Below are 144,179 nucleotides of genomic sequence, written 5' to 3'. Positions count from 1 at the left end.
AAGTTTGGCAGTGTTCCTCACACGAAGAAGACGTCGGTTCCAAACAGCTTTACAACTCCATGGTAACCAGATTCCAAACGCAAATGGGGTGCAGTGTCATGGCCTGCTAATGGACAGGAGCCTCTCATTCAAAGATCACATCATGGACTTAGCAGATATTGGTAATTGTGAGATAGGACAGCTACAAATCCAATCTTACGCAACCAAACGCTGTCGATGGCTAGCAGGCTCAACTTCTTTCAAGTTCTGATCCGGAACCTCCTGACCTACGCATGCGTGGTGTGGATGGACAGTGCTCCAAGACTTCAGTCAGCGCAAAACACTGTGGATAATAGCAGCAGCAGACAGATACACGCCAAATGCAATGATACGAGATGGTCTAGATCAGGAGACTCTACATGATTTCATGAAGGGCAAGAATGAAGTTTTCGGCAGCTCAACTGCACTATCCAAACCCAACGATCAACATAATTGGACAAGCCAACTCCAGACGTCAAGCTTCCTCGCTTGCAGGATTGCCTCGTCGTCGTAGTCGACGCAACCTTATTTCGCCACCGTCTGCTGTTGCGGTCTTCGTAGTCGTAGATGTCTTTCCTTATGAAAGACATACAGAAAGAAAGAAACGAATCCGCCGGAAAGAACGAACATCGTAATAATCAAGATAGTCTGGATCTCCAAATGTGAAGCCAGCGAGCGACTCTAGCCAAAAATGATGTACAAAATAGTCCATTACTATGACAGTTGTGGGAAGGACATCCAGAGATGCGAGAAATTTAATCCAACATGACATTTAAGAATATTAGAATCTCTGAATTTGAATTTGAAGTTAAAATTTTGGGTGCATCAGCACTTAGGCTATTTAGCACCCGTCACATTATACGGGGTCCAGGCCCTTACCATAAAAAAAATATAATTGTTATGTCGTGTCACAGAAATATTAAAATATTCTGACTTCCATTAAAAGCTGAAGCTGTAAAGGGACACTCAGCACACACAAGAACAAAAACAGGACAACACACAGAATTATACTGGCCATAAAGTCAGTCGCCAGAGCCTCGTTAGTCTGCAAAATGCAGTCCAGGGTGTACTACGTGGAAGGTCACCCCTTACACCCCTAGAAACTCTGAGTCAGAGTCGTAAGAAAAGGACTGACACTCACTAATAGACAAAACTCGACATGAGAAGACCTAAGAAGCTACACAAGCTGCAAGTGACATTCGGATTGGGTCGTCTTCTCGTGTCGCGCATGTGCGGTAAATGCTTTCTTAGGGAGACTGCACACCGAAGTGACACGCGACACATGCCGCCTGGGAACGAGTCAATCAGAAGCAAGTTTTCACGCCGTAGCGGCATGACATTTAGCAAAAATCTGCGTTCGATTGGCGAAATCCTCGATCGACACGTGTTTCCTGTCGATTGTCGCTTCGGTGTGTTACCTGCTTTTAATTAACAAAATTAACTAACTGAACTAAGCGACGACGACAAAACAACGCAACAACGCAGAATCGCTCCCCGTGACACCTGTCATGCGGATTAAACATTACATGAATTATAATACGGTCAGGATAAGTGCCTACAATCGGAGTTACCGAGAATAAACCTAGGAGGATTTGATTTCAAGCACCTGAAATGACGTGACATAGTACTACGGTGGTTCAGAATATACACATGTGTTAGAACACAGATAAATAAACAGTACATCTTGCCCTCTTTCACTCGATCTCTCATTCATACACACATTCCATGGCATATTGTGACAATATGACAATTACAAAGATTAGATTTTACTATACTCATGCTATTCCTTGGCTACATTGCCTTTTACAATTTACCTTTATGGTTTTAAATATAATGTGAATAATTGTTCTTTTGCGAACCCTTTTATCTTTCCAGGAGGTACAAATATATTTAAATGAACTATTGTTTGGCTGATAAAATAAACTCTGATCTATAATGTTGATTAGTCCTCCGGAATAAGGATGTCTAGGTATGCCATAGCACTGATTTAAGTTATGCAATGATTTGATTTACGCAGATTCGCGGTAGATTGGCGTCATCTCTCTCACACACGCACATGGTCGGATCTTACCTTCGCTGCATTCCCTCTGACCTGGGTCGGGTGAAAGTGGTCCTACAGTTTTGAAAGACGTCTACACTCCAGTTGTACTTCGCGGTTATCCTGGTTAACGAAAATGGATCTCCCGGCAGTTCCGTATGGCATCATCGGATCCTGGCTTCACTCGTTCACTTCACTGGCATGTCCATGACGGTACACGTACACTGTCGACTCCATACGACAACTAGCGCAGTAATAGGCCAGTCCTTCGCGGTCACTCGTACGTAGAGATACGTGGCTTGGGCGATGAGACGAACATACGTAATGAGCCATTCGCGGTTTCACATGGACACACACGGATATTAAATGTTATTAACTTTAGTATTGGCTGTTATGCACTTCGGTATTAACTTTTCTATCAATTGTTATTAACTTCTGCTAACTTAGGACGTTGTTTCGGACGATTGACACAGGTGGACGTGTCTGGCGTTATTCTCACATAACCACACGTATGTGCACGGATGCGTTGACGGCGAGGGGGAAAACGACCCCTGGTTCTACTCTGCTCTACTCCATGGCTCTAACACTCACTCGAGTCAAAAAACAAATCCAGACCACGGGTCCGATCGCGACTCGCAGCTAGGTCGCGCGTAGCTCACACTCCGGTGTCGATTCTAGGCAAACTGTGTTCTCGCTATTCCGAATCATCCCTTTTATTCCAGATTTGAACGTGGTGACGCTCTAGCCTCTGTGTTTATGTGTATATTTATTGTCTCTGGTGCTTTGACCGTTGTCCTCCTATCCTGGTCAACGCTCAGTCCGGTCCTTAACCTCTGGTAGCAGCCCCTCGTGCAGAGATTAGGCTAAATCCTCCGCTATTGTGTTCGACACGTTCAGCAAGGGCCATCTCAATAGGATACCATCTCCCATTGTATCCAGCGATAGATCTTTAATAATTCATAACTCCCGTAATTATGTTCTGATTAAGCTGAAATTCTGGAATCAGTACTTTCATTAAGTGGTCTTCCGATGGTTAAAATCTCATCCAATTCGGTCCATTGGTTTAGAAGTTGCTCTTTTCCTGCTATTCCCCATATGAATGCATGTAAATCCGGATTCGGGTGAAAAACGGTGGTTGAGCAAGCTCGCATTGGCTAAGGCAGTCGCTAGACACCTTTATTCGCGACGGATTTTAATATTACCAATTGTAATTAATTCTTAATAACGGGCAATTAGAGTAATTACCTGTTACTCAATATTTGACCGTTATAGGTGTGAATTCTTCCATGGATTGAAGGGGCCCGTTTCGCTTGTCGCTTCGGTCTGAAAGCTCTTTAAAACTCCAACCCAAGCAAATAGAAAATAATTTCTCGTTAATTTTCACTAAGTACTGCATACAAATGTAGGTTCAGAATAAGAAAGAATCAGAGAAATCAAAGAGTAAGTCTCAGGCATTTTTTAAAAAAACATGCAGCGTTACTACATATGAAAAACAGACAGGCAGTATTGCTTCAGTAGGTTTTAAATTATACTAAAAGTCGACATTAATTGCACCACTACATGTCAATTATCGTTTTCGTTTGATATATGGGAAGTCCTACTCCATTAACAACTTTGGGAACAAAAAACGCACGGCAAACTGTCATTTTATGAGTCGTAAACTTAGAGTGCAATTGAAACATAACGAGGGCAGATTTTTACATGATTAGCCAATACCCATTCAGACTGAACTTCATCAGGTTAATCTGTCTGGTCTTCGGTCCAGACCACAGTGGAAGGGGTTCCATCGACCCACCAGGGGCGGATCCACGTCGTGGGCGATGGGGAGGATTGTCATTCCGAACTGCCCAGCTCTAGTTTTTGTCGACTGATCAGATTCCCATATTCTACATAACCCGTGCGATTCAGTTTACACTTTTCTTGAACACTTACCATTTAATGGTTTTCAGTTCAGCCATGGACGTAACTTGAGATGGGACCTAACTTTGGAGTGGCAAAATCAACCTTGGGTATAAACTTTTGGCGGGAAGGGCAAAACCATAAAGTTTTCTATACAACAGAGCGTCCAAGACTATTTTGCATAATTACAGTTAAATTTGCGAAATCATAAGAATTACTCCTTATTACAGTGTCCGTGTAAGTAGGCTACTGTCCCTTTCAAAATATTTACATGTTTTATATAAACGAATTCAATAGCCACACCAAATTGAAAAGCAATATTTACTTCTTTTGTAATTTTTATATTTTTAAAAAAGAATTGAAAAATAATTATTTTCTGTCATTCCACGCAAATTTCTACGTTGCCTCTTCTGACGCTCATATTTTGAAATACGAAAATTCATGTAGGCTCATTTACCGTAGTTTTCGGGGTGAATATAACCTTTCCTTAAGTTTCCTAGCAACGACCGTTTCCATGGTCAATAAGCCGGACCCTGTGGCCGAGTGGTTAGCACATCGCGCTGCGACGACAAGAGTCCCGGGTTAGAATCCCACTCGGGCTTGGTTGTTTGTAAATGTCCATTCATCAATTTCATAATTTCATCACTCATCCCCATCTTCGCAAATTAGCCAAGAGGCACAAAATGCGAAGTAAAATAAACTGAATCAATCAATCAATCAATCAATCCATGGTCAATAACAAACATTGCAAACGCAATAGTGTTACACAGTGGCGGCGATTTGGTTCCAAAACCGGGGTGCAAGCTGCCAAAACTGGTGGGGGGCAAGGATAGTTTATTTCCCTTTCTAGACAAGGTTTAGCATAGTACAGGGGCAAAAGTGGTAAAAGTAGGGAGGCAGTTGGCCCCCTCGCTCCCTCTAATCGCCGCCACTGGTGTTACATTTCTAAACATTTCATTAAAACAGCCATGATGGGGCTGTTTATATATTGATTAGTAAGTTGTGTATAACTGTTTACGTAACGTCTGAACTGAATCTTCCTATTTAGATGTCACTACTCTTTGATGCGCGTTTTCTAACTAGGAATGAAATCATCTGCGTTATTCTTGATCTCGAGGATAAATTATGACAAAAATGTCGGATACGGACGTTGCTAAGGACGTCAAAAAGGGGCATTTTCAGCCTTAAGAAAGGTCTAAGTGAAAGATTTTATATTTTTTTCGGTGTCTTGAGACAATTTCGTGGAGGGTCGTAATGGAGCATTTTTTGCCTCCGGGGCTTCCTTTATATCAGTGAGTGATCGGATTGGAGACTTACATGTACTGGATGTTAAAATGGCAAGGATGAAATCGTGAAAGTAAAAAAGTTCTAAGATGAATTTGCAAAACTTGTTTCGCGTTATTAATTTATATTAATAGCAAATAAACATAATATTTGTGTCAATGCTTCGCTAATTCTGATGTTGCATTTGAATACTTAAAACTTTAACTGAAATGTTGACCTCAATTAGAAAAATAAATCCTGCAGGCACCCTTCAATGTTGAATTGCACAATCTAACTTTAAAAAACATAAAGTAGTTCCTCAACAAAGTAGGGTGTGTGAAATCCGAGGTCAACGATTTGACCAGACACACCATTTAGGCATTTAGGAAGGAAACTAACAGGGGTCATTCAACCGCCAAGAAAATAAATAGATCTAGCGGTAACGAACATAAGGTATGCGGTTGAACTAGCATCCCTGATAGTAAACGAGCTGTGAAAAAGGAGCAAATGGGACAGCAGAAGTCTGTATGGCGCCAAGGAAACCAGCTCATAAGAATATTGAGGAGCCAGCCGAGACACGAAGGTTGCCAATCGGGGGCTGGAGTCACTTCTAATGCAGGAAGCACTGTCAGAGCAAGTGTAATTGTTGATGCTGTGCAATTTCTCTGATAACCCTGCGTTAAAAATAGCAAGTATCACGTTTTGCATCAGAAAAGAAAGAAAGAAACACTTTATGGGTTGCACCATTGGTGGTCGATGTTGTTACCTACCTTAAAAGAACTTCTGTCACATTCATTTCACAACAATGCTATCCAACGATCTGCAGGATTGTTTAACATGAGTTCATAAACTATACTATGGACATGTTTAAAAACTGAATACGTCTGGTCGGATGGCTAATGGACAGAATTGACATGCAGAAAATGGTGGATAACTGGGCAATAAGTGGCCATTAGTTGCCAATTGAAACCAATGAAGTAATATAGATAAAAATAAGACACTACATATTCTTGTAATCGGTAAAACGTACGGAATAGATATCTACATTTTTCTTTATCTGAAGTCGGTGCTGTAGACTTCTTATGTTTCCATTAACATTGGATTATATTCATTAAATATATCGATTAAATCATTTAACTTATGCAATAAACTGCCATTGGTAGTAGAAAACTGATTATGATGATGATATGCCCATAATTGTCACGAAAGAGAGACAATATAGAAGGCATTTGTAAAACAAAATTTGAAACGCGTATTAACGATTGCGTTTGAACAAGCTACAGTAGTACTTTATGAGCTACAATACATCATGGTATTGTATTTTGTTTTCATTGAATATTGTTTTTGTGAATTGCCAGTTTGTATACTGTTAATACACTAAAAATGAAGTAGTTGGAAAAATACTTTGAAGACAGGACTACTTACATTGAGCGATAAACTCTTCTGGAGCTCTTTCGAAAACACTTCACAAAGTGCCTCTTTTGATTCGTCACACTAGAAAGTCTTATACAAACTCTTGAATTAGTGTAATTTGCAGCACGGTAGTTTTGCAGCCATATCTTCATTATATTCCTGCGGCTTAAACTGATCAACTGGTGGATCTTCTGAACATTATGTTCCCGATCACATGAAACCAGAAGTACGTGTTTGACAGTAAGAAGCTAAATGCAGTAATGATCAAATTACTTAAATAAAGAAACGAAAGTAGAACGTGTACACACTGTAGCTGAGTGTATACGCTAATGAGAAAAGTTAGCCAGAAGGTATTCGAAGTATACCACCGTATACCCTCGACTACGGGCCTCGAGTCAACTATTTTGGGAAACTTCTGCAAGGCGGGATTTCATATAAGTGGATAAACTTTACCTAACAAATATACTTTATTATTATAACAAACAGAAACATAAAAAAGGAAATTAATAAGTTATTAGCAAAATTGGTTGTGGAATATTTCCACAGGTTTACAAGTTAACAGAATATGTGCATGGTAATACACAATAGTATTTTTTAAATTGTGCGATTGCATGTTAATAGCAGGGGTAGAAAAATACAGGACGCCAGAATTTTAAAATTCAGTTCTATTTTTTTTTTAATATTTCCAGTTAGCTTACGACAATTTATATTATCCTTATTTTAAACGAGTAGAGTACAAAATGTGTTCTTGCAATGTTTGTGTGTCTTCCGTATCATGTGTATCATTAGATCAGAATAATAAACTTGGCATTATAAATGTTTGCACTCAGCGGCGGCGCCAGGATTAACCAACTATTGGGCGCTGAGGGGGTGCGAAATAAAATTTAGGGGGTGCGATTTTGAAAATATAGAAAAATCAAACATCCATGTATGCATTAGCTACTACGTAAAATACCAATTAACATTCTATGTTGCCTTCTATGAAAATATACCAATGACTTTATTCATTTTTACTTCCTTCCTTTGACCACAACATTTTCTTCAGATTAGTATCAATAGCTTGCCTCTAGTATACAATAATAGTGGTATCTCTTCAATACTCAATATTATACGCTTATGACGATATGGGTTTCTCATTCTCAAGTCATAACGTGAATAACACAGGAACACAGAAAAAAAGTAATTTGGTTGAATTAAAAAAACACGTTTGGTTAAGCTATTTGGTAATTGTAAACAACAAACATAGTACTCTTTACTAAAGTTGGTAATTTTGAACAATTTATTTGGTAACTATAGGCACTATTACTAAAGATTACCAAGATTAAAAATGACCAATTTCTTTGATAACTATGTGCAAGATTACTAAAGAGCATTTTGTACTTGTGATTAATAATTTATTTGTTGCTTGTTTAAACAAGTGTTTGGTTGCCATAAAACTATTTTTGTTTATTCCAAACCTTTCCTCTGTGAAGAATTATCAGTATTTTCTGTTTAAACTTGGTTTTAAAAATGGGGTGCTGAAGGGGTTTCGGAAGAAAATTAGGGGGTGTGCACCCCCTGGTGCCGCCCCTGTTTGCACTGTTGCGAGCCAAATTTTAAAATCAGCAGCGATATGGTAGAATCAGCCATATACAAGTAGCCTATTAGAATGCATTGCATAGTTATTGATGACGTTACCAGTTGAGCCTTGTTTAAGAAGGCCACTCCGGTGCAAGAATTAAATTGATATTAATCCAATCTTGTATTTAGTTGGATTCATGATTTTCTTAGCCTGTATTTGAAAAACAAAGCTCTTGAGAATTAGAGGCTGGCGCCTGAATTATTTTTAGTTTAGCAACTGTATTTTGTTTTTCAAACTCCGGTGCAATAATTTTTTTCCGGGAGCATACCTTCTTTATGCTGTTACCTTATATTTCTGGTTACCTGCCTTCTGAAAATATCTGGATAATTACTTTCACTCGCGCATGTTCAAGTGATCATCTTGACTTTTCCTATTCACGAGTGTGCAAAACTGCATTCGTTGGTGCTGTACACTTAATCTTGATGGTTTCAAATTCCAATTCTCCAGACGCGTCTCTGAACTTCCAGACTAAACAATGAACTCGGTATTGAATGTTCCAAGAACAAAAGACTAGCTATTAACTCATTTACCATTTAACAGCAGCGGCTAAAGTATTGTTCGCGAATGCAGCAGTGACTCATGGTGACAACCAGCCCCGGATTTTTGCCACCCCGTGCAATTTTACTTCTTGCTGCCCCCACCCCAAAATACGTACAAAGAAAACGTAATGTTTGAACAACTAAGTTTGTTATCAGTGGCAATGTCACATGGTATAACCATTTTTTAACATGATAAAATTAAAGAATACATAATGTGAGAAGATAAGTTATTCATAAATAAAAAAAATATTTATATTTAAGCCTAATAATAATAAAATATCTGTTGCATTTACTCAGCATGGTTTCTACCGACGTGTAGAACTCTCAGCTATCCTGTTTTGTTTCACTATTTCTTCATGACTATTTATACCGTACATAATTATGTAGGTAAAGGAGGGTAAGGGTACGCGGGCGGCTAAGAGTACTATTGGCTTTTCCCAAAGGTTGGTAGCACTGATCGAGATAATTCTTCCACCACGCCAGTCGCTGGGAAAGTCTAGTGCAGCAGCACTACAGATATTCTTGCTCCCGCATTTTGTCTACGTATGATAGGTAAGTGAACATTTTTTTGCTTTTCGTTATAAAATTTCGCATGTTAAACGTAAGGAATATGACCATGTAAGTATGGCAAATTCACGAAGTGCATGTAATACGAAGAACATGCCTTATTAGACAATGCACAGGTGAGGCAGACCTGTTTCTGTCTAAGCAGTGCACCCCTCTGGTGATTGAAATGAGAAGTAGTGTAGGTGGAGGGCAAGAGTTCGCATTTCCGTGCGTGCGTACTCTTGGGCAACAGTTTGTAATGAAAGATGTACGTAGGTTGTCTAAGGTAAGCATTGTACATACCTTGCAGGTAAACGAGTATGAAATGTTTAATCAGGATGACTACAGAGAAGCAGAAAGGAAATTCCCTGGCTTTTCCCGGTGTTCCAGGTCTGTCGCCATCCTGTTAATGTACACGTGCATATGAAATCGTTACATATAATTGTGAGTAAAATTAAATGTAAATTGTATGAAAGATGTCTACGTGTCATACCATGTACGGCTAAGGAAGGTTTTTATTGCAGAGAACAAAGATGGGAAAGTATAAAAAGAAGACAGAGAGGAAATTGCAGTTTATGGAGGAAAATCTCCAGGAGGCAAAGAGAAGAGTAGCCCAAGGTGAAAGCAAGCGGCAAGTCGCGCGTACCATGGGAGTGAATGAGTGCACATTGAGGAAAAGATTGAAGCAGGTATCTAAGCCCTTTTTACTACATCAGTTCCTTCACATGCTCTTACTGCAGAGTCCGGTCAATTATATTTTTAATGAGGCTAAACATCACTTAAATAACAGCCAATAATAAGAATTTCAATTATAACAAAGTCAGTTATGGAGTCCTCTCAAGGCCTATACGATAAATGTAACTTTCGTTGTGTGATAATGAAATGATCGTTTTATAATTAAATAGGCTACTTGTTTATTTCCTAGAATGTTCACAACGAAATATGATTATTTTATGATGGAGTAAATTTTTCTCTCATTGAACCCGATTACCTCCTTCAAATTCCACTGAAAGCCTTCTGATATTCAGAATTGAAAAATGTTTTAAGCATGCCCACATCGTCAACGCCACACACATTTTTTTTCTGTAGCCTATTAGGTTGATGATGCAATAGCCTGAACACTTTTTGTGGCTCCTTGAATTGCAGAGTTACTTTGCAAGCCAACGTTATGCTTTAGAATTGAGTATTCATTTTACTACTTTCTTATTCCCAGAAGTGCAAATGAGATTATTATTTACCTAGCCCTAGTAGTTTTGAGTAATTCATGACTTAACCTTGTAGGGACAACATATCAGGCATAATGTCTCGAAAAGGTAACAAGCTAGCTCACTTCAAATAGCATGAGGTGTCTTCAAGACACGTTTCTTTCCACTTAAAATTCATTGGAGTGTGGTGGAGAGAGTACTTTAGCCCTATGTGCTAAGTGCATTTGTGCATGAGTTTTTCTTGTTTTGTCATTTCAGGGAACAGTTCCATCATCCCTTGGTCGATTTAAAACGGTCTTCAACACTACCCAGGAAAAGGAGTTAGCTGCCCATTGCACAGACCTCAACGCAAGATTCTATGGCTTAACGCGCAGGAAACTGATGCAAGTCGCTTACCAGTTTGCTGAAAGTCATCTGGTTCACACAAGATTTAATGAAGAAAAAAAGGTAGCAGGTAAAGACTGGGTAACCAATTTCTGCAAGAGACAAGGTTTATCTCTACGTACACCAGAACAGTGCAGTTTACGTAGGGCAATGGGATTCAACAAGACTGATGTGAACCATTTTTTTGGCAATTTGCGCAGGTGTTTTGAAGAACGGCCCCTGCCTCCTCCCAGAATCTTCAATATGGACGAAACAGGAATATCCACTGTGCCCCCCAAGTCGCCAAAAGTCGTCAGCCCAAAAGGACAACGAGCGGTCTGCAAAGTGTCCGCAGGGGAGCGTGGCCAATTGGTCACTATCGTTGGTTGCGTCAGTGCTACTGGTTTTCCTGTTCCGCCTGCCATGATATTTGCAAGGAAAAGACTGAACCCTGCCCTCTTTAACAATGCTCCTACGGGAACACTTTCAATGATTTCAGACAGTGGTTACATGACTGCAGATCTGTTCCCTGAGTGGCTCAAACATTTCACCTATCATGTGAAACCCACTGCTCAAGATCCTGTGCTTCTGATAGTTGACAACCATTCATCTCACTGTTCACTACCTGCAGTTCTATATTGCCGAGAAAATTTTATCACGTTACTTTCTCTACCCCCTCATACAAGTCACAAGCTCCAGCCGTTGGACGTAGCAATCTTTGGCCCCCTTAAAACTGCCTATGCAGCAGAAGTCGAAAAGTGGATGGTGAATCACCCAGGAGAGATTGTTTCTCAATATGACATTGCTGGATTATTTCGAGCAGCTTACAGTAGGGTTATGACCGTGGAGAAAGCTGAACGAGCGTTTGCTTGTACGGGGATTTATCCCTTTAATCCGGACATTTTTACGGAAGAAGACTATGTTTCTGCTAATGTTCACACCGCACTTACGCCAATCGTAGGAGGTGGTGCAGATTTGATTCCAGGGAGGCTTGGCAGAACCCCAGATAACGAACCATCAACGTCAACGTCTACTAAACCTTGTCCTACTCCATCGGCGAATGCCAGTGTGTCTCAACCAGGCGAAGTGGGTCTGTCACCAATAGAAAACCCTGCACAGAAGACTCCTTCCGGATCTAGGAAAGGGGGGTCATCTGAAATTCTCTCTGGATCACCTTTTAAAAATAAGTTAGTGGATAGGCAGAGCACCAAGAAACAGCAACCCCTTCAGAAACTAACAAAAAAGCCATTAAAGATTGTGCAACGTCAACAAGATAACACACAGGCGGCTGCAGATGAAACCGAAACTATCTGCGCTGGGTGTGGAGAGTCCTTTGCTGACGACTGGGTTCAGTGTGGGGTGTGTCATGAGTGGTGGCATGAACAGTGTTCTGATTACATTGGACATGGACCATATGTGTGTGATAATTGCTAATGCGTACTCTTGAACGACCTGTTTAGTACTCTTAGCCGCCTATGTGTCCAAGAGTACGCATGTGCTATCCTTTCATAAAATCTTTTCTGTGGTTTTTCCTTTTACAGTTACTTTCTTTGATTTCTGAGCAATGATTACAAAAGGGTTAATAAACATTGTGACAAACTTTCATGTGTATCTGTGATTTACCTTACTATTTACACTGCCTCAAACGTTAGGTGCGTACTCTTGACCTCCTTTACCCTACATTTCCCAGAACGTTGTGCATGAAGTAACATATCTTCACTTCATCACTACAGTAAACTATGTATGTACGCCTAGTAAACCACGATTTCTTCGTGATTACACTATTCACTTTGTACCGTAACCCCCCCCCCTTTAAGTTGGAAAGCTTACAAATGAACTTTTCTAGCTTTTCTATTTGCAATGTCGCGAATAACAGAACCATAGGGCGCGCGTTCTCAGACACGACATACACTAACTACACTATCATTACACCGTCAAGATCGTAAATGAGGTGCAACCAGCAACGACAAAAACAGCGGATATTCGTACTTACTATTGCGTCTTCCGCGATTCGGCGATACCTATCATCACCACCTTCGCGATCAACACGTCAAAGAACAATGTAGCTCTATTTCCGACTACCGAATGCGACACGTCAGTTTAACTCAAACCTCAGTAACAGGGGGCGGGAGCGCAGGATGGCTGCTTTTGTAAGAGGACAACTAATATAAACTTTCGGGACCGCTTTCTTTCGCAGTTACTCTTTGCTTTTCTTATTCGTTTCTGCAAATGGATTTAATTTGAATTTTCTCTGCCACAAGAAGACCAAACTGCTTCAAATAGCAGCTTCCATTTTTTATACATTTTGCCGCCCCCTTGAGCTTGCCGCCCCGTGCAAATGCACGTGTTGCACGTACAGTAGAGCCGGCCCTGGTGACAACTATAAATATAGCAGATGGTAAAAGTTTCACTATTGATGCAGTAAAAAATAGTGATATAGATTTGTTAATTCCATGCTAGTTCAGATTGTAAGTTGAAGAACATCTTGCGGCCAGACAATTGAAGTGACTGAGTTTTCATTATATTTCTTTCGTATTGATATATAAGAGCGTTTTAGTACGCTAAAGTTCACGATTGCTTCAACTTATGTATTTTATGTGCTTGCATTTTTTGTATTTTTCTCCAGTCTTCTACGTTCACATGTCTACAAAATCTGAACTTACAAACAGCAGTGGGGCACAAGTGGTTAGGATATACCAATTTAAACTGTAGGTCCAGTCCTGATTGGCCTTCCTGTGCATAAAGTGAACTTAAAACCAATGCCTTTATCTCACGAAACATCCAGTTCATCTACACTTGCATCCACATTCACAAATAACTATTTGTAAGGGAAATTGGGTGTATTGCAAGAAATTGCATGTTTACTTTTGACTTAAGAGTGAAAAGATACAAGGAGAAACTTGACATTTGATCAATTGAAATTAATGATGTCTTGTGTCTAATGAATTGTTAATTGATTAAGAATTATTCATTCGCTGAAGTCTACTTATATATTTTTTCGTGTTCAGGTAACTTCAATTCAACCAGAAGCCGAGCAGCGAAACTTGAAAAGACTTGCATTGTAATTCATGCCTGACGGCCAAACCAAAGTACCCAATCTGTTCGCTGCGACCGTATTTAATGCTTACTGCAGGGTATGGAAAAGCAATTATGGTAATCTGTATTAGCTTCCTATGTTCCAGTAGCCGCACACTCAGAGTCCCACGTGCCTCTGGTCTGTTATTTTCGCCTTCTATCTTTCGCGCCTATCTGGCAATAACCACACCACGTGTGATCGTTTCAAGGAAAAAAAAATAACTTAATTCCTGTATGGAGAAAGGTAACTACCTTCCAAGCAGCTAATTTGAAGTCGTTTAAAGCTGGCATGTTTGCTTAAATGAATGCTTGGCTTCTGTGCCCAGTGGCGGAGATTAGGGGGAAGGGGGAGCAGTTGCCCCCTACGTTTTGCCACTTTTGCCCCCGCAATCTACGAGGGAAAGTAAACTGTCTTTGCCACCCCCTAGTTTTGGAACCCAATCGCCGCCACTGTCTGTGTCCAATTGTTCAAATGATAGCTAGAGCCATGTATTTGTGGTGAATAAGTGATCAAGATTTTGGAAAAAAAAATGGACATATTTTTGGATCAAAAGCGATATATAAAATTTCATTTCGGTGTTAAAATCGTGAATAAAATTTCAAATTTGATTTGAAAACTATACTCGATACAGTGTGTTAAATGTATTCTTGTGTAAAGGAGTTCATTTTGGCTTCTCAAATTATTTGTAGATTTTCCGCGAAACTGCATAAAGTACAGGATAATTCAGATTTCAGAAAGTGTTGTGTCGGTAAACTAACTCTAAATTTAGTGTCTAAGAGTTGTAATACTTTCCCCTGTAATACCAAACACCGATATCTTATGTGTGTTCTTCAATATTTTCATCGTACGTCATGGTGTATGATAATTACATCGTACAAATTATGAAATGAGGACAGAAATAAAATCTCATTAGAAATGATATATATTATATTTAAACATTCGTAGTTTGCACTTTTTGATGTAAAAGAAGTTTACCGTATTTGAGAAAATTCTAGTTATGTCTTAGTGTTTGAAGAACATTTTTTAAAACGTGGTATTACTGCTTCTTTGGGAAACAGATACTTCCAGCAGTGTTTTACCAGAATATAGGGGAGACCGGGGCACATTGTTACAAGGGGCACGTTGTCACAGTAGCAATTCTGAGAAAAGCCTAAACGTCAGCGAGCTGGTGCTGCTTTCTCTTTTACCTACTAGATATTACTTCCAACTGTACTCGTTTAGAGGTATGCGGGAAACACGTGGCCGAGTCAGTTGAGCTTTGTCTGTTTTCAGTGCTTCAGTGTAAATTTTTTGAGTCCTGGAATTTGCCTACTGTGTGTTCGTGAAAGCGTGAGCAGTAAGTATTTTCGTGTGTGTTATGTAGGGTAGAAATAGAGCTTCATAATGTGGTACTTTGCGCTTAATCTTATTGCTTGGTACAGATATTTTTTTAAAAAAGAGGAACTACGACGCGTGGGGCAAGTTGTCACAAATAAGACGGGGCATGTTGCCACTGTGACAATGTGCCCCACTGTGTGTTAGTCATGATACAAGTGGTGTATTCCTCTTTTAATAAGTGGTTCTGTTGCTCCGCAGATGGTGAGAACATACAAGAGAAAGACTGAGAGGAATGCCCCGCCCATGGGAGACCTACTGGCTGCAGCAAGAGCCGTGAAAAGAAACGACAACCCCGTATCAATACGTAAAGCTGCCAAAGAATGTCATGTCCACTACAGAACATTGGCGAGAGTGAACTACAGTCCGGGCAATGCTCATTCACATTGGGTTACTCAACATGTAACAGAGTATGCGGAACATGAGGAAGACTTACTAGTATCATGCCTAAAACAAGCTTCGGACATACGTATATATAGGAATATTTTTGAAATTTATTAACTCTAAAATCACAAGAAAGTTGAATGCCACTGGCAAATTTCGTGTGTTGGAAGTGTAGGCCCTATCTGTTGCAAATGTTCTTACTTAAACAGTTTTCTGTAACCTTTAAGTTTGTAGTTTTGATTCATTAGCTACTCTGTAAGCTAATGTTGATTTCATGAAAGTTCTGATTTACCTACAAAGATTGATGTAACAATATATGTATCTTTTGGGATGAAGAAAATATACAGGCCCACCTACTTTATTTCCTGTTTAACTAGCATAATTTACCTTTTAATTTAATTAGCTTTTAAGTCTCTTTTACATGCTAAGTATTTAGTGCTAGTAACATTGCCAGTCTTTTTCTAGGAGTTGCATTAATAATATATACCTATTTAATGAAACTGCCACTAGAATAGCATGTGACAACTTGCCCCAGATATTGTGACGACTATATGGGGTAAATTGTCACAACTGTAGTGATCATAAAGAAGAGTTAATAAGTCCAGTTCAGGATGAGTTACATTGTACAGATGAACATATGTTGTGCACAAGATAACTAAGTAATTGCATGTAAAAAATTATAATTTTCGGCCTTACGTGATAGCCACAAAAAAATAAAATGTGAAAATTGTAACAAAGTGCCCCGGTCTCCCCTAAGCTTACAAGTAAAATGAAGAAAGTTAAATAAAAATAATTAAAATTAGAGCTGAGCCGATAACACTTTGAACTGATATCGATACCGATTCTTGAGAATTCCAATAATTATTTTTTTTCAAAATACAGTAAAACCTCGTTAATCCGGACTAATGGGGGGATAAGTTGACCGGTGTAACGAAAGTCCGGATTAACTGAAATAACCTAAAAGAACAGTAGAAAGTGCATTAAAACTCCGTTTATAGCAACAAAACATATTTATTATGGTGTATTTAAAGGGCATAGGCCTAAATACACTATACAGTACAGTACAAGGTCTACGGGAAACAGAATTTCATCAGTGGTTGACTGACTGCCTTTTCTATTAGAAGTTCTCTTGTTGACTTCTACCCACATGTAAAACCTTGCATTTTTTTTTTTTTTGCCTTTTGCCTGTCTGGATTAAGCGAAGTCCGACTTATCGTGGTCAGGATTAACGAGGTTTTACTGTATTGATCAATATTGGTATGTAAATATTCTTCTCCAATTATATGCATCAATTTACCAAGAAATTTGTTTTAGAATATTAAAGATTTTACAGGAGAATATTAAAATAGATACTATGTAATTTAAAAATACAGTTTTTCGTGCAAAATAAAAAGAAGTTTATTTTTTTCATAATTTTACGTACAATTAGACTTCGCGAAAATGTCGCACGGGATTTTAGCTGACCCCGGAAAGAACAACATGACGGAAAAATATCGGCCGGTATTTGTAGATGAATTCCAACCGATAATTTCTGATACCGATACAACTGGTATCGGCCAATACCGATACATCTGCATACAAATTATTTATGATATCTCAGAATGAAAATAATTATAATTTAACTTTTCTTGCTTTCAATGAAGCAAAATCGTCAAGTGTCCGATCAAAATTGACCATTTTTTGCAATTTAATTTTCATTTGACAATATTGAGAGATTATTTAACCTCTCCTGACCCATTAACAAAAAAAAAAAAAAAAAAAAGGTTTCAATAATTAGGCTAGATGGCTCCCTAGGCTTCAGCCCCCCTAGTCCCCCTTGGTTACGGGCCTGGTGACCGTCATCGCATCGGGTTCCATCGCCGCTGTTTTCTGGTTTTTGAGACCAGATCTGTTACTTCTTCTTCTCAAGTCGCATCCCAATAGTCCACTCTATTCTGGGTCAACATTTAAATTTCGGGAGCTCCTGGACGGAATCGAATCCGGGACCGCTCGCACCGCAAACCATTTGGCTACGCGGGAGTTCGTTAGACGTAGACAGCTTTCAGATCGAAATGACAAGCTCAGTCAAGAAATAACGAGGCAGAGGATATTACACCAAAACTATGGTAGTTATAGTGGAACCACAAGAAAAGAAAGCAGCACACACCAGCGTACTCCCGCGTGGAGGGGAGGGGGAGAGTAGACCATGCTTCCTAATGGCCCGAGCTGAACGGAAGAAGGGAAAGCTGCGCGGGGACTTGTCGTTCAAGTTTTTTTTCCTTGTGGTCGCTCTATAGAAATTGGTCGACGGGCCCGAAATGGAGGTGCATGTGTGACGAAACTGATTCGCGCACGTTTTCCCACTAGATGGCGTTACGTGTCTGGCAAAGTATGCGCAAAGGCTTCTAACCGAGCAGCGGCCGTGCCCAGTTATTCCCAATGGGTCCCGCATCAGTTGACACCGGATCAAGAGGCCTGTCGCATGGACATGTCTCTTCAATCGCTGCAGCGTTAAAACGATGGTGGGGACGATTCCCTCTCAGCAATTGATACCGGCGACGAAAGTTGGTGCCACCACTTTGAGCCCGAGTCGGAACGGCAAAGTCGTCAGTGGAAGCACGCAGATTCCCCTGCACCAAAAAAGTTGAAGACACTCCACACTAGTGCCGGCAAGTTCATGCTTTCGTTCTTCTTCCATCGCAAGGGACCGCTCCTCGTCGACTTCCTGGAGCATGGAGTTACGGTCAATGCCCAGCGGTATTGTGAAACGTTAACGAAGCTCAGGAAGGCAATCAAATCGAAACGTCTCGGTCACCTTTCTCGTGGTGTCGTCCTACTGCACACCGATAAACCACACACTGCCAACGCAACAAAGGAATGTCTGAAAAAAATCAAGTGAGAAGTCCTGAGCCCCCCTATAGTCCAGATCTGTCCCCGTGTGACTTCCACATCTTCGGTGAGCTCAAGAAAGCACTGCGAGGACAACGGTTTCAATCGGACGATAACGTCAAGGAGTACGTGCGCAATTGGTTCCAACAGCAACCAAAGGAGTTCTAGGAGCATGCCATTTTGCGACTGGTGTCACAATGGGATAAATGCCTAAACAGTGGCAGAGAATACTTCTGAGGTTCGTTACATAAGTACTGGGAAATATCCTCTGCCTCGTTATTTATTGACTGAGTCTCATACACGGGCACTTCTAGTCTGCAAAATAGTATTCACTGCGCATACAGTACCAACAAACGGGGACGACACAATCATTGAGAAAACAGGCCAATTTGAGCGAGACGTGCAACTTGTTGCATCGGTTGGGTTCGAAAGATTGCATGTATTTCTGACGGTTTGTTTGCAAGCGACAGGTGTCGCTTGTCCATATCGCTTCGGTCTGAAAGCTCCTTTGGACGGGTGCATCATAGCAAGCTTAATTACGAAGTACAGTAAATGAATGGTTAAGAAAACTTTTATAAACAATGACGTATGTTGCAAACTTGTAATATTGCATTGATCAATAAAGTAATAACGGTATTTTCAGGGGTGCACATCCCCCCCATATTATGTCATAATCCCCATAAAGTATTTAATTACGATAGCGTGTATACTCGTACTATCCTATTGGTGAGAGGTACTTTTATTTAGCTTTACTGAACACTTTATTTGACCTGCTTCCCTTAAATTCTCTCCGTTTTTCATATAGTACCTAGGTATAACCGATTAAATATTGTCCACTTAGGCAGAGGCACAACCACGAATTTTTGTCTTGGGGAGTGCAAGTACCAGGATTACCAGGAGGATAAACGTACCAATAATAATAATAATAGTAATAATAATAATAATAATAATAATAATAATAATAATAATAATAATAATAATGGCATTATTATTATTATTATTATTATTATTATTGACATTTTTTCTGGTATTTTTCAATACGTTCAATTTCATATTAGCTAATAATGGAAAACAAGCACACAAACTGTATTTTTGAAACACAAAAATGACGAATATAATTCCTTTCCAACATAGTGACGTGTGTAACTTTCATATGTTTTACACATATGCAACATGAAGCGACATAAAATAAGAAAATACACATATAACATGTTAACACAAAATTGTGGACGTATTCAATGTTTCTTTAATACATATATATCATTTAAATACATTACATAATCAATTCATCCACCTCATAACAAACCAACAGCAAAAATGATATAAATTGTCTCTCACATGTGTGTGCTCCATTTCCTCAAAACGATTGTTGATACATTTGAAACAATACTGTTTAACAACAACAGTCTGAAGTACACATTTGGTCTTACTTCTCTCTCTAGTAATTTACAATGCATTATAGAAGCGAGCGATTTAATAGGGTGCAAATAATTTCACGGGGCGCCATGGCATTCTCTCTTTTACAACTCTTTTCATTTAGATCGTTCGGCGCCAGGTCCGACTCCTGCCGCCCCTTAGCTACGGCTCTGAACTTAATGAGACTGTAAGAAAAGCAGGTATTGGGAGCGAAGCGAGCAAGAAAATTTTACGAAACGTAATTTTATTTGCATAAAATTTGAAATCGAGTGAGCAATATTCCCTCTGTGCCCCCTGAAGGTGCCCTTGGCTGTCAATGTTTGCTCCCCTCCCTAGAATTGATTTCCTTCCAAGGTTGGGAGAAGGAGTAAATTTTTGCGGAAATGTTTCAGATGAGAAATACGACATTAGACTTAGGACCCTGCCCGCCTGTATGTTACGCCTCTGATTTTACGTATTTATGTAAATTATATAGAACGTTAGACTAGAATTTAAAGCGATAAAAAGACAATGTTCTAGTTTTATTGCCCACGAAAATTAGCATTTTTCTCACTTCTATTGTTACATTTTTCGTATGAACACCATGGGACGCCAGCCACCGCCCACCACTTGGTACGTCACACTGCCAATTAGTAGCATAAGTGACTTGGAACCAAACTAACTAACTAACTCTCTAGCCTTCTTAAACCCGAAGGTTCATGACTGCAGCAATACAGGCCTTCCATCTGTCCCTATCTTGAGCAAGATCTATATACTCTTTTCCATCTCTACCGATTTCCTTTAGGTCCATCTCAACGTTGTCCCTCCATCTTTGCCTTGGCCTTCCTACAGGTCTCTTATTATCAGGTTTCCCAACAAGAATCCTATAAACTCTTCTTTCCTCTCCAATTCGTGCCACATGGCCTGCCCACCTAAGTCTTCTTGATTTAATTATTCTAATAATATCTGGACATGAATACAAATTATGTAGTTCTAAATTATGTAACCTTCTCCACTCACCTGTCTCCTCATCCCTTTTAGGTCCAAATATTTTCCTAAGGATCCTATTTTCAAATACTCTCAATTCATGTTCCTCTTTCAATGTAAGGGACCAAGTTTCACACCCATATAATACTACAGGCAAAATTACTGTTTTGTATATTTTAACTTTTGTCCTCCTCCGTGGTCGAGCGGGTTAAGGCGTTCACTCGTCTTGAGATCGTTCGCTGCGGGACGGCGTAGGTTCGAATCCGGCTATGGTCGGAATTTATTCGGCCTACCAATAGGGCCGGTGGCAACCCACCATCGTGAGGAAATTGGGGAGCGCCGAGTGAGTGAGCGTAATCCGGTCCAGACGACCTACTATAACGGCTGGGGATACGTCGGGCTGACCCCTCGACTATTCCAATACTGGTTTATTATATTTATTATATTTATTATAAGGATTATTATTATTATTATATTTTAACTTTTAGTTTCTTAGATATTAAACGAGAAGACAAAGTTTATGAAGAGAGAAGTAACGTGCATTTTCTGAATTAAGCCTACATTTTGTTTCCTCTTTAATATAATTTTCACTTGTTAATATTACTCCTAAGTATTTGAATTTGGAAACTGGTTCAAACAAGTTGTTATCAATAATGAGATTTTCATTGGAACCACCTAAAGTAAATAAATTACTAAAGAAATATATTCTGATTTGCCCCTCATCGTACATAATTGCAGTGTGATGCCAAGGTGTAAACTTTTTCTACACATACTTTAGAAAAATATGCATGTTGAACTTTACATTAAGAAAAATGGCTGTCCGCGACATTATCCTTCCGTATGGGCACCCGTCACGCTTTACAGCCACTTGCTACACACCTCACTGGAGAGCGAGTGCATATGTGTGAAGCATACACAGGATTTTTCCAGTATTATTCTTGAATAACGCATTACCCTCAACGATTCCAAATACGGGAGTATTTGTTCACCTTCTGGGAAAACGTGATATCTGTGAGTGCGTACGTGCAGAAAGAAGGAAGCGAAATCAGGTAGGAGGCACTCCGAATGCAGATAAATATCTCATGCAAGAAAGATAAAAAAACGAGTTTGGTGTCGGATAGGATCGACGCGACCACGGAGGTCACTTTCGTTGCCGTCACAATATGTGCCAGAATGCATTGTCTGGGTCACCCTGAGTGACAACTCAGACACAAACAGCGTTTCTGCAAATAAACATTGCACGTGGCGTTTGTAGGAAGCCCAGACTTCTTGTATTTTGCTGCATATTCTTCTCATGTTTTCCGCCTTGCCTGTCCAGACTGTCACTTCAGCTATTCACGATGCAAATCGGACAACGTCGTGGCTCAAATGCGTGAAGACTGCGAGACAATTGTGATGTAAAATTTGCACGAGTCTGTTGCAAATCTTGCTACTAGGAGAAACTGTAGAGCTATCCAGTGCCCTGGCGAGACATTCTCAAAACTTGACATGTTCTTTTCATAACCTCATTTTAATGAAACACAAGAATATGTTTACACGAGGACTCGGAAATCTTCACCAGATGTCTCTCACGGTACGGGTAATACTTCTTTGTTTGTCACGTTTTTACTAAGAAAAAGAAGTACAGTAAAACTTCGTTAATCCGGACCCCGATAAGCAGGACTTCGCTTAAACCAGACATGCAAGAAAAAAAATGCAAGGTTTTTAATTGGCTAGCCAACAAGAGAACTTCCCAAAGAAAAGGCAGTCAACCACTGATGAAATTCTGTTTCCCGCAGATTTTGTACTGTACTGTATAGTGTATTTAGCCCTATGCCTTTTAAATACACCATAATAAACGTGTTTTGTTGCTATAAACGAAGTTTTAATGCACTTTCTACTGTTCTTTTAGATTATTTCAGTTAATCCGGCCTTCCGATTAGTCCGGATTAACGAGCTTGTACTGTATATATCACTTTTTACCAAGAAAGATACTTATATGCAAGGTCATTAGAAGTATAGAGGTTGGGCCAATTGTACAGTCACCGGCAATAATAATGGGACACCTAGATCCTGAAACAATCTCTTGCCTGCAAGGCGTTGTGTGTGTTGCCTACCTCTGCGGCGGTGGTAGAAATTGCCATTGAACATTTGCTATTAATATCCACTTATTGCCGGAGAGGTAGGCAACACACAATTCGCCTTGCAAGGAAGCTAATATTTCGGGATCTAGGTGGCCCAGTTTTATTGGCGGTGACTGTACGCACCCAATTAAACACTTAATCATTTATATTTTAAATGTCCGTTAAGACAACAACACCGAGACTCCTTATAATATAAAAACTTACAACATGCAGAGGTCCCATTTCCGATATCCTTATCTACATAAATATCTGAACCTCGTATTGCAGTTATTTGAATTCTTTATAGTTTCGCTAGGAAACATAGGTTTACAATCTAAACAGCCATGATGACCCGCACGAAAATTTAAATCAATAAGACCTCGTTATACCATAAGAACAGAATGGACAATAACACTCAATAAGTGTTTCGAAGAAAGTGAATGATAGTTAACAATTTGGAACATACAGGGTGTCGCAAAACTCTTTCAACAACGCTTGGCTGCTGGTAGATATCATAAAAACAAGTAACTTTTCCCTATAAACTTTACCTCGAAAGCGCTTAGTTTCTGCGCTGTAAGCGCTTAAAATCTATCCTGTACGTATGCAACCCAACACAGCAAACGCTTGCTCTGACATAACTACCAGGGGCGCGTGGCAGGGTTGCCACTAGCGTTCCTCGGTAAGAGAGACGACTTGAAAACAACTTGGGAGTCTTGCCTGAGCAAAATCCAAAACATTAATGATACTTGCGATGTTGTAAGAAGCATTGACACTATTTATAAACTGACCAAGACAAATAATGAGCAGACTGAAATTTAAGATTACTCATTCTAAAATATCTCCATAATTGATTGATTGATTTGGTTTATTTTAATTCGCTTTTCTGCCACCTTTGGCTAATCACGAAGATGAGGATGATATGATGAAATAACAAATGACACCAATGTCTAGGACAGGATTTAAAACCGAGACACCTGGCACCGTAGCGAGCTGTGCTAACCATATCACCACGGAGTTTCGTGTATCATGTAATATCAACAATTGCAAGGGACACGTGAGATAGGGGAAATCCACGAACGTACAAATGTAAACATGATGTGTTTGCTGCTTCGTTTCGAACACGCAGACTGTAATGTTATTACAATTTATTTGAAAATTATTCCTATCTGTGCTAGCGTTATTGCTAATCGTTTCATCTCATAAGGAAATAATTGCAAACGATTGATTGATTCATTGATTGATTGATTTGCTTTATTTTACTTCGCTTTTTGTGCCACTTTTGGCTAATTTGCGAAGATGGGGATGAGTGATGATATGATGAAATTGATGAATGGACACTCACAATCATCCATACCCAAGGGTTTCGAATAGTGTTGCCCACGAGACGAGGCTTTGGCCTGTCTCGTCTCGTGGAGTCTCGTGGAAATGCTGTCTCGTCTCGAAAATATTCGTTTGTCTTATGACACATGGTCAATCTCGTCTCGTCCCGAATTTTTAAAAGCCTGTCCCGTCTCGTCCCGTGGGCAACACTAGTTTCGAATCCAAGACCCCTGGCATCGTATCGCGAATGTTCTAACAACTCCGCCACGGACCCCGACTTTCAATTTAATGAAAAACGTCGTTTAGGCATGAATAAATTCACACATTAAAACTAGGGCTTATTGAAAACCAAAGCCAAGAAATGCATACTTATATCAATCAAGCGCTGAACTATAAAGGGCACTCGTATTGCACATTTGCGTGTTATTTACATTTGTTCGTTCGTGGATTTCCCCTATCTCACGTGTCCCTTGCAATTGTTGATATTGCATGATACACGAAACACTCCGTGGTTCTGTGGTTAGCACAGCTCGCTACGGTGCCAGGTGTCTCAGGTTTAAATCCTGGTCTAGACATTGGTGTCATTTGTTATTTCATCATATCATCCTCATCTTCGCGATTAGCCAAAGGTGGCAGAAAAGCGAATTAAAATAAACCAAATCAATCAATCAATTATGGAGATAGTTTAGAATGAGTAATCTTGAATTTCAGTCTGCTCATTATTTGTCTTGGTCAGTTTATAAATACTGTCAATTCTTCTTACAACATCGCAAGTATCATTAATGTTTTGGATTTTGCTCAGGCAAGACTCCCAAGTTGTTTTCAAGTCGTCTCTCTTACCGAGGAACGCTAGTGGCAACCCTGCCACGCGCCCCTGGTAGTTATGTCAGAGCAAGCGTTTGCTGTGTTGGGTTGCATACGTACAGGATAGATTTTAAGCGCTTACAGCGCAGAAACTAAGCGCTTTCGAGGTAAAGTTTATAGGGAAAAGTTACTTGTTTTTATGATATCTACCAGCAGCCAAGCGTTGTTGAAAGAGTTTTGCGACACCCTGTATATAATAGCAATAGTGCCTGAATTCAGCAACTTTGGCTAGAAATCGCAAACGCGGTGTGAGCCAAAATGTAAAGAAGAAGAAGAAGGTGACCGTACGTGAAGCGCATGCTTGGACACGGGTCGAGGTTGCTTATATGTGCTACGTGCGAGTCCAATTGTTTCAGTAAAATCATATCGTCTTTTAATTCAGTTAAACAACTCTTTACTAGACCTCCTCCCCCCCAAGAAAAACTGTCTATAATTCCTACGGCAACAGGTTTTACAAGATACACACATGCAGGGAAATCACTATTCTGTAACATCATCAATTATGTTTAAATATTGTATAAATACAAATCAAGTCACAGGGATTAAAAATTCCTAGATACTTGTACAACTGGAAAGCACAATACATATTTGTACAAGAAAGGAAAATAACAACAATGAATATTAGTCCGAGGGGAAAGGACGTGCCAAACTGTAAGCAATCCTCGTAAAAACTAAGGCTAGGATTTTGTTAACCACCAAATTACCAAAAAAAATGTCCTAAAAATAGGGCTGGGCCGATACTGATACTGATCTGTGCCGATATTCTTACCGATTCCCACAGAAACCAATTCTTGAAAATTAAAAGATGTTCAGAATAGTGATTAATATTGTTGAGTGAGTATTCCATTCCAATTATGAGCATCAATTTACAAGAACTTTGCTTTAAAAAACTATTCAAAAAATTACATCAGAATATAAGAATAGGCTGCCTGTTATGTAATCACAAAATATAGTTTTCTTTCACATAATAGTGGTACAAAATCAATGAGAACTTCAAATTAACTTTCAAGATAATTAGACTTCACGAATATGTGGTTGCTGATAGTTTTTATTATTTTATTTTTTGCATTTTAAAGCATTTTATAAATGTTCTTAAATGCATTTTATCCAGTTTCGTACATTTTAGTCATGTCAACTTCTCCAAAAATTGTAAAACGAGAAATACATCTCCTTCAGCTCATGTTCACATGAAGCACAAAAATTTAAGTTGCATGCATCAGGATATGATCCACTTAATTTAATATCATTTATAAGTTGGTTTAAGCGAAATTATCCATGTTTATTCTTTCAATATATGATATCAATATCACATTGCAAACAGATATTAATGGTTTCAATGTAATTTTCCGGAGAAAAGTTTCGTATTACTTTGCATTCGAACATGCAAACGCAAGTATCACAGTATTGCTTTAGACAGGACTCACTATTTTGAAACGTAAAAAGGTAATCATTTTACGGGGAACATAAAAGTTGGTGTGTGTTGATACTGTAATTCTTAACGAAAAGGATAGCGTTTTCGCTTTAATGTTAGCACTGACAACTAGGAAGTGATCTCAATGATCACGTGACTTTTTGCTAATAAATAACTGTGTTTTTTCCAACACATACACAAATACATATGAAGGGCCAGGGGGAAAAACGATGAATGTCGATTTTTCGCCCATTTTGAGATCGCAGCGCCATCTGATAGCTCTGAAGCTGTACTATAAGAATGAGAACGGCCTTGGTTGGGAACCGGTGAGAAGTGCCTGAAAAACGCATTATTATTTTGGTATATATTGACGTATTTATGAATAGAAATATTTAGTTTTTCATTTCCTGGCAAATCGTCTCGAATGAACATTCATCGTTTTTCCCCCTGGCCCTTCATATAGCTTCGGAACAACGAACCTGCTTGCAAATTTTCATCTTTGCTTCTTTCAGAGGAGGCGGTGGCTCAGTCGGTAACGCGTCTGACTACCATGCTCAAGGTCCCGGGTTCGATCCCCGGCCGGTTCAAATCCGGGAACTTTTCTAACGGTGGAAGCGGCCCCGGGAATAACATGGGTACCTGGGGGAAACCCTGGGGGTTAAAGGCGGTCAGGGGCGTGATGCTGATCACATCACCCCCACTTACGACCGGATCAAGAAAGTGTGGGGCGTTTCCCCCTATACGCCTTCATGGCGTGGTGCTATTCACACGTAAGTAAGTTGAAATGAAAAAAGTAAATAAATAAGACAATTGGGTGGAAGGGAGTGGAGAATTGTAGCAACGGAATCATTGAGAAAATATCCTTCGCCAAGATAGAGAATCTCTATATCTCCTTGTGATAGAGAACGTATTAGAAGAATGAAAGGACAGATTAAAAGATCAAATATGATGTCAAAATGCATAGAAAACAATATTACATACTTCTTCACTAATAAAAGAATAAGAGAAAATTGTACTTGGTGGGATCGAACCTAGGTCTCGCCGATTAAAGCTCTGTACGCTAACCAACACCAAGTCAATAACACTAAATTTTCTTTTCTCCAGTCAGTCTGTTTCCTCCCTCAACACCTGAGGCAGAAAATGCATCTTTATTTCTCTCATGATTGTTTCATTGTCTACTAATAGAAACCACGTATGTCAAAAATAGACGCATTCTTTCTGTGAAAAATCCCATGTTTCGCACATGGTGCTTGTTTTCACGTGCATGTGTGTGAGAAGCGTGGTGTGCACGTGTGTTGGATGTTGTTCTAGGTATTATTTTAGTTCAAAGCATTATTATAATTGTAAAATATAGAATTTACTGTAATGCAAGGAGTGAAAATATAAACAAACTCCGTCACGGTTCGTTCCCAAATAACATTAAAGAAAGAAACATAACGTGAACCGAGTATTATTCCATGTCGAGAACACGAGAACTTACGTCCGACAATCTTCATCTCGTATTTCTCTTTGGCATCACTGCTCAATTTACTGAGATGTAAGTCCGTGACTGGTATACAAGCTGCAGAATTGTTGGTTGGGTCGGCTACTCACAAGGCGCTTGGTGGTGAGACATCGAGGGCTTGCTTCAGTGCTTCTTCAATAGGGTCGTTACAACCCCGAAGTGTCCGTGACTGTACGCCCCTATCGATTTCGTCATATCATCACTCGTCCTCTTCTTCGCGATTAGCCAAAAGTGGCAGAAAAGCGAAGTCAAATAAACACAATCAATCGATACGACTGGTATCGATACATCGGTATCGCTATCGACTCAGCCCTTTCAGTACATGTTTTGTCAATAAGCGGTCGACTTTCGATCTCGCCACCGAGGTACATGAGTTCGAGTCCGGGCATGGAAGTGTGTGTTCTTTGCGAGTTTCCCTTCGTTAACTTCGCCAGATCATCATCATCTTCCTCACAATCGCAATTAGCCAAAAGTAATAGAAAGGAGACGTAACAGAACAACAACAGAAAAAAATAGAGAACTTCATACGTCCCGTCTGAAAGTTGAAACAGCGGTGGTCAGTGACTTACGCTAATGAATTACAGGAACTGACCAGGAGAATCGGTTAAGTCCGCACGTCTGACGAGGCGGCCCCCCATGCAGTGCGAATCGCACATCTCGGGGCTATTGTTCAACACGTTCCCAGAAACCCAGTCGCAAGAGGATCCTTTCGCTGGAAGCTTCGCTGTTATAATGCCCTGTGTCAATCACTATCTTCTTTTATCTCTACTCGGTGACGTCAATGTTACGCCCTCCCCCGATGCGCGTTCTCCAAGTCAAGTTATCTCGCGTCGGGATTAATCTCTGGGTGAATCACGCCGGGCGGCGCCTTTGTTCCCGTGGCCAAACTGTGCCCCCGAGGCCAAACCGCTCGGTCCTCCTTGTTTGCTGCCCAGTCTTTGGGGCAACACGACATACGTCACCGATTCGGTTCCCTAATCTCTCCCAATCGTCTTCACGAAATTTATCGCGTAAGACGACACGTGGTTTAAATGCAAAACAAACGGCTTCCAAGAATTGAACAGGGTCATTAAAACTTGTTGGCATGATGCAACATTGAGACATCAATTTTGATTTGACATCTGTTTTAGATTTGGTTTAATGCCCAAACATAGGATTAGCTATCGAATAAATGAAAGTTGATGAAAGTCATCTTTTTTAATTAGAATGCTAAAAGTAATACTACGTTTTCTTCGGTTGGAACCAGTAATTTTGTAACCTTTGTGGGTGTTCTTGATCATTTCTAGATACTTTTCCAGGGCTTTATTGTATGTTACTTTTTTTGGCGATTTCTTAGCTGTACCTTGTTCCTCCGCGAGTGTTTGATTGAGTCGGGGTTTCAAGTCCGCTTTATGCACAGTAAGGCTAATTGGGACCGGACCTACAGTTTAAAGTGGGATCCGAACCACTATGTGCCTCCACCAGGGTATCGAACCCCTCCAAGATTGTATACATTGCATTTTAGTCCTGTGAACTTTTTCCAACTATTCTGTTAGACGTTGCCGTAAAAAGTAAAATGTGCCACCTTTAAATTTAGGGCTGAGACCAGGCCTCGAAATGGACCGGAACGGCGTTCCGGTTCGTTAATATCTGGAACCTTCCCGTTCCGTCTCGTCATAAATGCACCGGACCGATCAACCCAACAGTAAAATGTCAAGTCAGTTAAAGAACAATCCAATCCTTGTTCACACGCAAAATAAAAATATTGAAATATAATACGTATTGTTAAGACAAAGTATTAAGGATGTGTACATTAAATTCAAGACTTTTTTCCTCTTTTAGGCAAACTGATTACCATTAGCGATTTCCGTCTTTTTAAATTATAAAAATAAGAAAAAAGCCAGAAGCCTTTTGCCCCATACGTTTCCATTCTCCTGACGGAAGCGTAACAACTTTTCTCGTGAGATTTCGGCCAGTGTATGGGGCCGGTGGCACATATTTTTCTTTTTTTTTAGGTCATTTTGTAAGTTTTTAGGTCGGAAATGCTATTGTTCTTAGGTAGGATTGAACCGATACCAGTGGTATTGCGATCTAGAAATAGTTCTTGGATTTTATTCACCGATCCCGGCCGATATACTTTTTCGACATTTGCGGGATTCACAAAAATGCCACGCAACACGTGATAACACTCAGTGACGCAGGAACATTTTTGATTTCGCATGTACAAAGTTCATTCAACCTTCGTATACAGGTAAGTGTTTGTTTGTTTGTTTTGTGTGTGTATTTATATTCTATTTTAGAACAGGCCACACAGTTTTCAATTTTTAAACTAAAATTTACATAACCTTGCACTGATAATAAATGTTCACAATATAATTTTGGACCTTGTTTTTGTGAAATTCATGACTATTTTCAAGAGAGCTGTTAACAAGTTTTAAAACTATGTACGCTGCTGCAATAGATAAACCTAAGCCTCATTCATTTGAAAGAGCTTTTACTTCCTCATAAAGTTATCCGAGACAAGAGACCAAGTAAGATATTTAGTACTACAAATAGTATTATGGTTCACAGTGGTTTAAAATCCTTTTGAAAGTCTACGGAGATAATGTGAGAAAAATAAACTTTTTTTGCTTTTAACTACTAAAATGATTCTTTGAACCGGCCCTGATTCATGCGCCACTGACAGCACCACTACTTACTCAATTTTAAATCAACTGATTCTTTACAAAAAAATCTGGTTTAAAAGGAGCATTCTACTTCTTCTCATGGAAAGCGATTCTTGCAACTTGGGGCCTAACTTTAGGGGGGCACAGAATGGAGAAAGTTTACATCCATAAAATAGTTTTCAGAAATATTTGACTAAATAAGTTACATTTGAAAAATCATAAAATTACTCTTCATTACTTTGCTCCTGAGGTCCCAGGAGCTTAACGAAAATTAGTAAATTTAAATGAATCTGAAATTTTGATGGGCAAGTGTCCCCTAACCCCCGCCAAATTATGCTTATGGTCCCGCCATATGTCAATGCATTATTGTCAGCAAGCCAGAACCACCCATATCACCTAGTAGATAAAGTCCATGACCAGTAATTGCAACAGTTAGAGAAATAATACTTACTACAATTGAAAAACATTCATAGTTTTAACAATAATTCAATGGAACACTACGCCAATCTAGGAAAGTCGGGTATACTTATTCCGCCGTCGTAGGAACCGGTGTCCGTTCACAGCGGAGAACGGCTATTTTGACAAAATCTTGTTTCCCTGCTGGCTGCTTCGGAGAGGAGAGATATTATTGTTGCCGCTTCTTGTCCAAGCAATAGGCCTAATTGGTTGTTTGACAGTAAGGACCTTCGTAGGTAAACGCGGCAACAGAGGGTCACTGCCACAAAGGCGGTCTCCGCGCCGGATATAAGGACGGTGGGCGTATGTGAAGAACGCCACATTTTCTCCAGCCACAAATACAAGCCACGCCCCTTATGGCAGGGTTGCAATCCGCGAATTTAAAAAATGTTGGTGTATGGAATGAAGCATAAAGCAAGAAATTCGCGGTGGGCACATGTTTTGAAGCTAGAGTAATTTGAAATTTCAAATAGAGGGATTCTAAATTGCATTCCTTCCAGAATTTTGAGTTTTGAAAAATAAACGATGACGTAAATTTTTCTACAAGCCATGAAAAATTTGTGTGGCTGGGGGTCACGTGATATTAACGACATTCTTGATTAATTGTTTAGCAGAAATCTGAAAGTATGAAAATTACACTAATCTCCATTGCGTTCGGAGGCAGCTCTTACCTGCAGAACGACTTTGTAAAGAAGCTAATGAAAGAACCTGTATTTTTTTCTTTTCAATGACTCCTCGAACAGTAAAATAAGCTTCACTTCCAAACGGACACAAACTAATGCTCTCATGATTTAACTAATGACTAATGAGTAACATTATGTTTCTTGAACAAGAATACCGATTTCCATTTACTGAGCTTGCAAATCAGTTACAAGAATTATCGTGCTTCACGGTTATTAAAAGTTTCAAATGTAGTTGCGAATGGACGTCATGACTTGTGAGGCATGTCTAAGGTAAAGTCGTGAGCATTGCTGTAACAAGTAAGGAAGTCTATAAAGAACATGAGCACGTTATGTTGGTAGAGAAACAATGAATGAAGTGTATTTGGTGATATTCATGCCCGATAGTGGATTTAGCGAGGGAAAAGGGCTGCACGGGGCAAGGTTGCCAGTTGCCCCTGCTTTTAAGGGACAGTCCCTTATTTTAGTAACACGTGTCATCATTTGTCCTGTATCCAGCCTCCATTGGCGGAGTGGTTTTTACATTGCGCTACGAAGTCAGGGGTCCCGGGTTCGAATCCCGGTGGGGGCATGAGTGTTCATTGTGAGTATTCCCTCATCAATTTCATCATATCATCACTCATTCCCATCTTCGGGATTAGCCAAAAGTGGGAAAAAAGCAAAGTAAAATAAACCAAATCAATCAATCAATCAATTACCCTGTATTTTTAAATTATATTTTCTCGGCTGTATATATGTTTCTGAACGTCTAGTTAGATCATCAACCACGTCAATTCTATACTCTGTCCCGTGAATCTCTGGAGCAAGTGAACAAAACAAGGGCTCGACCAATGAATGCATGAGAGGAGAAATGAGTGAATTTAGGGGAAAACTTGGCTGCAGATGTAACTACCAGCCGTTTGAAGCAGCACGCACTGCTTTGTTGTCTTTCTGCTTTCTTCAGCGAGCGTGTTGCTTGTGTAAATTCTGTTCAACGTGTTTCAAGATAAGCTGTAAACGTAGTCTTCTGATAGAAAGACGACGAAACGACTGTGCATTTCGCAAGTCATGGTTACAGGATGATTTTTACCTGTGGATGAAGGATAGTGGTAATAATTGGCAGGTTACAAATACTTCGACAAAAGATTCAATAGAACATGACTGTCGCAGAATTGTAATGCAGCCTGCTCGAGGAATGGAGCACAAAAATAACAAAGTGCACGTAACATTAGTTTCTTCATAAGAAAGAACTGCTGTGAAGTTCGAATAACATTGAAACGGAGAATCACAGCCAAATGCAATAAAGTACGTAAGATATTGTACGAGATCGGAGCAATCCCAAAGGAATAAACTACATAAGCGCAGAAATTTGTCGTTAAAGCTTAATTCCTTTAAACCATTGCACATAGTGCCGCCGTACGAACCGGTCCCCAATCACAGCGCAGAACGGCTATTTTGACAAAATCCTGTTTCCCTGCTGACTTCTTCGCGGAGGAGGGTTTCAGAGTTTGCCGCTCGTTGCTCTAAGAGAGGGGCAGCAGTAAGTCTAATTGGCTGTTTGACCGCAAGTTCCTTCGTAGGTAAACGCGGCAACAGAAGGTCACTGCCATAAAGGCGGCGTAGCTATAGCAAGTTTGAGTTGTGGTTTTTAAAGTCCACATATATGCACAGTATGGCTACTCGAGACTGGACCTACAGTTTAAAGCGGAATCCGAACCACTGTGCAATATGATTCCACCGAACTTTGCTTACAAGGCGACGACGTTACCACTACGCCATCGGCGAGGCAGCAATACTGAGTCAAGAAACGAGCGGATAATATTCTCACCAGATTGGAGTATTTTCGAGTAGAATAGTTTAGTCGAGATATAAAGTCCATGTCAAAAGGCACTACATGCTGCACACGTCACAAGGTGAAGAAACTACAATTATGGTGGCAGAGTACAAAGGGGTCTGTTTCATCATTCCTCTCCAGGAAGATTAAACTAAAACTTTTAAAATTGATGTCTGGAAGCGTAAATATTCAAATTGAAAATGTCACTTTCACTTGAAAATTGACATTTATGTCGTAAATCAGCCAATCAAAGAAACGCAATGTACCGCCTTAACAAGATAACAACGATTACATCATACTACACGTAAAGTGTATTTTTTCATTTATGTTGTCAGAGTATACGCAGTGTTTATATTCCTATCTGAATGACAGGAAGTTTGGGTGGTATGAAAACACCAGTCTAGACGCTACCCCTACCAAGCGCGACTTGATAACAGCGAGAATATAATAACAGCATTTCATATATTGTGTTGTGATTGCCGAATCGTGAACATCAGTCCAGGAAATGGTTGCAGGCGTCAAAAAATAACCCATCAAGCAAACAAACTGCTAAATAACGGTTTGCTGTGGCGAAATTTGAAGGTGGTGATAAACTGCATGTCTAGTAAACAAGGGGCTCGGCAGTTTTGTGTGTAAAATGCCGAAAAGCAACGAGATATTTTCATAAATTTGAAGCAAACAAACGTGCAGACAGATTATTCCAGGAGTTGTTTAACGTAAATAATGCAGCAGTCAAAACAGTCTCTAGGCAGTGAAGTGGATGTTTGTCTCACCAAAGCAAGGTTTGTTGAAATATCAGGGGCGGGCAGTGGCGTGCGCAAGGTGAGTTGATGGGGCTACAGCCCTCTCCGAAATTTTGATAGCATCAAAATTTTCAAATGAAACAGTAAATAACTCGGGACCAAACAAAGTTGTAAATGGAGACTCCCTTTAAAATGACTCCCGATAACCATTTTTGTCTTTGAACAACTTTTAAAACGAAGCTTAGAAGTAATTACGAAATAGTTTATCGTGTATCCTGCCTCCCCCTAGAACGCAGCTATATGTAACATCCATCTTAACAATTGTAGCTCTCGAAAGAAAATAATAAAATCCTGCGTTCATGATGTGAGGGAAATTATTGATTTCTCATAATAAGATGGGTGCGTGATCTCTGAGGCTACTTGCTCACTTGCTCACGGGCTTGGTTGTTTGCGAATGTCCATTCATCAATTTCATGACTCATCCCCATCTTTACAAATTAGCCAAGAGGCACAAAACGCGAAGTAAAATGAACTAAATCAATCAATCAATCTTTCGTGCACTAGTTCGGCTGTGAACTGGGACGCCCACCCCCCGTGCTCCATTATGATGCCATCTCTGGTTCCGACCCACATAGATCGCCTTTCGTCATAATTATACATTTTGCACGTGATGTGATATTGTTATATTGGCTGCGTCGCCCCACTCTCTCTTATCTCCCCAGCTACTTCTTTATAGCGCAATGTTACACGTGAAATTGACATAATATTGTCGTCAGGGAATTCTGTACTTTCGATTTCATACCACCATCGGTGGATTATTGAGATGGGCGATGCCGCCGGATTTAGATGTTGAAAACTAAGAATAAATTGTCATCAATTTAGAGTTAACGATAATAGCAGTGCCCCACCCCTTTGACAACTAACATTACCCTAGAAGGCACTTTATCCAGCCATCGTAAATCTAGCTCCATGAGAGTCAGTTTTAACTCCATTTAAGGTGAAATTTAGTTATTTTATGCCCATCAGGTTTGGCAACACTGCCAGGAGGCAAGGAAAAAAGCATTGGTCATATGGGAGTATGATTTGATTTATTCTCTTGTGAATATAAAAGTTCCGATGGTATAGAAAGAGATGTCAACGGGAAGAGGGCAGTTTGAAGATGAATTTCACCAGCGGAAAAGTCGAAACTTCCATGTGATTAGCCGCAACTTGATGCTGAAGTTGATTCCCCATAAGGAATACATGGGATTCCGAAAATTATTATTCATCATATTTTTCAAACATCGTGTCCAGCTTAATAATCAACATAACAAAATGTTTGCACTTGCAACATAGAGAGAAATTCATACTCTTGGATACACCCAGGGTTTATTTTAGTAGCAATGTCCATTCGGACGATACTGAAATAAATGCACAATTGGTGCGTAATTGTATCTCTTCGCTTTAAAAGAACGAGACTAAATAATTTTACTAACTCGATCCTTCTGATTAGGAAATTACCTCAAAATCTATATAAACCTTAACGTTGTTTGTGGAGGTTGGGCAGAAGTTTTTAATTAAAAAATAATCTTTTTGTAATTTTAATTATATCTAGATAACTTTATTGTTAATTTAAGGTTAATAAATTACTAAATGTGTGAACTCCAGACTGTAATCCAGAAAGTATTTTAACTGAGAAGAAAACTGCTTTTACAAAAGGTGACAAAATGAAATTATAATGTTTGATTGATTGATTTGCTTTATTTTACTTCACTTTTTGTGCCAGTTTTGGCTAATTTGCGAAGATCGGAATGAGTGATGATATGATGAAATTGATGAATGGACACTCACAAATATCCATGCCCAGGCTAGGATTCGAATCCGGGACCCCTGGCGTTGTAGCCCGATGTGATAACCACTCCGCCACGGGGGCCGGCTATAATGATATTATTATTTAAATGTGTGACCAAAAGTTTAAATAATAAAAACACTAAGTTGCTGACCAAGGCAGTTTATTAAGATAGAAAACACTTAACAGGTAACGTTTCAGCCCTGTATCAGGGTCTTCCTCAGAAGAAGAACTAAACTTAATCACATTATAAATAATAAAGCATCTAACGGTTGTAAATTATATGTATGTATGTACATCGAGAGATAGAGATTAGATAGATCTGTATGTGTGTGTGGAGAGAGAGAGCGCACGGTCCTCCACGGAGGGAAAGGGGAGCACTTGCCCCCCCACAAAAAAAATATGAGGTTTATAAAAATGTACGTGTTTTTGTAACCTTCTTGGACTTGAAGAGCAAAACAATAAAGAGTACTTTTTATGTAACAGTTATCTAGCAAAATAGCCCTGGTTGCTATTCTTATGGAATGAAAAAAATATCCATTCTCTCTCCCCCCCCCCCAAAGTTACGCCTCATGCATACATTTTCGTAGAAAAGAAATAGAGCGAGTTACAATAGATCACCGCACGGCGTGTTCTCGCATGTGATCGGCAGCTGTTTTTGCGCGGCTTCCCCTCTCCTACGCACACGAGATCAGGTCACACACAATCTCGAAGTTCACATCTGCGTAAGGAAGCAATTACAATTTCTGATATTGACCGGGAAGCCAAGAGAAGAGAAACACTTGTTTATATTCGCATGACGCAAGCCCACACACACACACATACTACGCGTTTCTATCAAGATTGACAGCCATTTGAGAAATAGGTCTGGCGATCCTTGTTTTTTTCCTTTTTCCCGTTCCTGAGAAATGTCCGTATCTGAAATTCCGGTCCCCCCCCTCTCCCCCCTCCTGAGAATTATTCACTAACGGACCAGCGTTCCTCACCATATGAACTGTCCCCGCACCGTTCTCGGAAGAAAAAAAACAGGGAATATCAATCATTACCGCCGCAGGTCCAATTGAAGGCCAGACATCGAGTAGCCCTACATGCGTCTCCCCCCCCCCCTTCTCCCCATTCCCTCCCTCCGTCACTGGCGCAGGTATCGCCACTCCTCCCGTAGCAGAGCGCGCAGCTATAAATTGGACCAAACAGTTGCCCGTGCGAACAAAACCTCTGCCGGGGTTCACAAACGCACAATGTTGTGGCTAACTCTCTTCTTGTTCTGCGCCGCCCTCGGTTCGCCCGTCTTTATCAACTCGACGGAAGAAGAAACGGACGAGGACCCGTTTATGTACGGGTTCCCACACATCCAGAATGAGATCAACACCAACGAGACCGATCTCCAGGAATACAACATGAATCTGACCTCGATAAGCGAGTCCCTCAACAGACTTAACGTCTCCGACACGTCTTACCAGGCGATGCATCACAACAACCGCGAGAGGTAAGTGCCCTGTTTTATTTATGTAGTGCTCTCGCCTCTGGTGCTTGCGGTGCTGGGTTCGAACCCTGGCGCAGTTTTCGGGAAGTTTTGTGGATACGCAAGAGCGGTGATGGGAATCGAAGCGATATTTACTTCTCTTTTCTTCATTTGTTTCGTATTTTTGTTGTGTGTTTTTGTGCCAGCGAAGTACATTTACATTGCCTCCGAAATGTTCACGAAGCCTATACGCTCGATAACCATACAGCAATGATGTGACTTTTACAGCACGATAGTCCAGAGTAACGCAGTCATAAGAAGAAAAAAAAAACATGGAACGTACTGTGAAACGCCACGTGCAAGTTTAAAAAAAAACGTGTAAATACACGACAGACTGTTTCTTAAGTCCATTTTCTGTCCGCAGGTAGCCTAATCGGGACTCTAACTACTGTTTAAAGCGGGATCCGAAACACTACGTGCCACCACCTGGGATCGAACCAGGGACCCCTTAATTTCAAGGCGACGGTTCTACCACTGCGCCACCAGGATAGGCCGGTAAATCACACGAAAGAAGTTCCCGTTGCGAACACATTCATGCATTTTTTGTATGCAGCAAGCGTCACTTCTCATGCCGATACCTGCCCCATATGTCGTGCATATCTCGCACCAAGTTTTATGATTTATTTTACTTCGCTCATCTGTCACATTTGGCTAATCGCGAAGATGATTGATTGATTGATTTGCTTAATTTTACTTCGCTTCTTATTCCACTTCTGGCTAATCGCGAAGATGAGGATGAGTGATGATTAGGATGAAGGGACACTCACAAAGAACACTCGGGCCTACCTGGTGGCGTAATGGAAACATCGTCGGCTCATAATCAAGAGGTCCCGGGTTTGATACATTGCACAGTGGTTCGGATCCCACTTTAAACTGTAGGTCCAGTCCCGATTAGCCTATTTGTGCATAAAAGTGGACTTCAAACACAAACTCATGCAAGGAACATCCATTCCGGGAGCGGTATTCGAACCCGTGACTTCTGGCGTTGCAGCGCGCTGCGCTAACCACTCCGCGAAAAAGGTCGGCTATTTAACTTTCTAAAGATACCACCATATTGGATTTGAGTAATTTTTAAATGCTGGGTTCAGGGTCATCTCACTGAAAACGTAACACGTGAAGGTTGTCACGGACTCAAAGAGATTGGGAATTCCTCGGTTACAGGGTGCTGATATGGAGTAAGACCAACAGAAAAATATCTCGCGACTCAACGAGATGTTGAGCTTAAATCTGGGGTCATTTTGTACAGAGTTTAATATCTATACACATGGCATTCAGAATATCCAATCCTTTCTTACCTTCACGTAATAGTAACGCTGTCGCTTCCCGTTCGAATTGCACTTTGAAATGTGGCCCATTCACCGATTAGCCTATCACTGCATAAAATGGATTTAAATTAACAAAATCATTCTTATATAACTTAATCTTGTAATAGATTATACCGACTTTTTTATATATAATAAACAAGATTCTTTAGGCATGGTTTCCACAATTTCGATCGAGGTGTAGACGAAACGAAGAGAACTGCATTGATGTTTATGTGAATATTACTCCTACGAGTGATTGATTTAGTGTTTTAAGTCCACTTTATGCACAGTAATGCTAATCGGGATTGGACCTACAGAAAAAAAGTGGGATCTGAACAACTATGTGCCTCCACCGGGTATCGAACCTGGGACCCCTTGATTACAAGGCGGCGACGCTACCACTGCGCCATCGTGGACTTTGCCGAGACCTTGACAGTGAATGTTGATGGTCTGCACCAAAACCACCCCTTACAAGGCTCTGGAAAATATGGTGGAGTTCAGTGTGTTCATTTGAATCAAAAATTGAGTCTTTCGATCATAAAAGAATCGTGACAACATAGGATTACCATTGTATTGTTCCGAGTTTGTGTCGTTTTTCTGTTTTTTGTGGCTAATTGCAAGGGTGAGAGTGATATTTTATTCACGTGACACTCGCAATGTCCAGCCCGGGGTTTGAACCGGGACCTTCGCTGACTAGATCCTGACGACCACTTGGCCACCAAAAGATTGGCTTGGCTCCGTAAAAGATTGATTGAGTTGGTGTTTTAAGTCCACTTTATGCACAGTAAGGCTAATCGGGACTGGACCTACAGTTTAATGTGAGATCCGAACCACTATGCGCCTCCACCGGGTATCGAACCCGGGACCCCGAACGACGCTACCACTGAGCCAGGCTACGAAAAAGAAATCCACACACTAGATTGATGCAAAGCAGAAGGAGTATTAATTGGCTAATTATTACAGAATACGTTTTCACATCACAAGACAAATGATATAGCATAACATAACGTAACCCGTGGTTCTATAGCCCTGGAAGAACCTTGGCCTATCTCCCGACTACCAGTCTCCTTCGCACAATCCTACCTAGAGGTGTGGAGATCTTCAACCGGTAATGGGGTGACGTGTGGTCAGCACGTCGAACCCACAGCCGTTGTAGGAGCTATCCGTGACCGGGTTATGCTACTCACTCGTGGCTCCCCAATTTCCTCACGATGGTGGGTTGCCACCGGTCCTATACACAGGCCGAAAACCCAGAGACTGAACCCGGGCGGACTCGAACCCGTGTCGTCCCGCAGTCGAAGTCCAAAGCACGGTGCGTTAGACCGCCCGGCCTCGGAGGAGGACAAGACAAATGATAGATATACTGGAACAAAATTATTGCTCTAGGACAATGCATTGGGCGAACCAGTTGCGAATGAGACTTGAATCCAAATCTTCAGGGGCGAGTCATGTACTCACGAATATCGGCCGCTTAAGGTGCACCCGGATGCAGTTACCCATTTCAAAAACCAAAAAGGACCTCCCCTATGGCGTAGTGGTAACGTCGTCAATTTGCCATTAAGGGATCTCGGGTTCGATACCCAGTGGGGGCACAGACATACTTTAAACTGTAGGTCCAGTCTCGATTAGTCTTTCTGTATTTCTCACAATGGCTCAGTGTGCATAGACTCAAAAGGAGACGTCCATTCTTAGCAGGAGACAGTAACGACGGAAAGCAGAAAAGTTTGATTGATTGATTGAGTCGGTGTTTTAAGTCCACTTTATGCACAGCAAGGCTAATCGGGACTGAACCTACAGTTTAAAGTGGGATCCGAACCACTATGGGTCTCCACCGGGTATCGAATCCGGGACTCCTTGATTACAAGGCGACGACGCTACCACTGCGCCATCGGGGAGGCCTGGTACACAGAAAAAGAGTGAGGGGACGGGGGGGGAGGGGGCACAATCATATTCAATATACCCCTAAATTCCTTGCAGAAATGTTTAGTTTAGTTTTATTCATTGAACTACAGTTCAATGGCTTTACTTCACTTTTGGTGGGGTATTAGCGAGAAGGGGAACTAGTCTGTTAGGGGAGTCTGATCTGGTGTCGTCAGAGCTTACAGCATTTCGTCTCGGTGACTTGCTCTTGTACATTTCTATCCAAGTATTAGATATTTCTAGCCAAACACGCACACGTCAGCAGCAAAACAGTAAAATTTCTTCCTTGTTTTGTGACTGTCTGACATAATAAAGGGAAAAATCTTCTTTGCGGAATAGGACTTCTATATAGTAGCGCAGCGCAACCTTGAGTCTGACAAATGCATACAGCCTGCGATTTGAGATACAGCTGCAAAGGTAATTTAATGTTCACGCACTCAGCAGGAAAAGTGCGCTGATTCCTCAATGCTGCATCAGCAAAGAGCAGCATTCGCAGATAAGGAAAGGTCACGCGACATGCTTTTGTCTTGTCTGCAAGTTGGCTACCTGAACATTCTACGAAGGCAGGTAGGGAACGTGACCTCCACCCTCAAATCTCTTGCACACAATCCATTTCGAGGTTATGGGACTACCTAATCTGCTCATACGTTTATTCAGATGTTTCAGTGGGGTGGATCAAGATGAGTTTAGCGCCAAAAAGATTACTAATGCATTAAAAAAATGGGGATGTCGAAGAAATTTTGACAGGGATATTGGGAAGGCGAATAATTTATATTCTATCCCGGGAATCTTTGGAGAAAAGACGCACATAGCCGTAGAGAAGGGGAGGAAGCGAGTGGGCGGGGCGAAGCATTACGCGCTGCTCCTTACAGCTGATAGCTGCAGTGTATTTTCTCCCCCTCCATTCAAGCAATTCCATTCCCTCACACTTGTTCATTGACCATGACCTCTCGAGTCGCTATACTCTGTTCAGGGAATTTTTGGAGCGATCGAACGAAAACAAGTATATGATTAATTGATTGATTGAGTTGGTGTTGTAAGTCCACTTTATGCACAATAAGGTTAATTGAGATTGGACCTACAGTCTAAAGTGGGATGCGAACCACTATGTGCCTCCACCGCGTATCGAACCCAGAACACCTTGAAGAAAATTTGCCATAAGTGTTGGGAATATAAACAGGGGTCTTAGGTCCAAATCAGTGCTCGAAGTGAAGGAGGATGGTAACCCCCAACTAACAAAGTTATCGCAAAGCATCCCTCCAGCTGTCTCCTTGCTACCATGTCAAAACATAGAAATATCCTCCCAGCTATACTGAAGGCTCTACCAAACATCCCTCCACACACGATCCCCATGCTAGCAATCCCCACTGGTTCAAATATTGAACATGGTTGTTTCTTTTCCTAGATGCTAAATAAATTAGTTAATATAATGGGTGTTAGGTTCAAATCCTGAACATGACATTTACTTTTCCCTTTTAAATTTAATCAATTCACTGTCTCGATTAATCTCGAGAAGCAGAAACCGACGCAAAGCAACTAAATACAGAGTGGACCAAAATAAAGTCGTCCAAAATTTTGCAAAGCTGTAAGTGTCTATTACGAGAATTACGAGTTCAGTCTCTTGCCCACGAATAGCATCCTAAAATCCATTTTTATGTCATTGCACTCTGATAAAATACAGTCCGTTCGTTTTGGCTCTGGCCCGAGATATGGCGTAACATGGCGCAGATGCCGGCATTTTCGTCCCGTGCGTCTTGCTTATTTACGCACATATCTTTGGCATGTAGACAATTATATTTGTATTGCATAACGAGTACTAAATTGTGTTATAGAGTTGTTCAAAGTTGTTCACGCGCTATCTCGGCCCAGAGTTAAAAACGAACGCACTGTATATAAATGCCTGCTTCAACAAACCTACACATTAATTTAATCTGATTGCCCTAGGGTAATTCTTCGTGCATTCTGTACATTTCACGATATAATAAAGTATCCTGAAGACTAAGACGATTTGGAATATTTTACTTCGCCTTTCTGCTACCTTTAGCTCATTGCAAAGATAAGGATGAGTGATGATATGATGAAATTGATGAAGAGACAGTCAAGAACATCCATGCCCAAGCCGGGATTCGAACCCGGAACTCCTGGCATCGTAGCGAGATGCGCTAACCACTCCGCTACGGAGGTCTCCACGACTATGACGAAACAGACTTCATCTTTTGGAAACAATGAATGATTTCCACTGAAATATTGCCAATTTGAGACAGAGACAAGGAATGTATAAATAAACTGACAATATTGTCTACAAATTATTTCTAGTTATGTACATTTTCCGTTTGGACTTTTTACACCTGTATCTGATATTTTACCCGCGTGACAATGAAATTAATTGAAATTCATTAGATTGTTTTTTCTGTTTTCGTTCGCTGTGTCCTGAAATTCCTTTTGCAGTCTCGAAGGAAGCAGCGGTATTAAGGACAGACAAAGAAAAAAAATGTAGTGTGCTTGATATTTGCAGAATTTGTCTCGCCGGAACGTTTAGCGCACACACAGTATCTCTTTTGCATGACGTCCCTTGAAGGTGCAACGGTAAACAACCTGAAGCGGGTCCAGAATAGCGCGAAACGGACAGAAAAACGATAAGAAAATCAGAACGACTCATTTCATAGCCGGAAACTATCACGCATGCACTGTCTTAAATCTATTTTTACGTCTTGAATGAACCGGCTTCGAGCACGACAGAGATGATAAAACACCCCTGGACACTGCTCACTAACTTTTGACATTGATTTCCATATTTAGCTGTCAGGAATATATTGTTGCTAAGTGCCAAAGGCACTTGGATGACAGTATGATGTAAGAAAATAAAAAGTTGGTGCTGAACTTAGTGTGGATGTACTTCTGTACAAAAAAGTGCTACGCTGACATACATTTTAAATTCAGTTCACAAAACTGAGCTCGAACCTTCCCCTTGCACCTACAGGTCAATTGCGGGGTTGTCCTTCGTACACATCACAGCAGGCTCTAGAAACAACTAATGAGAGAAAGATGTTCTTGAAAATCTGCCCGTTGGAATAACGCCGGATGTGTGTTAAGAAGTACACAATATCCATTGAAATAAATTAGATGTACATTTACTTACAAATGTGTGTCATTTTATACGATGCAAATATTGTTCAACAACAAGCAATACAAAATAGACACGATTGATGTTCCAAAACATGTAACCAAAGAAAGAAAACAGATCGATTTATAAATCTTGTTTAAAATTTCATTCATATTTTTCTCAGCCAATGATAGTATAGTATATGCGACTGTATTGAACTTAAAACACAATTTGTTATTGATTAATATGTTAGAACTGAAAACGTGTTTACAAATAAAAATTGTCTTGTGCAAATGAATAATGTATTACGTAGCAAAATTATAGTTTCTTAATTTTGGTGTAACGAATACAAAGTGCATTTGTGTTTTTTTTCCTATTCTTTCTTATGCGCAATTATTTGTTTTTTATTTCTTTAAGTCCTCATTACTTATATATTTCTTCGTTATTACAGCCAAGAGGCACTGAAAGTCGAAAGGTAAGGGATATTCAACATTACGTGGCAATTTCAAAGCAGCATGTTTTATTTTATGCACCGTAGAGTGTTCACATTGCCACACTTTATTCGCATTTTGTTCCGAGCATGCGCACGGTTGAAAGTAAAATAATGCATTTTCCTTTCAGTTGATTGCAATTATTCTGTTCTCATTGAGACTTCTTCCTACTTCCTTTCTTGCATCACGTCTAGATCCAATCTTTCTGTTAACTAAAGATACTCTCTGCATGGTAACATTTTCCTCCTGTAAGCCCAAGAATGCATGAGTTCTCTCAGAAATATCTGCCACTTTGTTTTGTTTTCTCTGAGTGCATACCTGCTTGCAAACGAATGTGGAAATGAAAACACCATCATAGAATACAGTTCATGTGACTATTTACATGATACAAGTATATATCAGCACACTATAGGTATATTTTCTTATAAAATGAATAAATTATTTACTTCTATCAATTATTGTAGATGTTTTTCTAGCATATTGCCACTTGGACTATTGCATTTTGTTTATTGTCTCATTCATTCAATTTTTTTGTGTACCAAAATGTTTAAAGAACCAGTGTTACAAGCGCCAGTACAACTCTACCCTGTGCTTTTGTACAGAACGCTAGAGGAAAACGCATGCATATAGTGATAGACAAAGTTGCTAATCGTCTTGGTGATTAATTCGTAAAAGATATTTTAGTATAGCAATTTTATACTTTTATACTGTACTTCAAGAAGTTAATATTTGCTCGCTTATTGTGATACCAAAAGTGTGTATCGTGTAAATATAATATTCTAAATCAGTGGTTTCCAACTTCAAAAGGTCCGAGGGCCAAAATTATATCCAGCAGTTGATTGGCGGGCCGCATTTGGGGGGGGGATTAAAAATTACAAAAATTGTAAGTACTGAACTGAGAATGTAGTACTTATTTTCGCATGACCTAAATTTCTAAAATGAGGCATTAAAAAAAATGGAATCACAAATCAAAATTGTATAATTACAATTTATTTCACAAAAACCCAATACTTATGGATGAATTGAAAGAAATGAAAAACACACCATACAAATAAGAATCTTTCATAGTAAGTGTTCAATGTAAAAATTGAGGCCGATCTGCTTATTTTATTAAAGTTGGAATGTCCACTTCAATTTCTGTATTTGAAAGTCTCAGAAGGTGAAGCAGTGAAGAATCTACCAATCGACTTCTGTAGCGGTTCTTGATTAACTTCATTGAAGAAAAAACCCTTTCACACGTGTATGTGCTGCCGAACATCCATGTCATTCTTTGTCCAAAACTACGAAGGTTTGGAAAGCGTTCGTTTGAAAGGTATTTGAAAAACTCTGGCCCCCTTTTCTTGACTAGTTTGAGGGAACACATCGGCTTTCAAATCACACAATTAAAGTTGGAGAGAAGCTTCTTGTTCTTCGATGTTAACGCCAAGAGGATTGCTAAATAGCTGGATGCTGCTTTAAGTTCTTCAAAATCTTTAATCTGGAGTCAAACTCATCCATTATTTCTTTAATATTTGCACTGAATTAAAAAATGCCCAGTGTTTCTTCATCATCTGCTCGCCGCCGACAGCTTGGAAAATGGACCAGGTTATTCCTCTCCAAAGTAACGTTGAACATCTTCAGTTTATTACGAAACCCATCTATGTTTCCCATTAAATCTAACACCAGCTGATTTCTTCCCTGCAGTTTCAAGTTCAGTTCGTTCAGATGACCTGTGATATCTGTTAGAAACGCCAGTTGTTTAAGGAAGTCCATACTCTGAAACTGTTCCTTCAGTAAAAATAGAACGTATTTTAATAAAAATACATAAAATTAATGTATTTTCCAAACTGGCTTCGCGGGCCGCAAAAAAAGGCATCGCGGGCCGCATGCGGCCCGCGGGCCGCCAGTTGGAAACCCCTGTTCTAAATCAAAGTAAATAAAAAGCCATTAACATATATAATGATGGGTAGATGCTGAACATTTAGTAGGCTTGAGAACATCAACCTATTTACTCTTGGTCCTTTACCCTCCTCTCCTCTTAGCAAATAAGGTGGGCCAGAAACTTAACTTAAAGGCCGTTTGCTAGTCTTTCCCGACGTTGACAAATGCAGCAAATTGTCTCTGGACTTTCCGCTCTGTTACGAGTAAACAACTGTAAATAAACACCAATGGTGAGGAGTAAATTAGCACCTACTTTGTGTCGAGCAAGCCACATTCTTTTCTTGAAAGCTCGACGCTATTAATGGCAAGCAGTGTTACCAGATCCTGTGCATATTCACAATGTCTATGCAGTCTAAATTCCCCTAACGCAATTGTCCCCTGTTTCATTTTAATGGTAAGAAATTTTCAAATGAAGTTTTAGGTTTTTATATAATTCACTAAGAAATAATTAAAATCATATGTAACCTAATGTGCAAGGTTAATATTCAAAATCAAATTGTCAGATATAATAATATTGTCACGTACATGTATGTTGTTGGTTCTTATTTTCTTAAAAAATGTTCTACCATTTATTTATACGACAGCCTATCGAATTGTGTACTGTAGCGGTAGAAATATGCGACGTAAAATAACCAGTTAAATGGACAAAAAACATTAAAATATACTCGAACAATGGAAGAATAACAGCGTCTCTTCGCAGCTTCGAAAGATAAACGATTGACATAATAATGTAACCTATATCTACAAATGATTTGTACATTTTTTCAATTTTTTTGAGATATTTGGGCTTGACAAAAATCAGATACTTTGATCTTATCTATGTCGTAGTACGATAAGAACATAAAAGAACGTATTTGTAAGAAAGGTTTTGAAATATTCATCTGTCCTTTTTTCCTGGTGCTTGTATTGTCTCATAGAAGACAAATGCAATGGCTATACAATAGATTTAAGGTTTGAAAATGGAACTCTTATCCATATATTGTCATCACCCTATATGCGCACTATTCAAGATTTTTAAAGTTACAAATGGCATGAGTAGATCTAGTGGTTTAGTAATTAGTAATTATGAAAAGAACTAGAAGTGAGGAACATAAAATACCTCAGGATGAGAACATAGTAGCTGTCACTCAAAGTGGAAGTTGTTTGGGACTAGAGCTGCCGTCAACCCCTCTTAATCATTACCTCGGGTTCAAAAACCAACAGAGAGAACCCAGCGAATATTTGCTCGCAGGGGTGCCCATCCCCCTCCCCCCAAAGCCAATGGCAAAATCATGACATGCGTGCCCCCCAAATCATATCATTCGCGCCCTCAAACCATATCGTAATCCCCACAAAGTATTTAATTACGACAGCGTGTCTACCGAAAGCAACTTTTTCTTAGCTTTACAGAACACTATACTTGATCTGCCCCTCCTCCCTAAACAGGGGCGTCCACCACTCAAGATCGCCACTAAAATCGTTCATCATAATCCCCCGAAAATAGTTTGGATGAATGCGTAATAATTTATGTCTATTTGAATGAAATACCATGTTACATTGTCCATATTTTTTAATTTTTCGATTTTCGAAAAAAACTTAAAGCTAACACTGATTGGTTAAATGTGGTAAATTAAAATATATAAATATGCATATAAATAGTATTTTTGAGTGGGTTTATAAAACTCAATTTGAGTACTTAACACAAATTGTTACACAACTTTAGATAAAGATAGAATAATTCAACCTTGGCAAACCAAATAATATGTCCAGCGGGATGAGTGATTCAATTTGTTTCACGGGACATTACAAAACCCTATCTAGAAATTCTTAAGTTCACGACGATAATAGAATACAGTTCCTCTCTCAAATAACTCACCCCCAGCCCCACCCTCATTTTCTTGGAGTAAATATAATTATTTTAGTAACAACCCATAATCCATAACAATAATTACGTGGATTTTATCTTCAGTGCAAATTTAACTTGTTAAAGTAAAATTTTCCTGTGAAAAGAAGTTAGAAATGTGGAATCGATATATTTTTGTTCCAAATGATTCACCTGCTTTAAATTAAGCAGTATACCAACCTTAAGCATTATATTTTTAAGATGTGATTTTATTAATTAATATTGAGAATATCACTTATGTCTTGTAATGCAGCTATGGTATAAAACTTTACATTCACCTCAGTAAAGCGCCAACCACGCATTCTCGCAACACATTACTGCGAGCGAAGCGAGCAAGAAAATTTTTACATCCATTTCTTTGCAGGCTTTCAAGAATATTAATTTAATGGAGTGTCAATACTTTATTAGGATCCCGCGATATTTAGTCTCTTCCAGCTTCTCTTTTGGCACGATAGGGGTCGAAAACATGTGGATACCATATCGCTAAATACAATCTCCAAAATTTAATATTCGAACTCTCTCTCCACTACAGAAATCTCTCGACAATCTAAGCTTTAACACTTTATCAAGAGCTTCCCATCTCCTCCTTTGAATTTAATACTCAATCCTACCACCAGAATTTACATGCCAATTTTAGACTTAGCCTACTGCTGATATTGAAGAGCGGATATTACCTCCTCCAAAAAAAAATTCTCAGTCGGCACACCAGAATTTTCGCAACAGTCTAAGACAACAGAAATACACAAGAATTGGATACCCCCTCAGTTTATTGCTCAATCCCCCTCTAAGTAAAATACCAGCCATAATCTAAGACCTAGAGTTGGATACTGTCCCCCACCAATGTTTAATTCAAAATTCCCCCCCCCCCAGAACCCAAGTGTCAATTAAGACCTAATATGTAAGAGTTGGATATTTCTCTCCTCCCTTCGATAATACTCCTGAACACTTTCCTTACTTCATCTAATGGATTAAATATGGTGCATTTAAGATGTAAAATATTTACATATATTTTGGAAATATACGTGTATATAAATGTTGAATTTTATATTATTTGAAGGAAAGAAAACAACAAAAATCTCGATGGCGCAACCTGCGCCATAATCCCCCCCTGTGGGCACTCCTGCTTGCTCGAACCTTAATGAAAGGTGTAGAGATGCTTACAAACTTCAGCAATCTCTACAATACATTGGAAGAGGTGACTTTTTTCACAATAGATAAGGAAGGAGTGAGTAGTGGGTTCAATTCATGACAATTGTGCCATGGCTGCAACCTTTGAAAGTAGATAGCTATTAATGTCAAAATTGGTTTCATAAACACACGCTTGTAAGATCAAATACAGTTTATTTTATTACGCATTTGAGTTTGCATGGAAGAGGCCTCCGCCTTGTAACCAAAAGCTCCCGGATTCGATACACGCACACAGTAGTTCGGATCCTACTTTAAACTCTAGGTCAAGTCCCTATCAGCCTATCTGTGCATAAAGTGGACTCAAAACAGAAACTTTAAGCAACGATGGGACTCTGTGACCTGGTCACGCGTCACGCACTGAAGAAGGCAATTGGTACGAGTTTGTAAGAGGATTCACGCAAGGAGAATCCTGGATTCAAAATTTGAATATTATTGGATTAGGATTCAGTTTATTTCGGATTCAGATAGATCGCCATTCCTGGTTGAACGTAGAAACGAATAGCTTCGTTTAGGTTCTAAGAGTCCCTCCAATGTTAACTTTTTGGAACGCTTCGCGGAATTCCTTGGCTCTCATTCGTAAGTGCTTCCAATTTGTCGGTTGCTGTAAACAGAAAATGCGATAAACGGTTGGTAATCCCTTTTAGGCGCAGTGCGCAGTTTCATGGACTTCACAACTTATTGTGAAACAGGAAAGGTCAGAACATTTGCAAAGATCAAAGTTCAACCCGCAATGCTGCTCGTGGAATGTATCAACCGTAAAAGGAAGATAATAATATCACTCCACATGTGGAATGAATTGCAGGCACCGCATTTGTAAATATTTGTAAAACATAGTTTCACATATTGCTACGAAGTTCAATAGAACGTACATAATATAACACCCGAAATAATCAGCTTCTAAAGCCATACTTCACCAGGTTAACTAACATTAGTTCAAGAAGAACCCGAACATATGGCAATTAAAATATTCAATAACCTACCAAATGATATTAAAGCAGGAAATATGACAAGTTTCAAAAACATTTTTTTAAAAAATATATTAGTTAATAAGGAATATTATAGCGTTAGTGAACATCTAGATTGTAAATTATAGAAATTTTGTAACTATATTTTTTATCTGAACTGTACTGAACCCTCCAAATACCAATGTATATGGTTTATATGGAGTAATGCAATTCAAATTCAAACATCCTACAGAGTAAAGACTGTAGGCTATATTGTGGAAGCTAATCAGGTACATCCAGCAAGAAAATGCAGCAGTGAAAGCAATCATTCTGCACGCTGAGAGAGGACAACTGCCAAAGAAGAAAACTTGCCATTTTCACTTTGGCCATTTTTACTATTGCCATTTTTTCCGTTTGCCAGTTTTTCCTTTGCCATTTTTACCGGACACCTTCACAGATCGTCACGCTAACAGCGAGAACGCGGAGGGCGCTCGGAAATACTACACGGAATACTATACTCAACCTTGGTTGAATGGCTAAGGTGACATTTGGTGCTGGTATGGTGCCTTTAACGAAGACATCGGACCAAGTCTGACCTGTATTTAAGTAGCAAAACTGTGCGTATGGCACAATGTTGAGAACAAATCGTGAAGTGAATTTATCATCTAAATGTGAAACAACAATTCTGCAATATGAAGGTATTAGGAAATGTGACTATCTGTGAACTAGACATCGTGTGTTCAGTTGTGACGGAGTGCAACACTGCAGCAGACTTCCTTATCACTAGACCTCGTAATTTTAGGTTCTAAAAAGTGTGGTTTAATTTCCTAAAATAGGTTTTAAAAATCATAAAATTGGTTCGAAAAGCCCTAAAAATCTTAAAATAGGTCCTAAAAATCTTAAGTTAGGCTCGAAAAATCCTGAAGTAGGTTCAAAGAAACTTAAAATAGTTCAAAATTCCTGAAAAATACTGATTAGGTATAGAATCCGGCAATGAAAATGCGACATCTATATTCTGAAATACGCACTATCTTGCATAACGTTATGTGTATTGCCTAACCCTACGGCGATGACAGAACATCATCCCCTTTGGAAACTTGCTATTAAAATCCACTCTTCGCCGTATAGTTAGGCAACAATCGTTTTCCATGTTATCCACAGCGAAACTCCGCAATTTTGTCTCTGAGGATCTTATATGCTGAAAATAAACTTTCAACAAAAGCATAGTCAGTGGTGCAAATTTCAATGCTGAAATGATAGTTTGCAAGGCGTGAATGCCACAAAGCACCGAAGTGACGCGAAAGTGAGCAGGACAGCACAGATCAGAAGTTTGTACTGTACAGGTAACAGTAACACCAGACATTTTGCACACCATGGACTTGCAGGAACGAAAATACAACAGAAAGGTCCAAAACGTTGTTACAATCACAAAGTAACATTTACTTGTAAAATCGGTTAAGTTGGTTCAAATTTCGTGAGTGAACGTTTTCCTTGTGAAAGCAAAAGAGCTATTGTTCTGCAAAGCAGTCTCGTGATAGGAGTGGGAGTGAGCTCAATAAAGGAAGCTAAGCTAGACATAACAATGAAACACAAGTCGCAGTCATCAGAACAAGACATTGCTACTAACCTGGATTCATGAATTATTAATATCAATCCTTGTGGAAACATGATCACCCTAATTTTTATTTCGATACTTAATTGTGTCAAATAGAAAAACTTATTTTCCGCCATACAATACTGTTGTGCCCAACTAACTTTTCATGATAATGAATATGTTCCTTGAGCAGACAGAGAGTTGGCAACATTGCAGCCGACTAGACAGCATTGAGGGTGCAAGCCCAGTCACTAGCAGGGGAGGAGGGTTCGTTACCGACATGTCTGCCTGTTAATTTGGTGTGTCTCGGATCATAAGAAAGCTCCCCCCGCCCCTCGCTACTTGTAATGGCTTCTGTGTGGGAGTGTGTCAGCACGCGACAGTCAAGGCTTGTAAGAAGTTGACAAGGCCAGACAGCAGACGCAGGAGTGGGTCACCGATTCAAGGCATTTAACAGTCAACGAGACGGGATCTTTTCTCCCCTTGTCTTGCTGCTATTGCTTGTTTCTCTTTCTTATCGTCTATCTATGCCAGCGTCATAAAGGATGAAAACAGACCAAAAAATTACTCGACACGGGAAAATCAGTAAATTATCATAGCCAAATTCTGCCTATGTACATAAAAATTCGCAGCACAGGCGCGCCACGGGTGGGCCACGACTCATTCAAAATGAAATTACGCTGGCCGACCCGGTAATTTGTAATAAGAAAATTTCGTGACAAAATTAAAATGAAGCTGTACAAATAACGATGAATATGTTAGGAGACCTCACAAGATTAGAATCCATATCTCTGGTTTCGAAGAGCACACTTCGGGCCTCCCCGACGGCGCAGTGGTAGCGTCGTCGCCTTGTAATCAAGGAGTCCCGGGTTCGATACTCGGTGGAGGCACATAATGGTTCGGATCCCACTTTAAACTGAAGGTCCAGTTCCGATTAGCTTTACTGTGCATAAAGTGGACTTAAAACATCAACTCGATGAATCGAAGAGCCTGCCTGAAACTTGACCAATTTTCAATTGAAATTTGAATTGGTATAACTTGACTTTCTACTATAATTTAAACTTCCTATTATTGAATAATGGGCTCCCGCGTAGCCAAGTGGTTAGTGCTCTCGCCTTTTGTGCGAGCGGTCCCAGGTTCGATTCCCGGTGGGTGCCCCCAAAGAATTTCGGCGTTGACCCAGCGTCGTGAGGACTTCAAGAAGCTACTTCACAAGTAGTAGCGGACTCCGGTCACGAAAGCCAGAAAAACGGTGGCGATGGGAATCGATACGCTGACCACGCGTCACCCAATGAAAAGCCGCTCTGGCAGGCCCTGGCCCTTCAAGGGGCTGTTATTATTGAATAGTAAATCCTTGGTTAGATCACATAATAAAAATGTGAATATTGACTTGGTTTATTAGACTTCACCTTTTTGCTACTTTTAAATAATCGCGAAGATGAGAATTAGTAATGATATGATGAAACTGATGAAGGGACACTCACAAAGAACACACATGCCCAGGGGAATTCTAATTTGGGATGAAAATAGTAATATTAACCTGTCAAGCAATACTTGTGCATCCCACTGAAACACAGGAGAGCCAAACCAATCAATCGTTCATTACCCATTGTAGTCTAAGGTAGGTCTTGATTTTTCGCAGATTGGAGAATGAACGCTCAGCTGTAGCCGTCGTGACTGGAATCACACACAACAGGTGAAGCAAACTTCTAATGTTGGGATACAAGGGAGGAAATTTGTACGCCTCTGCTGGATTATCTGGTGTAGATTTTTCCAATAACCAGAATTGTCTCCATAACTTGAGTTCCCCTTCTAATGCTAAAATCTTCATAAAATTTAGCTGCCTGAATTAAATCTTTAGCTGGGTCATCATTTTCAACTATGAATTTCGGAATTACTTTCTGTAGAGTGCTTAAGACTTCAATCTGGTTTCTTTGAAATCTATAATCAAATTCAGATATTAAATAATCCAGAAATGGGACGAACACAACACATCTGAAATAATCGATGACATTCTTTGAGGGAATATTTGACCTGTGCAATTCTTGGGATTTTTACATCAACATTCAGCTCTTCAGCGAGTGCTTTACTTTCCTGAAAGACGCACTGTTCTTTCTTATATCCAATAGCGATGAGTAAACAATGTAAAGTAAAGATGAGAACATTGTCGAAAAAGTGATTCTTACATGACGGAAGAAAGAACAGGGAGAAACTTTACAAACGATTTATGAAAGAAACATAGTCCATGTTCGAGGGGCACAAACTTTCAACGATGTTCGGGGACACCTACTTCCAATGGTGTATGGAGGGCACCAACTTTCAACAATGCACAGGGGGCACCAACTTCAAATGATGTTCGGCACTCAGCACCACTTTTCAAAAGTGTACACATACTTAATAAGATTTTTTTTAATTTTGTAAATTTCATATTACGAGTATAATTTGCTCGAGCATTGGGGTAGGACACGTGCCCCTGTGCTCCCCTCTGGATCCGCCACTACTTGTAAGCAGTGGTATGGTCATGGATTTCGTAAGGAGAGGATGGGATCTATGTCCCCATTTTCAGCAATCAGTCCTATATTTTGACATCTTTTCCTGCGTTTAACGCCCTTTTTTTTTTTAGGGAAGATTGGTCTAAGGGGATTATGGTCCCCCCTTCTAGTGCGTCATGTATATGGTGACCATACGTCCCGTTTTGACCGGGACAGTCCCGTTTCAGAGGCATGTCCCGGTCGTCCCGTCGATATTATTAAAATACCACTATTTGTCCCGTTTTATAAAAGTCTAGGGGTTAACTTGAAAATGAAACATATATTTGAGAGATATTTCGTGTCAAAAAAAATTGTTGATGGAATGTTTATACTAGTGTCATGGCTCTATACCAGTTCTACTGTGTCAAGCACTTCATAGAAGACAAAATGTTCCGTTGTTGTTGACAATATTCAAGCAGACAGATGTAATGACTGCTTTGTGTGTGTTCCGATATTTGTAGAGCAATGAATAGGCATGGCCAAGAAGCCTTCGCGTAATTTCAATACAAATCTGCAAAAGAAATTTAAATTCCTGCATCTTGAAATAAATTGAAAACACAAATCTCGTGTTGTGTGTCTGGTATGTGAGGATTTTTATGAACTGTTGGTGAAGAATAAAGTTGTTCCTAAGAAGAAGATCAAATCTTCTTATGATTACTTCTGGCACTCCTTAACTTCAGCGTCCGGCTAACATCAAATATTGATCAGAAGCGATCAGAAACACTATGTATAGCATGGATAGGCGACCGAACGTACCACCGACAAAACGTACCAGCGACAAAACGTACCTACCACCTGATCGGCTACCTTCTAATGAGTCTAAAAATATTTGCGATGGAACAAAACGTACCACTTGATGGTTTTGCTGATTTCCATCACACTTTATCCACGCTTTGGACTGGCAAAATTACTATATTATGCATATATAGCTATTTTGGCCGGTTTAAAATCAGATGTTAAGCTGTCGTCCACATTTTTTCTCTTGTTTTATCTTTTCGTATTTTTTTCCATTTTCGTTTTAGTTATGTCAGTTCTAACCTAACCTAACCTAACCTACCCTAACCTAACCTTTGTCGTGTAGGTTGCCTAGAGTATCGTTGTAAATCTTGGTAATTGGCGTGTCTTCCTCTCGAACCCTTTTCTTCGCCTGTTGCATACGCTTCTTCACATCTAACTGAGCACCATTCGGGACTCCACAAACGTGATCACTTCTCTTTTGATTTTAAGTTCAAGCGTTTTCCTTGAAGTTTTACGTTTTGTCGCTGGTACGTTCTGTCGGGACACCGTATAGCATACCGAAATTATAATACAACGGGAGATCATACTTCATTTATTGCTTTATGATGTATCATATATGGGATTCATACTTTAACAACAATCTTATATATATATAAATGATGTATGTGTGTTTGGTCCAGATTTATGCTCTCGAACGCCTGGAGCAATTTCAACCAAACTTGGTACACATATGACTTACAATCTGGAAAGAAATTCTGTGTGGGGTAAGACACCCCTGGCACCCTCTAGAGGTGGGGGTGGCATGTAAAAATAATCGAAAGCGACCGATATTAGTGTGGTATAAATAGCTTTCGGGGTCGCTAAGATGAATAGTGACACTCCCAATGCCGTTGAATTTATTTATTCTTGCTCCTGGAGGTGAAACTAAAAATGTTGTTTATAATTAAGTTTTGAGTTAAATTAATATTATATTGAATTTGTAAAAGATTTTACTTTATAATTTGTATACTACTACTTGCACTTTTAAATATCTGTGAATAAAATTAGTTACATTTTACACTATAGTTAGAATTCATTATTTTCCTGTCTAATAGAAGATTGGGATAAATAAATACCCGGGCAACGCCGGGTAATCAGATAGTAATTTTATAATTAGGCCTGTTTTACGGAAAGCGGAGGATGGGGGGGGGGGGTGTAAATTAACCTTCTTGGGATGTCCCGTTTTGGGGACAAAATATTATGGTCACTTTAGTTATGTATGCGAAAAATTCATCGTATCCTTTGTTACCGACGATTGTGCATCGTTAGTAATATATCGAAAAGGATATACAGAACATATTGTAATGGATAGATGACATTACATAGGCAAGAACACACATTAGTGTAAAACAGTTCAAGATTTTCCCGGACAGCCTGTAAAACGAATTCGCCCTTTATAGTAGTGACGGCGACAACCCAGCAACAAGCTCATCTTTCTTGCTGTCTGTGCAGATAGGAAGCAGCCCCGAAGACGTGAGAGAAAATCACGCATGCTCCTCTGCAGACACGTTCACAGCGTGCTTGCTTGTCGAGCATGTGCGACGGAGACCGGTGGGAATTTTGCAACGCCGCGTCTTCAGCAAAAAGAGGAACCGTGTTTCAGGATTAGTGCTTTCTCCGGCATTTCTGAATAGCGTTTCACCGTCAAGGTCGATACGTTAAGTTAAATTGTTTCCCATGTTTGATTTTTAGGGTTGGGGTTCGTGAAAGTAAAGTTTAAGTCCACTTTATGCACAGATAGGCTAATCGACTCGACCTACAGTCATAGGCGTGCTCCAGTGGCGTACACTGAGTCAAAGGACTGGCTTATCTCACTATGTCACAAGGTCCTAGGCTATGAATAGAAATAAGTTTACCAACTCCTAAGAAATCAGGTTGCCAACTCATAGGAAATCAGGTTGCCAACTCATAAGAAATCAGGTTGCCAACTCACAAGAAATCAGGTTGCCAACTCATATGAAATCAGGTTGCCAACTCATAGAAAATCAGGTTACCAACTCACAACAAATCAGGTTGGCAACTCATAAGAAATTAGGTTGCGAACTCATAGAAAATCAGGTTACCAACTCACAAGAAATCAGGTTGCCAACTCATAAGAAATCAGGTTGCCAACTCATAAAAAATCAGGTTTCTAACTCATAAGAAATCAGGTTGCCAACTCCTAAGAAATCAGGTTTCCAACTCATAAGAAATCAGGTTGCCAACTCATAGAAAATCAGGTTACCAACTCACAAGAAATCAGGTTGCCAACTCATATGAAATCAGGTTGCCAACTCATAGAAAATCAGGTTACCAACTCACAAGAAATCAGGTTGCCAACTCATATGAAATCAGGTTGCCAACTCATAGAAAATCAGGTTACCAACTCACAACAAATCAGGTTGCCAACTCATAAGAAATTAGGTTGCGAACTCATAGAAAATCAGGTTACCAACTCACAAGAAATCAGGTTTCCAACTCATAAGAAATCAGGTTGCCAACTCATAAAAAATCAGGTTTGCAACTCATAAGAAATCAGGTTGGTAACTCAAAAGAAATCAGGTTGCCAACTCCAAAATCACCATCATCATCTCACTGATATGAATAATTTTATTTACTATTTCTGATCCATTTTTCTCCCGTATGTTATTCTCTAGACTTCAAGCTTTGCACATAGCCCATCTAGCCTAGAATATACGCTCCTGGCGTGCGCAGACCCTCTGACTAAGGGGGGCGGGGAGGGCAAAAGCCCTGATGAAAGTTCAATCGGAGAATGAACTCACTGTTATATTGTATAGATGGGTATGGAACAGTGTGTCCGGACCCACCGAATATTACTGTATTAGAAGAATTCAAACTTCCATGACACCAATGTACTTTGCCCCCTCATTTATTTCCCCTCTCAGTGGTTCAGATAGTATTTTACATATAAACCTGGTTTCGTACAGCACATTCAAAACAACTACACATTTCCAACAGTGACGGTGATTAGGGGGCAAGGGGGTTACTTTCCCCAAGCCCCACACAGTTTTTGTCCACCGCACTATGGCCCCTTAATGCTAAGCCTTGCCTACAAAGAAAAAGTAAACTGCCCTTGCCCCCCTCCCCACTTTTGATACCCAATCGCCGCTACTGATTTCCATTGTATGGGCAATTTATTCTGCAAACACATAGAGGTAACACAACTAACTAATAAAGTATGGGAGTGTTAATAACAAGAAATTTGCTAAGAGTTGAGTTGTTTTGTTTAAGTCCACTTTATGCACAGATAGGCTAATCGGGACTGGTCCTACAATTTAAGCAGGGATCCGGACCACTATGAGTCTCCATCAGGTATCAAACCTGCGACCCCTTGATTACAAGGCGACGACGTTACCACTAAGCCATCGGGGAGGCTCTGAAATTTACTAAGAGTACATCGTTGGAACTTTATTCGGCTTGAAAATATATATTTTTTAATAGCATAATATCGTTTAATAACGGTGATAAGATTCGCCTGCACTAAATTTCTAAGTGAGAGTATTAGAGGGGAAACTGACCCTCTTTCCCCCCAGTGTGGATGCCTATATCTACAGTGGCATGCGAACCACCACGTGCCTCACACGCTGTCGAACACCTTGATTACAAGGCGACGACGGGATGAATAAAGAGAAACAGCTGAATGTAGAAAGAAAGAGAAACAGCTGAAATGAAGAAAGAGAGAAAAACAGCTGAATGAAGAAATGAAGAAAGAGAACTGAATGAAGAAAGAAAGGGAAACAACTGAATGAAGAAAGATAGAGAAACAGCTGAATGACGAAAGAAATAGAAACAGCTGAATGAAGAAGGAAAGAGAAACAGCTGAATGAAGAAAGAAAGAGAAACAGCTGAAATGAAGAAAGAGAGAAAAACAGCTGAATGAAGAAATGAAGAGAAAGAACTGAATGAAGAAAGAAAGAGAAACAACTGAATGAAGAAAGATAGAGAAACAGCTGAATGAAGAAAGAAAGAGAAACAACTGAATGAAGAAAGAAAGAGAAATAACTGAGTGAAGAAAGAAAGAGAAACAGGTGAATGAAGAAAGAAAGAGAAATAGCTGAATGAAGAAAGAAAGATAAACAGCTGAATGAAGAAAGAAAGGGAAGCACCTGAATGAAGAAAGACAGAAAACAGTTGAATGAAGAAAGAAAGAGAAACAACTGAATGAAGAAAGAAAGAGAAACATCTGAATGAAGAAAGAAAGAGAAACAGCTGCATGAAGAAGGAAAGAGAAACAGCTGAATGAAGAACGAAAGAAACAGCTGAATGAAGAACGAAAGAAACAGCTGAATAAAGAAAGAAACACGGGAAGACAGAAAAAGAAGCGGAAAGAATAAAGAAGGATAGACAAACTTTAATATCATGATGTGCGTTGTATTGTTTGAAACAATAGTTCCGAATTTTTAAGTCTTCAACCATACGTCATACTTGTTCGTAAATTTCATACAATTAAGAATATTTCAGCACACATTATTGGCACCGATAAGTTAGAATAATGATTTTGTTGTAAAATAAAACGTTACTGTTCCTGGCACGAAATATTATTTACTCCCTCATTTTGCTTTGCCTCTTAAAACGCCAATCCCTAACACTTTTTGTTACCACGTTTGGTTGTCATTTTAAACTGCGTATTTTGTTCAATTATCCGGCCGTTACCAGTGTCAAAATAATATCCTTAATCCACCTTTGAAACACCTGTTCACCTTATTGGTGGCGTTGAAAAATTCACATCCCCGCCCCTCCCTATTTAATGACTTAAAATTACGGCTGAGCCGATTCCAATTCTAACCGATACCGACGCTTGAAAATTGTAACAATTGAATGTGATTCAAAATATTGATTAATATTAGTAGGTGAGTATTCCATTCCAAGTATAAGCATCAATTTTTCAAAATATTCAAGAATAATATGAAAACAATAAAGTTTTTCCACACAATATTGGTGCAAACAAACGGAAACTAATAGTTTGCGTGAAAGCGTCGTGCGTCATATTCACGGACCCCGTGAAAGACCAAAATTCGAGAGAAGTATCGGTAAATGAAATCGAACTGATACTTTCCAATACCGATACATCGGAATCAGCTCAGCCGTACTTGAAATATACAGTAAAACCTCGTTAATCCGGACTAATGTGGGGGATAAGTTGACCGGTTTAGCGAAAGTCCGTATTAACTGAAATAACCTAAAAGAACAGTAGAAAGTGCATTGAAACTCCGTTTATAGCAACAAAACACTATTATTATGGTGTATTTAAAGAGCATAGGCCAAAATACACTGTACAGTACAGTACAAAGTCTGCGGGAAACAGGATTTCATCAGTGGTTGACTGCCTTTTCTTTGGGAAGTTCTCTTGTTGACTTCTAGCCACATTTAAAACCTTGCATTCTGCTTTTTTTTGCCTCTTGCCTGTCTGGATTAAGCGAAGTCCGACTTATCGGGGTCCGGATTAACGATGTTTTACTGTATCACATAATTTTCGTCATATTTAAAATTGCCATTCTCCGTTGTTAGAAACTCATATTCACTAACACTCCGATTTCATCTTAGTGACGACTTTAGAATCGATGGATTTGCAATCTCCGTGATCTCTCAGTAGATTTTTTTTAGCATTTCTGAGCACATTCCCTCTATTGATAAAGACTTCTGCGATAAAATTAATAACAGTCATTAAAACACCACCTTGTCTGCGTTCGTCTTCTTTGGAATGGAAGGATAGTGCTGAATGGACGCATTAGAATTCAAGGCACGAAGGGCGAACCTACAACAACCAACGTAGCACCTGCGCTGTCCTGCTCTAAAATAACTCATTCCGTGTTCATTCATGGAGACGTAAGGCGATTTCATTGAGGAAAAACTTGCACCGACGTCCTCCCACCTTCGTTTCTCTATCAGCCTGTATTCCAGACTATCTTTTCATCTCCCCGCTCCCTCCTTTCTGCTTGATAAACACACCAACTCTTGGTTTCACAGGTGTTCCGAGCACACGTGAGGACATTTTTATGTGACTGTGTTAGTATGAAAGACGCACACTTTCCAAACATGTCTATGGGCAACTTGTGCTTGTGGGTTGTGTCTGCGATCAAGCGTGTCTAGACTTTCGGCCCGCTTAGGGAACGACCAAAATTGTAGTTGTAATGCCCTGAACATGTTGGAATGTTTAGTTTGTTCATTCTTTAAATTTTGTCAACTGTTTGAGAGTATCACAGACAACTAGAAAAACGAGTAGACAGGCTAACCTGTAGATGTCACCTGAAAACGAAATTTGCAAAAATGATCAGTTTAATAAAATGTATGCTGGGCGTAAACAGCCAAATGTAAAGCTCTAAGTCCAATAAAATTTGTTGATGATTATGAATGATCAATTTATCAACAGTCTCACAAAAGCTTAGTAACAGGATAAAGAAGCATGAAGAAATCTAGAATAATACCCATCCGGGTCCTTAAATTTGTAAATTGCTGTGAGTGAGTACAGTGGGATCTATGAGTATTACGGTGCAAATTGTCCATCACCATGTTCGTGCACTTTATTTGACCCAATAAGAGGTTCAAGAATTAAAAGAAAACTCAAAAAAAGCTGTTGACAACTTCTGCACCAGCATACATAAAAATTCATCTCTTAAAAACGCATAGGATGTAAGAGAAAAATTAATGGAAATAGTCATGGACATTTGCATGGTAATACTCATGGATGCCATTCTACAAGAAGAATAAACCTTTTATTAAGATTAAACGACAGTTTAGTTTACCACGACTAGTGGTTGTCAGAGTCTCTCGTTCACGAGAAGCGTAGGGTAAGCTTTTGTAGACAGGTGTATGTACGTAACAGAGTTCGTAATGTGCTAGACAATTATACAAGATAATAAACACCAAATTGATGCGTACTTATCTTCATCATCATTAAAGTTCATACGTTGGCAAGACTCAATCTTGTAGAGTGCGCCAAACAATTCCTTTGAAGTCTATTATACACTCAGACAGGCTAGTTGAGTCTCACAGATGGCGTGATGGTAACGTCGTCGCCTTGGTCCCAGGGTTTGATTTCCGGTGGGGCACACGATGGTTTAGTTTGTTCATTTTTTAAAAAAAATGTCAACTGTTTAAGAGTATTACAGACATCTAGTATTACAAGGACTTTCAACGAGTTCGAGTTTTAAGAATTAACGCAAATTAAAGTAAAATCATATGGATGTATGGAAGTAGATGAAAGGAAGGAGGGCCACAAGGGCTAATAATAATAGGAAAGGAAACAAACAAAATACACTGGAAAAATTAAAAATTTTCGCGACCTCGAGCCGCATCTTCAGCTGTAGAGAAAAAGGAAGATTGCTGAAACGGAAGTGCGAGTTCGACCTGCATAATTGCCAGGTTCAGATCGAAGTTATAGGCGGTACAATGGGTTTGAGTTGCCAGGGTTACGGTGAAGACCTCAACAGCAACTATGGCGGAGAAGGAGACCTTTGGAACGGCGTAGCTGGCGGAAGAGGCACTCATTCTCATCGAGTATAAATATGAGAAAAAGCCACTGTCTTGTGGAGAGGAGGGATTCTCAAAGACTAGGGGAAAATACCCCGACAGAAAATTAGCCTGCTTGGAGGCTTAGGTGGCAGACCCATCACCAAGATCGGGTGCTGTGGGCCAATAACCCGCACACTTTAAATCACACTATTAAAGAAACATCAACAAGAGGAAGAAAAAAATGATGCAGTGATGCGAAATGTAATAGGAGGGGAAAGACGTGGTATCCAATGGGGACAGAAAAACAGACTAGAATACCTTGATTTTGTAGACGATTTGTGCTTCTTGTCTGAAGCTGATATGCAAACAAAACTAGCAGATCTGATAGAAAGTGCAAACAAAGTAGGACTTGTGATTAACTCCAAAAAGACCAATGCACTGAGGATTAACTCCACAAAAACAGACCTTTAATATTGGTGAAGAGATTATTGCAAATGTGGATAGCTTTACTTACCTGGGTAGTGTGGTGGCAAAAGACGGAGGAGCTGCACAGGATGTTTCTCAACGTATCCAAAAAGCAAATGGTACCTTTGTGAGGCTTTATCCAGTATAGAAAAACAAGAAGATATCTATCAAGATCAAACTTCGTATTTTTCGAAGTAATGTTAAGTCTGTTCTGTTATATGGGTCTGAGACATGGAAGGTAACAAAAACGTTTACCTGTAAACTACAGACCTTCAATAATCGCTGCCTGAGAAAAAAAAATTGAATATCTTTTGGCCAGAAGTGATTCAAAACTAAGAACTTTGGAGAAAATCTGGAGAAACCGAGGTATCCATACAAATAAAGCGGCGAAAATGGAATTGGATAGGGCATACGTTGAGGAAGGAAAATGAGGCTGTCGAGAGAGAGGCACTAGACTGGAACTCGCAGGGCAGAAGGAAAAGAGGGAGGCCTAGACAGACGTGGCGAAGATCTGTTCACGCTGAGGCCTTGGAGGAAGGAAAGAGCTGGAATGCAGTGAAGAGAATTGCCGTCAGTAGGACCAGATGGAGATGCCTTGTTGATGCGCTATATTCCACAGGGAACAACAGGAATTAAGTCAAGTCAAACAAACAAAATACACTGGAAAAATTAAAAATTGTTCCAAGTCAACTTTATGCATAAATAGGCTATTCGGGGCTGGACCTACATTTTAAAGTGGGATCCGAACCGCAGTGCAATGAGCCTGCACGAGGTATCGAACCCGGGACCTCTTTATTAAAAGGCGACGACTTTACCACCACGGCATCGGAAGGCCCCAAGGTACAATGGGAAATGGGTGCAATGCGGGGGAGGGGAAGGGGTAGCATTAGAGGTGAGGGTGGGGATGGGGATCGTTACTGCGTGTGTGTGTGTGCGTGTGTGTTATTCATTTTAGGGTGCTATTTCTCACTGATCCCTCCTTTTTCCGGACGCCCAATGCATTCAGCCAAAGCACCTCATGTCGTAGCATCTGCACAGTAATTCTTCTACTTATTTGCTGAGTATATGCAGCATAATGCCCACCAGCAAAGGCATGTGCACGTTAAAATAAATTGTCAGACACGTACGCTTTCAACAATAACGTAAATACGTAAACACACATACATATTCAATTCTCGTGTTCAACTTTTAGGGACAAGCTCCAAAGGCTGCAGACGGTCCAGACGCAAATCCTTGGCTACCTTGGACTCTTGGATCGCCAGCCGGCAGTCAACACCACCTTGCCAAAAGGCCAGCAGGAGATCATCCAGGATTTAATCAAGTTCAAAAGGATGCCGCAGATTATGCCGGCGGAGACATACACGGAGAAAATCCAGAGTTTCTTCCCGTCATGTAAGTATTGAGAAGAAAATACTTAACAGTCTCCTTGATTAGCATGCAATGTGAACATTATCCACTTTCTTGTACTTTAAACTATACTTATCGAAACACTATTTCTAGAGAGCACCTCTTCGCTCGTCTTCAGGTGACATTTTTTTTGGCGGTGGTGGGAATCGAACCTACGACAGACCTGCGAATTTTACTAGAAATCCGTTGCTCTAACCAACTACCCCACGGCGACCTACAACCGGCAAAAGAAATATCAGCTGAAGGGTGTTACGTCTCCGGCTAGGAGTATGCATACCCAGGCCTTGCTGGGTTTAATTAATAGTTCCAGTTACGATAATTAACATTTTATTAACCGTAATTGACTTAACTAGAAACTAGTTAACACTCGTCACTCAACACGTTTAAAGGACACTTCCGCTAAGAATCTTACAACGCACATGCCTTCCGAAGTGGAATCCTTCATTTAAAATTCAGCTGCTATTTTCAGCAGATTAGTAAGTAGTAAATGATCACAAGATTACTCACCAATAAGTATTGAAAAACACAAACAGACTTACTCTCATGTCTTTTTACTGTATATCATATCTTTCGCATCGTTACCAACCCACTTAATGTTGTGGAGTTGCCAACCTCGCACAGAAAATTATCATACCTTAATGTGTCATAATACTAGAAATCATCTTTGACGATACAGGTCCCTAGTAAACCTTGAAGCTTTCCTGGCGACGAATGATGAAGAGATTCTCTCGGGCTATCGACCAGGTGAGTTGTGGAAAGATTCCAAGCTTTCGAGAGCTAACGTCACTCTCATCTTCAGGCCCGTGTCATACAATGACCGAATAACATTGGGTCAAACGAACATGTACATAAATTAAACAAACAAATAATAAATCTTTTGCTACGACATAATTTGGGCGAGACAGCCTGTATCCTTCACTGACGGTAGCAGTGTACACAATGCGACACGCGTCAAGTCAACGTTAATGTGTTTTTTGTGCTTTAATCGACAGATTGAAACGTGTAATTTTGATTTCTTTGAAATAATCGTGTGTAATTACAATTGATGAATTTTTCATGCATCACATCGAACAACAGATTATAAAAGTACCCTTTCCATGCATTTCTATGTGTATTTCGATGCACCAACAGCGTTGGAGTTAACATATCACACATTTTGGATTCTGTGTGTAGTATTCGTTTTAAGTGACCCGAAAAGACCACAGAAAATCTCAGTTTGGACGGTCGCGGGTAAACGTTGGTGTGGAAACCCACTTTATATACAGAAGCTAATCGGTACCGCAGTTTTAAGTAGGAGCCAAAACAGTGTAAAAAAAAATAACGCCCGACGAGAATCGAACTTGGGATATCTTTATTACAACGTTATCAGTCGTAACTACACGGGTAAAGGGGGGATGCATATTTGCGTGATGTGCAAATTTTAACAAGTTATTTGATAATTTTTGTGGACGTGCAACATTTGTTCTCTTAATAGCAAACATGAATGTGTTAGATTAACACATTTTGCATAAATTTTCATAAATTGCACTTCCTTTACGCAAGGTCAAACTGCAATATTTTTTTATGCGATTGCCCCGTGACGCTCTGACAGCCAATCGCTATTCGATGTATTGCGTGTTGCTCAACTTTCAGGCGTTTCACGGAGTCTCACGCCTCTCACAACTGTCCCACGCAGCAACTGTTGCGAATTTTGAGGTGGAATTGATTACAGCAGGCCCGTAGCCAGAAATTTATTTCGGATGAAGCTCATCCCTTATTAACAGCCGCCATCTAAAGGCGAAAAGTTGGAGGGGGTAAAAGAACTGAAGATACATTTCTCAATATATTACAACTTACAAGAGGTTTAATCCTGCTAATGAAGTACCACTGTACACTATTTAAATTAGATATTTTATCACTCAACCCCATCTTCGCAAATTAGCCAAAAGTGGCACAAAAAGCTAAGTAATATAAAGCAAATCAATAAATGAAACAAATTAGATATATTAAGGATTTCAGGGGGGGATTCAGCCCCCTGAGCCCTTCCCCCTGGCTACTTGCCTGGATTACAAAATAGGTGACTGAGGGAAATGTTGTTGCAGAATGTTTCCATTTCGACGCTCGTGCGGATCCACCACAACACCATTTTAAGGGCGGATGCATCTAACTTTGAAGGTTCTTGAGAACCAATTGTAGGTCGCAACGTGACGTGAGAGAATTGTGTGGACCCTGAGTATCACCGTCAAATAGTTTTTTTTTCATGAACATTTAAGACTATGAAAATCAAGATAGGCAATTAGAGATTTAATTTATCTTACTATATTCCTTTGTTTATCAATATATGCACCCCCCATTTTTCACAGTCCAAATTATGGTCATTTTGGCTCTAAAAATTCCCCTTACAATCCATGAATACGAACATTCACCCCCGAAATATAAAATTTTGCATGATACCCTGTGTGTACTAACGGTCCCGGTAAATACGTCTTGTCATCTTATTAAATTTTTGTTTATTTATTTATTTCTCCTTTTTTTGTCATGGCGAAGTTAAATCTGTGTGGGTCTTTTCTACCATTTAACCATTCTCACATCTACAGTCTCTTCATTGAAATAAGCATTCAAAGAATAGAGACATAACGGCAAGGAAAGCCCACACAATATAGTACAAAGTAATTTCATAAATTGGAAAATAAAACAAAAATATATAAAGTTAGACAAAGGCATACATACACACACATATTTACTCTTTAGGAGTTTAAATATAGGTCATTCAGAAGAGACGTAACCCAGTAAAATAATTACGAATACATGGTAATAAATAACCGAATTAAGCAAAGTTATAAACTCGACACAATTGCCAGTGTTAGAGACATCTGGTTTCGTTTAACGCAGAATAACTTGGCGTGGGCTCCACTTTCAGCGAAGTGATACATCACAACAGGAAAAAAAATGAAGACATCCACGCATACAACACGCACACGAACAGCTGTGAAAATAGCTGGGTAACGCATTTCGTGCTGACTGGAGTCATTCCAGTAAGTAGACGTCTCGAAGTGATTTGACATTTTCCCTCGGATGGCGAAAGAAACCGCGGAACAGCTGTCGGTCGTGGTGAGTGACGTCTGCATCGGCAGTCTGAGGCCCTGTCGCGGGAGACGGGTGATAGCACAACACCCAGCTTCGCACTTGCGAATTAGTTCTACTTCCAAATTTATCTAATGTTCTAGTTTTGGCTTGAATGGGTTTTGAGGTAATTATTTGATTTGATTTGTGTTATTTAGCGTCGCTTTTCTGCCACTTTGGGCAAATTGCGATGATGAGTATGAGTGACGATATGATGAAATTGATGAAGGGCCATTTACAAAGAACATCCATGCCGGGATTTGAACCCGGGACCCCTGGCGTCGTAGCGCGCTGGGCTAACCGCTACGTCACGAAGGTCGGTACGGGACTAAGAACTACAAAATGAGAGTTCGCAAGGTCTGTACTGCTTTTCCATAAACCTGAAATTTTCAAATTGACGTAGCCTGGAAACGTGTTAATATTTCTTTCAAAATAATATATATATATATATATATGCATACGCGAGAATAAATTCTGCAAATTTGGTCAAAATTGGAAGAAGTTTGCCTCTTTTCTTGTGTTTTGAATTGAAATGACTCACATAAAAGTGTTTTTATCCAAAGGTACATAATATAGATAGTTTCCTATTACTTCTATAGCTATTATTATTACTATTACTGTTCGATACAATGTCTACGTACATTATGTATTATCTTCATTAATTCACTATTATGAGTTCAGTGACTTTCAGCGCCTTTGCGACATCTCATTTCATATCAAGTGAGAAACACGTTATATACTATTATAACAGTTCAACAGTATTATGGTTACTTTGAAGTGAAATATGCCAACTTACTAAAAACATCGGGGCCTGTAGTAAACGTAAAATTGAAAGACGTTGAATTGTCAGATATCACGATCAGTGTTGCCAGAAACTACCTCACAATTGAAGAGCTTGGTTTTGCGCGGTTCAGTGTTTCAAAACGAAATGTGCCATTTCGTTATAATTCAGACTTAATGCAACAATTCATTCGTTTTTAGAGAAAGATTAAGCTCCTATCTTGACAGACGCTGATTTACCCTCTCCTGGCTATAAGGGCGAAAGTGAGCATAATATGACCTTGATCTCCTCCCCCCCACACACTTCTTCCACTCGGTAGCTGTTTACATGTGACAACGTAGCTGGTTCCTGAATTAGATTCCTGCATTTGCCAGACATCCTGACAGCTCCCCGACAAGAATAGGACGCGCTTCGTTCCACCCGCGATTTAACGCTTTTCTGTTCCCCCTGGATCATCGCCAGTTACTGAATGATGTATTAGTTTTTTGTTCTTCTTTTGTTTCATCCTCAATTGATCATGAGACATGCCAATTTTTTCCATGTAACGAACACACCTTTCATACTTTACTATCACCGACAAAAACAAGGCTAATTTTTGTTTCTTCCAAAGGTTGCAGAACTACCTTTCAAGGAAGATTACACAGGCACCACGTGACTCCTGCGTATTCTGAAAGTTTAACCTGGTTTACCGCGACAACTCTTATTTATTGTACATATTTATTATATACCCACATTGACGTACGCAGAGGGGGACTGAAGGGGCTACAGCCCCCTCCGAAATTTAGATAAAATCAACATTTTCGAATAAAAGCAGTGACCAAGTAGGGAGAAAAACAGACTGGTAAATGCAAATTCGTCTTCAAATTGCCATTTTTGAGAGTTGAAAGTTTTAATTATACGAAATATCTTATTGTTTGTACCGTTTCCCTAAAAATCAACTATGCACTATTCACCTTAACAATCCCAGCCCGTCCCGAAAAGAAATCCTGCGTACGGCAGTGTACACCAATTTAGATTAATTATACTTAATGCAAATAAAACACCGACCCAGGCATGCAAGTAGAACAAAATATGTCTAACAACTTCAAATTTTGCTGCAATTTCTATGTTTTTCGTAAAATCTCCCATTTCACCTATAATTGGTGATGCCTATAATTCCCTGCACCAAAGGAAATTTCCCTTCTTGTAGTAACACTGCCTCTGCCAAGCGCGGCACACAAAGCAGAAATGAAGAACAAGTGTTCTGTCAACGGTGGAACTAACCAGGGTGCGAAATCCTGGGGGGGGATGGGGGAAATTCCCCCACCACCAATCTTGGCCTAAAAAATCCCCCCACCAAAAAATTGTGGGGAGAGAGTTTTGTTTCAACAAACAAAAGATAAGCAATTATTTTTAATTTCAAATATACTGTACTAAGAATAATATAGAAAACATACACAAATTAGTGTAGTTGTGAGAGTTCAATGCTTTTTCTCTCAAAAGATCATTAACATATCTACATCAATACGCACAAATAAAGTAAAACGCGAAACAATAATAACTATGAAATCTAATTTATTTATATTAACATAAAGCAAAAACTAAATAAAAACTTAAACATAATAAAACCACTTCAACTATTTCATAATTTATTAACATCTTTAACCAATTAGCAAAGGAAGTAGTTTGCGAATTGATAATATCTGATATATATAGAAGTAACAATTCCTTGTGTAATTAATAATAATAATACATTTTTAATTTAGTAATTTCTTTTTACTTTTAATACCATTATAAATAGGTATGTATATCGTATAATTTATATGTATTTTTGTTGGGGAGCAGGGTTTGTAGATAAAGATTTATCTCCCCTCCCCCACCAGTCCTAAATGATTTCGCACCCTGGAACTAACAACACGCTACGTGTTTTTAAATAGCTACTCGCCCATCTACTTTTTTTCCGGGTATGACTCATCGTTCCCAACATCGTTCAGCATAAATACACTACATTTAACCTAACTACGGAAGTACTTAGCCTGATGTCAGAAGACGAAATACAGCGTTTGACCAAGATGGCTTTTGAGTTGGGTGCGACAAGTTAGACCCCTACTTTTCTACCCCTTTGCCCTTCCCACGTACGTGACATACCCAGGAGGGGTATCAGAGCACCAGTGGATTACGACGGGGCGACACATATAAAACTAACAAATTACCAGGGTGAATAAAAATCATGATTTTTAATTAAAAAAATCATTTTTGATGATTTTTAAAATTTAAATTGGGTTTATAAAAATTTAAATCTATTTTTATGATTTAAAAAAACCACGCTTAAAATTGCTTCCATGGTTTTTGGCACCATACATATAGATATATTTTTTCTATGGAAAGGCTTTTTCCGGTAAACGGCCCTGTAAAATATTTGAACAGTTTCAATAAAGCAAATAAAAAAATATATGTAAATATACATTTTTCCTGTTTCTACTATGGAAATGTTTGTTGAGTATGTTAATGGAACTATAAAAATTTCAGTATCTTTTCTTCGAGTGAAAATAAAACATTCTGGATGTACTACATAAAAAGCGGAATTTTGGCAATTCTTTAAATGATAGTTTGCAAAATATCAGCTGCCATGTTTATTTACAGTTTAATGATAACGACACTATTTACTGTTTAACATAATTAGTATTTTGTATACTAATTATTACTATTATTCTACACAAAATGTTTGCTATTTTTGCCGATAAAAATATTGAATTTTAAATCGAGAAATTTAAGGGCGTTTACAGTTAATATATTACACTTTCTCTCGCATGAGCTCCACCCTATCAGTACATACAGGCCCGTAGCTAGAGGGGGGGCAGGGGGGGAAGTTGCTCCCCTGAGAGCCTACTCTGCCCCCCCTGTGAAAAATACAGAACACATTCCTACTTGGAATTCTCACTAATCTTTACAATTATATCATGTGTTACTCTAGCAACATTACAAAGACACTTATTGATTTTGTGATTTATTAGGGTGTATGGGATTCCGTATAATGTCGTATCAGGATTGGGGGGGGGGGGAATTCCCATCCAGATTAGACTTCGGTTAAATGATTTCACAATTTTCAGTATCTAGAACAGTTGTGACATTTTGAGTAGTATTGTATTAAAGGTGCCTAATGTGTTTGGATGTTTTTCTTGGATGTGTTGCTATGAACTTTGAATTGGTTAAATTTTTGTTTCCCAAATCTATCTTTTGGTAATAGTGAGGTAGAGAGAGGGAGTGGATATTTGATTTTTGTTACTTTGCGTTGCTTCTCTGACACTTCTAGCTAATCGTAACAATGAAGGATGACGTGAAATTGATGAAGAGTGCCGCAACTACAGGGGGCAGGGGGCATTGTCCCCTCCCCCTGACCTTGACAGAAGTCCATTCTAGGGGAAGGAAACATTTAAGTAAAAAACAAGACTAGGAGAATCTAAGAATAGAAGGACAATTGGATACTCATGATGGAATTAATTTTTACGTGTTCCTTGCATTTTTCTACCAGACGGCCAAGGGCACTTGCAAGGGGCACAGTGGGGCCATTGCCCCCCTCGATTTCAAATTTTATGCAAATAAAAAAAAAACATTTCGTAAAATTTTCTTGCTCGCTTCGCTCGCAATGTTTGCTATTCTTACAGTCCGAGTTCAGAGCCATAGCTATGGGACAGCAGGAGTCGGCTCTGGAAGCCAAACAATCTATATGAAAAAAAAAATGTTAAACAGAATGCCATGGTGCCCCGTAAAATTATTGCACCCTATTAAAACAATTTCTTTCTATGAAACTTAATATGAAATATTACTGATGACACTGTAATCCAATAAGTCATTAATCAATCAAGGGATTCCTATTTGTTTGTCAGGTGTCAAAACATGTATTTCAACTATACTACAATTCACACAATATTTTGCAAAATGGTTAACGTAACCAGTAGGCAAATGTCTGTAGTGATGTAAGAGTCTCCCCTTTGAAAGAAATTGAGTCCGTGGTGGACTAAGGGACCCATGTTTTAATGTTTTAGCAAGTACAAAAAAATGTATTAGCTACAAATGTTTACACAATTCATCAAAGTGTGGATAATATGTAACCATCATTATTTAATTAATTCTATTTTCTTGCATAATACAACACAATGGTGTTGTTGAATTCTCGTTAGATTCCTTTGTGTGTAAAAATCTTGCATATTAGAAACTAGAGGGAATCATTATGAAGCATGATTTATAAAGGACTCCCTTAATCAGTTCTGCAGAGAGGCACAAAGTTGTTGGTACATATTAATCATCTATTAACATTATCGACCTGTAAATATCAAGTAGATACAGTGCCTATTAGCCTACCTAACTTATTTATGTTAAACTTCATATTCTTTGGTAATCGGGAAAGGTCATTATCGAAATATTGCTATTTGATGTTGCTCGAAGTTCGTTTGTTCGTTGCAGTTTCAAGATATCATCCCTTTTCTGTTACGTATCTCCTTTTGGGGAGGAGGCAAGTGCCTCCATGTACCCTGTTATATCTGCCAATGCGACACAATATATTAAAAATTTGCCCCCTCTAGGATTGACTTTGCCCCCCCCTACAAAGAATTCCTGGCTACGGGCCTGAGTACATATATCTATTTTGTTTCCTTTCTTAGAGCCTAATAAACACCATTAAATGATTACGAGATTAATGTACTTTCACAAAATCTGATTTGATATCTCGAAAATTCTTATGTAAGCCCCGCGACTGGTTAAGTTTGCTGCAACTTTTAGCATATATAGACCCAAACGTGCGCGCAGAATATAGTTCCGCTGCAATACTGCCGATATCGCGTTGATTAATACATAAAACCTGCTGCAAACTTAACCTGTCGCGGGGCTTACATTATTCTATTTTCTTTCTTTAAAGTGATTCAAATCAATGCTCCAGTTTGCATATTACCAATTCATAGAAGAGTAAATGGCTATCGACTCCTCCGATGTCTGGAATTAAGGGATCGCTCCATACATGGGCGTCGGGGAGGGGGGTCGAACGGGTCGGTGGACCACCCCCTGTAAATTGACATCGTTCAATTAAAGATACAAGAAAACCTAAAGTTTGTTACTCTTATTGTTAAGAACAGAAAAAAGTTCATTTAGTTAGTATTCGAACAGAATAATCAAAGTAAAAATGCATTGGATCGAAAACATTGAGTGAAAAATACAGAAACAAGGTTACAATTTCATCCAAAGAACAAATGGTTCCACAGTTTTCAAAACTCTAAGAATTACAGTCGTAGGTGAGAGGTCAAACAACAAACTTTATATTAAAAAAAACCTAACATTTAAAGCCTTTTCTTGAACGAGACGTGCAAAGGTTAATATCAAAATGTACTCGGATACTAACTGCATAAAATGCAAAAGAAATAATGCAAAATAGTTGTAGTGGTATTCACTCGTTTGGTGGATCGAGTCTCCACATTTATATAATAATAAAAATATTATTATTATTTATTATTTTGAATAAAATTTGTTTTTATTAATTTATAATATTTGTTATTGTATAATGATATTTATAACGTGATAATAATACTCATTGTTATTTTTTCTACTATTCAACTTTTATCATTTTCCCGACCCCCCCTGCAAAAATTTCTGACGATGCCAATGGCTCCATAGTCCATCCAGGCTGACTAAGACTATTAAGTGGTTAGGGTACCTGACCTCAATACAAGAGTTCGTTAATCTATAAATGTGTTTCATGTGGTTGTTCTATATTTTAAAATGAATGCACCAAAAATGAATATTCCAATCATAAAATGTTAATAATTTCCTTGTATCATGCTTTGTTGACAACCTGGGGCATATTTAAAGCAAAACACGAGAAGTTTGTTGTGATTCATGCAGAATTTTCTTGTCGCACCACTCATAAATTGTGGGCATTCTCGATAGCGTAGTAGTAACACTACCGCCTTGTAATAAAGGAGGCTCGGATTCGATTCCAGCAGACACACATTTCACAGTGAATCGAGTCGCACTTTAAACTGTGGATCCAACCCCGATTAGCTGATCTGAGCATGAAGTGGTCTTAAAACAAACTTTGACAATATGTATGTATTTTTTGCTTTCGGAATAGCTTCAATAATGTGATAGATTTTTATTAATCAATTTATCCACAAACCCACAACACCTTCATAGGCATTGTGGCACTAAATATAACATAACTTTTTACTTTACATCTCCATAAAAACAGATTACACCCCCCCCCCCCAGATGAAAATTCTGGATGGACTTCTAATATCTCCATGTCACAGGAAAATGCTCGCTAACTCCTCATAGCTTCTGCATACACATGAACTCATAACTTTGACAATCATAAATTATTGCGACTAATAATTCAAACATAAGAATATTTACTTTATTGCATAAAGGTTACTGCATATGTATGAGAGAGGTACTCTTTTGACAGTTTTGGAATTGCAGTATTTTATTAATATTAGACATGCTTGGCATGTTAATGTATGTGTTAAAATATTGATAATACGATTTATGAAATCGACATGAAGACAAAGTCAACTTTCAAGGGGTGCATTAGCTACAGATAACATTCCATGGTTGGGAAACACTGTAATCAAGAAGGTATGTATTTGGAGTGTCATTCGTATGTACATAGATTAAGGATTCTCCTCTTTATATTTGAATAAGCATTAACTGTTAATGGAACTGTACAAGAAGGTCCCTATTTGTTTTTGCACTTATAGATCTTCCAACTGTTCAAGTTATGATAATTTTGTGTAAATTTTTATATTAAAAACATGGCAAAATGGTTCTTGTGAGCCATTTCAGTGGCTAATCGAATTTAGATCCGGCCTCCTAAGTTTCCAAGCCGAAATATCTATTTGTTTGTGAATGTTCCTTTAGCAATTTCGTCTAATTGCCTCCTGCATCGTCATCTATACCGCGTTTTGTAGACCCTGTCACGTTTCCCGAGCTTGCCGATCGTTGACATTTCTAGCAGAAACCACGCGGCGTTGCCGCTGCACACCGAGGCTGGCTTCCATTCGCTCCTCGCTGCCCAGCAGACGAATTTTTCTTCGCGAGAAACCTGACAGATTGTAACAAACGCGGTATATGCAATTAGCCAAAAAGACAGATAACCGATATTAAAGCAACAATAATACAAGTGGTTCTTGTGAATAAATATTAAATAACTAATTTGCACTAAACTATGTATAACAGCACAAGTATAATAGTACTGGTAATGAAATTATACGGGATAGCCTTGATTTGATGGGTTATAATTATTTCACAGGTGACATTCCACGAAAGACTGACGAGGAGATGTGGAATGATGCTAACATTCTAAATTTATTTTTCAATATCAGTAATCCATCTGCAGGAGAAGGTGCTGCTGTAAACATAATAAATGCTAAGCTTCGTCTGTACAGAATATCTCAGGTAAGGAAAAGCATTGCTACATTTAAATCTAACTCTAAAAAGTAAATTGAAATTAATTTTAAGGATTGGTAGGAGCTTGAGCATGTCTTGACCATGGTTTTTTAAATAATTGTTTCTTACTCCAAAGAACTAAAGCCGAGAAATTATATTTATCAGAATTACATTTACGGCATTTGGCAGAATCTCTGAAAATTTTTCCTAATTTCATAGGAGAAATTCAAAAAAATATAGTTCACATTACATTATAATTCATAACATCCAGGACATGTACAGTGGGATCCATGAGTATTACCATGCAAATTGTCCATCACTATGTACCTGCACTTTATTTGACCCGATAAGAGCTTCAAGAATGAAAAGAAAACTCAAAACAAGCTGCTGACAACTTCTGCACCACCATACATAAAAATCCATCGCTTAGAAACACACAGGATGTAAGAGTAAGATTAATGAAAATAGCCATGGACAATACTCGTGGATCCCACTGTACATCATATACATAAGGCAAAAGTGCAGGTTTCTGATACAGTGTGCCATATGTGTATCAACTGAGCTATCATATCAGCTCTGGTTATGTCTGATTTTTCACTTCCGCTGTTTTATTACCCATGTGGAATTCTCTCTCTCAGTGACACTGCATGACTTCGAAAACACTGATGTTGGGGGGTATATCTAGAATTTGGAAAATAATATGTCAATAAAGTTATTTACTTACTGTATTCATTTGAGATTTTTTGTTCCAAGTAGAGCTGCACACAAGTATATTGTAAATGGTTTGGCCAAAAATGAGACCATACCATTGGGCGATGGTAATTTTGGCTATGGTTCCAACATTGGCCCAACACATGGTTTTTACATTGGGCCAAAATGTAGTTTGATGTTGGACCAACATACTGAAAACTAAAATATAGATAGGTTTGTGTTCTGATATACATATATATAATTTATTGTGAGGCCAAATATAAACTACAGTATAAATTATTTGTGTAAAATAAGAGAGAAATACCCAGCATTTTCTCATTCATATGGTATCATTGTTTTCAAGGTACATTCAAGTGGTAGCACAAAAAAAAAAAAACATTCTAAAATTTACTAGTTTTCCACCTTTCATGGAATTTAGTCTGCGCATAAAATTGTTTAACCACCTTCACAAGAATACCTGTAAGAATGTTCTTATTCTGCTACAGCTAAAGCAGTGGCATATGCTGGTTATATATAATGAGTGGGTAATCTCCGATCCTTGATTCATCCACCAACTCCTGAAGTCTCCCTGCAAATTTACCTCAGCATCCATACAGGATTTATGAATATAATATGTGTGGAAAATTTTACCTTATTGTTGCGACCACTATCGATTAATTGTTGTGATTGCGGTTAATCTACGTTTAGAATTTCAAATAATAAAACAAGAAAGTATAATAAACCTATAAAAAAAACCTGTAACATAGAATATGAAAGGAATGTGCTAATGAAATAATCCATGCTGTTGGATTGATTGAGTTAGGTTATTTTATGTCGCTTTTCTGCCACTTTTGGTTAATCGCGATGAGTAATGATATATAGAAATTGATGAAGGGACATTTACAAAGAACGCCCATGCCCAGGCTGGTATTCGAACCCTGGACCTCTGGCATCGTAGAGAGCTGTGCTAAGCACTCTGCTATGGAGGTCGGCATAATGTCTTGATTTTTAGTTTAAATTTTAATTTATTTAATTATCTTCATCTGCAATATTTAAGCTTTTTCCCTTTGACAAATTCTGTTGAAATAGTAGAGATGCGGAAGACAGAATAAAATGTAAAATGAGAATTAACATGGAATTGGTTTACAAATGTTATTCAGATTTCCATTTCTCGCGCACTTTCAGATGTATTTTCTCAACTTCCCTTTTCAGTACGTAATTTGTGAACCCAGAATTCTCGTTCCTGAGAAATTTTCCTGTCTTAAACAACACAACTCCTACGATACAAAGGCCATCGGGGAAGAATGGCACAAGAGGGAGCCAACCAAGGAAACAGTAAAGACCCTGGGGTGGAGAGTGCAACTGGTGGACTCTCTCCAGAAGGAGGTTACCCTGAATATGGAATCACCATGCCTGAGAAGCTGTTTCCTTACCCTCTCCCCTCCCTCCCATCAAGGGATTTAAAGGGAGCCAGTGGAATCTCACCCTAACGAGATTCCGCCAGCTGGAGAAAGCCTCTCGGGCAATGAGCAGCAAACGGTTGAAAACATTCGCATGCTCTAAGCAAAGAAATGTATGAATCAAACATTGGATCGGAAGAATGTTGGGGGGGGGGAATAAAAAAACTTTCTTTTAAAATTATAGCCGGGTCATCTCTGATTACCTAGATGACCCAGAGTATACGCCGCTGAGCTAAAGAGACAAACAATAAGCAATTCCCAACACATCTTTTATAAATGGCGGCTGACAAAGGACTGGTGAGTGGCTACAAGTTAAGAATAGCTCCTACTTTCATTAAAAATATATTTCATTTCCAGTATGTGCTGCGTCTAACATATTCGAAAATAATACATGTCACTTATTTTACACTCTAGAATTTACAGCATACTTCTGAAAGTTGTCTTAACATGAGAAAGTAGTTTTTAAATCTGATTTTGACTCACTTTTTCATGGTTGGGCAAAAGTTGCAACAACTGTTGTCCCGACGTAAGACCAACTTCAATTTGCCAATCTACGTAAACCCAACCTTTCCCACATAAAAACTTCAGTTGGCCCAATGGTTGTGGTTACTTGGGACCTTCATGCACAAACTCACTACAGATTACCTTTTTTATTGAGAAGAAATTCATATCACATGTAATGCCTTAACTAAATGACAGAGATAAACTAAATCAAAGAGGAAAGAAAATAAAATATACAAGTTTTTTTACAGGATGTTAGGTTAAGTTGCTCATTTGATTTGTTGTTTAATGTAATAACATCATTTTCAGTCATTAATTATTAAAATTTCCATTACAGGAAGACCTAACGTCGTCATCATCATCTGTGCCAGAACCATGTACTCGAGCAGAGGATGGCACAGTGATGGTTAACCACCCTGAGGATGAACGGCAGATAAGAGTCTCTGTTTATTGGTATATGAGATCTCTCAAGAAAAACAAAGGTGAGAAAACATTCATAAATGATCCAGGCCCGTAGCCAGGCAGGGGACAGGGGGGCTGAGCCCCCCTGGAACTACTGTCATCCCCCCCTGGCACTGAGGTCAGCCCCCTTCACATTACGTGAAAATATTTTGTGTAATTTGTTTGCAGTGAAGAGTGAAAATGTAGACAGCAGATATTATTTTGCTCACAACTTTGGAAGGATAAATTCAGGGATCATGAATAGGAGCTATTACATTCGTTCATCTTATTTATAAGAAGAAGTCTCAGTAGCGGCAAGTATTTCTCTAGACTTTAGAAAGCTCCTTCACAGGGGAGCTGTGATGGCGCCAACGAGTGAAGACGTACTTTTATCAGCTCCTCTCAAATTGAAGACAAAATATGATGATAGATGTGCAAAGTGTAATTGAATTCTGTGCGACATGTGTGACGAATGGTTACACTTTAGGTGCGGCAACGTGAATGCCGAAGAAGAAATCGACCAAAACAGTGAATGGTTCTGTCCGCAATGTGAAAATGGAGAAAAAAGTTTTGAAAATGAGGAACTCGCGAATCTTCTGCAGGTAGTGAATCTACTTCAAAGTGATATAAAGGAGTTAAAAAATGAAAATGAAACCCTAAAAAACAGACTAGAAACTATTGAAAAGGCAAAGGAAATAACAAATTCTACACCCTCATGGACTCAAGTGGTTAGGAAATCAACCAAGAAAAAACATCACATGGATAGCATAAATTTCGAGAGCAAAAACAGATTTTCTACACTACAAGATTTCCAAACTGAAGAAATACACCCAGAATCTAATGCAAGAACGTACAGAAAAAAACGTGAAGTCAAGAAACACAACCACAAACATCTCGAAAATAGAAACAACAAGTGTTAGTCAACCAAAAGTGCTCATCTATGGATTAGGTAAGAGGAATGGCAGAAAAAGTGAAGAGTGTTCAGTGTTCAGCGATGTTTCAGTGTTAGGTATTGTCAAGCCAGGTGCAAAAATTGGGCAGGTTGTAAGTAGCCTAAAACCTAAAGACAAAGAAATCAGCAGCTGTGTAGTACTAATGGCAGGTTCAAACAATGTAGCATGCAACGAAAGTCACGATGAAGTATATACATTGGAAAAGAAACTACCTGAAATAAGAAACTCTAAAATGATCGTAGTTAATATACCAACGAGACACGATATCATACCAGAATCTTGTGTTAATGTGGCCATAAAAGAGACAAACAAGAATATCAGACACCTGTGCAAAAACTTTAGTAATGTTGATATTGTTGATGTAAGCAGGCGAGAAAGGAACAATTTCACAAATCACGGCATGCATCTGGGAAAGAAAATGTATTGAAATCAATATGTAAGGTCCCGGTGGAGGCACAAGTGGTTCAGATCCCACTTTAAACTGTAGGTCCAGTCCCGATTAGCCTTACTGTGCATAAAGTGGACTTAAAATGCCAAATCAATCCATCAATCAATCAATATGCAAGGTGATAACTGAATACATCATAAACCAAAGAAGAAAGTGCAATCCTATTGAACTGAAGTGGCAACCCATAAATAATCAGGGAAGTGAAGTGGTAAATGGAAAGAAATATAGTGATGTGGTAAATTGCAGATAAGTCTGTGTTGTGATGAATGGTGAAAAATGCAGTAAAATGGTAAGTCATGAAAAAGGTAGTGAAGCAGAAAATGAACATTGCAGTGAAGTGAGAAAAGATGAAAAAGACAAGGAAGTGGAAAATGATAAAAGAGTTAATGAAAAACAAAAAGAACCATCTCCAAGAACATCTGATAGAATACGGAGTGTTCCGGGCAAACTTAAAGATGATTTTTTATTGTAAAATGTAATATTGCAACAAATAATATAAATGTTAAAACTAAGGAACAAGGGTCAAACATTCAAGGTAGATTTAGAAATGCTCCTAACCGATGAAGGTTTAGATGCACATGTACTGTGTGTTACTGAGCACTGGCTGTCCAAAGATGAAATTACTTACCTTCAAATTCCAAATTTCCACTTAGCTAGTTTCGCATCAAGGTCTCTAATAAAACGAGGGGAAACAGGCATATTTACAAAAAATGAAATAATTGCCAAACAAATTGTCTCCAAAACTGTGAAACCTATAGAAAAACATTTTGAAGTTGGTGTTGTACGTCTTGCACAGTATAATTTAATAATAGTATGTTGCTACAGAACACCTGATGCAGACTGTACAATATTCATAAAAAATCTGACAGTATTGTTAGATGAATTAAAAAGTTATGCATGTGAAATTGTGGTATGTGAGGACCTAAACATTGATTTTCTAAAAAAATACAGGATGGAAACTGCATTTTGAAGCCATAATAAACACTTTCGGCCTAAAGCAAATTGTGACTACACCCACACACATAACAAAAGACACACTCTCCCTCATAGACCACATGTTGATAAGTGTACACTCAAAAGAGTTTCAATGTGAAAACATATCAGTCCACTTCTCCGACCATGGAGCACAATTTTTATGTCTCACATGTAAAAGAGAAACTACTGAATATCATAGAAAGCCACTAAAAATGTAGAAACGTAAATATGATGAAGGTTCTATACTCATGTTCATTGAAAAACTAAACAGCGAAAATTGGGAAGATATTTATAATTTACCTTCCACAAATGAAAAATTTAATCTGTTTCTGAACAAAATTATCTTCTTACACAATGAATGTTTTCCACCTAAACAAGTAAACATATCCACTGAGTGTAAACCATGGGTCACAAATGGAATCAGAATCTCAAGTAGAAAACTAAAAATGCTCCATTCTGAAAGTAAGGTGAACCCCAATCCATCTTTTCTGAAATATTACAAGAGGTATAAGCAAATATATAAAAATGTACTGCACCAAGCAAAGATTAATCATAATAACCGTAAAATCAATAATTCAAACAATAAATGTAAAACAATGTTGGAAATTATAAGAAATGCATCAACAAAACACCAGTCTTTACGTAATAATATGGTGATATGCATTAATAGAAAAGAAGTCCAACATCCCCCTAATGTTTGCGAATGCTTTCAATGAGTATTTTGTAAATACAGTTCCAAATAGAAGGAATGGGTTTATGGCTGCTCCAGAAGAATGTTCTACATACATAACAGTAAGTGACAAATCCTTGTTCATTTCCCCCATTACTGAACAGGAACTAAAGATAATCTTCAGGCGTATAAAAAACAAACGATCTTCCGGCATTGATGAAATACCAGACTTCCTAATTAAAAAATGTTATACTTCCCTATGTCAACCATTACTACATATAATAAACAATTCCATTGAACAGGGTATTTTCCCAGACAGTCTAAAAGTAGCTGTTGTTAAACCATTACTGAAGAAAAATGACCCAAAAGATTTATCAAATTACAGGCCCATTTCGCAAAAATTATTGAACATGCAATAATGATGAGAGTAGAAAATTTCTGTAGTAAACACTCAATGTTAAGCTTGTCACAGCATGGTTTTAGGTCTGAACGAAGCACGAAAACAGCATTAGCAGACTTCGTAGAATGTGTCACACAATCGCTGAATAAATGTAATCACACAGTAGGAGTCTTTTGTGACTTATCAAAAGCTTTCGATTCCGTAAATCACGAGATACTGCTGTGGAAACTTCAAAAACTTGGTATCCATGGACTACCACAAAAGTGGTTTCAATCTTACCTTACCAATAGAAACCAAATTGTAGAAATCCCTCACACCACAGCAAAAGGATACGTAACGCATCAACACTCCACCATGAAAAGTGTAACATGTGGGGTGCCTCAGGGAAGTATTCTTGGCCCTCTTTTGTTTCTTATGTACATAAATGATTTACCAAATATTATACCTGAGGCAAATGCAATATTATATGCTGATGATACAAATATTATAGTAACAGACACTTCCAAAGATGCTCTACAATCTAAGGCTAATAACGTATTAAGCAAATTAGAGGACTGGTTTTTAAATAATAATCTACTCCTCAACAGCAAAAATACAAATTACATTACATTTTCTACAATCCAAACCAGAAACCAAATAAGCCTCAATCTAATATCTGGGAATACACAACTAGAGCCTAAAAAAATTTCAAAATTTCTGACTATCCTTCTGGATGAACACCTTAGCTATACAGAACACATAAACATGCTACAATCAAAATTAAGTAGTGTGTGCTATGCCCTTCGATAAATGGTAAACATCTCAAGCACCCAAACTGTAAAGTGCCTTTATATGGCAAACTTTGATGCTTTACTAAGATATGGGATTATGGTTTGGGATAGCAAGGGGCCACTCCAATGGCCTTTTCATGCTTCAAAAAAGAGCTATAAGAATCATAGCTGGAGTAAAGAAAACTTATTCATGTAGAACTCTTTTCCGTAAATTTAATGTGTTAACTCTCCCCTGCATATACATTTATGAATGCTTAATTTGTGTTATGCAAAATATTTCCAACTTTGCCACAAATGAGGAAATACATGGCCTAAACACAAGAAATAAAGACAAACTTCAGATAAAACACTGCCGCCTTAACTTATGTAAGAAAGGTCCCTTAAACTCTTCCATAGATCTCTACAATAAACTACCACAAGATGTGAGGAAAGAACCAAAATTGATGATATTCAAGCGCAAGATAAAATCGATGCTTCTGAAGCATGTATTTTATTCTATAGCTGAATACATGGAAGTGACTTTTACATAAGACAAAATGTATATAATGTAGTATAATCACATACTCTTCTTGTAAATTTGAATGTCAAATGAAGGTGGAAAATTAGTATCACTTAGAAGTAGGCTGTAGTAATCTATATCTTCTCATGTTATATTTTTTTGTGATTTTGATATAATACCAGAGTAAGACCCAATTTTTTACAATTTTTGGCTATGTATTTTGTATTTGTATGTGTAAAATCTATTAATGTAGTATTGTATTGTAATGTAAGTATTGGCATGTCCTATATTACCATGTACTGTTATTTGTACACCTTGGATGCAAACAAACTAAACTAAACTAAACTACCGTCGCTACCCATGTTGCGACCTCCTGTTTATACAGAAATCTGTGACTTTTATGTCATTATGCAAATTTACTCCTCATCAAAGGTTAACAGCTCCCAAGTTTTGGAAATGAAGCAGGCCTGTAGCTAGAATTGATCTCCAGGGGAGGCTCACGGGTTATCAGGGGGGGCTTTGTAAACCAAGTCCATTTTCAAAAGTTTAATAGTGTTACATGAAGGTAAATTATTTGTGTGTGTGTGTGGATGGGGGGTGTCATTAAGTTAATATAAAATTTAGAAATATCACACAAATAGTACATTTTTCTATAGGTATCTTCTAAAACATCTCTTGAAGTGTTAATTGCTATTGACATCATTCTTTATTAAGTTATTATATACTACACAATACTTTTGATGATACAGATATTTATATCTACAAAAAAAATGCCCAATATTCAATCATAGTGCATACCGTACATTCTACTCCCAACTGAAGGAATAAAACTTCCCTTCGTTCCAAAAAGTTAGGAACTGTTGACCTTTGATGCAGATATGGAAGGAATGTGGATGATGACGTCAAAGTCACAGATTTCTGTCTAAACGGGAGACCGCAACAGGGGCAGCAAAGGTACAGATAAAGAAGCTCCTCTGTGAAAGGACATTCTATAGTCTAGAGAATCTTCTAAATACTTGCCGCTACTTCAACTTCAGCTCACAAACAAGTTGAAGTTTATGTTCTGTGAATTTATCCATCACCAAGCTGTGAGCAAAATAATATCTGCTGTCTACATTTTCACTCTTCACTGCAAACAAATTATACAAAATAGTTTTACCTAATGCCAAGCGGGAGCTCAGCCTGGCTACGGCCCTGCTGTGCAAGAACTTTCTACACTCTATAACACCTACTAAATACATGGTGCCTACAAATGATTGAAGCAGTTTCACGATGTTACTGCCTGTATTATTGAACATATTGTGAAGTAACTTTAGAGTTTTGTAGAAAACTCAACAATTTTTGTGACATGTTACAAGTGTTCGATATGCCCCCTCTTCGTGATTCTGCAGACATAGACTTTATAATCAAGTTATTCCCAAACGTGATGAACCATGTACCTATCAATTCGATCAAAAGCACTGATGATACAAGTCTCCAGTTCTGCTAGATCACTCGGTAATATGGATTCACAAACACTAGATCCTTCACATAACCCCACACACAAAAAAGTCACCATGAGCAATGACAGCAGTTGTTGATCATTATTTCCACAACGAATGAACCATCGGTTTGGTACTCTTGTGGTTAAGATTTTGTGGACATCGTGATGGAACTGGGGTGGAGCACCATCCAACTGGTGGATAAAGTTCTCACTGCCTGTCTCGAACTGTGGCATGAGCCAATTTTCTAACATGTCAAGATACCCGTATTCTGTAATGGTTGTTCGCTGAAGAAGAAGCGGCTGTAAACTCTAAATTTTGAGATTGCACAAAAAGCATTGAGTTCCGGAAAGTCACGAATATGCTCAACGGCACCGCGGAGAACATAAAACTCCCATAACTTGTAACGTGTCACAAAACTTGTTGAGTTTCTCTACAAAACTGCAAAGTTACTTTGTGATATGTTCAATAATACATGTACAGTACCATCATGAAACCGCTTTCAATAATTTGTAGACACCCTGTACTTTCTGCTATTTAAACTTCAGTTCAGTTTATGATCATCATCATCATTATAGTTAATTTTAGCATCCTTTTTCACCTTTGCAAAAGGTTTTTGTATTTTTCCAATAGTGTATACAGTATGGTTCATAAAATACATAATAAATGAAAATCTATATATTTTGATGATGCCTGTCCAATTGAGTTTCATCCTTTCATTTTTATAATGTCACATATGGAATGCAGTGAGGTGGTATTCTTATTTTTTAATTCCTCATTTCCATTTCCTGTTCATGACATGGAGAATGATTCACCACAATAACATCTCTTTGTTTTTGAGCTTACCACATTTAATATCAGTACAGTAACTGGGTGAAATAACTTGGGGGGAGTGCAAGTACAGTTTACTTTTTCTTGGTAGATATGGTTAGCAGTAAGAGACCATAGTGTGGGGGCAAAAAGTGACAATGGGAAAACAACTGGCCCCTAATTGCCACCACTACTTACTGTAGAAGTGAAGTAAATGTATGTTATTGGATGTGAATAATAATATGAAGAGAAATAGGAAAAAAGTTTAAACACAATTTGAATATGTATATTTTTTATAAATGTCTGATAAAGGAGTGTGTGTTATCCTGAAATATTCCACCAAAATACATGTTTAAATGCTTGTAACAAGTGTAAACTACAAGAGGAATAATTCTACAATGCAAGCAATATGTACGTACATACAAGTTAAATTCTGCATAGAATTACTACAAAAACTGAAATTTAATTGTCAATGTAGAACTTTCTATGTATGTGTGTGTAAGCAGTTGATAACTAACTGGGGTGTAACCCTTTTTCAAGACACTCAAATGTCTACCTCGCTTCCACATAGTACATCCTGGTCTGCAATTTGCAGACTAACGAGACTTTGGCATCTGGACCTATGGCCAGTATAATCCTCTGTGGGATTTACGTTGTGTGCCTACCATATGTGTTTGTCCCTTCATCAATTTCATCATATCATCACTCATCGTCATTTTTGCAATTAGTCAAAACTGACAGAAATGCGAAGTAAAATAAATCAATTCAATTGATATACATATGAGTGTGTAACCTTTGCAAATTGACTAATTTTTGTTATTATTATTTTAACAGTTAAAAGAAAACTGCTAGATTCAAAAATGCTGTCCCTGGATGGAGACGAGTGGGTGGAATTCAACATCCGCCCTGCTGCTAGATCATGGAGAGTGTCCGGCAAGAACTTTGGTCTTGCCGTGGAGGTAGAGGATGAAGAAGGAAACATGCTTAACCCAACCAAGTACTTCAATGACATGAATTGCTCGAAAGAGGCATGTGAGTAATAACATGATAGTGGAGTGTACAAACTTAGGATAACATTAATTCACTTACATATTATTGCCCACTCAGTACATTATGTGGTTGACTTTTGACCTCATCACCTATATTCCCTTACTTCTCTAGTTTCCCCAATTAATTAAAATGTAAAAGGGATGAGAACCTCAACCACATATAAAGGGTGACATTTTGAAACAGAGGTATAGAGAAAAGAATAAATAGTTGCAAGAGATTTAATCATGGACATGAATAGTGCAGAGGATGTCATCACATAATTATATGCTGCTGTGCTGAAGAGATGAGTAGGTTTATGACTTGACAGGCATGTTGTTAGGGGAGGGGCCGGGGGGGCATGGCCCCACCAGTTGTAAATAGCCCTCCCCCCAAACAAAATATTGATTGATTAAAAATGATCCTAAATTAAAACATACATTTTCCTATAACTTTGTGGGCCTCCCCGATGGAGCAGTGGTAGTGTTGTTGCCTTGTAATCAAGGTGTCCCGGGTTCGATACCCGGTGGAGGCACAAGTGGTTCGGATCCCACTTTAAACTGTAGGTCCAGTTCCGATTAGCCTTACTGTGCATAAAGTGGACTTAAAACAACAAATCAACAATCCTATAACTTTGTAGCAGAGCTGGAAACACTGCACAAAGAACAAACTTCCTATTCTGAAGAAAATCTTCAGAAGCAAATGTAGGACACCCTTTCCTTGCTTACCAGTTTGTAACCAAAGTCATACAATCTGCCTGCCTTGAGGTTATTACCCTTGCCCAAAGTTCCTAGAAAGTTCCTGCAAATTACCCTTCCCTTACAGATGGAATCAAAGACTCTGCCTAGTGGTCAACAGTAGGGAATCGGGCAACACATGGAGTCTAAACTCCAGTCAGAAAACGAATATAAAGCGATCTCACTTGCTCAAAAAAACATCTTGGCAAATAAGGCAGCCCAAATACCAGCACAAAGCTTGGATGGAGACAATGCAACAAGCTTGATCAACAAATTTTGGTGCAAAGGTCGCCGACAACCCTGCAAACCGAATATTCTCTGAATTACCTGTCATAAAATGTTCCTGTGAGAGGACAGCCCTCACTATATGACCCTTTGCATCGAAACTGACAAATTTGAGAAATCGGTCTTTCATGCTTTTGGGGGCTCAAGGGAAAGATGGAAAAGATAAAAGGAAGGAAATGGTAGCAAAACTCATCCCTGCGTTATTTGACACAATATGTTTCCACTCAGATATTTTAATTTTTCTTCCCAAATAAACTTTTGTTTTCAATTCATTTTGCTCATTCTGCTTGATCTTGCCACTATGTTAAACATAGAGTGTCAATTACTATCATGGTCCAAATTATGTTAGGGTTGACATCGCTGCCCTTGAGCAAGTGGAGAGTAGAGGGGTGCGGGAAGAGAGGAGAGCAGAGGCAAGAGGGTGAAAAATATGAGGCAGTATTTATTTGTTGATTTTTTTTCAGTACAGCATAAGCCATTTTAAATCGGAAAGAAATAATAGTAAAACAGGGGGAAAAAAGTATCAACAGTACCAAGTCAGTATGATACCACATGAAAGTAAATTTATGTTATTATCTGAAAAGAAATAGGAATAGTAATATTTTTCATGTTCACTTTGCTCTAATTTATAAGCATTTCTAATAAGTATCAAAATATACTTGTCATTCAAAAACTGGGTTTATGTATATTTATTTGATGATTTGTTGATGATATAGAGGAAAATAAACACTTGACCTTACATGCAGAACTGTTTTCAAAATACAAAATTGTTCAAATCTGAATGATTTTTTTTAAAGCATCTCTCTGTGAAAGCTGATTTCATAACCTACACATTTGGGAGAATTCTCATGGTGATTGCATTTGTTGCTGTGTTGAGACATAAATGTAGTAGTTATGTCTCTCCGTAAACTTAATATCTGATATATAGACAGCCATAAATACAATCCACAAGAGGATTCTCCAGAATGTATAGGAGAAATGAGATGTAGAATCATTTATCAGAATACATGACATCATCAAAGTCGGTTTTGATTAAATAAAAGGGGTTGTCGCCGAGACAAACACTAATATATATATGGTTTATGGCAACATTTACATAGAAACACACTATAGATTTGGCCCCCTCAAACTGACTATTCTAGCTACGTTCCTGTGACTTGATGATGACCATTTCTAAGCAAATATTCCTGCAGTCGTTGAGGTTCATCATCCTGCATAGCTTGATGTAACATGTCCACAGGAATCTGGGTGATTCTTCAGTTGTAGCAGGTCGATTCGAAAGGATCTGTTAGGAAATCACGCACTTTCCTGTGGACATGTTACATCCAGGTATGCAGGATGTTCCTCGACGACTGCAGGAATGATTGTGCAGAAATGGTAGTCATGTACCGGATGCCATTCTCAAGTCATAAACCTACCCATCTCTTCAGTGGTATGTAACTAACAAACATGAGCCAATGATGGTTAGTTGCATCTTCATTTCTTGTCTAAGATTCTGCCATTCTGTACATCGACCTTTTACAAAAAGTGTCTAAATGCATGGATGGAATGCATTTATTAAACATAGCATAAGTTTCTGCTTATATCTCAGATAGCTCAGTAAGTTTGCTTCAAGCTTGAAACAAGCTTTTTATGTAAAGTGAACAAGCTTGCTGTAAGCATATAATGACAAGCGGTAAGTTGCATCAGAGCCATGACAGCATAGGATGGAAGGTAGCACATGGTGAATATGTGGCAAAATACATGCACATAGATACTCCGGTAGTATTCATGGAACAGATATGCTCATTTTGTGCTATCACAGAACCTCCATCAGAACACACTGTTCTCCCCATTTCTTCCGCTCAGTGTTGCCCTGCATACACTCTATCCTGGGAATGTCTGGAGTGAGCGAACGAAAACAAGTCTCTGTGCAAGTAATGACTCGAGAGAGCTAAGTAATGAACTCGTGATAGAGGAAGTGCATGCAGCAACCAGCCATTTGCAGAAGTGCACACTACTTTGCTCCGACAACTCACAGTCTCCCCTTCTCTAACAATATGTGTGACTTTGCTCCACAGATTCCCAGGACAGAGTATAATTTAATAGTTCTCTGAATGTTAGTCATAATGGTTTATATTAGCATGCAATGTTAATTGAACATTATCCATTGTCTAGTGTGTCACTTTTTGCCAAATTTATTACAATAATTGAAAGATTATTGTGGGTGGTTAAAAATGAATAAAAGCTGGAATTAGAGATGATGAGTAAAAGAAGAAGAATTGAAATAGAACACGTAATTTCTTAAAGATTCGCATATCCACAACTTCCAAATATTAAACTCTCTACTTATGTTTGGTTTATAAGTATTTCACTAATTCTGATTCTGACTTATAAACCACATCTCAGATAGCACAAAAGCCTGTGGTGTGGTAGCTTGCTTGTAGCTTGTCAAAGCAAGTTGGACATGGTAAGCTTGAATCTAGCTGATAGTTGGCTTTGAGATGCTTGTATCAAGCATGTCACATTCCATGACAAAGTTCGTACAAGCTTTCTGTAATTTTGACACGTGGTAACTAGTTGCCTTGATTCAAGCCAGCTGTAAGGGCAGGGCTTGTCCTGTCAATGTGCAACGAACGACGAACAGTGTGTAGGGCAGCCTGCAACTGGAACACTATTGACAAAACGGAGAATGTGAATGCAATCATCCTTGCCAACCACCATGTGAAAATTAAAAGAGATTGCAAGTGAACTGAACATATCATACAATTGTGTGTCTATGCTGATTCATGACCAGTTGGGTGTATAGTAAACTGTGTTCTCACTGGGTGCCACAATTGTTAACCGATGAGCACAAAAGTCAAGTCAATTGAAATTGGACGGAATTTTTACACACAAGAAATTAAAAAACTGGTCACACGATTCGAAAAGAGCTTGGAATACCTTGGTGACTATGTAAAAAAAGTTAAATGTTCATGCATTTTTCTCCAATAATTATTTTCTTTCTAATGTGTCTTGTTTGTTTTATACAGGGGGGGGGTGTAACTTACTTTTTGATTTTTCCTAGTATTACCTGCTACGAGTCTTGTTTTGAATTCTTCTTTTATTTCATTTTTTGCTGTTATCAAGGAGCCCAGGTATTAGAAGCTATTAACCTCTTCCAACTGCATATTATTTACATTTAATATCTCTCTCCTGTGGATACTTTTTGCGACTCTCATGTATTTGGTCTTTTATTGATTTATTAGTAGATCTGCTGTTTCTGGTATTTGTGTGGTTAACATTATTTATTATGTAGAACTTTAAACAAAGCAATGACTCAATAATAACCTGTTGCACAGCTCTTTCGGGCCAAGGCCTACCTGCCAACTGCCAGCCTCACTCCCACATGCCTCAGTAGAGGTGGGCGATCATTATCCAACCAGTTACTGGGTGACATGTGGTTAACACAACAAACCTCCAGTTGTTTCTGGTTTTCTATGACTGGATTACGATACTTATTCGTATCTCCCCAATTTCCTCATGATAGTGTATGCCACCGGTCCCATACACTGGCTGAAATCTTGGGAGAAAATTGTTAGGCTTCCCCCAGGAGACTCAAACCTGCATGTATCCTGCAGTGTGGGACACAATGACTCAATGTAAGACATAATTTATTTTTTATTTTCAAAGTGAATACTGTACAGTACTGGAGGTTCACTCTTTTGTGTGCTGTAGGACCAACCGCATCTAGCTAAGGTATCGTGGCTATTAAACTTTTGATAATATCTAGACAACAGCGAAAGCAAACCACATGAAGATACACGTGAATGCTCTCGAAGGAATTCTAAGTACATGTCATTTTTCAGATTTTGGAATACCATAGCAGTTTTTCTAAAGGAGAGGAAAATTCGAGAAAAACTGCCCTGGCATTGGCCAAAGGCCCATCCAAGCCTTAAGGGGTTAATACACAAATAAATCACGACAAAAATCTTAATATTTCATGATGCTCCTAAAACTCTATGGTGCAACACAGTCCTGAAAAGCAGATATTCAATGGGTGATGCATGGTCACCCATTGTGCCCCATCACTGCTGTTTCCTTGTTTTTGATACTCGATTTTTCATAACTCACTTGTTTTTTCAATGCATATGAGTCTGCTCTCTAACACAAGCATAACACTTTTTGAGTGAGATATTTCATAGCGTCCCTATCCTTAAATACATTATCGAATAGGAGAATATAAAGTTTGCCGACTGCTCTTGGACATCTCACACCATTTCTAACATATTGTTTGAATGTAGATGGTGTTGGAAAATTATATTAAATATAGTGTGTAAATTAATATAACTTTCTAGATTCAAAATGTAGTATGACTGTAACTCATTTGCAATTTTTCTTTACAGCAACAGCAAGGCCAATACCAAGCTTTCTTTACAAATTTGCCAGAGAAATCGACAACAACGGAACTTTTGATTTCGACTCTTACCTGTTTCCCATGATCGACTTATGTACCATTGAATTGCCCAAAGGTGAGGTTCCACCTTCTGTTATTTCATTCACATACGATACACAAGCACCCAACACCATCACTCAGAACTCCACTAACCCCTTACAGGAGGCTGAAGACAGATTAGATGAAATCTTGGAATCAGACATTACGGGAGAGAGAGTGGACTTGAGGAACATCGTCGACCATCGGAACGGCTACCACCACCCCCTGCACATTCGCCATCAGAAGCAGCATCCTCATAATCACAACAGAGGCCCGTGCGAGAAGAACAACATTCGAAAGCACAAACATCACAAAGAAGACAATACTGCAATGCAAGATGATACGAACCAAAGGAACAGTGGAGAACATGAAGAAAAAGAAAAAGAAGAAATAGAAGAAGAGAAAGATATTTGGAGTGATGACAGTGGATCTCACGTGAGACAAAAAATCATCTTCCAGACAACAATTGACACGCATGACCATCTTTCGGAAAGCAACGGCAGATAATGAGCATTCGATATTGGATTTGAAGGTACCGCAGGTTCATCTAGGATTTTGTGAGCGAGGTAGGATTCCTGTGATGAGGAATAATGCCCTAGTAGAATCCTAGAGGATGAAAGTTCAGGAGAACAACTGAAATAGGGTATAAGAAAATAAAAGGTGAGTGACATGCATGTATGTTCTCATGTCATCATTGCCTAAACTGAAAACATGAACAAAAAATCATGTTATGTACATAATTATAATGTATTATAGCCTGGAGCTCAAGCAGTTTAATTTCAAGTAAATACTGTAAAGAGCATATCACACATCCCACCGTTCCAATACTGGGGAATGTCTGAATGTGTTTCTCACATGGGACAATACAGAGATTCTTGTTGTACATGCTCATATTTTCATCAATGTGCATTTATTCTGATTCTTTAGTGTCAAAGGAACAGAGACATTAAGAAGAATGTGGAAACAGCCTTAACTGTTGTAATTATTATATGGTTGTTGTTTTTAGATTTAGTACAAAGTTGCCATGGATTTTAGATAAACAGGTGCACAGTTTAGACAACTAACTGTCAAAAATAAGGAATATTTCTTGAACACCCTGGAAACTGTTGCTTTTATATTTCAGTCATTATGGTAATCTAGTTCAGGTCGTTTGAATATTTCATAAAATTAAATACATTTTTTTGGTCTATGGAGAAAAATATACAACTATAAAAGAAAACAATTCTGAAACATTGTTCTTAAAGTAAGTAGTTATGTACTCATTAAAAGATATTGTTTCAGAAAACTACACTTACTTCAAGGCTTGAAATAAGAGGTATCATTTGAATAATTACATTGAAATGAAACCTTATAGTATATAGGTAAGACATGAGAATGCTGATTTTCTTTGATAATTTATCTTTTCCTACAAATAGCATCAAAAAAGTGAGAGTCTCTCGTTTGATATTCTTTGTTTCATTTTCTGCAAACATATATCCACTTTTCTAGTGTATACACACAGAAGATATATAAAAGGACAATAGTTCTACACTGAAAAAACAAAAAAACTAAACACACATCAATTTTAAATTTCTCATTCTTCAATTCAATTTTAATACATATTTTGTTCATAACATTATGGTGTGTATTTTTCATACATATGGAAATAGGAAAAATTTTACTGATATCAGGTAGAATTGTGAAAACTCTAACAGTTCTTAACAATATCTATCTATGAATGTTCATTAATTTAATTTAAAAATAAAGAATGGATGTGGTAAACTCAGTTTTAGTATTTCATCCATGAAGTTTGGCGTTTCCACAGTGGGTCTTCGAAATTAATCAGAAAACATCAAAATTCGCAACATAGAAATATCAATTACTTGCATAATTACTCAATTGAAAAAAATTATAACATCTGACTGAAACAACATCTACATTTTCAAGATAAGTGTACAGTATTAACTGAAAAACAGTTTCCAGGGTGTGATATTTAACAATGTTTTTCACTTCAGATATTTTTATACTATTTTTGTGTTTTCAACCCAGATAGCACAGACAGCTTGCTGCAAGCATGTAACAAGCTTCCCATGGCAAGCAAAGTAGTTTGTAACAAGCTTGTCATTGCAAGCTATTAGCTTGCATATAGCAATCTAGTTACCAGAATTGGAAGTTGCAGCAAGCTTGCTAAGGCAAGCACGCATCCAGCTTGCCATATCTAGCTGTAAGCTTACAGGATGCTCGATGTAAGCTACATTCTGGCTTACATCGTCAAGCTAAACTGATTTTTCTCTTTATTGATAGCACAAATATGGGCTATAATGCACATTTGCATAACAGCAAAATAAAAAGCAATTGGGGGTCATACAATAGTCAACCACCAATATTTGTTGCCACTTTTTTTTTAATAAGAACATTTTCCTGCTCAACCGAAAATAGGGAGTAGCTAGGCTGGATAGTTCAATGAACTAACCAATCTCTTAGTACACATTGGTAACGATCAGGCTGTAAAGTTCACATGAACTAACCAACCTTAAAACAGTTTTATATTGCCACATCAAGCTCCTAATTATATAGTTTGGAATCAAAAAGGTTGCTCCATGGGAGATTTACTTTTATTCACTGCCCTATATTTTCTTCTCTTCCTTGTAGCTTTAATATTCACACATCTTTTGAAGGATTTTAAAACACAATTTTTCACTGATTACAATCAAATATATCATTATGTTTCTTCTTACGTTATCTTAAGTTATGTTTGTTCTTCACATTTTTGGCAGTACCATCTAGCGGCTGCTGCAAGAAACATCAGGGTCATGATGTCGCATTGACATTTCGCTTCATTCCACTTTTTTTTTGTTTTATTTAATTTTGTCACTGTTGTTTATGTTTAATGTGTCTATTGTTATACTTTTAAATAATGCATCCACCCACACTAAGTACCATGCACATGCATCAAGCTTGCATCCAGCTTGCCAAATCAAGCTTGCTTGATAAGCTATAAGGAAGCTATCGTAAGATTGCCACAAGCTAACGTGCTATCTGGGAAGTATTATGCACGGCACTTGAACAACTTAAACAATCCAACTCAGTATTACTGGCATGTAATGTTTCAAAGTGAAAGTCTCTTTTTCTGTATGTTTAATAGACACATACACTCAGTACATTAATGAGTACATATCATTATAGGCCTATATATATATTTACATGTACATACGTACATGAAACACACATCAGTAAGAAATGGAAATGTAACTTTCTTCCAAACAGATGATTTTTGAAGAAATGTGTACATTGCATCTGATTCCATGTATTTGCTGTTAGCTAGCTTTCGTAAATTAAACTAGTCATTATTTGATTCTTAAGCTGTATCTCCTGCACACAGAGTACAGAACTCTGCCTAGACCACTTAGGTCTAAAAGTAACTTCATTGTCAACCAAAGGTCTTAGAGAGCATATAGATGCAAGTGAAGTGCAAAGGTAAAAAGTTGTTTCTTCTATAGTATAAGAAAAGCTTCAACTATTTTTTTTCTCATTAAAATAGCTTTATGTAGCTTAGAGGGAACCACATTTTCAGCATTATTAAACACCGTAATGTGAATTTTCTTTCAAAGGGATTACATGAACTTAATATCATGGTGCAACAGCTTTTGAGGGCCAGGGCCATATATCCTAAAATCCTACGTTCAAACAAAGTAAAAAAAGCAACTCTAATCAAAACACATACAACCAAAACAATAAAAGAAATAATTCCAATAAATAAATCTAATATCATTTACCTACCACTCTCAGCAATCATCCAACCAGTTACAGGGTGACGTGTAGTCAGCATGATGACCCGCCAGTCGTTGTTGTAGGTCTCCATGACTGGGATACACTACTCATTCATAGCACTGCAATTTCCTCACAAAGGTGGGTGGCCACCTGTCCCATACACTGGCCGAAATCTCAGGAGAAAAACTGTTATGCTTCTCTCCAGGAGACTAAAACCAGTGTTCATTCTGTAGCCCGAGCCCAAAGCCTGATGCCTTAGACTGAACGTTCTAGGTGCAAGACATTACATGAACTTGCGTACTGAAATGATTCTCAAATGTTCACACTAACTGCCATTGTGTTTTGTCATGTTTTTGAACTGAAAATAGTGCAAAGGTGCAATAAAATTGGTACTTCTTTTAGAAGTAGAATATAAATTCATCATTTACACAATCTTGTTTCCTAAAAATGATTCTCTTTTTTATCAGTTTGATTTGATGGTATGGAACTTGCATGCCAGCATAACTTCTTGAAAACATATATATGTTGAAAATAGGGTAACACAACTGATTATGTAAAAAAAAAAGGATATATATACCTAGATATATATATCTATGATTAGGAACTGTTTTTTTTTCACTCTAATTATCCGTGTCTGTAGAGGGTGCAATTTTTTTATTTGAATACAAAACATTTTCTCAGTAAAGATCTATCATGTCGAAAGTTGACAATTCCTCAAATAAAAAACAAAGTCTATTCCATTCTTGAGAAAGAGAAAATTAATATGAGGTGATGACAAGAATTTGCAACTGAGAAAAAAGCATAAGTTTGGTGACAAGTAATGCAGTATTTTTGAAAAGTGTATTTTTGTATTGTGATAAGAGTATCATAGTTTTGCTTAGGCAAATAAGCCAAGTAAAGTTAAAAAAAGAGGAGTGGGTACCACTGGTTCCTATCAATAAATTAAGATTTTTTCATTCATTGAGTTACAAATTATTTCTATTCTTAAACACTATGCCCGCTTCAATGGGAGCAAAACAACCACTATGTAAAAAAAGGATAAAAATAAAGTAAACAATATTTATTATTTTATAATTACATATATTAATACTTTTCCAGAAGAGAACAATTTTCAACACTTTTAAGAGTCTTCTGTGTAATACAGATAGTAGATAGAAAAATAATAACAATTTTATTTCCTTGTTTATCTTGCTATATTGTAAAAATATATCAAAGCAATAGCTTCATCTTGCAAATTCTTTATAGACATTCTAACTGCGTTATTTTTTCAACAGGGAATCTCAAAAATGCACTTCGTTACTAAACATGCAGTAAAAAGAAATACTGCATGCAATCGTCTGTGTCTGTAAATTGAAGTTGCAAGTTTGATCTTTGCACATGTACTTGAAGAACAGTTCTCTAATTATATAATGAATATTACTTGACCATTTTACTTGAAAACAAATGCCTATACAATGTGCCATGTCATGTAATGTACTTAATTTGTATTGTAGAACTGCTATATTTTTTTACTCTATTAGTGGAATATGCCAAGGCTTCAAGACAACTAAATTTATTTAATCGGTATAATCAGCAAAATTAAGGTCTTCTTTCATTTCTTTCTTTCACAATTTTTCCTCAGTGATGTTAGTATTTTTAAGTGGAGCCTAACTTGATATGTTTGGTAGTACAGTAGAGCGTCGATTATCCGAAGTAATTGGGGGACATGGGTGTTCGGAAAACTGGTTTGTTCGGATAATCGAACTGTACATGTTTATTTGCCACAAAGAAGTACTGTACAGTAAATTTATTCATAAAAACAGGCATCTCTTTAAGTATTACAAAGTAACGTACAAAGGCAACTTTAGTAGGCATATATAGTATGTGGTACAGTTTATTAAACAAAAATATGTACATATTACATACGCATTTTGCATGAACAATACACACAGTACACAAAATTAACGTTTAAAAAAATCCTTTATTTTGGTCTGTCTAAGCAAGCCTACATGATGGACGGTAGGGTGGGAGAGTAACAGGTGCGAGCGAGTACACAGTTCGGTTAAGCGGTCGTTCGGTTGACCGACGTTCGGATAATCGACGCTCTACTGTATGTCTGATTTTCTTATTATAAAAGTATCTCTCTCTCTCAACAGATTGTATAATTTTTTTGATGATTCTTCCTGTAAAATATTAATTCCCTTTCCAGTATTCTACATAACTACCTGGTAATGAAAATTTTCTGAACCAACGGCAGTATTTTTCAGTTACCTCATGGAACAAATATATATAATGCTGTGTAATGCAACATTGAATAACATGAAATTAAATTCACAGAGATACTGAAAGTATATAAACAAAATCCATTTACCTCATGTGGATGTGGTAGTCTCTGAATTTGTTGCCAGATTTGATTTTGTAACCGTTTCATCTACCCTTTCTGAGTTTTTCTACATATTCTCAAATTGCAAGGATATTTAATAATTGACGTTTTATTACATCACGAGGCAAAAAATATGTAAAACTTCCAATATGAATTATTAATTACACTGCAAGAGTTTCTACAATATCCAATGTTTATGTAATAATTTTGAATGAAATAAATAGTCAAAGAGTAAATAATATATTTCAAACTAGTATCATTATTATATCACACTTCTGTATTTGAATTATTTCATAAAACATGGTGTAGAGAAATTTTCTTTCTTTTTGTAAATCGAAGAAAGTCATGTGATAAGGATACTGATTGTAGTTAAATGAATTTGGCTACCTGTACCAAGATGAACATATGTAAATAATGTAAATTTTGTTTTTACATTTTCTAAAATAAATAAATTATACAAGACATGTGGTTATTGCTCATTTAAGGAGTTAAATCTTGTTGAATTGGCAAAGTGCAAAAAGTGTGTACTGACAATGACTTGCTGACGAGTCCAGCACTTTTGCCTGAATGGAAAAAATATTTTGCAAGGGGCAAAATATGGTGACATCATTGGCAGGTGTATTCATAAATTCAGGCACTATTGATTGCACACATTCAAATCTGAAGCTTTTCTCACTCTTTCTCTGAAGCATATATGAGGGTTCCGAGCAAAAGTGGCGTAACTCGACTTTTCTTGAAACTTACAAGTGTGAAGTATCAACATTTCGGTGCTAGAAGTAAATATCTCCCAAGTTTCAAATTTTGCTCATAAAGGCACCACTATGTTTGTGCTCCAGCAGCTAAACATAGTACTAAGTTACTTTAATTTGTCTTTTTCTCAAAATTGTCTTGAATGGAGTGACACCTCTTGTGCTCTGAACCCCTCATATGTGACGTTGCATCATGAATTTTCAGGGTAATCTTCAGTGGCATTTAGAAATTGTTAACCCCTTTCTTTCCTTTGAAAAAAACATTTCAAATTTTCAGCAAGCAATTTTTGTGAAAATTTGGAAATATTTAGCAAAATTGAATTAGATAAGAAATAAACTGAATTTATTAAAACATTTTGATTGTCTGCTGAAGTACTGCAGAAAATTGTAATTTTTGAAAGGGGGGATGTAACTTTTCACTTGCTATAAGAAATTCCATATTATTGATTATTAAAGTTTCTTCATTTTCCTGATGGCTTTGGAATGGCAGGTCTTCTTTTGCAAAATAGTAGACATTAGACAGCATTAACCAATCTCTTTGTTAATGTTTCCCTGTTGTTGTTTTTTCAATAGTATTTCATTGGATAACCAAAAAAACATAAATTCTAGTAAGGGCAGCAATAAATCTGTTTAACTTAAAGAAACCATAAAAGATTAACTTTAGACAGGCTGTGTTTTTTTCACTGCAGTATTAAGACGATTCTAATCTGTACTCTCTTGATGATTGTATACACTTTTTGTAGTTAAAAATAATAAGCTTATTCATCACGTCACATCTGCAAAGCCAGTCTGAATTTCCTTGAAAACGTTTTTCGAAAATGTCTCTCAAAACCATTTCCAGCATCACTTTTTCTTTTAACACATGTTGACATAGTAAGATTTAGACATAGTGGACCATTGTCAATCACTTGCTTTTTCTGTATATATGAAAGTGAAGGAATGCAACTATTTACATATTTTCTATTATTCTTTCACTAGCAATCATAAAATAATCATAACCCAAGTTTCAATTCCCAACAATCTTGAATGGAACAATGCATAATACAGAGTGAAAAATTAAATGCAAGCTGTTGAAAATTAATACAATGTCTGACTAGTTTTGCATATTGGTGGAAGATGTTACACCTTGACTCACTCATGTGTTGGTAGGAGACATGGGGCGTGTGCATGGTCATTATCTGACAAGGCAGTGAAGACCTTGGAATTGAAAACCTGCCTACCAGACCACTGTCCTGAGTTTGTTAATGCCTGCTCCTCTAAATACTGAGCATTAAAGAAGAACGTTCAAGATCCGGATGTCACAGTATATTTAAAAAATGAAAGATATGTTCTTTATTTCACCTTTCTTTGGACGATTACGCATGCCTTACACACCCAGACAATATGACACTGTTGTAATAAATTTCAAGAATACCGGACTTCACATGGGGTCTATAAAGCCTGGACCTCTGCACTGTGGACCTTGTGGGCCCAGCTCCTGCCACTAACTAGATCCTCAGATAAGACAGAGATTCCACACCATATTAGAAACCCTGGATTCATTGAATTTTATGTCATTATTTTATAACAAGACTATATATAGACTACGAGGGTTATTATTATTTTTTTTCAAGCTCCGATAGGGCATGAAATCATAACCACAGTGAATAGCAAAATGGGTTTATTGACAAAAGTTACGTACACGTATAATCTACTTTTCAACGTAATCACCAAGAAGATTCAGACATTTATCTTACCGATGAACCAGCTTTCCAATACCCTCTGCAAAAAAATGTGCTGCCTGTCTGTTGAGCCAGGTCTGCATGGTACCCGAAGCTCCGCATTGGTGTGGAAGCACTGTCCTCCCAATCACTTGTTCATCGCCAGGAAAAGGTGGAAGTCAGTCGGTGGTAGGTTTGGGTTGTACGGAGGGTGATCAAACACTTCCAAGTGGAATCGTCGAAGAAGGTCTTGCGTTGATGCAGCAACATGCAGTCAGGCATTGTCTTGCTTCATGATAATGCGTTATCATGAAGCAAGACAATGCCTGAAGACAGCATGCCTCTCCGGTATGCAGCTCATTCGATGGTGAATTTTCACTGCATTGTGCCCCTCTGCCTGTAGAAATCGTATCACACTATGCACCTAGCACTTGGCGGGAGAGTCGATTGTAGCAGACATCTCTACGTGCCCGCTGCTCAGCTTTAACTCAAGCGTTGGCCTTGGCAGTGGTGGTGGTAGTGGCAGGGGGACGCCAATCACGCTCCTTGATGCCCTGCTTCCTAGTGCTTCACGGGCCACCTGGCGGCACCATAGGAGATTGAAAGAAAAATTGCCCTCATATATCCAATGCAACTGTAGATTTGAGTTCTAGATGTTACATGAAGAACAATTTGAGCAGCTTGGAGAAATTCATGAACTTTTTCTAGTAGTTCTTCCTGTATTTGTGGATACAAAACTGAACTCAGGACTGTTAAATTCACAGTTCATACAATTAACCACTACATCATAGAGGATGGATGGCAAGATAAAGCAGCAACTTCCTGTAACTTTTTGTCATCATCATCATTCTTCACCATTTTCATCATGGCTGGGTTGACATACATGTCAAGCCTTTCCACTCACTCCTTTATCTACTGTGTTTTAATCCTGTTTTCTTCTCACTTTGAACTACCTGACTTTTCCACCAAAATCTTACTTCTGTCTCTCTGTGCATAGTATGTGTTGTACGCCAAGGTTCACACTGAGCTGAAGAGCCAGTTGGTAAGTATGTATATGTGGTATATTCTTTCTTGCATTTAACCTGCTGGACAAAGTTTACTCTTTTGAACTGTCTTCTGAACTCAACACAGTTGGGCTACCGAAAAGAGCAGTACAGTGAATCAACTGAAAACAGTAATTGTTTCAAAACAATTGATCTACTGCAAACAGTAACTACTTTTTTTGGGTATCATTGTTCCATATCAATCACCTCGCACATCAATAGAATCCAGTCCTACATGCACTCTTCTGTTTACCTCTTCACCCAGGGGTGCCCACAGGGTTGGGGGGGGGTGGATTTTGGTGCAGACTGTGCCTGCTTCATCAAGATTATTTGGGGAGGGATTTTTTCCCCTTCAAATGATGTAAAATTAAACATTTACATATTTTTCTAAAATATATGTAAAAATGTACACCTTAAATGCACCATATTTAATCCATTAGATGAAAGAAAGCATTTGTGGCAAGTGGTGTACACAGGTGGGTTTGTGAATGCATGTTGCATCCATCGGGGTGGCTAATCTAAGACCATGAAAAAATTCAAGTAATACCCGGTTTTCAAGGCAAACTTTCAAAAATTCAAGGCAAAAAATTTAAGGGTACATGCAATAGTTTACTCTATTTCAAAGTTACTCATTACCCCACCCCCCAAACACACACACATATATATTAACAATACAAAGGGTTTTTGTGGTTCCAATGGACCAAAAAGATGAGTTTATCGCCATAGAGTTGGGCAACACACACAATGTCTTGCAGGGAAGCAAGTATTTCAGGATCTATATATTCCATTTATATTGCTGGTGATTGTACAGGGCAAAATTTTACCATTACAATATTTCCTGTGTTACAAAAAGCAATAGGGGCAAACACACACAGTATATGGCATTGTTTTTCTAAAGTGTTTTGTCGTTCAATAAACACAATTCAGAATCATCATATCAGGACCTGACCAGATAGCACATTATTTCAAAATTTTCTTGTTTGAGTCCTGATAGAATCTTATCTCTGAAAATTTCTTGACAGTAGTTGAACAAATAATATATTTATTTCCCCATTTCAATATACACTTATCTCACAGTTGACAACTATATTATATACATACATTGTTTTGTTCCAATAATACAATAATTTCAAGTTAATCGTTAAGAAGGTGGTAAATGGTGTTTTTCCCACATTGTAGCAAATGTATATGGGGGCAAAGTAAGCCCGCCTCCACCCTCATACTTTCGAGGGTATGCACTTAATGTCCTGGTACCTTTAAATAAAGTTTTCCCACCTTTTTTCTCCTTCCTTACATTTTATTTTCAATTTAATACACAAATACAAAAAAATAAGAAAATAAGATAAAATATAGTATTCTATACATACAATGGTATTTCAAATTTATGTACGTGTATTGACCCATTCTGGCAACCAAACAGGTCTTTGACAAAGTATGTTTTTCTATTATTATTTAATTTAGTATATTTGATAATTAGTAATGTAGTTTAATATTAGCTTTTTTTTGTTAGTTTGTGGTTAGTTTTAGTTATGTAACTGTTGTTATTTTAGTTATGTAACTGTTGTTATTTTAGTTATGTTATATATAGGTATGACAACTATTCTGAAATCCAGAACAGTTAATGGTTTGAGTGGTTAAGATGATAGGTTGTGGGGGGTGCAACGTTCCTCCTGTACACTACACCAGGACGTGATGCAAAAGTGTACCCATATATGCTAGCATGTAGCCAGCCGTAGACATGAACTCAAAAGTATCTCAAGGCTTGCGGAGTTTAGTAAGGAAAGGTTAAAAAGACAACCAGTAAAACTTTATTAATATTTACACACACACCTGTAAATTACCTGTTTAGCACACTTACACCAGATGACGTCACTGCTCTGAAGGTCTAGGAGATTAGGGAGGGCAGGGACCATCCATTTATTCCTCGCAGTGAGGTGCTTGGGGAATGTTAGGGACCTTATTTAATTTAAGGGCATCAATTAGTGCTTGTGACCAATAGCAGCCTTTGTCGTTGTCACGTGCCATGTTGTCTGGGGACAACGTGCAAAAGTGTCGAAGACAATTGCGAGGAATGGGCAGTGGCCCACGGGAGTCATCCTAGCAATTGCGAGAGATGGGCTGGGTGGCCCACAGAATTGCAAAGGTGTTGGGTTCAAACTGCTCAGACTGCTGCAAAGGAACGGACAGGTCCATTGGTATGTCCAGGCAGTAGCAAGAGACGGCGAGGTACAAAGGATGGATCTGGATCCCCAGGAGACTTGGGCTTAGGGTGCCATGACCTAAGAGAAGCACTTTAAGCTCGTATTGGGCAGAGCCAATGGGTAGGTTATCTGCTTCTCTTCTTTTCCTCCTTCCTTCCTTCTGGCTGCTGGACTATTGGAACCTGGTTGTACAAACGTCCAGATTAGATCTGGAAACCAGGTCTTTCACAGTCGGCATCTGGCAGTCCACTGAGCTCTGTTTTTTTTTTTTTTTTTTTTTTTTTTTAATGACCATTGTTGGTCAGGACGTCAGCAGTTGAGGTAACCTGCATCTTGTATTCTCGATTCATTTACAGGCGTCGACAAGAAAAAAAAAAGGAGCTCTGGGCCTTGCTACATCGTTTGTATACCTAGGTACTCTTTAATGGCAGCACAGAGGCAGGTGGATAAGATTGGAACCAAGCAGGCTGCAGCATTCCAAACTCACTTCAAATTAAGAGTTGGAACCCACACACTATGAATTATCATATTTTTACATTGTAAAAATCACTAACATAAAAAGTTACTAAAAGCACGTGGTAATACAATCCTAATCCTTGTGTGCCAAACTAAATACGTTACAATAAACTGTGCACAAGATAAAAAGATGCAACAATACATGTTTCATGTTTAACAACAATGCACCCAACATTAGATAAAGATAAACTGAATGAGTAAGCCTCGCATGGCATTTCGCTATCATATTTTTACACTGTAAAAATCACTAACATAAAAAGTTACTTAAAGCATGTGGTAATACAATCCTAACCCTTGTGTGCCAAACTAAATACGTTACAATAAACTATGCACAAGATAAAAAGATGCAACAATACATACTACACAGTATGAAGCTAGATATTCTTAGGGTTTTTAGTTTATGCATTTTACATAGGTGGCATTTACGTATATTATTATTGGAGAGGACATTTTTATTTCGTTCTTATCAAATTTGGGATTTTATTAACCATTTTAACACCAAAATGCTGTTTTATGTTTCACTTTTGATCCTGGAATGTTCTAATTTTTTGTAACAAAATTTTGATCTTTTATTCACAAGAAATATATGTCTGTTAAACCATTCATTATGATATATGAATATACTGGAACTCAAAAGCCATGGATAACAGGATGTGTGATCTTGCATTCTAATGAACTCAGAATGTGAACCCAAGTTAGTAATGGAATGAATCTACATGGCATTTTGTTTAGAACAAATAAAAAGATTTTTTTTAAAAAAAATGTTCTTCACTGCAGAGCAGTGGTTCTCAACTTTTATGAGACCACAGCCCAGTAAATTATTTTTTATAATTTTTTGCACTTATACATTGATTAATACCTAACCTCCAAATTAAATATTAATAAGTAAATTATAGTATAATAATAAGGAGGAATATGTTAGTTATGTCTAGGCTTGTTGATAAATATACGTTAATGAAAGTTGTTGTGCAAACTTAAATAGATTTCTAGAAGAAATAACTCTTTCTACCTGGTATAATTAATGTCAGGGCCAATCAGGGTGGTATTTTTGCAAATGTCCCTTCATCAATTTCATCATATCATCATTCATCCTCATCTTAACTGTTAGCACGTTTGCACACACACCGATAGCATCGGCTGCAGCACCTACCTCGATATCGTGTGCACCAAGAAACCACTGAGTTAAATGGGACAGGCACACACGTAGCCCGATACAACAAATTTCCAGAAAGGACCTTCCGATGGTGGGTATGAATCCGGAGCTCCCCTCGATACAAGAAGAGTCAGACCCAGTCCCCTTCGCCTCTGGCAAGGCTAAAAGGGACACCGACCCAAGCCATAAATTTAGCAGCAAGTTGTTTTGAAGAAGGGCAGCGATGCCAACACTAGCATAATGATGCTAAACCTAGCAGTCTGTGATTGCATAATGGGAAAATCTAACATAATTTGCAAACTTCTATTTCTTTCCTTTTCTTTGTACATACCAATAATTCTCTGCTCTGCTTTTATATAATGTGATTCTTTCTCCAGCTTCAATGTTCAACTCATCCCGAAAAATAGATGCATAACTTAAAACTACATTCATCCTAAAAATAATCATAATAATAAATTACTGTTACTAATTACACTGAAGAACAAATTAAAACTTTTTGTTTTGCCGCTGGATGAAAATAGGTAATCTTTAATAAATCGGGTGTGCTGATTTAAAAAATCATAACAAAAATGCTGTATCACGTACCATTTTGAAAAATTTTCACCGCACATTAAAAGAAGGGTAAAATATAGCATATTGCACCAAACCTTAATGTGATAGTGTGAAATTTAGTAATACATTGGGTTCATAGAATACCAAATATGATTGTAAATGATGTAGTTATGACATGCACTAAAATTTACAGTTGCAGTAAAATAGTAAACATTAAAGTAAACAGTAAAAGTAACGCACCTTCAAAACGTATTTCTGTATGATTTCCGCTTGTAGCAGGCGTGTTGAAGATCTCAGACTGTGTTCCAGCAGTAATCTGCTAGTAAACTTGGAGACCATCTGCCTTCATAACATTGTTCCATTTCTGCGATTTGTTGGTGAAAGAGCTCGCCCTGCTCGTCACTCACTGCACCCAGATTAGAGGGGAAAAAAATCTAAATGGGAACACAGAAAGTGTATCTTCACAGACATATTGCATCCCATTTTTTTTGTATGTTGGCAGCATATGTTCTACAATTTCAGAGTAATTGTGAGCCCTATGGTTGCCAAGGAAATTGCGAAACACACCCTTGAACGCATCCCATGCTGCTTTCTCAAATTCACTTAACAGTTCTTCAAAATTGGGATCGTTCATTACATCCTGGATTTGAGGGCCAACAAATATCCCTTCTTTTATTTTAGCATCGCTTACACCTGGAAATTTGCTTCGTAAGTACTCAAACCCTTTTCCTTCTTTGTTCATGGCCTTCACAAAGTTCTTCATTAACCCCAACTTGATGTGCAGTGGGGGAAGTAACACATTGTTGGCGTCGACAAGAGGTTTGTGAGAGACACTTTCTTCTCCAGGTGTGTAACACTCTCTGGGAGGACAGTGTTTAGTTTTGTAATGCATGTCCTTTGCTCTGCTTTCCCATAGACAGAGGAAACAACAGAATTTCGTGAAACTTGATTGCATCCCCAAAAGAATTCCCACTACCTTCAGATCAGCACAGATTTTCCACTGGTGTTTGTCGTAGCTAACATTTGTGAGAATCAAAGCAATGTTTTGATATATTTCCTTCAGTTCACTTGCATGAGCAACTGGCACTGAATGTTTCACATTTATATTATACAGAAGGACTGCCTTGAAGCTAGTTTTTGAAGCATCTACGAACAACCTACATTCGTCTGATTTGTAGTTTTCTCCCAACGCCTGCATTAATCCAGTGACATTGTTGCAGTATACCAGGGACCCATTCATAGGAAAAAGTAAGAAAATTTTAGTTGACATTTTCCAAATGTAATACTTGTCCCTGGTTCCAGCAGGTTTCACCCTTGCAGTCTTGAACCCAGCAGTTCTGCTCGTTCTTTGTAAGGTTCAAATCATGTACTAAATCATTTTATTCTGGCTGGGTGATAAGATGTGGTGTCTTCCGTGACTCTTAGAAGTCAGGATCATGTCCAAGAGAAGATATCGGTTCATCTGAGGAAGTTTTCTCTTCGAAAGACCATTCCAATCATGGCTTTGGAACAGGTAATGTCTCATCATGTTGCACTGGACTTATCGCAGAAGGTAAATTTGGATACTGTAGGATATTTTTGGATTTTCTTGAGAATCCAATTACGTCATTTAAACAAAAGTAACAATCAGTAACGTGATTTCGAGGTTCGCGCCATACCATGGGAACAGCGAAGGGCATGGATAGATGTATACCATGTAACCACTCTCGTAAATATCGCAAGCATCTACTGCAACAGACATGAGGAGCCTACTCTTTATCTTGGTCTCCGATTTTGCATTCAAAATATAGCTCGTAAGCTTTCTTCACTATTGATGTAGTTGAGTTTTTTTGGGATTTTGTCATGAACTCACCTCACACATAGCAAAACAGATTGGGTGAATTTACACAGTTACGAGGCATCACTGCACTATTTTCAAATACCACACAAAACAATAGCGATGAAGCACACAACCTAACACACAACCTACACTTCCAGCAAACAGAACGCAACTGATTAAGACACAGTACAATAAGTCACCTTGCTTCTTTAACAAAGACTTTTATCTACTCTTATCTTATTGGGCAACAAAATAAACAACAATGTTAGCCCTTTTGTTGTTGTTACAATGCTTTCTTCATATTATGCAGGAAAAACAGCCACACGTGTTCTCTTGAAGAATCCTTGTATATCATATGGCGAAAAAAAGCTTTGTCACATTTACTTCAATTTCGTGTTTTTTTTTTCAAAAACTAGACATTGTGTAGAAAAAAGAACATCATTTTCGTGTTCAGCAAGTCAAAAAACATAGAAATAGGTTTTTCCCTGGTCGCGGCAAATTTTATTGTTCCTCAGTGTTATCAATAGCTAATAATAATAATAATAATAATAATTCATTGTTATTATTATTATTTATATCCTAGCAGAATTCATCAGCATTTAGCATAATTTCACAGAATAAACAGTTATTTCTTATCGAGAGGTTGGCAACACAGGGCAGGATTCATCAGACTTTCGGGCCTTCCCTCCAAGGCCATGGTGAGAACCCTGATTGTGTTGCTGCCTGTGAAAAACACGCTGTTAGTATCGGCGCTGTCGCGGAAAACTACCCCTGCAAAAGAACGGTGTGTGTGCTTAACCAAGAGTGGCAGAAAAAATAAGTAAGTACATGAACCAAATTAAACAAAGTGAATAAAGCAGGAAGAGTATTGTGCAGAACATTGGAGTGAAGTAAGGAAGTATAACCCCCCCCCCCCCTTCTCTCTCTCTTGCTCTACACATTACTAAAATAATTTTTCTTCAGAAACATTTTTTGTCAACTTTTGCTTCACCTCACAGTGAAATTGGAGATGCTAATGCATTAGCTTTTCCATTGCATAATCTTAACTTCTAAACTTATTTTTTTTACTTTCAATAGTGACAAACTTTGCATATCAAGATGACTATTTTGAGTACTAGATTTACTTACCAATTAATTAATTGCTTTATTCTATGTATCAAGTTGACCACAGATGTATATTTTCACATTTCCTCTGTTTGTGAATTCTAGCATCTGCAGTGTCCACTGAGGAAGAAAGAAGTTTGGAGACCAACAGTGAAGGAATGGCAACATCTAGTGAGGATGAACCATCCACCTCGTCCAAACCCCAGCTGCATCTGAGACTAGGAACAACAGGATGGAGGAGTTTTGTTTACGGAAAAGGACAAACAAGATCCAGGGAAGAAGAAGAAGAGGGATCCTCCATAGTTGGATCTCCACAGCCTGCAGGATGCAGTAGAGAAGTGAACATCTTGGGAAGGAATCAGGCTGTAGACAGTAAGATGAGGTGGGAATGTAATGTACTTGTATTTTATTGCTTTTCTCACCGCCCTATCATGTGACTTGTAGCTTTTTTAAAAAATGGGAAGTATCCTGAGGTAGTGTAAGCATTATGTACTCCTGTGTAGCCAACTGATTAACACTTTGACCTTTGGTGCAAGCGGTCCTTGGTTCAATTCCCAGTGGGACCCTGCATCACGAGTACAATTTAGGAACTACTTGAAAAGAAAAAGAGGTGGGCTTCGATCAGAAAACAGCAGGCCCTGGCTCTTAAATGGCTATTTCCCCCACGAAGTTTAGTTTTTCGCATCTACACTGTCAGATAGAAAGTCAGACTTCACTTGGAGTCTGTAGGATGACAGTAGAATATAAATCCATTTTGGGGACATCTCACATCTCACATTTCTTCTCTATTTGCAGAGTGCCTTCGGTATTTCCCCGTGATGCCTAAGAACCGAGGAGTGGAGAAGAGGAGGCAAGAAGAGGAAGACAGGAGAAGGCAAGAAGAGGAACACCAGAGGAAAGAGCCGGAGAAGAGGATGCAGACAGAGTCAGGTTTTGATGTTGAAGGTCTTGAGGATGAGGAGAAAGAGGGTAAGGAAGAAGAGGAGGAGGAGAAAGAGGGTAAGAAAGAAGAGGAGGATTCCAGCATGGAGGAGTTGAAAGCAGAGGCAAGGACCAGTATGGAGGAGAAACAAGAGGATAACGAGGAGGAGAAGAAGGAAAACATCAAGGAGGAGGAAGAAGAAGATGAGAAGGAGAAGGAAGAAGATGACGAGAGAAGGGAAGAGGACCACCCGCCAGTACAACGGGAAAGAAAGGACGCGATAGTGACCATCTTGGAGAAAATGCAAGGTAAGTCTATTTTTGATCCAGGATTTGGTCTTTATGCAATTGATGGTTTCCATGTTTCATTGTTGTTAGCTATGGCAGAAGTTAGAAAGATATTGTACTGTTTATTTTTTTTTAACAGTGGTGACACACTATTAGATTGCCAGTTTTTCTATGTGTTTGGTTCATGGATCTAACTCAATGCTTATTTACTTTTCAGAGCCAGTGGAATTGCCCGTGCTCCAGTCAGATGAAGTGAGTATTGCTTCTGTTTTAATAACACAATAGCAATATCTCTTAATGGTATAAAGCAGAGGCGTGGCGTGCATGTAGCCGCTGTTACCGCAGGTAACACCAAAATATAAAGAATTGAAGAACCCGTCTTAAAATATAACACTTTACCGGCCTGGGGCATTTCAGTGTACAATTAATGAGATAGTTAAGTATAAATTAGATGTAGTAGCTGTCCAGGAAGTTAGGTGGCCAGGAGAAGGGAATTGTAAAATTAAAAATTATACTTTTTTCTATGGTGGTACTGAAAATCATAATTTTGGAACAGGCTTTTTCATAAATAATAGAATTATCTCGGTTCTTAAAACAGTAGAATTTATTAATGATAGGATATCATATGCAGTTTTACAGGGTAGGTGGTGTAAAATTATTTTAATAAACATATATGCACCAACGGAAGATAAAGATGATAATACTAAAGATGATTTTTATACAGAGTTAGAACAGGTCTTTGATAAATTTTCTCAGTATGATATGAAAATTCTGTTAGGTGACTGTAATGCACAGATTGGCAAAGAAGAGACATTTAAACCCACGATTGGTAAAGAAAGTCTTCATGAATTAAGTAATGATAATGGTATAAGATTGATTACTTTTGCAACCTCAAAGAATTTAATTGTGAAAAGTACCACTTTTGAACATAAAGATATCCATAAATATACCTGGTCTTCTCCAGATGGTAAAACTCATAATCAGATAGATCATATTCTCATTGATAAGAGAAGACATACTAGTATAATTGACGTTCTTACACATAGAGGTGCTGACTGTGCCAGTGACTATTATTTAGTAATTGCTAAATTAAGAGAAAGACTGTCAGTGATAAATCATAAGCAACAAAATCTAAAAGTTCTAAAATTTAATACAGGAAAGTTTACTGATGAAAGAATTAAGAAAGATTACCAAATTAAACTGTCAAATAGATTTGATCCCCACCTAGTGGTTGCAGGACCTTGTAGTTGGTGGTGGGGCTTGCGTGCTCTGATGATCCCCTAGGCTATACCGGCGGTAGCATAGCTACTGGCAGGGTCTCCCATGCCGGGCAGGCTAGCGGGTAAAGAGCCAGACTAAGAAGCAACCTAACGGTCAACGGCTCCGAAGGCGGAAGAAGATGGATGGTCATCTCAACGGCTGAGGAGGCGGAGGAACCTAGAGGAGTAATACCTCTATAAAAAACCTTGGTCCATCTGGCTCCGGATGGTAGCACCTTGTAAGGGCCCCTTGCCAGGGTTACGGTGAAGACCTCAACGACATCTGTGGCGGAGAAGGAGACCTTCGGAACGGTAGAGATGGCGGAAGAGGCAACCCACCCTCTTGGGAGAAGAGGGAAACCACTGCCTTGTGGAGAAGGGGAACTTCAAAGGCTAAGGGAGTAAACCCCGAAAGAAAATCCTGGTCCCCCAGGTTGGGGGTTGGAGTGAGAGACTTTAACTCTACCCGTAAAACGTAGAGCAGAACAGCTAAGAACAGCTAAGCTATGCTCACTGCAAGCCCAGAGGCAGAAAGGAGGCAGCCCCTCCACTGGGCTAAAATGCTGTAGGCCAATCCCCTGCACATTTGAACCTACAATGATTAAAAGAAGAACAAGAGAGCAAGCCGGACAGATCACGACGACGACGAATTGGCGAGGATATGGCTCAGTGAATGTCGGAACATGGAATGTAAGGGGTCTAAATGGGAAAGAATGTGAATTAGTAAGAGAGATAAAGGAAACAAAAGTGAAATACCTTGCAGTTACAGAAACAAAGAAGAAAGGTAATGGAATTGAAGAACTTGATGAAAACTTTCTTCTATTCTACAGTGGAGTACCAAAACAAGAAAGAGCAAGATCAGGAGTGGCATGTATGATACATAAAGATAGAAAGGAAAATGTCAATGGATGGAAATTTATAAATGAGAGAATAATGACAGTAGACATTTTCGAGCAGAAAGAATTAACTCTAGTGATTGTATATGCCCCTAACGAGAATGAAACTTCAAACAACAAAGATCAGTTTTATGAAATACTACAAAGAACTATTGAAGACATAGATAAAGAAGTTATTATCCTAGGAGATATGAATGCCAGAGTGGGAAATAAAACTGATCGATGGGGAAAAGTAATAGGAAAGTATGGAGAAGAAGTTATAAATAACAATGGAGAGAGACTATTGGAACTCTGAATAATAAATGATCTGATTATCACCAACACTATGTATATACATAAAGACATACACAAATATACTAGAGAAGAACCAAGTAGAAATGAAAAATCTATAATAGATTACATCATTGTGCGGAGAGATATGAAAAAGTTCATAAGAGATGCAAGAGTTAAAAGAGGGCCAGAAGTAAACACTGATCATAAACTTCTCATATTAGATATGACCATAGGGGTTAAAAGTAAGACATCAAGGATGAATAGAAGGAAGAAAACGATAAATTACAACATAAGAGAGAAGATAAAGGTATACAAGTTGAAAGAGAAAAAGGTTCAAGAAGAATTTAGAAAGAAAGTGAAAGAAGAACTAGCGAATGAGCAGGTAGAAGAAGAAAGAGAAGAGGACTTAGAAAAACTCTGGAGTAAATGGAAAGGGGCAATAATATCTGCAGCTGAACAAGTATGTGGAACATCTAGAGTAGGAAGCAAGAAGAAGATAACAAATTGGTGGAATCCAGAAATAGAAGCAGAGGTAAAAGATAAGAAAGAAAAATGGAAGAAATACCTGTCTGTGGGTACTCTGGAGGCATTTGAAGAATATAGAAAGCAGAGGGATAAAGTGAAGAAAGTGGTTCAAGAGGCAAAGAAAGAAATGTGGGAGCAATTTGGAAGAAATATGGAGCAAAATCGTAAGGAAAATCAAAAACTTTTTTACAAAGTTTTGAAGAACATGAGGAAACAAAAAGATTGCCCTTTAAAATTTATATATGATGAAAATAAGAAATTATTAACAAATTCTGAAGAAATAATGAAAAGATGGAAAAACTACTTCCAAAAATTGTTAAGTGAAAACGAAAGAAACATACCAAATGAAGAGGAGGAGGAGGAGGAGAGAAGACCTGAAGAACCAGATATACTAGATGTAGAACAAGAAGTAATCACACGGGAAGAGTTAAAGAAAGCTATTAGTAGAATGAAACTAGGAAAGGCAGCTGGTCATGATGGCATTGCACCAGAAATGATCAAGTATATGGGAAAGGAAGGAGAAGATCTGTTGCTCAGAATAATAAAGGTGGCATGGAAGGAAAAGAAGATAGTGAAGGATTGGGAAATATCAATACTAATACCAATATATAAGAAAGGAGATAACAGGGAATGCGGAAATCACAGAGGTATTTCACTACTCAGTGTGCCTGGCAAAGTCTATTCAAGAATTTTGGAAACTAGACTAAGACAAGAAATAGAAGATAAATTAGAGGAGACACAAAGTGGATTCAGACCAGGTAGAGGTGTCCAAGATCACATATTTACAATAAGGCAAATAATAGAGAAAGTTATAGAATACAATAGAGAATTATACCTATGCTTTATAGATTTGGAAAAGGCTTTCGATAGGGTGCCATGGCAAGAGCTATGGAAAACCCTAAAGAAAAACAATGTAAACAAACAATTAGTAGATGCAATACAAAGTTTCTACAGAACAAATAGATGTTATGTCAGAACTGGCAATAACAGATCAGAGGAATTCATAACATCAACAGGAGTAAGACAAGGTGATATTTTATCCCCATACTTGTTTATCATTCTAATGGATGATGTTCTGAAAGAAATAAAACTAAAGATGAGAAAATTCAAAGTAGGAAATTGGAAACTGAAAACTGTAACTGTATCTGAACTTTTATATGCAGATGATATTGTATTGTTTGCAAATTCACAAGCAAACCTACAAAGAAATTTAGAAATAATAAATGGTAATATGTCAAAGAAATATATGAAAATAAACAAAGATAAAACAACTGTGTTAAGGATAGGGAGAATAGAAAAACCCTGCATAATAAGCCTTGAAGATTCAGAGCTAAAACAAGTACAAAGTTTTAAGTATCTAGGTGTTACAATCAATAGTAATGGAAAAATAGATGAAGAATTAAACACTCGAATAAAGAATACAAACAGATTATACTATGCCATAAACAAAGGATTTTTAGGGAAAAAGGAAATAAGCCAAAAAACAAAAATGATTGTGTACAAATCAACTTATGTACCAACATTGATATATGGAAGTGAATCCTGGATAATTAATGAAAAACAAAAACAAAACTTACAAACAGTAGAAATGAAATATTTGAGGAGAACAGTGGGAAAGACCAGAAGGGACAAAATCAGAAATCAAACAATCAGAATAACATTAAACACACAACCAATATATCAGGATGTTGAGCAAGCACAACTCAGATGGTTTGGACACCTCAGCAGAATGCCTGAACATCGAATACCTAAACAGGTATGGGAAGCAAGAATGGGAGGATTGGATGCAAAGAGACCGAAAGGAAGACCACGTAGGACATGGAATGAGGGAATGAAGGATATCTTGAGCAGGAGGAACATCACGTGGAGTGAAGGAAGGAAGTTGGCAGAAGATCGTGACAGATGGCGAGCTCTCTACAAAACCTCGACACCAATCGGTAGAAGAGGATCGGAATAAGTAAAATAGATTTGATGTTTTGCAGGATTTAAATGATGATGAAAATATAAATGAAACAGACGTAAATAAGAATTTGGAGCACATACGTAATGCAATAGAATCAGCAGCTAAAGAAAGTATAGGATACCATAAACTGAGAAAAAGTAAGCCATGGTTTGATAATGAATATCATAATCTAATAGAAATAAGAAATCAGGCTAGAGTTAGGTGGTTAAATAACTCTGATGATACAAATCTAAACAATTATAAGAGAATAAAGCGAGAAGTTAACCGCACGTTTAGAAGTAAAAAAAGAGATTACTTGAAAAGCAAAATTAACGAAATTGAAACAAACAGCAAAAATAAAAATATCAGAGATTTATATAAAGGTGCAAATGAGTTTAGAAAGGGGTGGCAACCTAAAGTAAACTTGATAAAAGATAAAGACGGTGGTTTTCTAGCTGACCCAAACGATATTCTAAATAGATGGAAGAACTACTTTAATGACCTTTTAAATGTCCATGTAGGAGATAAATCAGAAATAAATGAAGTCCACACAGCAGAACCTTTAGTTCCAGAACCTAACTTGACTGAAGTTAAAGATGCTATTAAAAGGCTAAAGAATAACAAAGCACCTGCCATTGATTTAATACCAGCTGAGTTAATTAAATATGGTGGAAATTGATTAATATGTCAAATTCATAAATTAATTTGTTTAATATAGAATAAAGAAGAAATCCCTCAACAGTGGAAAGAATCCATAATTGTTCCTGTGTTTAAAAAAGGTGATAAAATGAACTGCAATAATTACCGTGGAATTTCTCTACTCTCAACAACATATAAAATATTATCTAACATTATTTTAACAAGACTAACCCCATATGCTAATGAAATTGTAGGTGATTATCAATGTGGATTTAAACGTAACAGATCAACTTCAGATCAAATTTTTCACATCAGGCAGACACTTGAAAAAAAGTGGGAATATAATCAAAATGTCCATCAGCTATTCATTGATTTCAAAAAAGCATATGATTCTGTCAAAAGAGATAAATTATATAATATATTAGTAGAGTTTGGAATACCTAAGAAGCTTGTTAGTATGATAAAAATATGCACCAGTGAAACAGAAAGTAAAATTCGTGTGGGTATTAATATGTCTGACAAATTTACAATTCATGATGGGTTAAAACAAGGAGATGCATTATCTCCATTGCTCTTTAATTTTGCCTTAGAATATGCTGTTAGGAAGGTAAAAGAAACTAAAGAAGGACTAAAATTAAATGGTGTGACTCAGTTGTTAGCATATGCAGATGATGTAGACTTACTGGGGGATGATGTTAATACAATTAAGAATAATGCTAAAATATTTTTCAAAACTGCTAAAGAGATAGGTTTGGAAGTTAACAAAGAGAAAACTAAATATATGCTTACAGGCTGAAACCAAGTGTTAGGTAATAATCAAAATCTAATTATTGATAACAACTCGTTTGAACCAGTTTCCAAATTCAAATACTTAGGAGTAATAATATTAACAAATGAAAATTATATTAAAGAGGAAATAAAAAGTAGGCTTAATTCAGGAAATGCTTGTTACTTATCTCTTCATAAACTTTTGTCTTCTCGTTTAATATCTAAGAAACTACAAGTTAAAATATAAAAAAACAGTAATTTTGCCTGTAGTATTATATGGGTGTGAAACTTGGTCCCTTACATTGAAAGAGGAACATAAATTGAGAGTATTTGAAAATAAGATCTTTAGGAAAATATTTGGACCTAAAAGGGATGAGGAGACAGGTGAGTGGAGAAGGTTACATAATTTAGAACTACATAATTTGTATTCATGTCCAGATATTATTAGAATAATTAAATCAAGAAGACTTAGGTGGGCAGGCCATGTGGCACGAATGGGAGAGGAAAGAGGAGCTCACAGGATTCTTGTTGGGAAACCTGATGGTAAGAGACCTGTAGGAAGGCCAAGACGAAGATGGAGGGACAACGTTGAGATGGACCTAAAGGAAATCGGTAGGGATGGAAAAGAGTATATAGAACTTGCTCAAGATAGGGACAGATGGAAGGCCTGTGTTGCTGCAGCCATGAACCTTCGGGTTTAAGAAGGCTAGGGAGTTAGTTAGTTAGTCTTAAAATATTATTACGTACATAAACTGGTAATATTGTCGTAAAGTAAACATTGCAGACTGACATTTTTTCTGACACCGGCAAAAGCGAAGAGGAGGACTGATCCGGTACCCTCCACAGGGAACATGAGGAAAGGGCCCTGAGCCCACGCAAGGAAGACTTCGCGTTGCGGCAAAGACTGACCGCGGGAGGAGGAGGCGGGTTTATGGTATGCCTGTTTAGCCGCCGCAGTTGCCGGTGATCCTTACCGGAAACATACCAGTGTTGCCATATTCAATTGACAGAAAAGAGCTAAGTCGCCTAATCAGGTCTATCTTACTCTGAAGGTGTCCAGTCACACTGGGGAACGATGGCGCAGTGGTAGCGTCGCCGCCTTATAATCAAGGGATTCCGGTTTTGATACCCGGTGGAGGCACAAGTGGGCGAGAAGGAGAGGAGAGGGATGGGTATGGTCAAGGGGTCCGCTGTCCTTCTAAAAATGTCAACCTAAAATTCTATATTTCACACATATAATATTATTTCGGTTACAGGAATTTGTGATAATTGTTGATAATACTGATTGAGATTGACATACGTTGTCGCAGGAATGCAATAATTTCGGATTGAAGCAATGTTTTTGAGGTGGTAGAACTGTTTTTGGGTGAAAACAATACTTACAAGCATAATTTCCAGATTGTTATCTTAGCACACTCTGAAGTGTCAGGTGTCGCAGGTTCGAATCCTCAGCAAGAAATGGTTATTTCAATGTTCGTTGTTATTATTTTACTTACATAATTATAAAAATTAATAATTACATACACAAAGAAATAATAATTTTATTTCAATAATTCACCATGCATCCTCATCGTCACGATTATCCTATAAAGCGAAAGCCTTAAAGGTAGCAAAGGACGTAAAATATATGAAATAGTAGTGGTGTCAGAAATGAGATTTCAGTGGATTTAGCGAAACATGGGAATGGGAGTAGTTAGGAAACAGATGAAGACTACATCTACTCTACATACGTCTTATTTGAAACGAAAAGTTTCGCGATTTGGGCAAATCTGGTTTCAAAAGAACTAAGATGGCAACATTAGTAGAACTGGACTTCTTGCAGGTTCGGAAGGAAATATTGGGGAAGGGCCGATGCTGAGAGGGGAGGGGGCAAGGAGGGTGCTTCACGTGTTACAAAAGTAAACAACGGTTTGTGGGAGGGACTGTGCAGTGAGAGTTTTCTGACTGGTGTCTTTCGTCTTTATGTTGTTTTCGGGCATTGTCAATTAATTAATGAAGCTTGCTCCGAGTTCCGAGGTGGCGGGTTCATCCTATCTGGACAGTGTGTGTAATCGTGCGATAGAAGATATTTTGAAGCAATCTTTCGGTTCGTTATTTTGCAGAAAAAATCGAAATTGTGGCGAAAGGAAGGCCAAAGCCTATTTTGAACGATTTAAAAACCAAGTCGTCTGCTGGATATGACCTACATTTCAATGTTTCGTGGTATAACGACTATCCGTGGTTATGTGGATGTGTGCAGTTGTCGAAACTCTTTTGTTAGCCATGTACTCTATTTTCGGGTGAAAAAAAAAACATGTCGAATTCAGATGTGGATAACGTGGACCATGACCATGACGCACCCAAAAATTCAAATTCAAATGAAAAACTTCGCTTTATGACAGCATCATAGAAGTTTTTTGATTTGATTTGATTGATTTTGCTTTGCTTGTGCCACTTTTGGCTAATTTGCGAAGATGGGAATGAGTGATGATATGATTAAATTGAGGAATAGACATCACAAACGCCCATGCCCAAGATAGGTTTCGAACCCGGGATCCCAGCATCATATAACTATTTTCAAAGTCGGATTGATTTGCTCTATAAGTAGCCTTCGATGTTTCTGTAAGTATCAAATTACGTATTATTGTGTCAACAACCAATGTTTGCGATTTCACTTTAGTCCTTATGTCAACATTTTTTTTTCCTGATTAATAACTTTACCAAAATCTAGTATTGAATTGCATACGTACCAGATTAATATTATATGAACTACTTGAAAGACATTGGGGGATGGGGGCATGAGGTGGGGAGGCGCCCAAGTCTCCCTTAAATGTCCTACTGATAACCGGTAACACTTTTAAAAATCCACGCCACGCCACTGGTATAAAGTAAGGAGGGAGTATATTAATCAGGAATCTACTGGCGTTAGCTGATATAGACATATTGGTGAATAAGTTTATTGTTAAGATTACCAATAATTTTACTGCTTTGATATATGTATATATGAATTGCGTGTGATTTATACGCACAGAGGGAATATGGAACTTTTATGATTAGCATCCAAACAAATTTATCTCTCTAGATGAAGGGTATCCCGGATGGCACACTGGTAACAAAGTCGCTTTGGAATCAGGGGTCCTGGGTTCGATACCTGTTAGAGGCATATTTCACAATGATTCGGATAAGAATCTAAACTGTAGGTACAGCCCTGATTAGCCTATCTGTGCATAAAGTGGAGTGAGATTAACAAATCAATCTTTAGATGCAAGTGTCTTGTTGAAATTAGATATTAAGTTAGGGGTAGAAGTTATGAGGGAAAATTGTTGTAATGCAAATAATGTATATTGTGTTTCAGTTGAAAGACGCGATCAACTTTGTCCGTGCAGTGATTGACTACTTGGAAATCCTTCAGTGCGACCTGTGTTCTGACCTGGATGGGAGGCTCTCGTTGTACATGAGAAAGGCAGTGGTCACCAACATTCAGACCAACTTCGAGAGCCTCCGGGCATCTCTGATTGAAGATCTTCGGAGATGTTATTACATATTTTGGGATGCAAAGCTATGGATGCTCCATTCTCTTAGTAGGGCATTTAACTTAATTATTGACATAAGGTCGTCAATAACATCGAAAGTGCGGGAGTGTGAGATGCTGGAGATTGATGAGATAGAGAGACGAAGACAACATCAAACGTGGAAGACAAAGGTTGCAAGAGACATATTTTCTTTCTTTTTTCTTTTACATGTTGAAACAATACAAATTTTTTATGTAGTTTTTGAATAGATTAGATTTCAGTGGCTTTTTTTAAAAAAGAAAATTGAAGATGAGTATCTTGTATTTGAATTAAGTAGTTAAGTTCTCAATATAATGGTTTCTGTACCTGTAAGCCTTTTATACTTCCATTTACATGTAGGTTAGGTAAGGTCGCTCACTTTGCATATATGTATAAAGCCAGCTTTAAAAATCGCTTGAAGATTCCAAGAAGTGATTGAGCTCTTATTTTCCAGGTTGTTCAGGAGAGCCTGCAGGCAGCCTTCGTAGCATCACCAGAAGATGAAGAAGATGAATTGCGACTGAGGAGGCTACTGGAAATAACAGCGCTTGACCCTAAAGAGTCATCGTAAGTAAGATGCTTAATTTTTATGTTTTGATTATAATCAGTTAATTCCAGCCTAAGGTCTTTTTTAAGTTCTGCTACTTAGTGAAATGATGGCATGTGGTATAAGTTAAGCTTATCTAAAATCTTTACATTTATGTGCTTAGATTTGAAGTGGTTTTCATTTTTTTTATCTGCGACGTTTTGTTCTGGTTTCACAAAACTTTTTTAAACTACACCAAAATATACATACAACAACAGAACCTCAGAACGAAAGTATGCAGATAAAATAAAATAAAAACCACTAAAAATAACTGCGTTAGATTATTTTGTATCTTCAAATAGTGGTTATGCGAACCTTTAAGAAGAACATATTTATGTGCTTATCATACCTTGCCCTTAAACGTATTTGGTTCTTCTGTGGTAACATAAGATAAGTTTCTATGCTTGTGTAATATTGGTTCATAGAAAAACCTAACCTTATATTGGGGGTAGTACATAGCTTTCCTTTTATAGGTTTTAACTTTAATCTGCTGTAAAACAAGTTCTCTGGGAACATGTCTGGAAGTTCTGTTTTGAAATGGCTCCAGTTTGCTATCTGATTCTGCATGACATCCTCTTGGTTCTCGAATCGATACCAGAACATGATAGTTAGTGTTTTTCCTTTACTTCTGCCAATGCTTTTTTTTTAAAACAAACTGTGACTGCTGTACCTCAGAACAGACAGAGCCATCTGGTGAGGGAAAGACAACTCACTTGCAAGTGAGGAATGTCTCAAGTAATATGCACATCAATCGACAAGTGAATTGCCTTTTTTCTTTTTTAATGTAAATACATTTTTAAAAAGTAAAATTAGAATGTTGTAGAATTTATCTTAGATTGCACAACGAAAATGGAAGAAAATACTATGTTTATTCAAATTGAAGGAAACAGTAAAATCTTACAATATAATATAGTTTGTAGCCTGGCTACATGCTCAGTGGAGATAAAGAATGGCATTGTAATTTCAGTGTAGCTAGTCGGCGAGAAAGATTGTAACAGGCATTGGATAAAAATGTGCTTTCACCAGTATTTAACTGTTTACTGGATAGTGGCTGGGTGGAAATCTTTTTTCTTTCTGTTTTTCATGGGACAAATGTGAAAATAATGTAAAATGTGGGAAAATTTTGTAGCATTTTTCTGTGTTTGGACCATGAAGATATGTGAATGTTCAAAAAAAGTAAGGAAAACATTTTTAAATCCAGGAATGTATCTTTCTTCCTCTCTATTCACTTCTAACTTTCATACTAGGAAACTTTATTTTCTCTCTCTACACAGTACAAAATGATAGCACATGTTAAATCTTTGGACATTTTAGTTGCATTTCTAGGATCTCCTAGTACATGAAATTTATTCTTATTTTCTCTCTCTGTTCCCCCCTCTTTTTTTGTATATAATTAAAAAAGATCATACAATGTGAAACTTTCGTAGATGACAAAGCCATACAGAAAAATCATATCAATAGGGGCATGCATATTTTGTTTTTGACAGAAACAAGAAATGTAAAATAACATGCTGCAATATTCACTTTTCATGTTTCTGCAAGGTGTGAAGTGCATTTTCCTGCCATATTTTGTCACGAAATGATGCGAAATAAACTCTTAAGCATGAAAATTAGGGTTTATTTACATACACGGCACTTTCTGAAGTCTGAATTATCCTGCAATTTATGTAATTCATGGAAAATTGATTAATTCTGCAGTAAATATTTGAGAAGCAAAAATTGGCTCCTTTACACAGGAATAAACTTAATACTCTGCTAACTACAGAAATGTGCTATTAGAAGGGAAATGTTTATTTTGCAATAAGTGCAGTTTTTTAAAATGAAATTTATGGTTATATTCACCATTTTAACACTGAAATATTAGTTCATATACCACTTTTGACCGCAAAATGTGCCCAATTTTGGAACCAAAATCTTGATCCTGTATTCATCATAAATATGTAGCCCTATCGATAAGGCACAAGCAGGTGCTGATTTAAAAACTTAATTTGTAGCTTTTTTATACGTTATTTCCTTACCATGCAAAAGCGTGTGTCAAAAACTTTTTTTTATTACCACTGGTGAATACCACCATTATAATTTTTTTACAACTCTCGTAAGTTTTATTTACCATAAATGTGTGTCCCTACATATCAATTATTCCATATGCAAAACAAAATAAGGCAATTTTATTCTTCCTTCAATGGGAAAATTGCATGTAACTAAAAAGACAGTAATATACAAATGAGTTACGTACCAACAGGAAACTAATTGTAAGATATAGTCAAGGCAAGTCTGTGATTTTGATTCAGCTTGGATATCACCAAGCTTCTGATAAATAAATTTGATGCTGACTATATCATGTTAAAATGTATGACAGTAGCACACACCAGGAGCCTGGCAGTGACAGACTCACTTGATAAGGCTGAAAAATGATTGTAAATGTTTTATTTAGCAGTAAGCAAAAATATTGTCATCCCACTCTGCAATATATATATTTTTTTCTCTATTTAGGACCACAGTCCAGAAGAGTCCAGGCAGAGTTTCAAGGATGTGGAGGTGGATAAGACGCGTTCTAAGGAAAAGAGGCCGAGGTACGTGAAGTAATTATAAATAACGTGGACATCTTTCATTTGTGCATGTTTATGTTTAATTTATCATTATTTTTATTGATGTTAATGTTGGTGATACAGAATATGATGAAATTGATGAATGGAGACTCACAAACATCCATGCCCAGGCCAGGATTCGAACCTGGGACCCCTGGCATCGTAGCGTGATGTGATAACCACTTCTCCACAGGGGGCCGGTGATCTTTGCTTAAAAAGTTCAGGTTCTCTAATGACAGTAGATTGCTCTAATGTTGATAGAAATATGTATTTTGTGATATATTAATAAGAAACGTTCTCTCATTATTAGTACTACTTCAATGTATTTGCAATTTTTCTGTGTTTTTTCACAGGTCAGGCAGCTTCATAGCTCAAACATGTTAGCTAGGGTGGCAGTGCCTGGTGTAACCAGAAGCACCCACTCCTTCCGAATGGCACCTTAGCCTTATTTTCCTATCATTGTCCAACTTAGGCTTCATAACATCTTCACCCATCAATAGCTTATCTGGACCACCCACAAATATCCATACATTGTCAGAGTTACAGTGGAACTATTTTCATGGAGGATTTGGAGGTAGGAGGCATTGGAGGATTCAAGGATGAGGTATTCTGGGACCCCCCCCCCCCATTCATTTCACCTTTCGACTGCATTTTTCACATCACTCATATCTCTGTTCGAGATGGGCTTATTGGAGTGAAATTATCACTTTACAGTGATAAATTCCTTCACCAAACCACTTGATCAGGATAATATCAATAGATTTTCTCTCCTTCCCTACCTAGTCACCATTCATCCCCCTGACTGATGGTTGCATGGGGAATTCCAAGAATTGTGTGCACTCTTCACTTTTAAACTTCTGACAAACGTGGGATGCAGCAACTCCAGCTAGCTGCATTTTAACATCCATGCACTTCCTGAATCATTCAGCAGTGGGAAGAACACCATCCCAAGGTATTCCAGTTCCAAGGAAGAGGTATTCTGGGAATCCCTCCCTTCATTTCAATTTTCGACTACATTTTTCACATCACTCATATCTCTGTTCGAGGTGGGCTGATTATCACTTTACAGCTTTACAGTGATAAATTCCTTCAACTAACCACCCGATCAGGATAATCAATACAGTTTCCATTGCCTATTTTCAACCTCATTCGTTCTTCTGTTCGTGGTGGGCTTATTGGGGTGAAATTATCACTTTACAGCTTTACAGTGATAAATTCCTTCACCAAACCACTCGATCAGGTTAATATCAAAAGATTTTCTCTCCCTCCCTACCTAGTCACCATTCATCCCCCTGATTGATGGCTTGCATGGGGGGATTCCCAGAATTGTGTGCACTCTTCACCTCTGACAAACGTGGGATGCAGCTACTCCATTTAGCTGCATTTTAACATCCATGGACTTCCTGAACCATTCAGCAGTGAGCAGAACACCATCCCAAGGTTTCCAGTTGTTCTCTTCCATCAGCACAGTACAACATTGAGAAGCAGGACCAATCTCCAGTCTCCAGCCATGAAAACATTTACTAAGAAGTACCATCTTTAAAAGATACACCACAATTTCCAGCTGGCTATACAAGCATCACGGAAAGAAGACTACCATCGCTGGAGAGCACAACAATCCAATCCCAATGCGGTGTTTCATCCAAAGTAATGAAGACAAGAAGAGGATAACATCAGGAAGACTGCTGGACAACACCGCAAGTATCAACCCAGGGTTCCTGTTTTTTTTAGTAATGTTTACAGTAGTTCCTGTATATTGTTTTTACCTCACACATAACCAATAGTACGTTTCGGCCACCCCTTTGTACAGATGAAAAATTCAAAGTAAAACATTAAAAAAAAAACCTTTTGGTATCTCCACCGTGATGAAGGCAACAGCCGGGTAAGGGGGCTTGCGAGCTGAACCTTTGGCCTATCCCAGCGGGAGGTAAAACTCCCAGCAGGGTCACCCATGCTGGAAAGGTCAAAGGTGACGAGCCGGACCGAGAGGGATACCAAAGAGTGGGGCTAGCAACCCCACTCCACAATGTGTCTTGTTAGAATGTAAGTTTAGCTAAGCAGTAAACTTAACTATGTATTGTTTGATTACAATGTCTTAATTCTGTTTGTCTCTTTATTCACAGTGCTGTAACTAATAATTATTTTCTTCTGTTTAATTTTTTTAATTGGATTATGGTATATTACATTATAAATGTTTTGGTTTTGATGCTCCTGTTTTTAATAATTGCATGATTTTTTTAGTGTTGACAATTTGCTACTCAGTAATTTGTCAGTTTCTTTTTAGGAATAACCTGTGTAACATGTATTTATCATATTATAGGGCAGATGAAACAATGTCATAACTGGATTCCAGGTAAATATCTCAGTGCTGTGTTATTTTAATTGCATTCTATTATATACTCACAATTTCCATACACATGTTCAGAATGCTTTCATTGTTTTTAAGTGCATGTTTTATATCAGTGTGATTTGTGTGTTCTTAATAGTATGTAGTATTGTTAATGTTTATTGAATTCAACACTCAATATTCATATAAATTTCAACTCTTGTGTTATTTTATTTATGTTGCCAGTTATTATTATTAGGGCTGAGCCGATACCACTTTGAACCGATACCGATACTCTTACCGATTCCCACTGATACCGATACTTGAAAGTTACAAAAATCAAAATCAGTTCAAGATATTGATCAATATCAGTGTGTAAATAATCTTCTCCAATTATGTGCATGAATTTACCAATAAATTTCCTTTAGAATATTCAAGAATTACATCAGAATATTAAAAATAGATGTCATGTAATCAGAAATACAGTTCTTCTTTCATAATTTGTTCAAAATAAAAATAAAGTTCGAATTTTGCATGATATGCAAGATAATTAGACTCCGCGAAAACGTGTGGCATTTTTGCGGACCCTGTGAAATACCAATATGCCGAAACGTATCAGCAGGTATTGATAGATGAATTCCAACCGATACTTTCTGATACTGATACCACTAGTATCGGCCGATACCGATACATCGGCATTGGTATCGGCTCAGCCCTAATTATTATGTGTTCATATTTAATGTGGTAGGTTAACCCTGAGTTCCATGTCTTCTATTTACTTTCTGTGTTCATAACCTTTGACCATATTTAGATATGCATGCTGTGTTTTTATTGTTTGTGCTAGTTTGTGTTGCCATATTTCATTATTGCATACATCTAATAATTAGAACTGTTTTAGTTTAAGTTTTTATATTGTTGGGGTCAATATTGTCAAATATAAATAGTAATATTTTTTATTTTATTTTCATTCAAATACTATATTGCGGAAGAACAGACAGTTTGTATTTTATGTTTTTACTCTTCTAAAAATAAGTCTTATTTACACACAGAGGCCTTACACATATGTCAGCCATAGTGTTGCCCACGAGACGAGACTTTGGCCTGTCTCGTCTCGTGGAAATGCTGTCTCGTCTCGAAAATATTCGTTTGTCTCGGGACACATGATCAATCTCGTCTCGTCTCGAATTTTTAAAAGCCTGTCCCGTCTCGTCTCGTGGGCAACACTAGTCAGCCAAAACAATAGAGTACTTGTTAATCTGTCCCATCTCTAATAATAATAATAGTAGCATAGACCAGTATGAAATTTTGGCTGATACCGATAAAGTACTGATACCTTTAACCATTATTCTGCCGGTCCAATATAATATTGCAAATGCTCCTTGAAGAACCTGAATGGTTCATTGACCTCCTCAATACACGTGTTACCAGACAACTGCAATGCATATGTAGACATTTTCTTCTTAAGGGGATGGGGGACAATTTCACACCAGTTGTGTATTTGTTTCAATATCGTCCGAATGGGCAATGCTACTGAGGGAAAAAGCTGGTGTTCAATAGAGTATGAATTTCTCCACATATTCCAAGTGAATGTGTTTTTTAAAGTTGATTATTAACTAGATACGATGTTTGAAAAACATGATGAATAAGAATTTTCAGAAACCCATGTATTCCTTATAGGGAATCAACTTCAACTTAAAGTTACGGCTAATCAAGTGGAAGTTTCGACATTTCCACCTGGCAATTACTACTTCAGTCTGTCCTTTTTCCGTTGATATATTTTTCTATGCCATCGGAAGTTTGATATTCCCAAGAGAACAAATAAAATAATACTTCCATAAGAGCAATGTATTTCTCATTGCCTCTTACGGCCATCCTGGCAGTGTTGCCAAACCTGATGCACATAAAAGAGCTAAATTTCACCGTAAACGGAGTCAAAACTTTCAACTATCTAGATTGGGGTGTGGGTGAAGGGGCGCTGTTATTACCGTTATCTTTAAAGTGATGGCAATTTATTCTTAGTTTTCATCGTCTAGATCCGGCGACATCACCAATCTCAATAATCCACCGATGGTCGCATGAAATCTAAACTAAAGTATTCCCGAATAACAATATTACGTCCTCTTCACGTCAGCCAAGATGCTACGTGGGTCGTTCAATATATAAGTTTCCGTATGCTGTAAAGAAAAAATATTTTTAAGATACATTAGAAAACTATACATACATGTGTAGGAGGGTCCTTCCTCACTTCTCCACATAATCCCCATAGAGATTCAGGCATTTGTTTCACCCAATTTGTCCACACCCTTTGCAAGAAAATCAGGGCTCTGGCTATTGAGCACTATTCTCACATTTCACTTCACTTCGTCATCTGTTTCGAAACGGTAACCTTGCATTTCAGACTTTAACACAGGAAAAAGATGGAAAACACTTGGGGTTGTATGGAGGGTGGGGCAGCGAAGGTGGATGAACATGTTCAAGAAAACCGTCATTTGTGTTGTGTTTGCACTGCTGAGTGAGGGCGAGCGTTATCGTCAAGAAGAATGACACCAGCTGACAGGAAACCTGGTTGCTTATGTCGCCCTTAGCATCCCAGAAAACGGTCACAAGCACCTTCCCAGCTGATCGATCCGTCTTGAACTTCTTCACAGGAGACTGTTTGCTGGTATCGCATTAAACCTTCAAGGCTGCAGCCCATTCTCATCAGTCGATTATCGCGACTCAGTTGATGAGGAACCCAACGTGCACACACTTGGCATACAACCCCAAGTGTTTTCCAGAGAAGGCCATACTCCCCCTTTGCCCCCTTCTAGATAGCTTACACTCCAAGAAAGTGGTCATAGTAGAGTGTAAATATTCAGACACACGTTACAGAAAATTATACTACTGTATTTTGTTAACACTTTTTTTATGTTGAAGTAGGCCATGAGAAATAAATACTGTGCAATTTTGAGATCCTGAAAATAAATTCCCTTCCTCTAGAAAAAACATTGACGTTCAAAGCAATGCCTTCCATTTTTCATGAAAAGAGAAATTTGAGGAGGTTCAGAGTGCTTTTTCTTTAGAAAACAACATCCCAAACCTTCTGTTTTTATATACAGCGTGAGCACAAAAACACTCCCTGGTTTCAAGATGTCATAAAATTAATAGTTACTTGAATATTTTGATAAAATTGATATCCAAAGCTCAGTTAACTCAAAATATTTTAATATCTTTCTTTTCAGAATCGCTAGTTGTGAATTCGGTAGCTAGAGGGCAGTAACATAGAAAATGGCGTTCACTCCACAGCAAAGAAGCTGGTGCGTGTTACAATTTGCCAAAACAAGCAGTGTTGTGTGAGTGCAGCGTGCATTTAAACGGAAGTTTAATGTTGATCCACCTACACACAAATCCATTCTGCAGTGGCATAAAACATTTGTTGAGAGAGGATGCATTTGTGATAAAAGAAAAGAACATTCTGGCCGACCGTCCATCTCTGAGGAAATTGTGGAGCGTGTGCGAGAAGCCTTTGTACGCAGTCCCAGAAAATCAACACGTCAAGCCAGCAGGCAGTTGCAGGTGCCACAAACTACCGTAAGCAAGATTTTACGGAAACGTTTGCGTTTTCGCCCGTACCGGCTGCAATTGGTTCAAAAGTTATATCCACAATACAAGGTAAAGCGACGTGAGTTTTGCGAGACTATCCACACTTTAATGGAGGACGATGAAACCGTTCTGACAAAGATCATTTTTAGTGATGAGGCGACCTTCCACTTGAGTGGAAAAGTGAACAGTCATAATGTTAGGATCTGGGGAAGTGAGCATCCGCGTGCCGAACGTGACTCACCCAAGGTGAATGTTTCTTGTGCAGTGTCAGAGCGTCGAGTGTACGGTCCGTTCTTCTTTGAGGGGCCAACAATCATAGGTGAAAGCTACTTAACAATGCTCCGTGACTGGTTAATTCCTCAACTTGCTGCAGAGAGAGGTGACTACATTCTACAACAAGATGGAGCGCCCCCACACTGGCATCAATCTGTACGCAGCTTTCTGAATGACAACCTCCCACACCGTTGGATAGGACGAGCTGGACCCAATGATCAAAATCTATGCAAGTGGCCCCCACGATCACCGGACATGGCAGTTTGTGACTTTTTCCTTTGGGGGTTCGTGAAGGACCAGGTCTAAGTACCTCCACTACCCACAACCTTGAATCATCTTCAGGAACGCATCAGTACAGCTGTCAACTTCATTACACCGGATACGCTTGAGAAGGTGTGGTTGGAGCTGGATTATCGTCTTGATGTTTCCCGCGTAACAGGTGGCGCGCACATTGAGCATTTGTAATTCCAATGAACACCACTAAAACGTGATGAGTTTTTACAACTACTGTGAACATTTCTGTAGAATACTACTTTTGGTATTAAAGTTATCCCCTTTCAAAACCAAGGAGTATTTTTGTGCTCACGCTGTATACTGTTGTATAATACTGCTAGCTTATAAACATTCACTTACTTTCATGGGTCATTGTCACTTTCCGTTGTTGTGGTGTAACAAAGAGTATGCAGATTACAGTTTCTGCCTGTTTGCTGTCCTTATCATCTTGATTAAGCAACAATGACTTAGTTGATATGAAAAGCATAAGATTTCGTCTGAGAAATGAAGAAATGTGTTAATATTTTCGTACGTTCTTGTGATTCTGCTTAATAGTTTCAAGAAGCGTATGGTGGATTTCTATGAAGTAATTTAACACATGTGAGTGCAATTATAAGGCTTTTTCTGCAAGGCGAGTAGTGCGATAGCAGTAAAGGGTAGCCGTTTAACCCTTAAATGCCGGGTTGTGACATATTGTCACAGCAGGTATTTGCGCCAATGCCAGCTTGCGACATATTGTCACAAGGAGCTTTTTCTCATAGTATTTGACTTTTTGGAGATACTGTGTCTCGGATAATATTCGGATATACATGTTTTGAGTTCTGCATGAGTCTAGAGGCATGTAATTAAGAATTAGTAAATATAAAATTTCATTAAGAAGCATAGAGAATTTCAAATTTTCCGCTGAAAACCTGCTCAGCATTAGTGTATTGAATTTTTTTCTCCTAAAGTATTAGCAATAAGTGTGTAAATTTTTCCACATCAATGGCAAATATACCAGGCATTATGCAGGTACCTTTTGGAGATTCACGTCCTGGCGTAATCTGCTTGGGGGTCCGATGAATTTCAAATTTTGTGTAAAAAGATAGTTATTTTCTCTTTTTTCTTCTTCTTCTAACTGATTACGGAATTTTTTTCCCATCAGGATTATAAAATTTTATTTGGAAGCATGCAGAATTTCAAATTTCCCTCTGAAAACAAGCTCAGTGTTAGTGCAAATACCTGGAAAATCAGCCTCGGCATCTAAGGGTTAAAAGTGCTGACACGAACGAAAGTGATTTTGATCACAAAATGAAAATTTCACCAGAAAAGCAAGGAAATGTGCTTCCAGGACAAACAATAACAAGATCTAGAATATAATCAACTTACACTGATGTCCAAAACATGCCTATGCCAGTTTGCATTGAGGAAGTTGCCAACCTCCATGGCAGAGTGATTGGCACAGCCAACTACGTACAATGCTGGAGGCCCCAGGTTCGAATCCAGCCTAGGCAGGGGTGTTCTTTGCGATTAGCCAAACGTGGCAGGAAGCTAAATAAAATAACCAAATTAATCAATCAAGCATTAACAAAGTTGCCACAGAATATTCAAAACATATCCAAAAATGGTCCACGGAAAGACCAGAACATATTCTTCCTGGATATCCTATGGATGGACATATGAATATCCAGAACTTTGGCTCAAACATTGGCTCTCCTGGACATTTGTGTGCTATATGTGACATGTGAGTTTTACTTGCTGCTACTATTCATGGGAATAAATCACATTGGTACTGTGTATGTTATGTGCTTGACCTACCAAGCAAGCAAGCCACCTATCATAGAGTTACTGTCCAGCAAGCCATCATAACGTTACTGTCCCTATATATAACGATGACATACTACCAAATAGACATTGGCTTCTGCCAATAACAAGAGGGTATGGCAATATCACTAGTATCACTAATACGTAGCAACATATACAGGGTGACACAGGGAAGTGTACTCATTTTTGAATTAACAGTATACAGTTAATGTGATACCAAATTTATTCCTGGGTTTGAATAGGTGTGGGAAGTAATGCCATTTGTGTTACGTAGACAAAATCACATATGGAAGGTGATATCCATCTTCCATAATGCAGTTCCAGTGGAGAGGTGAAGCTGCCTCACATGTGTTCCAATGTCTCCTGAGTGATCTGCTGCACCTCCCTACGAATAGCTGGCTTCAGTTCGTCTAATGAACGAGGTTTGTCGACGTAAACTCGCTCCTTTAAATACCCCCACAGAAAGAAGTCACTCTTAGGTTGGGAGATCGGGGAGGCCAAGGCACATCTCCAACCTACAAATCAAATAACCAGGAAACAATCCCTGTAGAATGTTCATGGAATATCTGGGAGTTTGGGCTGTAGCCGCATGTTGTTTGAACCACACATCTTGTTCCAAGTTCAACATCTATAGTTCTGACAGAAAAAAAAAAGTTTGGATTATGTGTGTGTAACTATTGGAATTTACTGTTATCGCTACACCCTCCTCTTCAAAAAAATAGGGATCAATAATGTTACGCTTGCATATTGTGAACCACACTGTCACACATTTGTTCATGAAACGTAATGTTAATGAGTGGCGCCGAACAGAATGTCGGAGACTGCGGACAAATGCTGCTCTCACTCTCTCCACATTCTCTCGTGTTCTCACCATACGTTCAGCACCTGGTGGTGCAGGCACGTATCCAGAGGGGGGGCTTAGGGGGCTCGAGCCCCCCCGAAAGTTTTAGGTTTACACTAGATAAAATGAGGTTTTTTGTTTCTTGTGGTGTGAAATAAAATAATGTGACAATGATTTAAGGAAAGAAATAATTATCGAGGCAAGACGGAGAATGTTCCGTAACCCTGTTATTGATAAAAGCACGTATCCAAGATGGGGCACGGGGTGCTCGACCCTCTCCCCAGGAAATGTTTCAGTTTACGTTAGATAAAATTAGGTTTTTGGCTTCTTAAATAATGTGAAAATAATGTAAGGAGAGAGATAATTATCGAGGCAATACGGAGCATGTTTTATACCCCTGTTATTATTAATAGCACGTAGCCAAGGTGGGAATCAGGAGGCTTGAGCCCCCTTCAGGATTTTTTTCTGTTTACACTAGATAAAATTAGGATTTTGGCTTCTTGAATAATGTCATGATAATTTGGGAGAAATAATTATCGAGACAAGATGGAGAATGTTCTATAACCCTGTTATTGTTAATAGCACGTATCCAAGCTGGGGTTGAGGTGGCTCGAGCCCCCCCCAGGATTTTTTTTATTTTACACTAGATAAAATTAGGTTTTTGGCTTTTTGAATAATGTGACGATGATTTAAGGAGATAGACAAGTATCGAGGCAAGACGGAGAATGTTCTATAACCCTGTTGTTGATAATATTGCACGTACACTTTTCTTGCGCTTTCGGTGTTGTCTCAGCGCACTTCAGGACTATGTAGAGACTTGTCAGCATTTGGAAGCTGCACAACAAAGGTAGCGCCACACGTAGGGCAATTCGTTTTAATTTCTAATCTCTGGAAGGCGGGAGAGGGTACGTTCTTGAATGAGAGAAGGAGTCAACTACTGGCAATATTAACGAATCGTTTTATCTGCGGAACGTTCTACAATATAATGAGGATATAAATACGCGGATTCAATTTTTCGATTGATCTGTACAAAGAATCGGTTAATTAGATTTCAGAGGTAAGTGTGACAATTCATACAGTCGATTGGTGATCAGATCAGTCAGCGTCCTCTGATTGCTTTATGAGATATAGTGATTCGAAAATGAAGACATTGACGACAGCAGAACTTCCGGGCCTCAGTGTGGTGCTAGTTCGGTTCGAGGGCCGAAGAGATCAATGCCCCTCTCTCTCTCTCTCTCTCTCTCTCTCTCTCTCTCTCTCTCTCTCTCTCTCTCTCTTCTCTCTCTTCTCTCTCTTCTCTCAAGTGAATATTTCATCAGTACCGGATATTAAAACAGAAATAAACTGCATCGATCAACTGAAAATAAAAGTTTTGAGTGATGATTTAGTTTTGCCAGAACTAAATTTCGTATATGCAGTCTGAGAATTTCATGATATAAAAAAATACTTTTGTTTAAGCCTACTGGGTTCGAAACACATTCAAACACTTAACTATCATAAAGAGACAGCCGGAAATTTTATGAATGAAGAGAAGAGAAAGCAGGAATATGTTGCATATGTAGACATTTTAGGTGAAAATTGCAGGCTCTACCAGGATCCAAATCAGGGCTCTACCAACTGAGCCACCTAGTCATCCTTGATTTCAACCGATTTTTCGTTAAAATGTCTACATAGTACATGTCCTGTGTATATCAAATCGTAAGGTGTTGCCTGTATAGTGAACAAGCACAGAAAATATAGGAGAGAGAAGAAAACTGAGGAGCATTATCACCGGTTGAGGATAATTTTTTTCTGTGGTCAACAAGAGCTACTACTTCGAGGTGACAATGACAGTGGCCTAATAAGGGAGATTTCACACCGTGTCGCCTGAAGATTAGGTTTGTGCGGCCTTTTGTGTCGCTACGGTGTGAAACGTTGCTGTTGATTGGCCCATTCCAATCAACATGTATCGCGTGTCCCTTCGGTCTGAAAACTTCCTAAGTCTTGAAAATCCAAGTCACAAGGATGGTAAATTAGGGCCTTGTTAAGGTTAGGTGTGAAGGCAGGCAGACGACAGCACCCTAAAGGATCATATTCAAACCTGCAGGAAGAACGCATCTCCAAAACGATGATAAAAACTTCTGGTGAGTTCATTTTAAAAAATGTGTCAGAGATAAAGAGAGGCGTGCCCAGGATTTTCGGAAGGGAGAGGGGTTACGCATACTATTTTTGGTTGTCAGTCCTGATTTTGCCATTTTTCCCTGTCTTTGAGGTTCCTTTTTTTTAAAAAAAAAAAAATAAAAAAATACTGGGTCAAATGGGGTTATTACCTCACCAACCCTCCCTTGGGCACGTCACTGGAGGTAAATGAGTAAGCATTTGATCATACTGGGAGACGAAACATTAGATGTGTTGGGAACGGAAGGGTTTTTCACTGTGCATTAATTGTTTCGTGATCCACCTGTATTCGAGAAGACTTCCTTTGTTTCGTGCCGATATATAACAAGACAGCGGAAGCTGTGACAGGCATTTTTGAACACTTGTGAGTGCTAAGGCCTGAATCTGAACAATTTGGTGGGTTTCGGCTTTTATAAGAGCTGAAAAAATGGGAGGACAAGACACGTTAGTGGTGTTCAGGTTCGAATCAGAGAGAAATATTCGAGAGCTGTCTGCGTCCAGTTCGCAACCCACAATTTGAATCTCGCGTCTATGCTCGCGTTGTCGAGGGGATTGTCCATCCCGTGCATGTGTAACAGCTTCGTAAAAACACTCAAAGATACCATAGATGTTTTTATGCCTGATGAGAAGAAATGGACAAACACACATACTGAGATGGTTCCGGCACACAATATTAATGCATGGAAACAGAGGAGTCGAGTGGTAAAAAATGTTCCGATTTCACGTTCTGATTAAAATGACAGCCTTACAGTGGCAACGATTTAAGAGATAGTTGTTCCCCATTTTTTATTTTTTTTGCCTCAACATTATGACCTCTTAATGTTAAGACTTGGCTACCAAGAGAAAGTAAACTTTCCTTGCAACGCCCTCCGCATCCCCCCCCCCCCCGTTTTGGAACCCAATTGCCACCTCTGGTCTTAAACACACAATTGTGAGGTCCTTACTATACCCCTTAAAAAAATGGTGTTGAGCCCCCCCCCCGAAAGGAATTCCTGGATACGTGCCTGTGGTGGTGTTTTTGGAGTTACAGTGCCTGTGGTTCAAAACTGCTTAACCCATTTTATGATTATTTTGCATGTTGGAACTGCTCCATGCCACCTTAGGTGGAAGTGCCAGTGTAATAACCTCTGAGCTGCAATATTGAATTCATTCTCCTGATCAATTCTGTAACAATTGATCATGAAATTACATATGCAATGATGTAACATATTTAGTAGTGGTAATCGCTATTGTCTTGCATTGAAGAGGACTAATTAACATAACTTGACGGAGGCACTTGCCTACCTAACAAATTTTCAGAATTAAGAAGCTAATCGAACTTCTGTTAAGCTCCTGAGAAACAAGTTAATGAGTAATTTTCATGATTTCGCAAATGTAACCGTAATTTAGCAAAGTAGTCTTTGGCACTATTTTTTATGGGGTATAAAACTTTTTGATTCTGTCCTTGCCCAAAGTTATGCCGAAGTTCAATTCAGTTTCCCAAAAGTTAGGTCCTCACTAGATTTCTGGAGGCATGTGTCAAAATCTCATTTAAAAAAGTCCTGTTTAGCTGTTCTGATCATGAAGTGGACGTGGCCTTTTCTTTTCTTAAGATACAAATTTAAATCAGCAATTTTGCTGCAATTATTAAAAAATATGTTGTGCTCAATGGAGATACCCCTCCCCCTGCAACCCCTCTCCTCTAGAGGTGACAAAGGTATATACACACAGAGCATTATCTCATGCTGTCTCGAGACAGTCAGTAGAATTTCTCCCCCTCTGGAAATTTCTTAAATACCACACTGAACATATGTACTATTTGCTGTCAGAAGTAGAAATAGAATTATTATTTTTAATTCTTGTTGCCAATTCAATAGCTGAACACATTAGGTGGTCAACTCTCATCTCATCACCAAATTTCCCAGGTTCTAGCTGCAGCCTGGGCGTAGGTGTTGTTTGTAAGCATCTGTTCATCAATTTAATCTAATCATCACTCAGTGGCAGAGCGTAATCTTTCCAACAGTGTAAGCCTTAGAAGGTTACTTCCCGTTGTGCTTATTTTTGGGCTGGGTTTGATTTATCCACACACATCGACCCCTCCCCCTCATTTTTTCAGAACACTTCCCTGAAATTTTTCACAAAACCCTAATTTTGGCACTAAATTTAACCTTACACCCCTTAAAAAACGAAGTTACACTACATCAGATTAAATATTCTGGATAAATCCCTGAGCCTGGTGTTTTCTTTGCTTGGCTGTACACATCCTACATTTCAACTGATAATTACATCAGTTTTATTCCTATCATAATGAGTAACGTAACCATAAAAGAATGCAAAGTTAGATAAAATGAAGAATAATGATAATAAAGAAACGAAAACAGAAAGAAAGAGAAAAGTGCTGAATACTTTTTACAACCGCATAACCAAGTGTCAGATCGTACCATGTTTCTGTTACCGTGCCTGCTAGAGAAGTGGTGGGCCTATCTACGTACATGCGCAAGATCTTCTTGGCAGCAAGATCCTTTCTGGAAAACGGCATCTTCAACAAGTTCTCCACCCCACCGTACAATCACACTCGTCTTCTTCCGTAATGCAGTTGTTGTTGTTCACTATCACACCACAGCAGAGGCACGACAGCCCGCTTTTTAATGGATGGAAATCTCAAAGAAATACTGCGAGACTTTAACCACGCACACAACACAAGAAAGGGGAAACAAAATCACATCCAAAAGCGGTCACTGCTCAAAGCAGTGATGTTTCGGACTCGGAGGGGAACATCCCTTTCGGACATAAATAAATTCCCTCTCTTGCCTTAAAATTCTCTTATATTTTGTAAAAAAAAAAGGAACGACAATATAAAATATAAAACTAAAGCTCGCTAATTCTATGGATTTATCCAGAAATTTCTGTGAAAGGAGATGTAAGTGCTTTCTTAGGGTAGTGTAAAAGAAAATCTAGCACCTGAAAGACTATAAACAGGCTTTTCGTACGTTGTTCGAAGAGTGTTTAAACCACGGACTATGTAATTAAATGTAATTAATAATATTTTGTTCACATTTGACATGAGATTTGTAAAACTGGTTCAATATTCAGTTTTAATTAAACATTTTAATTTCTGAAAAAGTTATTGCACTTTTGAGCTGAATTACTACCAGCTGAGTTCAAATATAAACGAAAAACAGTAATGTAATTAAGCCTTGTTTCCATATTAAAAACACTAGTGTTTTTAATACGAAAAACATATATCTTAATATTTACAATGTTTATGCTCTCCTACAAGCGAAAAACAGAAACGATCGTTTAGCACATTAATGTATAGGCTATCTAATTTTCCCGTTTCTCGCCCAGTTTTAGGTGTTTCTCAAACCTGTTAGTTTTTTTTTTTTTTTTTTGCTTCAGAATTCCCTGTTCCTGGAAAAAAAACTCCTTGAAACACCATTAGCTCAAATTTCCTTTGCAGGCAACAACCATTCATTCATATCCGACAACGCTGAACGCTGGAGAACCCTCCTCTTGCAGGACCTGCGTCTCGCTGCCGCATATTCACGGTTAGCCAGTGAAGCCAACCCAATCATAATGGTACTAAACCTCGCACAAGTTTAAAAAGTCGTTTGGAAGTTGGGGATATAAATAAAACAAGAGGGCCGCTGTTCGTGGTAGTTGCATTTTCTTAAACTTTTCACGTATAATGTCAAACTCATCCCGTTGTTTGAACCATTCGAATTTATATTTATGTTTTGTTACAAATTAATATTAATAATATGTAGATCACAAAACAATTTATTGTATGTAGCATTATTGCGGAGTTTAAACGACACCATGGATGTCCAGAAGGGAAATGTCAACCATAAAAGAATATATTTCACACATATAATTTCATTTCAGTCACATCAAATTATGTTAATTATTGTAAGGGCGTTTCAGAAAAATGTTGAATTTGTATATTTTGAGGAGACAACTTTATTATGGGGGAAATATACCTAATTTACCCCCACCCCTGGAAATTTACTATGCTTAATCCTCCCTCGTGGAAAGAAATACTGCTACGTCCATGAACAACACTTTTTCTAAACATGAGGTTTGCAACGCTGCTGTAAGCCTCTGGCCGGAGGTTTACATACCTAGGGTTTTGGCCACTCTTCTCCCTATATTCCTTGCTCTTCTCCATCCGGATACGGTAGGCATTGCTCGTTCGCGGTCAGAAATTTGTAAGGCAAAATTCAGAAGGTTTAAAGCTTTCCAGAAGCAGAAGGCGAGAGATCCCATGTGTCGCTTGGCGCTGAAGTGTTGCAATCTAACAAACATGATCTCGAACACTGGTGTCGACCCGATTTGAACTTTAAAGTTGTTTACGAATTTTTGCCATATAATAACATACATTTTACTAGAACTAATGAAGTGTAAGCCCGGCTTACATTACAGTGCCTGTCATCACTCATCCTTGCAATTAGCCAAAAGTGCCAGAAAAGCAACATCATATAAAAATACAAATAAATTGAATTCTTGTTGATGTTATCTTTCCAATAAAACAATACAACACAATTGTTTCTGCACAATTTGTATTCCTGTCCAGATATTATTAGAATAATTAAATTAAGAAGACTTAGGTGGGCAGGCTCGAATGGGAGAGGAAAGAAACTGAATTCTTGTTGGGAGGTAAGAGACCTGTAGGAAGGCCGAGACGAAGATGGAGGGATAACGTTGAGATGGACCGAGAGGAAATCGGTATGGATAGAAAGAATTGGATTGATCTTGCCCAATATAGGGACAGATAAAAGGCTTGAGTTTGCTGTAGCCATAAACCTTCGAGTTTAAGAAGGCTAGAGAGTTAGTTAGTTGTTAGAGTTATCTTTTCAGCAGGCTCTTCTGAGATCAAATAACAAGTTATGATTTGTTTTCAATGCACACATTTTGTGTTGGGTATGATTGTATAACATGAAAAGTTGACTTGAGAGCATGAGAGGGTGGTGCTTAATTGGGTACTACCCCATATTTCTATGCACAATAGGAACATGAATGATCCATTGATGTGAATGGGTTGAAGATTATCAGTATCTACTGTCAGGACCTTTTATGAATAGGGAGGTGCAATGAATGCATCATTCCTGTGTACATGTGTTAAGCAGAGATAGGAATGCAGTTCATATTTGTAGTTTGTGTGAAAGTTAATTATTTGAAGAAGAAAATTGCACTATTCTGTACTTATTTGAATAGTGTGACTTTGTAATGTTATAATAAAATAGGTGGAATATGTCAAAATGGGTTGTGACTTGAACAGTATATCTAGTAGTACTCTGGAAATTGATTTTTTACACACACCAAGAACACCCTTAATCAGGCTGGGATTCGAACCTGGGACCCCTAACACCATAGCATGCTGTTGTGCGCACTTTGCCATGGAAGTTGGCAATAGGTGAAAATAGAGGTGGCCATCGCCCCCCCCCCCCAAGGTCAGTCTCAACTAATATCATGCGTCCCCTCAAACCATATTATAATCTCCATAAGATATTTAATTGCGACAGTGTATCTACTGAAACTTTTTTCTTAGCTTTACTGAACACTGTATTGATCTGCCCCTCCTCCCTAAACAAGGCTGGCCATCAAGCCCCCCCTCCTCTCCTCACCAAATAATCATTGATCATAATCAGGCCTGTAGGCTACCTTCGATTTTTTTAGGGAGGGGGTAGATCCGAATATAGACTCGCGAAATCCACGGCCATTATTCGGGAATCTAAATGCACAATGAACGCATTAACTTAATGGCATCTAGACAGTCTAAAAATCCATGTATTTTCTCTTATGTCAGATTTGAGATACCAAGAACAATGTCATTAGTCGTTAATCCTTAGATTTGTAAATTTGCTCGAAGAAAATTGACAAACACTCTTCCGTGGGTTTAGATACAAGAGTGTGTTGAAATCAGGTGTACAAGTATGACAACTGTGAGAAAATGAAATGTTTGTGTAATGAGTTCAAGATAGGCATCCCATGTAGCTATATTGTTTATACCAGAATCGAATCCGGCGTTCTTTAGTGCAAGGCGACACCGTTAATCACTATCCCATGAGACATGCCCGAGTCTTTTGTAGCGTCGTACTGTATACATTGGAGAATGATGACGATATATATGAAATTTTATGCACACATTTTATTTCTTAAAAGTAATCTTCTCTGTGCGTGCGAAACTGATTACTTGATGGCAATAGAAATAACAAAATTCCGCGCGCTAAAACTATTGCGCTATCGTCTTTGGTACGACAGGTTTAAGGTTTGATCCCTGGAAGGAACTCCAAAATTACTGTGATGGCCCAACATCGTGAGGACAATTGGGAAGCTAGTTGAAATCAAAATGTAAGCGAATGCCACTCTCAAAAGTAGATGGGACTCGATGTGATGACCTCGCGTCACCGAAAGGAAAAACACTTTGCAGGCTTTGTCCTTCAAAATTAATTTTACTGAATAATTGTAGTTTTCTTTAGAGGAAATAAACATTGCTATTTTGCACAGTACAATGTTGCTTTCTTTCACCCTACTTTTATAGTTAAACATTCAAAGGATTCCACTCCCGAAGCATGAGCATAACGCGCTACGAAACCAGAGGTCCCAGGTTCGGACCTCTAACAGGTGTGGTTGCATCATGTCTCTCGCATAATTATTCCTTCGGTTCATCATTGAGCAAGTTATCCATGTGGATTTTTTGGAGAAGGGTGCCACAATTTATGCCCAGTATTACTCAACACTGCTTCACGGTGCTGTACGTGGGGTCGTTCGGAAGAAAAGACCTGGAATGTTGTCGAAACATATCATTCTTCTCCATGACAATGCCAGGGCACACACGGCCCATTTGACTCAAACAACACTGACCAAGTTGCACTGGGAGGTTTTACCCCACAGTCCTTACAGCCCAGATGTAGCCCCCAGTGTTATCCACTTGTTTGGGGCTCTTAAAGAGCATTTTGGCGGGACGCGCTTCCAGACAGATGAGGAACTCAAGAACGCTGTCCTGCAGTGGTTACTCACCAACCTACTTCTTTCTACGCCAAAGGCATCAAGGAACTTCCACAACGATGGCAATGTTGTTTGGATGTTCAGGGAGAATAATTTGAAAAACTGACATAGTTTGGTGCTTCTATGTATGTATATTTCCTGTCTATAAATAAAAGTCTTGGTCAACCTTGAACGACCCTTGTAACTTCGGATTAATTCTATTTGTATGTGTATTAACCTTTCCCGCCTAAGCAGCAGCCACAGCGTCTGCATTTGTTGGGCCAGGGTTGTTAAAGGTTCAGGAATTTTAAATAAATTCAATTCCCGTTCAGGAAAGAAAATCAGCAAGCGTAAATGGGTTCTGGACCGTAAGGAACCTTTTCATCTGTAAAAAAAAGTAAAGTGCTCCCCTGTGCATGGCACCACGCCATGCAGACGTATAGGGGGTGTGGGGGTAACGCCCAACACTTTCTTGATCCGGTCGTTACTGGGGGGTGTAGTGATCAGCATCACGCACCTGACCGAATTTACCCCCCAGGGTTTCCCCCAGGTACCCATGTTATTCGACGCTGGGTGGGCGCCGGGGCCGTTTCCAACGTTAGAAAAGGTCCTGGATTTGAATCGGCCGGGGATCGAACCCGGGAGCTTTAGCATGGTAGTCAGACGTGTTACCGAAAGTTTTCAATTCTTTCCAGGAATATTTTTTCCAGATGAATTTAAATTCGGACCCTTACTTCCTCATGAATTTAAATACGGTCAACGAACATTTTTTCTGGATCAGTTTAAATAGGGTCGAAGTTCCGTATTGAAATGAAACAATTCGCAACTTGGTACGAATTTAAATTGTGCGAGAAAAAAGGTTCCGGTTCTGTTACGAAACCCTATACAACAGGGACTCCCCGATGGCGCAGTGGTAGCGTCGTTGCCTTGTAATCAAGGGGTCCCGGGTGATACCCGGTGGAGGCACATAGTGATTCGGATCCCACTTTAAACTGTAGGTCCAGTCCCGATTAGCCTCACTGTGCATAAAGTGGACTTAAAACCCCAAATCAACCAACCAACCCTATAGAACAAATTAGAATGTATGCGTTCCTTGATCATTAACAATCCCAGGGTTGTTAATGGTCCAAGAATTGTAAATAAATTATTTTCCCAGCCGGGAGAGAAAATCAACTAGTGTAAATGGGTTGTTGGCCTCAATTCGATCCAGGAACTTTTCTTCCCTTATGAATTTAAATCCTGTGCAGGAATTCTTTCTCCGGTTGATTTTAAATACTGTGCAGGAAAATTGTTTGCGGCTGAATTTAAATACGGTCCAGGGACCTTTTTTAACGGAACAATACACTACTTGGACCGAATTTAAATTGTGCGAGAACAAAGGTTCCGGTCCTGCAACGGAACCCAATAGAACCCATTAGAATTTATGGGTTACTGAACCTTTGACAACCCTGGTGGAGGCTAAATGAAGAAAAATCACAAAAAGTCGCAATATTTGTCATGAATGTAAAATTTTCAGCAAATGTAGAACAGTTTGCCGGGGCCACGTGAACTTTTCGGGGGGCCAGTGCCACCCCGTGCCCCTCCCTAACGACGTCCCTGTATAGTTCAAATATAAAGGGGAGGTAGGTGATTTATAGCTCCCACTGACTGAAAGAGTGCTTATTTTTCAGAAAAGAGCAATACGGTAGGAGGATGTTCAAAATACCGATTGGAGACTCATGTAGAGAATCATTCTGACAAAATAAAAGTACAGGCCCGTAGCTAGGAATTCTTATTGTAGGGGGCAAATTTTTAATATATTGTGTTGCATTGGCAGATATAGCAAGGTACAGAAGGGCACTTGCCCCCTCCTCCAAAAGTGATAAGTAACAGGAAAGGGATGATATCTTGAAACTCCTACGAACAAAATAAGTTCAAGCTACATCAAAAAACAATATTTTCATAATGACCTTTCGGACTACCAAAGAATACAAATATAAAGTTCATCATAAATAGGCTATCTACTTTATATTTACAGGTCAATAATGTTAATAGACGATTAATA

General features: G+C 38.4%; 1 protein-coding gene across 3 annotated transcripts; it reads left to right on the top strand.

Moving 5' to 3' along the window:
- The first annotated feature begins 37,580 nt into the window (after positions 1-37,580).
- LOC145998704 (uncharacterized) lies at positions 37,581-99,318 on the top strand. 3 transcript variants are annotated; one of them, XM_083135191.1, is made up of 7 exons: positions 37,581-37,841; positions 44,656-44,679; positions 64,641-64,840; positions 76,015-76,160; positions 79,140-79,284; positions 87,084-87,281; positions 92,662-99,318. In XM_083135191.1, the coding sequence occupies exons 1-7, from the start codon at positions 37,594-37,596 to the stop codon at positions 93,255-93,257; spliced, it is 1,557 nt and encodes a 518-aa protein (XP_082991317.1). In that variant the 5' UTR covers positions 37,581-37,593; the 3' UTR covers positions 93,258-99,318. The 3 variants fall into 3 exon arrangements, with proteins under 3 accessions (XP_082991317.1, XP_082991320.1, XP_082991318.1); XM_083135194.1 differs by having other exon boundaries at positions 87,084-87,277; positions 92,662-92,904; XM_083135192.1 differs by lacking the exon at positions 44,656-44,679.
- Positions 99,319-144,179: the final 44,861 nt, after the last annotated feature.

Source organism: Lepisma saccharinum, chromosome 14 (genome assembly GCF_977018435.1).
Source record: "Lepisma saccharinum chromosome 14, izLepSacc3.1, whole genome shotgun sequence".
In the NCBI taxonomy this organism is placed as follows: Eukaryota; Metazoa; Arthropoda; class Insecta; order Zygentoma; family Lepismatidae; genus Lepisma; species Lepisma saccharinum.
This window is presented reverse-complemented; position numbering and strand designations above follow the sequence as displayed.

What these genes read in the sequence shown, in the direction of transcription:
- LOC145998704 (XM_083135191.1), top strand. Translation starts at nt 37,594, where the DNA reads ATGTTGTGGCTAACTCTCTTCTTGTTCTGCGCCGCCCTCGGTTCGCCC. An exon ending in GAGGCACTGAAAGTCGAAAG is followed by an intron (nt 44,680 to 64,640) that starts GTAAGGGATATT and finishes TTCAACTTTTAG; the next exon opens with GGACAAGCTCCAAAGGCTGC. An exon ending in GAATTGCTCGAAAGAGGCAT is followed by an intron (nt 87,282 to 92,661) that starts GTGAGTAATAAC and finishes TTTTCTTTACAG; the next exon opens with CAACAGCAAGGCCAATACCA.